The sequence below is a fragment of the Cyrtonyx montezumae genome, unplaced genomic scaffold (assembly GCF_038088225.1).
Source record: "Cyrtonyx montezumae isolate F1298 unplaced genomic scaffold, pur_monq_1.0 scaffold_0, whole genome shotgun sequence".
Taxonomy (NCBI): domain Eukaryota; kingdom Metazoa; phylum Chordata; class Aves; order Galliformes; family Odontophoridae; genus Cyrtonyx; species Cyrtonyx montezumae.
Genome location: NW_027071824.1, coordinates 42,608,169 through 42,745,583, shown reverse-complemented (window position 1 = coordinate 42,745,583; position 137,415 = coordinate 42,608,169). Strand labels below are relative to the sequence as shown.

Below are 137,415 nucleotides of genomic sequence, written 5' to 3'. Positions count from 1 at the left end.
ATCTTTTTTTCACACCAGTACTGGTGTGGAAGCACAGTTCCTTTGCGCTATAGCCCTCATGATGTGACACGTTTGTGTGAGCCTTTCACAGGGCAAAGAAAATCTGATTAGAAGGGAATACATTTGTAGCAGATGAAGAAGAAAGTAGTATTGAGGTTGGTGTTAGCACATAAAAATGTTTTCACGTTTCCTGATTAGCAAGGTTTTTTGCTGTTTTAATTTTCTCAAAAAACAAGCCACTGTAAGCTCAGCATGTTATATGTATTTTGTGACATTTCATCACAATCAAGCGATATTTTTTTTTCTTCCAAGTTACTGCCTTTTTCTCAGTGAAGTCCTGGTGTTCCTCCCATGGTTTATCCGCATAGTTTTGTACAATTGTGTGTGTTTTTGTAAGCACTCACTTCCAGCATCTCTGAACTTGCTTCCCAAGCTTGTGACCCAAGCGTTAAGGCTGAACTAGTCAAGTGATTTAACACACACACGGGTTCAGGTAGGGTGTGACCAGAGGAGGGAGTGCAGCCCACCCAAGTCAGCCTGTGAGTGCCAAGTTAAGTAATTTTACTAGCAGGCTTTTTCCCTTTAACTCCCCCCAAAAACATACAATCAAAAGGCGAAGAGTTCAATTATGGAACAAACAGAACTCCTTTAAAAATGTGCAGCTGGCTGTAGCCAAAGACAGACCATGATGTCATTGGGTGGGAACTTCCCCTCGCTGTACGCAAGCAGCATGGGAGGGATGCAATGTTAGATGTGAATAAATGTCAGGGACAGTTTGAATATATTACAGCTTTTAGTTGGTACAACTTGTGTGCAATGTCAGTGACTTATTTCTCCAACTCTGGTTCATCTGCCATTAACTGGGACCCACAGAATTTTCCATTCCTAGCTGTGCTACTCTTACACACAGACTAAAAGCTAATCTGATTTGCAAAGCTGTCAATCACAGCATCGATTAGGTAGTAAATAATGGTGCTAATGTAATCATGAAATGGCAAGCAGCTTTTGCAACATTTCCTTTGAATAGCTTGTAGGGTCTCATCTATATTCAACCATGTCTGATTCAGGGAACTTAGCTGCTGACAAGTTACCCTATAACTGGGTTTTCACATTTGTATTGATTGGCCCAGGGCTGCTGAGACCTCACAGTCCTGTAGACTTTATGTACACAGTTTACCTTCTGTTGGTTTGCAGAGCTAGAAACTAGCTTTGCCTACAAGAGATTCAGCAGTTAGCCCTAGATGCCACTAGAGGAAATTCCCTGAGAAAAGCCCATGTATGCTGTTGTCAGTGACGTTGACAGAAAAAAAAATGTTTAAAAGAAAAATTGTTACTTACATCAATGTCTCTAATTCTTGATATTTCACATAAGACCCTAGTGGTTTTAAGGGAGCCAAAAGTCCAATCTCTACTACATCACGGAAAAACAACCTGCCTTCTCACTCATGGGGCCTGAATTTTGCCCTGCCTGTTTTAAAATCAAAATATGTCCCTGGAAGTTGAATCAATACTTACTGGTGAGAGCTCAGATAAACAGAAATTGAACAAGAAAATTAGCTTGCTATATCTTTCTTACTAGTGTATGGGTGTTTATCTGTATTACAAAAGTTTCATAGTCTTTTCTCACAGAAAGATCAGGCTTGAGTATCAGAAGTTGTATATTGATCTGTGCTGAGTAATATTAGCATGTATGGCTGAGACATCCAGTTATATCATCCAACTTTTTCACATTTTGCACTTCCCAAGAAGAATTGAATGAACTTAAGACAGTTTCACTCTACAATTTTGCATAAATGATTTATTTTTTTAAACAAGAAAAAAGAAGTGCATAACCAAGAACTTTGCAACTGATGTTGATTTTCAAGGAAACTGTTATCAGTATTCATATACCATATTCACAAAGGTCAATATACTCAAAATGCACAGGCTCATTGTTTGAACCTACAGAGTTCAGTGGGGAACATATGCATCACAGAGAGCTAACCTCTTTCAAATCATGTATCTCAAGTGTTTGCCTTAGGCCATTTTTTGGCATAAAAAATTCTACCATGTGTAGTTGTGACCTTGTTAAGACATCTGTTACGTCTTGTATCAAAAATAACGTACACCTTAATTTTCAATGAATTTAAAATTTGCTTGATCTAAAGTAAGAAGTTTCACACACTTCTTGTTTTAATATGATTTATTCATTTTGTTTCCTGAAAAGAAGAAATGTCATATAATATCAATACTGAGCCTAATTATTCAGTTTCAAATTCTTTAATATTGCACTTTTACAGTGTTTAATTAGAAAAGTTACTGTAGTGATATTTTGTCATTACACTAATTTTGATTATCTATATTACATTTAGCACTACTTAAGTTTCATACAAGTAAAAGCAGCCTTCACTGTCAACATAGGATTGAGTGCACCCTATCAGTACAAGCTGAGGGATGTAAGGATAGAGCACAGCCCTGCTGGAAAGGACTTGGAGGTACTGGAGGGTAGCAGCTGGGCATGAGCCAGCAAAGTGCCCTCACAGCCCAGAAAGCCAACTGCATCCTGGGCTGCATCAAAAGAAGTGTGGCCAGCAGGGCAAGGGAGCCCCTCTACTCTGTGCTGGTGAGGGAGGCCTGTCCTGGAGTATTGTGTCCAAATGTGGAGTCCTCAGTACAGGAGAGACGTAGACCTGTTGGAGTGCATTCAGAGGAGGGCCACAAAAATGATCCAAGGGATGGAACATCTCCCCTGTGAGGACATGCTGAGAGCTGGGGCTGTTCAGTATGGAGAAAAGGCAGCTCTGGGAATACCCAAGAGCAGCTTTTCTGTATCTGAAGGGGAGCTATAAGAAAAAGGGCAGACTCTTTAGCAGGATCTGTGGTGACAGAACAAGGGCAAGTGGTTTCAAACTAAATGAGGAGAGATTTAGACTGGATATAAGGAAGAAGTTTTTTACAATAAAAGTGGTGAAGCACTGGAATAGGTTGCCCAGGTGGGTGTCCAGTCCCTGGAGACACTCAAGGTCAGGCTGGATGGGGCTCTGAGCAACCTGATCAAACTGTTGGTATCCTTGTTCATTCCCAGTTGGACTAGATGGCCTTTTAGGGTCCCTTCCAACTCAAACCATTTTATGAAATGATGTTTCTAAAAACTGATGTGACTAATTTGATCAGTAGTGGGAGATATGGTTACCCTTGTGCAGCTTCAGATGCTTCTGGCAGGGACTCTCTCTCCTGTGAAGGGAGCAGGTGAGCCCACAGTGAGGTACAGACCTACAGCAAGTAATTTCCCTTTGAATGTCCTCCTGGTCTCTAATCTACAAAAGCAACTAATCAGCACTGTAGCCACACTGCATTATTGTGAATTTGTGAAGTACTGCTATATCATATAGCATATCTGTGCAATATTTGCAGAGCCTATGGAATTTAACCCATGGTAAGCATTACAGATCATAACCTCATGTGCTGTCAACATTCTTCAGTACTAGTATAAAAAATACAGGTGTGAAAATAGGTATCTACTGCTTTACAGCAGAGTATTACACAGCATACTGCATGCATACCTTTTTGCCGATGTTTTTCACCGGCTTGCAAAGGAAGACTCCGTGTTTTGTGACATATTCATCTGTAGCTTTGCACGCTGGCGATCTCTCTCAAACTAGGTGGGAGGTGCTCAGGGACTCACCTGGTTTCCCCTTTACTCTTTTCTAATTCCTTGGCACCAGAGTCATTGTCTCTCTTTGAGCAAGACCAGAAAGTCCATGTCCTACAGGAGACTTGGCAGTTTTTGCCTCCTCTCCCACAGGCTTCAGTCACCCTGGTTTCATATGGTCTACAAATGGCCTTGTGTCAAGCGTGGCTGTTAACAAGTGGCCCTAACTAATCCTGTCTGGATGACAGGGTCCTGTGGGATGGGAAAGCACCTGTGCCAGGGAAAAAGGGTAATGAAACTGGTAACAACGTGTGGAGACCCACACAAATAGTTCTGTGTATGTCATGAACACTTGTACTACAAATTCTTTTAAGTTCTCCTTCTTTAAGAGAATAAAATACTATGGCGGGTGGGAGATCACATGCATCTGCTCTTCTGGGGCTCAACCAGGGCACCTTACCCTTATGAAACACTTTTCCCATTACAACTTGCACTTCACTTAGGATAACCTTCCCCATCCACAGCTTTCGCCATTTGAAGTCATTGTACTTGTTGAAGCCTTTTTGTTATTGACTTGAAGCAACCTCAGGAAGGCTCCTGTGACTTGCAACTCTAAATAAACAACTGTTGAATTTTGTACTGGTGTTCCTGAGTAAATACACAAATGGAACTGTAAATCGGCTGTGTGTATGACTGTGGCTTACTCTAAGAAATCACAGACTACTTCAGAGGCATAGCAGGAACTCTCTTCACAGGACGCACAGAGAATCTCTTGTGATGTGAACAGACTATGTATCTTTGACATGTTAGCTCAATAATCCAAACTTCCCTCAGGCGAGTTGCCTGTGTGTCCAAGCAGCGTACATCTGCTCTTTTCCACAGCTTGTTTACATGTTCTTCTTTCTCATGTGCATCTGCCATTGTCATTCTTCAGAAAATCCTTAACGGTTTTGATACTTCTAATGCATAACTCACAAATGCATGCTGTAACAGTAGTACGTGCTGGATGCTGTTATTTTACAATTTATGACCCAGTGGTTGTTTTTCAGTGTCCTAGTGTATATTAGGAATAACTTTGTGAAGTCATTCAAGGTTAAAATCAAGCCTACTGGCTGCAGCTGACTGGGCAGCAGCATGAAATACCGCATTGCATGGTAATGTAACTAATGAATCTACAATGATATGTGCTATGATGCAGAGCAAGTGATTTAGGATAGGAGAAAAATTTTCCTCAAGTTAGCAATTTAACAGAGGCATAAAAAAACCCACTTATTTTTACTGAGCATACTAAGAAGAAGAATGCATATTGATTTAAAAAGATTGCTATTTTTAAAATAATAACTATATCTGCAGTTGCAGTATCTATTCTCAAATGTTAACAGTTTGATTTCCAAAAATGCTGAGCAAATACTGGTTCAGTAATAGCAAAAAAGTAGTTCTGAATAGGTAAGGTCTATGAAGGCTGCCATCTTTGTCATATTAGTACAATGCTGTGTAAATATTAGGGTAATGAAGCTGCTCACTTTCCCCTAAGGTTCAAGTATAACATTGCTGCTGTTTAAGAATTGATGGTAGAGCATCACAGTTCTAAGGAAGGGATTACAAATCCTCCTGCTTCATATGATTGTGTATTTTGTCTTTACTATTTGGAGTGTTCTACAATTAATAAGCCAGAAAGGCTGAAGTGGATTGTTTGTTCCTCTACTGAAACGACAATCAGTGCTATCAAAACAAAGCGCTCCCCATAGCACTTGTTTACATGATTTGTCTGCTTGCTTATCATATTTGAGTGCTGAGTAGTGCTGCCTCAGTCTCTCTTTCCAGAGCCTCAATTGACAGCCTGAAGCACATTGTGGCTTCTCATAAAAGCCTGATAAAAATAAAAATCACAGAGAAACATTCTTTTTTTTTTTTTCTACTATTTTTTTAATGTAGAAATTACAAGAATAAAGCTTTTCAAAAAGTCCGTGACATTAGGAATGGGCACATCTGACATTTTGTTTTTGTGAAATGCATCCAATAGATTAACAGTGCATTGTTCAGAGAGGAAAACACTCCCCAGAATATACCAGTATATGGATATTGATATAAGAAATAAGTTTCTGCTGATCCATTTTTTGGACTGATGAAATCTTGAGCTTGACAGAAGATCGGTATGGAATTAAAAATCAAACACTAAGAAACTCCTTGAGATGATTAGTCTGCTTCTTAGGCTCCTTCTCTCTTTGTAGAGTAACTCAGCTGTGCACATCTCCCTCCTTTTTGTGATAGTTACAGAGAAGCAAAAATCCTTACTTAGGTTTCTATATATACTATTGCATAAGCTCATGTTGATCTCCAGTAACTGTAAAAGGAATTATTTCCTCTGGACAAAACCCTCTGTTCATTAGCACTGAACGGTATTTATCAGCCCTTTTCCTGTTTAGATCATTTGTTCAGTGTTTATATGTTTTAAAACACTCAATCGGTTGGAATAGTATCTGCCGCTTCCCATCAAAAGAGTGATGGCTGTAGCTGTGGGTCTAAATCTCAAAGCACCACTCTGTAGACTTCCTAAGTGATTAGTACAGCGTATTATCGCTCTCCGCCATCTGGCTATCTAATATGGAAACGATATTAAAGGAATCAGAAGACTTACAGATGCTTCAACACTTTCTGCATAAAGTGTTTCACAGCAAAAAGGCATTTAAAACAAGAGATACGCTTAAACATAAAATACTCATTTCTATTTGCAGAGAAACTACACAACTGCCCTCCCTCAGCTTAATTACTTCCAAGTATATGCAGCCATACATACACAAACTAAGATAATACAGCTTAGCGTATACACACAGGCAGCACATTTAACATGCTGGGGGTGAAATCTATTTAAATTAACAGTCTAATTCTGTTTTTGATGCCACTGAAATTAGTTGATGTGTTGGACGGGTTTTGAGGCTTCGATTCATCTATGCTTTAAAGGTTTTTGAAGTTAAATGCTTTGGATAAAGCTATATTAAAGAATGGCAACAAATTTCTTCGTTAAAGCCTCACAATCCAATACATAAAAAACTCTTGTAATTCAGTGTACTGTATATCTTTGTGTATAAAAATATCCCTTTATAAGGAAGAACAAAAGATACGCTTCTCCACTCCAGGAACATTACATGGAATAAAGAGCCTCTGAAAACCTCCGAAGCACAGAATGCAAGCTTGTGCTGCCAGACAAAAGTGAAAGCCTATCCTGTTTTCTCTCTCCCCGATGTAGTTGCTGTGTCAGATGAGGGCATCAGGGCAGATTCAAAAGTCAGAATGAAAAAGGGAACCCGCGCAGAGAGAGGATGAAGAGTGGGGAATTCAGCCCTAAGGACACCTAGGTTTTCCTTGTGCAAGCTTGGCTTTAGGCTTCCGAATTTCTTTGTTTTGCAGAGCTGCAAATAAAGGAGGCAATTAAAACTAGGCTATCATGTTCCACCCATTCATAGGTGTTGCGCTCCAGGGTACTGGGAGCCTGATATCCGCTGAAGAGGGAAGCAGAAAAAGGGGAGCTCTTTTTTCCTGTTTCCTTCAAGCTATTTAGGAAGCTATTTCTCAATGTCTTTTTCAATTGCTTTATTTTGACCTCCTAATGAAGACCAAATAGATTCTTGGCATTGCCAGGGAATTCTGAGTTAGTGAGCTCTCAGCTGTATGTCACAAAAGCTCAGTAGCAGCTAATGGGGAAACAACAAACACTTTGCTGAGCAGTGCAAGCGATAAGGGTCCGGTCCAGTAAAGACCTGTGTCTTTTGTTCCCTAAAGCCGCTTCCCTGCTGCGGTGATCTCGGGTCCCCCCTGGGATGGGGCACAGGCTGTGGCTCACTGGGGAAGGAAGGCAGCTGACCTTCCCCCCTGCTGGAGAATTGTTCCCCTTTCTCCTCTAGCCAACTGTTGTTTTTGTGGGGTTTTTTTGTTTTTGTTTTTGTTTTTGTTTTTGTTTTTTGCAAAGCTTGTAAGACGTTAATTGTCTTTAAGATCACTATCCTCTTGCACATATGGCTGAAATTGGCCTCTGACTTCAAAAGCTAAACAGAGATGGCTGGCAGCACAGTGACAGAAGCCTAAGGAGACGGGGCAAACAAACCCCTTCCAAAGACTTTTTCTATATCTTATATTCTCAGCACTTTTGATCTCAGAACATCCGCAAATCTCTGATGTTGCACAGAACCGACAAGGAGTGTAACAAGTGAAAAGCTCACAAGCACCATCTCCTCACCCAAAATGTCCACCTCTCTTTCTTCTCGATATACCATGAGAAGATTACAGCATGTTTTTCCCATTGTGTCTAAGTGACATTACACGTGAAGGCTGTGGACTCATGTACTGCTGCCTCTGGGCAGCAAAGACAGCTCCAATCAAGCTGATTAGATCTGCTCCATTCAACATGCCTGCTCCTGATCTGATCAGCTCCACCCTGTGTTTTGCATCCACATCAGTTTTGTGGTGCAAGATGGCTGGCTGAAATCACCAGAATTGAAAAAAATAAAAATAAAAAAATCAAATCCTTTCATGTATCATTAATCCAAATTGTCCCAGTGCTCTTGTACTCATCCCTTCTTCTTCAGTGGTTCAGGGACAAACATGCACAGCTGCAATGAAGAAAGGAGGAGGAGGTCAGCCTTAAACTGAGTCTGCCACCAAAGTGCAACTAATTCTGAGATACTCCTGAAGTGTGAAATTCTGTCCTGGCTGAAGATACTAGAAAGTTTGTCTTGTACTGCCAAACAGATAGAATTTCCTCTTGAGCAGCCACAGGGCAAGGGCAAGAATCCAGGCTCTACCGACATCAGGAGTAAAATATCCAATGAATTCAACACCTTGGCACTGATTGAACTCCAAAATCTTTGACTCCGTTTGTGCTAGAGTAGCAGCAAAACCTATAAAACATTATCTGTGGGCAATATCTCTCCTGCCACCAGAAATTCCAGTCATACCTAAGGAAAAAGGATTATTACAGGACGAAATGACAAACTTAACATTGCCCCAGACTTAGTTGTCCTGATCTTGCAGAAGATGTGTAAGGATACAAATGACTTTTAATTTTACTGTGCCCATGCTTAACACAATTATTCTGTGCAAATAATTAAATTTTCATGGTGAGATTCTTTTGAGCCAGTGTAATGAACACAGGTTGTGATATGCTTTACAAAATTTTAATATTAAAAGTACAAACAGGTAAGAAAACTAGAATTTCTTACACTTTGGCAATGTTAAAAATATAATTTTCAGATATCCGAGAAAAAAAGGACGTGCTGGCAGGATACACAGGGAGAGAGAGAAGGATAATTGTCAGCCTCAGTGCTCAGTGTTCAGCCAGTTCCCACTGACCTGTGTGCCAGTTCATCATGTACAGGACCTGTTCATCAAGTCCTTACTTTGACAAAAATTCCTTTTCCCTGAGAAAGCACACCAGAGCAATCAGTTGCTGTGAAAACTTGGTAACAATGTAAATATAATGTAATGTAAAAGACAGGATAATACAGCTTTTGATAAGGAAAAATACATTTTCCTAACAACTCATTTGATTATTTTGTCTTCTGATTTATAACCAGATGTGAAATTGGTTATAATAACCTGAGTTAAGCACATTTGTGCTAGACATGTGTTTATTGTTGGATACATACAGTACATGGCGGAAAGCAGGAATACAGCAGCTACAGTGCTTTGTTGGTTTTTTGGTGGGTTTTTTTTCTGATCCTAAGGGGAGCAGTGTTTTTGGCAGAAACTGACATACTGTTCCAAAAGCTGCCATCTCCGCTCATTGTGCTGGTAGACCTCAGAGGAACACTTCAGCAAGGAGCAGGGGCATTTCACTGCCCTTTTCAAGCAAGAAAAGAATCACAGAAAAATACTTGTGCCCAGAAGAATCACTGCAAGCATACAGCCCTTTGATCTTCAAAGAACTAATTAAGTATTCCTGTGTCCTCACAGCAGAGGGAATATACGTTTTCTTTTTATTGATTTATTTATTTATTTTATGGTAGAAAATAGACAAAGTATATTAAAATGTTGCTCTCAAAAAAAAAAAAAAAAGAAGCAAACTCAAAGAAAATATCACAGCTGTTATCCATATAACACCTTCTGGTATATATATTATATTGTATACATATTTTATTATAGCTTTTCATTCTGGGTTTCCACAAACATGGATGTCATCCCATGTGTTATCTTGTGTAATTGAACTGTTTAATTTTTAACAGTACAAGATGCAATGTATCACTCAGAAATCAATATTAGCAAACATAATAAAGTATATTTCTCAGGTAATAATACTTTTAAAGATTCAGAAATATGTTTTTGCAGAAAGATGTGTATTTTGTGACAAACGATTTACTCAAATCCTTACAGATTCTTTTTGAAGTGGTGTACCAATATCCTAAAATTAGATTTTCAAATGAAGTTTTACAGAGTGATATTATCCTTTCTGTCAAGTCTTGAACAGATGGTATCTATCACATGACAAATTCCTTGTCCAGCTCTTTTGCTCCAAAGAGTTTTGGAGTTTTCATTTTATTTTTAAAGCAAACGAACTCCATCTGAGATAGACCAGGATCTATATGGGCGAGCTGTAAGACAAGTGTTAAACAGCTTAGAAGATTGTCTTAGTATTACCAGCTCAGCAGTTGTAAGGATTATTGTTGCTGTTGTTTAGGATTTTTTTTCTGGTGGCATCAATAGCAACTAAAAGTTTAAAGGAGAACGGCAAAGAAGTTTTGCTGTTTCTAGCAGCAAAGTTTTTCAATATGTAAGAGGGAACATAGAAAGAACATGGATTATATGTATGCACATTGCTATGTAGTGACATGCACAGATATTGAAGCTGCTTCTGAATGAGTTAACATGGCATGGGAAGCAGAACATAATCATTAGTGCAGTATTTGCTTTGTACCCAGCTAGGAAGCACAAGACGTTCATCCAGATGCACAGATGCAATAACCCAGCTGTGCAGCTTCCAGTACACAATGCCAGTTGTTAAGATGTAGGCAGTTGTTTCTCATGAACTATATAGGTGTAACTGGAAGTTCCTGCCCAGAAATTAAACTCCAACTCTTTCAGGAAAAGAAATCAATCTTCTCACTATTAAATAAAAGATACTTCAGGTGGGTGTCAAACATCAGAAGCGGAAGTCACAACACCCAAGTCTTATTTGCTAAAATACAGATGAGTAAGCTGTGGATATGGCTGTAAAGATAAGTGACATTACTGATGTTGAAATTCTAAAAGAAATACCTTTCTGAAGACTTTTTAGAGGACTACACGGGGCAATAAAATTGTATTTATAATGGCAATAGAAAATTTGTTTCACTGTAGGCACATAAGTTGAAGATCCGGACAAGAATTTAAACAGTAAGTACCATAGTGCACAATAACAAGACTTTCTTAGGTAAAATGTTAACTTCTGCTTAACACATCCTGCAACACAGATAGATGTAAAAACTTTGAGAGAGAATCTTGAGACAAGGATATTGCCTATTTGTTAGGAACTGTCTCACAGGCAGGAAACTGTGGCCCCTGGTGACTGAGAAAAAATAAGAATACAGAGAGGGAGGAAGAACTAACTCTCTTTAATGATGTTGCACGTGGGCTGAAAGCCAGACATCCACAGGCAGCTGTCAAAGACAGGCTGAGATCTTAATTTGATCCTTTGTTTCCTTCCTTAGAAGGGAACACACGTGAAGGAGCAAAAGACAGGAGTGGTTTCAAAAAAGATGGTAACTTGTGTTTTAGATGAAAGAAGGCAAGGATGAAGGGTAGACAGAAACTACAGGTACAGATGACTAAGATAAATCCCCCAAAGGTAATGCTGAAAAAGTGGGGAATTGTGAGTCAGTGTTGTTGTGGAAAGCAAGAGAGACAAGACTTCAGCGGGAGAATTCTGGACATACAATTTGAAAGGAGACAGCAAGCCACTGAGGATAATGATGGAGTCTTGTCTCTGGAACTTGGATCATTTAAAACTCAGGTGAAAACATTTTCAGCCGTATGGTGGAAACTAATCTGTACAACATGGAATTTTAGCAGAATTTAGATGGTGAATGTAAACAACATGTTAGCTGAGACTAGAGCTGAAAGAGTAAAACACAGAGCATCTATGAATGCAAATACATATTGACTTATTATCAGTGGGACAAAGACCCCCAAGGCTGACGGTTCTCATGGGAAGTTAGTAGGCTGTATCCAGTTGCTCTCTCTTGCTCTGAAAACTCCTGATTTATCCTTCTAATGACATAGATACAACAAGTCAACTGTCATTAGTGGTAAATCCCATGAGTCTCTGGAGTCTTCCAAATACAGCACGCAATTGGTAACATATGCTCTACATTCACACGTAGATTTGTCCAATGTGCAACTCAACTTTTCCTTTGTCAGTTCAGCTTGCTTTTTCTCTCCATGTTCTTCTAGTGGTCCTGCTTTTCTTCATATGAAGGAACAGGTCCTGGCTGTATTACACCTCTACAGAAAACGAGATGTCTTTCACAGCATGACCCTCAAGTCAGCATCATTGCCTTCCAAAATGCCCCAAAAGTATAAAGCAAACATTTTCTAGGTAAGATTTTCCTCATTCTGCAAATCTCCATGCAGCTGACCTCTCCCTGCTAGACACACTGTGAGGAATGCTCTTCCTAATACTGTAGGGACAGCTTGTACAGGTTTTGGATGGGACAGTTAATTTTTTTCAGAGTAGCTCATATGGTGCTACATATTGGATTTGTGATGAAAAACAGTGTTGATAACACATCAATGTTTTATTTGTTGCTTACACAGAGCCAAGGTCTTTGCTGCTTCCCGCTGCTCTGCCAGCAAGGAGGCTCAGAGTGCACAAGAGCCAGGAAAGGGACACAGCAAGAACCAAAGGGACATTCCCTGCTGTGTGATATCATGATCTGCAAGAAAAGCTGAGGGAAAGAGGGGAGTGGGAAGAAGGGGAATTTCAGAGCAATGCTGCCTTCCTAGCTTCCTAGTAAATGCTAGGCCTGATGGGCCCTGCTTTTCTTGGTGTGACTGAACCCCTACCTGCTTTTGGGGGAGGAGAATTAATTCCTTATCTTGCTTTGTTTGTGTGTGCAGCTTTGCTTTACCTGGTAAACTATCTTCACCTCACCTCAGAGTTTTCTCACTTTCACCTTTCTGGTTCCCTCAAAATGATCACAAAGCTTTTAGAAACCAGCAGAGGTTGTTGCATTGGAATTTATCATAATATTTGATCAAAACTGAATGGATGCATAGCTCATACAGAAATATGTAGAACTGAGTACGAAATATGTGTGAGGTTGCATTGTTTCTCTGGCTATCCACCGAAGGCAGAGGTCTTGACAGGACACATTTTAATGTATGCTTGAGCTCTTGCCTTTCAGCATTCAAAATAGATAACATAAGCCATGCTTCATTATTTTTAAGTTGCATATTGATTTTCACGCATAGAATTGAATTTGGTAAATTCCACTCTTCAAATGAAACTGGTTAAAATAAGGCTTTCTTTCCCTCCTTCATGAGTACAAGTCCTTGTAATAAGACCAAATAGCTGTTGTGATCAGACTACATGAAATACAGCTCTTAAGGAGCCTGGTGAGACACTTTTCCTCACAATCTCCTCATGTAATACTAAATCTATCAAACAACTGTGAACCCACTTTAACAGATACGTGCAAAAGGGCACAGCCCTGACTTATGGGGTGAGATTGCATACCTGATAAAATGACCCAAATCTAGTCCTGGGCATAGGCATTCTGAAGATCCAGATGGGACTCAAAACCAGATTTACCAGTGTAAATTTGATGGTTTCTTCCCTTTCATATATCGCAATGCATTTTAGTGTGGTCACTATGGATTCAAAGTGGCTCAGCAAAGGCTGTAGGATCAAACAAGAATGTAGAAGACTTAATGGGCAAGGTGGAAAATTAAAATCCATTTCTTTTCCCATTAACTAGAATGCATCTAGGTGTTTTTGTTTAATTGTTCTTGTTTCCTTAAATTATGTTGAGACTTTTTCACAACAGTAGATAAATCTTTCACGTAAGGCAAGTTAAAATAATGATTGTAAATGTGGGAGCTTTGAATTGGTTCACCTTTGTGACTTTGTGCATTAAACCTTAAGCCTCCAGCAGAGGATCAGTAACCCTCACCATTAGTAAAAAGCTGGCAGTCACCCTGGGAGCAGTACATCCAGTAACTGGCAGGGAGTTCAGTGACATAAACTGGATGCCAGGTCCAGGTGTGAGTGGCAGCTAAAACAGTGTTACAAATGAGCCCCCTCACATCTTCTTATGTCAGGGACCCTTTTCTCTTCCAGACAGTAAGTTACTGTTTCCCTGAATAGCTCACAGGAAAGGTATTTTCAACAACAGTTGTTTTTATTTTCTTTCTTTCTCTCTTTCTTTTCTTTTCTTTTCTTTTCTTTTCTTTTCTTTTCTTTTCTTTTCTTTTCTTTTCTTTTCTTTTCTTTTCTTTTCTTTTCTTTTCTTTTCTTTTCTTTTCTTTTCTTTTCTTTTCTTTTCTTTTCTTTTCTTTTCTTTTTTTCTTTTCCTTTTCTTTTCTTTTCTTTTCTTTTCTTTTCTTTTCTTTTCTTTTCTTTTCTTTTCTTTTCTTTTCTTTTCTTTTCTTTTCTTTTCTTTTCTTTTCTTTTCTTTTCTTTTCTTTTCTTTTCTTTTCTTTGCTTTTCTTTGCTTTTCTTTTCTTTTCTTTGCTTTTTTTCTTTTCTTTTTTTCTTCTTTTCTTTTTCTTTTCTTTTCTTTTCTTTTCCTTTTCTTTTCTTTTTTTTCTTTCTTTCTTTCTTTCTTTCTTTCTTTCTTTCTTTCTTTCTTTCTTTCTTTCTTTCTTTCTTTCTTTCTTTCTTTCTTTCTTTCTTTCTTTCTTTCTTTCTTTTTCTATCTATCTATCTATCTATCTATCTATCTATCTATCTATCTATCTATCTATCTATCTATCTATCTTTCCTCCTTTCTTTCCTCCTTTCCTCCTTTCTTTCTTTCTTTCTTTCCTTTCCTTTTTTGTTTTTTGTTTTTGCTTTTAATTCTTCTAGTTAAATATAAACAAACATCTTAAGAGACTGCTGATGTGAAAGCAGTGGGTGGGATTTTTTTGAGCAGCTAGCTCCAGCCACACCAGGGGTAAATCAATTTCAAAATTCACATGAAACACAAAACAACACTGCTCAATTATTTCTTCCAACGTAGGCTCTGACTTGGAGGAGTTCCAAAGCCTACACTGCCTGATGTTTTCTGAGCTTCGCAACGTTGGCAGTAGTCTTCATTGGGTTCTTCCAACTGGACCTGGCTTAGTGTCACATTCGAGAAACGTTGCCTTGACACGAGTGTTTCCACTTAGAGAGTAGATGCTGAATTTAATTGTCAGGGCTCCAAGAGGCTTTGCCAGAGACTGAAATACTAAGCCAAAGCACAAAGCTTTTTCCCTAATTCTAAACCAGCCTATCACAAAATGTAGATCTGGATTTATTACCCCAAACTTGTGCCTTTTAACTGATATGCTCAGCAGGATGCCTGCCTAGTTGTTCTGGCCATCTGTGCCATCTGTGGAGAAAGAAGGGCGTCTCTAGAACAACCCCAAGGCATGCACCAGAAATGCCTCTGGACTAAGAGTGATGATCTTCACATCACAAGGGGCTGCACTACACACTGGCAATAAGAAGCTCAGGTTTTTTAATTGGATTCTGTGCTCAGTAAACATGCATGGAAGATACTGCTTCCATTCCACAGACACCATAACCTTACAAAAGTCTACAGATAAAAAGGGGAGAAAAGATAATGCCACTCACAAAGCCTGCACAGTGGTGACAAACACACAGGGTGTTTGTGTAATACCTGGAGCTTGGGAAGATAAGGAAGAGAAGTTTGTGGCTGAAGAGAGGGACAGATAGATGAGCATGGAGGGAGATGAGAGCAAGAAACACAACAGATAGACAGCTGAGATTCAAGATTTTTCAGTTCAGTCAGTAAAAATACATATTTCCCCCACCCACATTTGGAATATTATGCATTTTGGATCCAGAACTGCATTCTTTACTTGCCTAAGACTCCCAGTAAAGTGTCTTCTGCTCAAGGAATGCAGGATCTAGTGTCAGAGCTGCATGACTTCCGCATGGCTTTTGGCAGTATTTACTGCATTTAAAATCAAGCTTCTAAAATGGTGGGCAGTGTCTTCTTTTTTAGATTAAACACTTTCCCTCCACACACTTCTCTTAAGTTTCTATTTCAGTCAGAAAATAAGAGCAACTCCAGAGAGACAGAAACTTCAGATCAAACTTAACCTGACCTCCGCAGCTAAAAAGTCCACCAGATTTATTTAAGGCTCTAAAAAGAGAAATGTGGTTTTATTTCAGTGTACACATCTGTGGAGGTTTCCTAACAAACTGAATGGTGCCTTCACTTTGCAGACTGCCAGTAATGGTCTCCATTACACAAAACCTTCTGCACGAATCTGAATGGTACATGTGAAGAATAAGAGAAAAAAGATTGTAGCCATCAAAATTGTTCATTTTCTGTTTTATAGCTACATTTGTGTGTGTGTAAGCATTTAAGAAGATGATTGTAAATCATGAATTAGTAGAACTATTCCATCATATTATTTGTATTATGGTTACCCTGAATTTTTGAGACTAAATGTGTGTATATCTAATTGCTTGATGGAATTTGTACTTCTGAGACAGGCAAATAAGTGAATTGCTTCTATTGACCTGACACAGGAGCAACACAGAGAAAACTGGCAATTCTGTTGCAGAATGAGTTTACTCAGATGACTTCTGATGGATTTTTTTTTTTTTTTTTTTTTTTGTGCTGAGGAGTGAAAGAAACATTAGATTAGGAAAGCATATCCTGAACCCTCTGCTTCAAGTACATAAACGGAAACATGAAAACTAGTCAATGAGATATAATGCACAGGACAAATGGTTCAGCAACTGACAACTGTATTTTTTTCAGGGAACAAGGGCTGAAGAAAGAACAAGGATGACTGGAACTGCTACCTTAGCAACTGGTAGCTCCTTCACAGGTGCTATGAGCCTTACTCTGCATCCCCACTCAATTCCTCATCCCTGAAGGAATGAAATTTATAAATGAACTGAAATTAATGTAGTAGAACTCTGAAAGAGATCTGTAAGATATGTATGTGCTTGTGAGGTTAGGCATGTCCTAAGCCAGCCTCTCCACCCTCAGTACGACTCATACTAATACTGCTAAGTCTCAGTTCTCTCAGAGGTATCTTCTTCCATTTCCATTAAGGGGTATATGCCTTCCTGCAAATATGGCCCTGTGTCATTTCAGTCTGGTTCAGAGAAGCAAAATTAGATGAATAGGGTGGGAAGATGTGAAGGCAAATACAACACCGTAATCTTTGTCTGATTGAAGTTGTAAAGAAATTTTGTATAAAATTAAATCCAAATTAAATCAGCAGTGGCTGCAGCAAAGCCTTGTTTCATATCAGTTGCATCCTCCCACCATATCACAATAGCCAAAGCTTCCCCTATAGTCATGTTGTCCTCCCATTACGATATCCTCAACTCCCTCCCACATCTTTCAATACTTAGGCCTCCCTGAAATGCATTTTGTTCTTCTCCCTTTATTTCCAAATCTCCCACAAGTAAACCATGTCCTGAATACTCACAGCTCCCACATCTCTCTTGTTTGTCTAAGATAAGAGAGAATACATGTTGATAAAAAGTGCTGTGACCTATAATCTAACACGATGACCAGTACTCATGGCCAGCTGCCACTGTTTTAGGGAAAAATCTACACACAGCACTTGTTTTCTTTCAGGAGCTAAATCAATCTCTTTTCTCTCAGATCACTCATTTTTTAGGAAAGGTGTGGGAATACCGTGCTTCTGAATTCTCTTACTCTCTACTAAAATTGATTTAAATGATGGATTAGGATGCAGCCAGGTGAGAGACAAACAGGCACTAGCAGTGTGGCTGTATACACAGATCCATTTGTAGAGCTCTTTGCTTCCTCTTTCTGCTAGCATCACTCAGCTGACACATGAGTTCTGATTTTCTCTCCTCAAAGGGACAACTGTGCCACTGTGATGTTAATCAGAAACTCTCCCTAATAAAGACAAGGCCACAGAAAACTGATAAAGCTTTGGCATTAGCCCAAACCTAAACATTTGCAACAACGCACATACTGGCTTGCATCAGATGGGCACCAGGTCAGTGACAACTACGTAACTTTTGTGGTATTTAGGCAGGCGTGACTATTGAATAGAAATACTTTTAGGTTCACCAAAATGCATTGTTGCAAATTGTTATGAGGACTGCTAAATACTCACTTATCTAGTATCGCTTTAGATTCCTCTGTCAACCGTACAAACTGTAATTTGTTTCTAGAGGTTTCTTGATGAAGAATTCAGCAAATCACCTTGTGAATTGTCTGGGAGCTGCTTCCAATCAAACACTGTGTTTTACATTCACATTTCTACGAATACATTTAATTAAAAAAAAAAAATCTTCTTATTTGATCCGTAACCCCACGGAATTGAATTTTTATTTTAAGTATTTCACTCATCAGTGCTAAACAGGCCAGAAAGAGGTGACCATGTTTTGCATGAGTCTTCTTACAACAGCTGATAAGTCAGATGAAACACACAGTAGGAAACACTGCCAGCAGCCTTATGCTCAGGCTTCCCTGATTTCCCAACACTCAGATTTGTGTCACATTCAGCCTGTGGTTTCTAAAAAACTATGCAGATGTAATGAAAATATTGTGTGAAAGACACTAAGGGCAAACACAGCATGAAATGGGTTGAAACAGTTGTGAAGCATTTGCAAACAGATTCTATACCCCCTGAAGGAAAGCTACAGATGAGCATCGTACAGAAACTCATGCCATTTTCACGGGTCTCTCAGCTTCCAACCTGTAGCTGTGCTGCTTCTTTCCACTAATGGTCATCAGTTTATTTATATATATATATATATATTTCCCCCCCTCCTCCTCACACGCTCCCTTTAAAAGTGAAAGTAAGAATCCACGCCGCCATATACACAATCAGCCCCTTCAGATCCTGTCTGTATGCACAGACAGATCTGCAAAAACACAAGGCAGGATTTCATTTGGCTTCACCCACAGAACACAGCGCCAGAGCTTTATTTCCAAGGGGCACAAAGTCTTTATTTAAGCAGGAAAATAGAGTCCTGTATTCCTCCCTCAGAGGAGCAGCCACCCCCACGCACCCCAGACGCCGATGACTCGGAGCAGCCCCGGCTCCGCCCGCCTCCCGCCATGCCCCGCGCCGGGGCCTGAAGTCCCGCGCCTGCGGCCTCGCGTCCCTCTATTGTCGGGCCGGACGGCGCTGCTTCCGTTCCCGGCTCCGTGCCGTTCGGCGGGCAGTCTCGCTCGTCCCGCCCGGACATGCAGTGTGTGCTGCGCCGGCTGCTCCCCGCGCTCTGCTCGGTGCGGCCGGCGGCCCTCCTCGCCCAGCGGCCCCTGCTCGCCCCGCGGTCCGGTCCCATGGCGCTGCGGCCGGCGGCGACGGCGGCAGGAACGGAGGGCGGCGAGGAGCGCTCCTTCGCGGGCAGCCCGACTCCGGAGCACGGTGCGGGGACCGGGACCTGCGGGGCCGGGCTGCGGGAGGGCGGGCGCGAGGACCTGGGGATGTTGGGCTCTGAGCATGAGCTGACAGTGTGCCCAGGTGGCCAAGAAGGTCAATGGAGTCCTGGCTTGTAGCTGAAATAGCTTTGCCTGCAGGAACCGGGAGGAGACTGTCCCCCTGTACTCAGCTCTGGTGAGGCTGCATCTCAAGAACTGCATTCAGTTTTGGACCCCTCGCTGCAAGGAAGACGAAGCCCTGCAGCATGTCCAGAGGGGATCAGCAAAGCTGGTTAGGGGACTGCAGCGCAAGTCTTATGAAGGGAACTGGGATTGTTCAGTCCACAGAAGACAGAGCTCGAGGGAGACCTTGAAAGGGACCTCATGGATCAAGTTCCAACACTCCTAAGTTGTCCACTTCTAGATCAAGTACAGGATCAGGTTGTCCAGGGTAACATCCAGTCTGGCCTTAAACACTTCCAGGGTTGAGGCACCCAGAACCTCTCTGGGCAACCTGCTCTAGCATGTCACCACTCTCTCCATGAAGAACTTCCCCCAGTGTCTAATCTAAATCTCCCCTGCTTTGGTTTAAGACCAAAAGACCTTTGTCCGATCACTATTTACTTCTTATTGTAAGAAGTTGATTTCCTTCATGTTTATAAATTCCCTTTAAATATTGGAAGGCCACAATGAAGTTGCACTGCAGCCTGCTGCAGCTCAGCACATGCTATGTGCGTGCCTACAGGGCAGAAGGCAAGCATAATCTGCAATACACACACCCCAGATTTACGTGTCAGACCACAACCACATAGCGACCTACGCCTCCCTACTTTAGGCTGGAGTTACAATGTAATCAGGATGTTCTTTTGTTTATCATCCCAATAGCCCTGACTGGCTCTGTACTGCTGATTTTACACATGTAGCATAGCTTTGCATGCCACAATACCATAACATGTGCTTTTGCTGCCAGTTTTTCCCCTTGGGCCAGATTTGGACTACCTGCAATGGTCACAAGAGAAGCTTTTGAAGTGTGTTGTCTGTCATAATAAGTTGTCCTGGGATAAATTACAATTTTGACACAAGGCTTCTTCCACTACAGTAATAACATTGTGAAGCTGTCCCAAGAGAGTACTCCTGGATGTCTGTTTATGTGTACATTCTCTGTTGCTAGAGGAGGTACTGATTTTTGATTTCTTAAGGTGTAGTTTAATACACATATTGCACTGCGTGGGGGATGGAGGACTGAAATAATCATCTAATTCCTGCATGATGTAGTCAGCTGAGAACTCAGCTGAGAACTCTTTTTCATGTGAATTTGTAGAATTCCTTTTCTGCTCTTTCATGCCTCATTTCCAGCGTGTTTACATTGGAAATAATTTACTAGTGTTTATCTGCACTGAATTTCACATGTCATTACTGTTATCCAGTGTGAGCTTTACATGACATATGAAGACTTGTATTGTTTTATTCTTGGTCATAAGCTGTTAAATGTAGAAGACTGAACTATCTTTTTATGCTATTTCACAGGAAGTGTTGAAGTATTTTTGCTGATATGTTGTCACGGAAGAAGAGTAGCATTCTTAAAGCAGATCTATGTCATTATTTATTTGCTGAGAAGCAGAGAGATGTATGCTTTGAATATTACTTATGTATAATGTCATGTAGTTGTTTATATCGAAAACTCAGACCCAGTGTGTTATTTTAAATTTATTACAGATGTGCTGGAGAACATGCAGCTCAAGAAGAAAATCGCTAAAGGGAATAAAAAAAGGAAGCAAGAGGAAAAAAAGCAGTGTCCTCCTGCTGATGCTGTAGATTCTCTGATGGCAGAAATGCCATTTGCCCACACAGATATTGAAGATGAATTTGCTAGTAAGTGTATTTAAATGGAAATAGCGTAAAAGCATAGACACATTCTGCACAGAGTTCCTGATCCTGTCTGTTGGAGTGCACAGGTAGGCTGGGCATGTGAAGTAGAGTCTCCATGCAAAAAGAACCAGGTTCAGGGGTTTATTAGTCCTCAGTCCTGCAGATACTTGAGCATGTTAAAAATTTGTTTCTTGATTAATTGCTGCAGTGAGCTGCACGATGATGATGTCTCGTATACATCTGTTCACATTACTGTATACGAGCTGCTGAAGTGATGGCTTTTATCAGCTGCCTTCCAGATGTGTATTCCTAGCATGTAGCTAGAAGTGCACTTGTTATTGGACAGTGGAGAGGGGCTGAAAACAAAATAAGCTGTGAGAAAAGTAATTCGTAGCACACAGAAAAACTGAGGATATGCACTTTTATTTATTTAGTAAGGTTGGAAGAGGTCTTTGAGAAAGGAAGAGGGACTAGACTTAAATTTTCTTTTGGCTGGGTTTGGTCTGTGAACTATATAGGTTGGCCACTCCTTGTCTACCACAACTTTCTCCTTCAATAAGCCTGCATGTCATGTTTTGTACTGTAAAATGCATTACATGGGGAATTTGCTCTGAAGTCATGTCCGTGTTCAGTTGTGGACAGTTGCCAGCCTAGTCCACTGCAGCAGCTTGGCTAAATGAAGAACAGCAGTAGTTTGGAAGCCATCTGTGTATATTAACAGCTTATAAACACTGCCTAGATGTACAGACTTTTAGTTCAAGTATGGTACTGCACTTGTGTGGCTATGTTATGGAGGCTGGAGTAGAGTCCCAGTCAGACAGTTTAGTGCTTGGGCAGATTAGATGCCTGGGAAGATGTGCTCCAGCCAGCTGACTGAAGCAATAGTAAGGATTATTAGACATGATATTAAGTGTATCTTTGTTCTGATTTGTTTATATGCTGAAAGTATTTTCTTTTTTCTTTGCAGCGCATACAGCCTCTGGCATAAATACGGAAAAGAAAAGGAAAAGGAGTACTGGAAAGGAAATTCCAGAAGGCAGTGAGAGAAAGAAGAAGAAGAAAAAACAATATCAGCCAAATTATTTCATTTCTCTTCCAATTACTAATCCAGAGGTGATATTCTTTAGTACAGCAATTCAATATAACTAGAATTACTTCAACAGTTGCATGTGTTCATAAGTAGAGCGGTGTTTGAGCTTGAGCAAGCTTATTTTTTCAGGTATTTTTAGAACCTTAGCAGCCTATTCAATCAGTTAACTTCTTTAACAAACATCTTTGTGAATAAAATTACTCATCTGGGAAAGACTAGAGAAAAGTTATCTTTTTATTCTGTCTTATGGAATTCACATTATTTTGATCAAAACTGCCTTAATTTCTCCCTCTCCACTGTTTCATTGTCATTCACATGGAGTAAGGAAGAGAGACATTTCCTTTGATAGGAAAAACACTGCAGTAATTCTAGCTCTCCTCATACAATCCATTTTAAATTTGGATCTGTTGCTGTTTTAACTTTACATTTTGTATTTCTAAAAGTTTCCTGTAAAATTTATCATCTTATTTAAAAGCTGTTGTTTTAGTGAGATGCTGTTGAAATGAATTCAAGAAGCGCAGTGAAGTCTTGGAAACTTATTTTCCTGTAATTAGCACACGTTTAACCTAACAATAACCTAGTTCTTAGGTGAATTTTAACTCATTCTGCATCTGTACTACCTGTTTTCAGTGAAAGTCAAAGACAGAGAGAATCTGGAATGAAAATAATGTAAGCTAGGTTTGAAAATTACAGTGCGGTCTTTGATTCTTCAGAAAATGTTATGTGAAGAAGAGATGGCAGAAACTCTCCCTTTTCAGGACGATTTTAGGATAGCCTAACACTACTGTCGCTGATCTTTTTTTGCCATCTTGCACTGAAATATCTTCTTGTCTCTTCCATGACTTAACAACAACAATTAATGTAGGAGTTACATAATCTGATAATTGAGAATTACTGCTCACAGTTGTTACATTGAGTTGATGACTGAGTGGAAAAATCTTAACTAAACTCACTTCTTTGTTAATATGCTGTGTATTTGTTCTTTCATTTACAGAGGTAATGGGACAAATACATTACGTCTCAGAGCATTTAGGAATTCCAAGACTGCTAGAAAGTTTTGTTAACATTTGCATCAGATGTGGAGTTATTATGGAAGTAGAAAATACATGTTGGAATTTGCATAGGCAACAGTAGCCAAAATTCAGACTTAAGACATCTGGTTTCTTAATAGCCAGCAGGGATCTGGTAATTACTAGTAGTATTTCAGTTAGCAATTAGAGGTCTTCCTTTTGTAAGATCTGATTTTATTCTAGTGAAGTGTTTTAGGCATAATTGCTCTTTCTTCATATTTTATATAGTTTTTTGAGCTTTACACAAGGAACCATGTTGTATTAAGGGATGTTTCTTAATTTCACTTAATGAACTGTTCCTCTCAGAAGTTAAACATTTTCCTTGCTTTCACTTTAATTACATTTCAAGACTTCAGAAGTAATATGTGACATCTCTTTAACTCAGGGAATCTTGAGTTAATGAAATTGTCAGCGTGATATGATAGCTAAAGGGGGGAGGTGGTGGTAGTCCAGGGGGTCAGGATGTAAGCAGGAAAGGACTGGGAAGCACTACTCAGAAAACAGTATAGGTGAGGCAGGGTGAGGTGTTGGCTACTAATATGAATGCTGAATAATGCTGATCTTCAGAGCTAGGGTAGGGTTTGATGGCTATGATTACATGGCTCCAGACCTTTTGTATGTATTCTGAGTAGTTTGGATGCTTACATGTATCCCTTCCCTTTCACTGACAGCTGCAAAGCTGTAAGTTACATTTAGAAGCAGTAGTTGAAAATAATGAAAAAATGAATGAAATAGTAATTGTTATGATAACATCATTTCACTTTTGAGGCTTTTTTCTTTACTGGAATAACTATTTTTGCTTTAGTTTAAAAGCATAATTATGCAGTCAATACTTTGTAACTATCAGGGATTGTGCTTAGCAGTTTCTTCTTTAAATATGGCTTAAATTTCTCCTGTATCTGAGACTACAATAAATGTGTCAAATAGCCAGGATAAGTTCTGACAGATGAAGGGAAGTGGTCTTCTTACAACATGATTTATAATCAAAGTTTTGGTGTGATTTTCTTCATGTGTGCTACGGTACTAAAAACACTTCTGGTTTTGTAGATTCTGTATCACTTTTTTCTGGCTTTTAACTTCCTTTGTCCTTTGCTGCTCTCCCTAGAGTTGATACCATTCAGTTATAATTCTTTACTGTGTGGTGCTTTAGATACTAATTCTTTACTGTGTGGTGCTCTAAATACTTAAATATAGATACTACTAGATGTATTAGGTTAAATTCCTGCATGGCAAAACCCATCTTAACAACATGGGTCAGAAAAGTGCTGCTTGCTCCCATTACATTTCAGGAATGTATATGTTCATTATAATTAAAAGTGTAAATATATACAGCTATTTTTAGCTTAATAGCTACTTCTGCTCATATAAAAGTCAATATATATAGTATGTTTGTTAAGTATTCACCAGTGAGTTTCAAGTAAAGATCACATTGATGTTTTCTATGTGCTTCTTTTAGACCATGTACACCAAAGCTGATTTGTCTTTGCTTCCTGCGGTTTAAAGAAGTAACTCATTTTGTCAGTCAGTCAGATGTAAACTGTACTTTCTTTTGGACAGGAAGATCAGAATTGTGAATTGGGTATCTCCACCCAAAAAAATAAAAAAAGGGAAAATTCTCTGCTTTAAATGTGCCTGATCTCAATCCTCCAAAGACCGCTAACACTTTTCAGGTGCTTGTCTGTAAGTAGCAGATAACATGCTCAACAAACAGTGGAGGAATTCACTAAAGAAGCCCCTGGTCTGGGCTGCTGTCAGCATACAACCACACAATCGTAAGCTGTTCTAGGAATTTCTCATCTTGGGGAACCTAGCTCCTGTTCAGGCGTGTTGGGAAGTGTCCAGTTCTCTGTCAATCTCTGCATTTGTATTTGCTTTGAGTTTACTCAGATCAGCTAGTACTGCTTTGTTACAGAACAAAAAAACTCCTTCTGCAAGAATGGTTTCTACGTAAACATTTGACTTCAGTTTGTGTACTTTCTTATTCATGTGCATTATGAGATGCAGTAATCATAATGGCTAACTGTTTTTTCTGTGTCTCTGTCTCCCCAGATTACTGGCAGCATTCGGGCTGTCCAAGATGCAATAATACAGAAGGATGACAGGCTTTCCAAAGCAATGGTACACTGTGGCTCGTTGCACGTCACTATGTTAGTGATGCATTTATCCAGCAAAGAAGAAATTAGCATGTAGGTATTTTGGAAAAGTAGTTTTGCAAAAAGACCAGAAGGAATAACTGATGCTTTTCGTAAGCCCTGAATTATTGGGGTTACTGAATATTTACTTGATGTTGCTCTTTAATTGCTAATCTTAGTATTAGCTATTTCATACCATACTTAATGGTATGTCATGAGTTGTGCCCAAAGTACACTCTTCTTGCATGTTTCACAACATATGCTGAACTTGCATGCAAAAATCTCATGTTTGGTAAAGCAGTCATTTCAAAACTGTGTTTTGGTTGTAGGGGACATTAAACAGATTAACGGAGGGACTTTCAGATTTTCAGAGGTCAGTAAATATTGTAGGCCAAGTTAGTAATTGTCAATGAAAGATGTAATGAAATAAGTCTTAGCTGCAAGATACTGTCTCATGCAGTTAATTTTTTATGCCTCTAAGTGCCTCCAAAGTGCACTCATGCTTAAAGAGGTGTTTATATTGCCTCATATTGCTTCAGGGAAATAGCTGAGCATTTGATCATACAGAAGTCACTGCATAATACACATGCTTTTCTACAACTTTTATGCCATGTATATAAATGTTATATGTGACTTTCCTGTATAAAAATGAAATTTTTTGGTTTGGTGGCATTTGCTCTTTATCACATGCTGTATAACTTTCAGACAAGCCTACATCAAGGTACAAGTTCAGTGTTAGTGTGAAGTTCTTCATGTGAATAAAACTCAGATCTGTACAGCTGTAATTTACAAATGTTTAGGATAGTAGGTTGTGTGTCTAGCTATAATTGTGATTTGAATTCAAAACCCTGTGTTTCACAGTCCTGCTCTGCACAGACTTTCTTGTCAGTTTCTATATAGATGTGGTATCTAGTAGCTTACATATGCTATCTCTATATATTCACACTGTAATTGTAAAATAAGATTGCTGACAACTGATGTTAATTAAAATGTTGATAAATAGCCTGCTGGCATTATACAAACATCTGGGAATCCTTCAGTGTTTACACATCAATTTTGTGAGTTGCTCATGAATCAAAATTCATTATGTTCTTGTATAAATTCTTTCTGTTAAAGAAAAGCCCCACGATTTCCATCTCCCCGAGAGGAGTTCTTTCAAGGGGCTTCTATCATCTGTGTATCTTTAGTGGTCTTAACAGACATGCAGTCCATACACTGAATTATCTAGATCAACAATTAACAAGAGCAGTGAGACATATGGCAATTCAATTACTAAGTAGTGTGTCTAATAAGTGTGTGGCAAATCACTTTTATCCCCAAAAGGTTTTGCTTTTAAAGTACAGATGGCTCAAAAGGAAGTAAAAATTCAGTGCAGAGAATGTTAGCAAGAAGTGGAAAGTACTTTGGCTGAAAACAACACTTAAAAATAATGAGATACCAGTGTGTCTAAAGCAGTTGCCCTGCTTGTGGGTAACACTTGCCTCTATGTTCTTACCTTTCCTCCTGTGAGCTATGAATTTGTCAGCTTCCTCCTTCAACGCTCTGAAAAGAAAGAAGTGGATAGTCAGGAGCTGAAAGGAAGGTATTCTACATCTGCTGGGCTCCTCTTTCCATGTTCCTTTTGTCTCCAGGAGCAAACACGCTTCCTCTGGTTGATGAGGGAACTATGGTGGCACGTGAGAATTGGTGAAAAGAGGCAGAACAAGGTTATTATTCAAGGGATTTGAGTATGAACTTTTTAAAAAGGGAGTGTGAGAGGTTATTTCGAAGGCAAATATGCCTTATCATTAATAATTAATTTTTTTACAATCCTAACCTGTGTATCAAAACAAATATTGCCAAATTCAGTATCCTTAGCCACACCTTGAGCTCCTCTCAGCTCTTGTTGTCTGATGGCCACCTGGGCACGTGCTTATGGAGTTCTTTTCTGCCTCTCCCAGCAGAACTCCACAGTCCAGGAGCACAGGAGCTGTCTTCTAGTCAGCAGCAGCATCCCCAGGGATTCTCCCCTTTCCTGGCCAGGTGCTTCCTGCAGCTATCTAGCTCAGCTGTCCTCAGGTATTCTAGGTTGTGTTTTCTATTATATGGGATTCTAATTTTTTCTTATAACTGATGTTTACTTTTTAATAATCTGTGAGAACCTGAAGACTGAAAAGTTGCATTTTCCTTTCATCGCCAGTTTTTGATGCCACGTTAATGGAAAGAAATCAAGATCCAGACTGGCAAAAGAACCTGCCTGTAATGTTGAGTGACAGTAATTCCTCAAAAAAAAAACCCTGCAACTAGTGATCTAGGCATCTGAGAGTTCACAAATTCATAAGTTTGGATCTAAAAGTTATTCAGATATCTACACTATTATCATATAGTGCCTCTTTCTATACAGAAATGAAATGTTTTGAATGCTATTTGGAGTCCAAACATGTGATAAGACTGTTCTAAACATAATATGCAGCTGAGCTGAAGCTCTTTGTACTGTCTTTTAGTACATTTAGCTTTTGCCATGGAAATAGAAGATCTGTATTTTAAGCCTCTCTTTGTAAGGGATTCCAGACCTGCAGTGTGCATAGGAGCTTTCTAACAGGCTGCAATCTGGCCTTCATAAATGCACTTTACATCACTTCTAAGACTGTATAAAATCAAGAATGTGAGAATTAAAATAACGTAAAGAAAGCATGTAAGAGTTTTGACAGCACTCCCTATATCAATCAAGGATTTCTTTTTGTCATGTAATCAAGTAATTTTCTTAACCCGGCCTTGGTTCCAGTTAACTGTGTGGTTCTCATCAGTACTCCATATTACTAAGCACATTGGAAAAGCATGTAGAGATGTTTGTATATGTATGTACAAGCATAAAAAATACAAGCACGTCAGAAATCACACTGATGCCTTTCATCCAGTTGCTATAAAAAGAGTAAAATAAACTCTTGAGTTTTTATCCTATTACTGCCATCTAGAGCTTAAAAAGCCAGCATTGCTTTAGTGAAAGCTTCCAATTCTAGAACTAAAGAGCATGTGAGAGATCTTTAGAAGACATTAAGAACATAGGGTTCTTCTCAGTCCTGTATAATTTCAAAACAAGTGCAGTTCAAAACAAATATTTCATGTTCCCATGTGTGTACCTAATAGGGCTAATTGAAGTGATGAGAAGATTCTGAGGGTTGGTGCTGTTACCCTAAACTGCATGTGGATTATTTGTGCATGCTACTTCTGTCTTTGAAAGCACTGATTTTGGTGGTACTTATTTTCCTGTCAGTTCTAATGAGCTTAATAGGAATTTCCATATAGTTTTATCACTATTTTCCTAGAAAATGTCACTATAATGTTTATAGTTGAATAAAATTTTATAAAATTAATATATTTTTAATAAAATTAATAAAAGAGTTTACAATTTTAAGTAACATTCTGTAGCAACTTTGAAGGAAGCAGAATCTTAGCGTCCCACTCAGATATCAGAGCACGAACAAAAGTAAATCACTTTAAGAATAGAAAACCAGATGCTTCTGAATAAGCATCTTAAATGTGATGCAGGGTGTGATAGAGACACTGTCATCTTAGTATCTGGTCATTCTGATGAATTCTTTTCAGGAATTACATCTGCTGCTAAGTCTGCCTTACTGTTTCTACAGTTGTACAGCAGCGTGTGTGAACCAGTTTGGCATTATTAAATAGTGAGAATACTGACTGCACTGATAACAAGTAGCACAAAGTACCTGAGTAAATAGTAAATCAATATTAAAAATGCTTTTGAGATTTTTGTATAGAGAGATTAATAATATATAAGCAATACTAAAATATTTGCCTTTGACATACACATTTTCTTTCCTCTTCACAGAGCAGTTGGTGCTCTTTCTGACAGCAAGGATTTTGTAGAAGATCTCCTAAAAGGAAAAACAGTGGATTTGTCTTTTCAAGGAATTGATCATTTCAAAAATGAAGTTGGATTTGTGCAGTTGGCAGAAAATGATCATACAGCTGTGCTTACGGAAATAGCAGGTACAACTTGTGAATATAATCTTAAGTGCTTTGAAAACTTCTGACATCCTTATGAAGTGAGTCTTACCTAGATCATAGTGGAGCACAAATATGAGTAGGTTGGTGCTAATTTAGTCAACGTTAATTTACCTTTGACAGCTGCTACACTTACATGATTGATTTCCCAACATATTTGAAAAGGATTTTAATGACAGTGCTGTTCTCTGAGATCATTTTACTTAGCATATATAAAAAGCACAGCACAAGTTTATAGATGGATATAAAGATTCTACCTTATTTAGCTTCAAACACTTGTGTGTTTTTGCTCAGCTGATATCCGCTTTATCTGACTTGCAAGGTCGCTTAGCTCTCTTTAGTGTTCATGCTGAACAGAGTGCTGAGAGATGGTGGCATTTTTTCCTCTTCCATGGTCTGGGACTCTTCAGCTGTTGTGTTTCCTCTGTGTAATATGTATCACTCTTATTTCTCACTATGCTCTTGCATACAACTGCATGTACACACACACACACATAACTGTATACATATTTTTATATGTTTATATAGGTATAAATGTAAAGTCAAATCTAGACCTTCTCTCCACCTCTGGAGGATAAAGGGAAGTAAGAAGAATGTGATTAATCTGCCAGGGAAATCAAATGAGAGTCCATGCTGCTTAGCCTGAGAGTTTTTTTGGAGCACTTGTGTAACCAGTCTGTGGCTTGTTCGGTCTTAATTATCTTTGTTTAGCAATTATGAAATTACTGAGAAATGTTGCAGGTGCCTGCTGTTACACATGTGTACCTGCATGTGCAGTTCAAGAGTGTGTCTTGGTTAACAGTGGAGCTAAGGCCACTGTCCTTGTCAGTCACGTGAAATGCATCCCAAGTAGAGTTCTCAAGTCAGCAGGAACATACAAATTAAAAGTCACAGAACTGTCAAGTAAGAAAGAACAGACAGTATCTAGATCAAAACAACATAGAGTGAAAGGTTTTTACTGCTTACAAGGCTATACTTAGACTATGTTGTTTACAGATACTAGATAAAAATTCTCAGCAAACATTAGTCTCTGTAATTAATCAGTGTCCTTTAAAATTATCCCTGGAATTCCAGCTATTCCCTGAAAAGACTCTTTAAAAGAGTTCTTCAGTACTGATGAATTATCTTTTGTGCTCTGAGGAATGTCATTTCGCACCATTTTTTTTAATGATGCAACAACCCAAATGGGACATTTTGCAGAACAGCAAAGTCTGCTGCTGTCACACCATCCCTTGTGTAGTCCAGTACAGGGAAAAAATGGAGAAAGTCTTCATTAATGCAGTGCTTTCTGTAGCAACTTGTTAACTTCATTTCTTATGCACCTTAACAAAATGCTTAAGTTTTGTTTGTTTGTTTGTTTTTTGTTTTTTTTCCATCACATCCACAAATACAGAAAAAAGTTAAAATATCTCTCATCAGCATTAAGGCTCTCTCACAGTCAGTGATTCACTGACACAAACTTTTATTTGAATGATAAAATGATAAATGATAAAATAGCTCTCTTGTTATCATAGAACTGAGTTCTGTTGTGTCCTGGCACATTTTTGAGTTTTGAATATTTAGAACACAATCTCTTGAATTAAATCAGAGTGTATTTCACATATTTTCTAAATTTGTTTAATTACAGTTTTGTGATCTTGGTTTTATTTCATTTTTATTTAGCTGTACTTCCAAGGTCTGAAATATAAAAAGAAATCCTGTCTCTGCTTATCGACAGAATTTATAACAGGAATGCTTTTTTTGTGGATGTTTTCCTACATTTTCTTGACTGATATCTTTTGTTAGAGTGTGCCCTCTCTTCAGAACATGTTCTTTCTCTCTCTAGTATGGTCATTGTATTCCAGTCATAATTACTGACCTTCAGCTGGTATCGTGTCCATTGAAAAGAATGAACGAGCATTTTACTTGTACTATTTTAACTTCTAGAACTAATTATAGTACCTTTCATCACTTTGGTCGTGTTGGATGCTTCATTTAACAAATTGCTCAGGCCCAAAGGTTAAGTTTTCAAAGTGCCTTTTGATGCTCACGTTGTCAGCAAAATGAGTTGAATTAAAATGTTCACATTATTTATCTATGGTTATTTTCTCAGTATGGTGAAGATATATTTTGGTGCACTGCTCCACTCAGGTACCATGTAATACTTTCTGGACTCTACTTGAAACCATAAATGCAAGCTCTAATGCAAAGAGGTAAAGTAGCAGATGTATATTAGGAGAAATTGACCATTGAGTTTTTCTTTAATAAATTTCATATATTAATTCAAAAATAGGCTGTATGTCAAAAATATGCCTAGTATTCCTGCTCTGTGGATAGTTTCCTGAATATACGATTTAGGAAGACAGTAAGAGAAAATACTGGGAACTCTCTTCTGCTGCACTTCTGTGAATCAGGACCTGCACAAAGCATGCTTCTGGCTCCTTATTTATTCTGTTGTGAGGCCACATATGTTTGATGTAAGTCAATTTTTGGAAATGTATTTTTGCATTTTTGAGAGTTGTACTCTTTTCAAATGCAGCTTGTCTGTAATATAACTTCTGTCCCTGGAAATCAGGGTCAAGAGAGGTCATCCTCCCCCTCTACTCTGCCCTGGTGAGGCCTCACCTGTAGTACTGTGTCCAGTTCTGGCTCCCCAGTACAAAAAAGACAGGGATCTTTCTCGAAAGAATCCAGCGGAGGGCTACAAAGATGATAAAGGACATAGAGCATCTCCCTTATGAGGAAAGGCTGAGAGACCTGGGTCTGTTCAGCTTTGAAAAAAGAAGACTGAGGAGGTCTGATCCATGTCTGTAAATATCTTAAGGAGCGGGAGGCAAAGGGACAAGGCTGAAGTCTTCTCTGCAGTGTGTGGTGACAGGACGAGGGGAAATGGCCACAAACTGATGCACAGGAAGTTCTGCACAAATGTACATGGGAACTTCTTCACAGTGCAGTGACGGAGCAGTGGCACAGCTGCACAGAGAGGTGGTGGAGTCTCCTTCTCCGGGGACGTTCAAGACCCGCCTGGACGCCTACCTGTGCAACCTGGGCTAGGGAGCTGCTTTGGCATGGCATCTAGTTTCAACCCCCTGCCATAGTTGGCCCTTTCATCATCTGTGGAAGTTATCCTCAGCAGACTCCATGCTCTCGATGCCATTGTCTGTGTCACTGTCTGTCTCTGTCATTGTCTGTGGTTCGTCCTGGTTGTAGATAGTTTCTGCTGTACTCTCACAGTGAATTCCGACTTCAACTGTTATTCTGTGGTTTTGAGGATGTTGAAAGAGGAATATCAGTAACATAATAGAAAATGTATTAAATTCACATTAGCTTTCTGTAAGACACTACTTAGTTCTACAAATAATGTGGAAATTGGATACTGATAACATCTGTATATATTGAAGTACTGTAATGGTAAATTCCACGTCAAGTAACACTAATGTGAGACAAAAGTTAAAAGCAGAGCTAATGTCAATCTTTTGTCTGTTGTGATTTCCTACCTATTCCCTAGCAGTCCTTTGACAGACATTAGTATCACATAATTACCTGTGAGAAATAACACTATTTGTTTTTAAGTATTAACGGAGAACTGTGAGAAGTATTTTAATCCTTCTTTAGAAATCCTTAGCTAAAAACTAAGTAAGCACAGTGATTTTAAAAAAGTTTTCATTTCTTGTACTTTGTTATGTCATGGAATATTTGAAGTACTAGGTGAATTTGGAAAATATAACATTATTTAACATAGATTTTGATCATTATATTAAGAATACTGTTCAAAACCGATACAAGTGAATGAGTGAATCCTGTTTTTTATGCCCTTAGGGTTTGTAGTTTTGGTTTTATGGGTGAATGATTCCAGTTGCATTCTTGTCACCAGAGGGAGCCTGGATTCCATGAACAAGCATTACTCATGTTTCTGCAGCTGACTGTTTCACTTGCTTTTGATCCTCTGTTTTTTAGAGAAAAGTTGAATTATTGGATTTAATATTTTAATGTAAATGGAATGTTTTAAAATATTTTAATGTAATTACACTAGGAAAATGTGTAGTATGCCTAACTCCTCTAACTGTAGTTTGCTAAAAATGACATTTAGTCTAATTTCTCTAAGCTGGTTTTCATATCTGTCACCACTAGAGAGAGAAATGGAGAGCAAGTCACAGCCTTTCTGTTTCTCTAAGTGCATTACAGCTTTACTCAAGCATAAGATGGCATTACAACCATGCCAAAGCAGACTTGACTCCCTGTTGTGCTGTGGGATTCTGCAATCACACAGTGAATTCAGCTGTGATTAAATTAACCTTTTTTTCCTTTGGCAGGTAATTTTAACCTTTACAATTTGCCAGTGTAGCTTACTGAAATACCACATGACTGTCAGCAGGGAGGGCAGGAGTGGTGGCTGACTTGGGGCTAGAGAGAAGCCTCTTTAAGAATTATGTAACCACATATTTGTCATCCCTCTTAGGGTGAATTATGTTGCCCTGACTTCAGAGAGCCTAAAGAAATATTTCCATTCAGTTAATTTAGTTCACTTTACTTCCAGATGGCTGAAGCTAAGACAAATACGTTTTGCCTCTTGTCAATTATTTTTAAGTCACATTGTATGATGAGAAAATCATGAACTCAAAACTGTTGTAGTTTTTCATTAAAGTAACTGAGTTGTAAAAAGCAAACAGAAAGCTGCTGCCCCAAATCCCTGAGAACTCTATTGAAGATATACTGGTGTGGTAGGTTAGATTTTCTTCTAGTCCATGCATCTATGTTAGTTATTGTTCCTATGAATGTGTGTACTTCAGATCATAAATATTTTCACAAACTCATAGGAGGTAAACAAGCAAAAAACAACAAAACAGAATACATCTGGAACGTTGTCAGTCTGTGTAGAAACTTGGCTCATGCACACCACAAAGAAAAGCATGCTCTAATGTTCAAAGTAACTGGCAGTTTGTTTTTTTCTTAAAAATGTAATCTGTATCAGCCAATACATACATACTTCATCATGTGAATGAATACAGCCATCAGGAAAAAAACACAGTGGTTTGGCTGATTTCATTACAAAAGCCAAGACACCTACCTGGTAGTACACTTGAGCATTGTTCATGCCTTTTGATACGATGTAGTTTTCTACATGCAACCTTTTCTGATGCTTTTGCTGCATGCTGGTTTTCATTCCAGGCCCTTTGAGTAGACAAATGCTGACAAAAGAGGCATACTTTTGAGTGAAAATAAACAATTACCATTAAGACCTAGTTTAGCACTAGATAATTTTAGGAGTTTGTACTGCAGTAGGTAATAGTTATTAAATACTAATAAGTTCTTGAGTATGCTATTTTGTTAGTTATTCATTAGGGAATGTTTAATGCTGTGACCAGCAGAAGAGGCTGAAAGGATTATAAGGAGCATTGGTCTGGGATGGGGCCTGGCTTTGGGATGCTGTACTGTAGTGTCTCTCATCCTTCAGCTCACTGCATTTACACTTCAGATGGGGCCTTAAAAATCAGTACCAGCTGCATGGAAGGAGGCAGAATTTTCTTAGCATCTCGTCTGTTGAGAAAAATGCAAAAAGATGTTTGGCTCTATAATGAGGGCATTTTCAGGGAAGTACGAAAGAACTGTAAGATTGAAAGAAATATCTCACTGTTACATGATAGAAGTATGCTATGGTGACAGCTCACCATGGAAAAGCCTAAGTAACATGGAACCAAGTAACCAAGTTGGGAAATAGCCTTGGCTTTGGCTTGCCTGCTGGTACAGTGCAAAGCTGACTATTTACAGAGAAATGCTGTGAATGACAGTGAGTAAAAGCAGCCATTTTTGATACAGAGAGAAGAAAAATAAGACCTTTCCTTTTCTTATGTTCTAGAGACAAAGGACCGATCCTGGTTTAGCCACCAGACTTTTCCAGAGGAGATTCTAGTATTGCTGAGCTGCTCATGAGTTAATAGCTTTTGTCCAGAAGTAGCTAGGGCCGCTCCTCAGTCTGACACAATCTTTTCTGCCCTGTAAAGGGTAGTAACTGTAAGGTGCCAGAGATGTTTAGTGCTTGATGCAGCAGCATGGAGTTATTCATTCCAAGAATAACATGATTTGTAGATTTACTATGTTTGTTCTGGGGTTTTTTGGCATGCTGCTCACCTCTCTTGAGTTTGTGAAAAATGTTATCATCTGAACTGCTTGGTTTAGAGTTCACTGGCCTGCAAATTGGGCCTTGTGAGGCTTTATGAGTATGTTATGCTCAATACTGTTGTGAACGTAATGATGACAAGAAGACCGTATTTGTAAAACCCAAACCTTTGTGAACTGGAAGCCAACAAAACACTCTCTTAAAATAACAACTAAAAACTTAAAAAATATGACATGATTTGGCATGTTAAAGTTATAGCTGTAAGAATATGTTAGCAATGCTTAGCTTTGTCTTCAGTTTCAAGTCTATAGTCAGTAATATTTCTACTAAATCTTTTAATTCAGGGAACGTGATTTAGAGGCAAGCAGAAATTAATACACTGGAAGAAAATCTATACACATAATTATTTTCCATATCAATGAAATCTTGGAAAAGAAGAGGGCTATTATGGAATATTGTCCAATGTACAATTTTTCTATGAATCATTCTGTATTGATCTAGCCATTGAATCTTTGAACCTTTACAGTTTATAGCTGTTCTGGACAAGTTTCATGTATCGCATTTCAGGTCTAATTATGGGAAAGTAGTTGTCTAATGGATTCAGCTACATCCAGTATAAAAGGCACAGATGACATTCAGTAATTTTGACGTTATAAAATAATGTACAAAATGATATTGCAACGTACTTCAAATTGCATGAAAGTTGGTCTGAAAGCTGTCCAAAAATTTGTTCCAGGAAGTCACTGAGCTTGTAAAAATAGCCTTAACTTTTTGAGGGTGTACTCTGAAGCTGCAGAGACCGGTCACCCTGAAACTAATAAGAGAAAACACAGATTCTACTTGTTTTTCAGTCCAGCTAGTTATGTTATGTCTGAGGGAAAGATGGCACATGCTTACACCCATGCGGATTGTCTGTCTGTCATTTTTGTCATTGGCCTCTGCTTGCTTTCAGCTCAGGCAATCCTCATCATGAAGTTTAATAGAATCGTAGAATCACAAGGTTGGAAAGGACCTACTAGATCATCTAGTCCAACCATCATGTACTTGTTCAGTCCTCAATTCTCCTTTCATAATGTCCCGTGAGCCTGGAACTTTTTCCTGCCCACAATACCCATGCTTCCTGCCCTTGTTCTTTTAAAACCCTCCTTATGATCACTTCTTCAGAGGGCTGCATAGATATTAATACCATTACATTATCTTCTACCCTTCCTGTGCTCTCAGAATAACATTTTGCTTTGTTTCTTTCTTTCCATCTTCTCAGACTTATTTCTATTTTCATTATCTCTGAGGTATTTATATTTGTAAGTCACCTTAACCTGTAAAATGTCATAGTGTACTATACAGCTATACAACTGGGGTTATTTGTAGTGCCAATAAGCATGGCCAATCTCTCGAGCCTGTGATATTTATGTAAAGATCTATGCCATGACAAAGCTGAGTGTGAGAAGGTTATGTCTGATCACCATGGGAACATTCATGGGCGCACGCATACACGTGTGAATAGATCAAATTTAAAACAGCAGTCACTCTCCAAAGTTGTTTTCTACTTCACAGCAGTTTTTCATTATATTTTTTCTTTATTAGGATTGCTAAGTAGGAAAAAAAAAGATGAATTTGAAAAGATGATTAGAAACAAAATTAGAAATAAAGTTAGTTTATTTAGCACAAAATGAAGACACCCACACTATGCGACTTCTGTACGAAGTGCAGGTGCCTTACTGTCCTACTGTAACACACATTTATAGTTCCATCTTGATCAGTCTACCTTGTTGAAAATGGTGTGTTTTAAATCCCATAATCGGCCAAAACACTGCTGTGACACTGAGTTGTTAGAGGAGTTAGGGATGTACTTCCAGAGGTGCAGATCTTCATCACCACAGATCTTAATTGCAGAGAAGAGAGATAAGACATGCCTGGCATAAGACATGCTGGCAGAAGAGTTGAGTTTCTTAGGAGAGAAAAAAAAAAAAGACTACAATCCATGAGACTATCACAGGGTAGCATGAACTTATTTTTAATAAGACCAATCCTTTGCCAGAGTATCAAATAAAGGAATCCCCAAATTCTGTTCAGAGAGCCAAATGAAGGAAGGAGAAAATGGGTTTGTTACCAACCATTTCAATTTTAAGGAAGTCTGAAGCTTACCAACATCAGAAAATAAGCTGGCCATTGGAAGCACAGAAATACATGCGCAGCTTTACTGAATTACTTAATTTGAACTTCCGCAACTCTATTTGAATAAGCAGCCATCATTTATTTAGTCATCTGTTTTGATATGTTAATCTGTTACTCATGAATGCTTGTGTGCACAGCTGCATAATAGCTTAGCAGGGATTTGGTGCAAATGTAGAAATGTTTCCCACAGACACAAAGTAATACAGGTAGGTAAACTGGTCTATACAGCTGCATGTCTATACCTATAGACTGCAGATTGAGATGCATGGATGCATAGATCTGTAGCATATCTGTAGATCTCTACAGAAATTAAGCCTGTGTATGTATACACGTTTGGATGGGAGTGGAGGGGGGGAAGAAGGGAGAAGGTGAATGGAAGGAAATAGGAACAAACTGAAACACAGGAGGTTTGGTCTGAATGTGAGGAAACACTTCGCTATAGAGCACTGACCAGGATGCCTGGAGAGGCTGTGGAGTCTCCTCCTTGGTGATCTTCAGTAGTTGCCTGGGCATGGGCCTGGACAGCCTGCCCAGGGTGGCACTGCTTGAGCGGTCCTGCCAGTTGGGTCTAGAGGGCCTTGCAAACCTCAGCCATTCTATGATTCTGTAGTATTTGTGTATACATGCACTTTTATATAATCTTTTGTACACAGAGGAATTAAATGAGAAAATCATAATGGTCATCCAACATAAAACAACTAGTTTGTTTCATTTGTGGGAAGGAAGTCCAGATGAGTTTTGTACCTCATCTCTTGGGCTGCATTATACCTCCACCACCTTCTCTATTTACATGCAGCGTATGAATACATTATGCAGAAAGAGAAATGTAGTAGCTGATTTTGAAACCCTGGCATTCACTTAAAAATTAAATTATGGTGCCTTTCTCATCTCTGTTTTCTCGATGTTTATTATATAAGTTCTAATTAAAAACAGTAGTTTTACTCCATAGACTGGGTAGTATAGTGGTAATTGCAGTCAATTTAGATGGTAAATGAGTGGAGAATCAAAAACCATAGAGTGAAACCAAATCTATTTTTACTGACTACCATAGTGCAAGTGACTGTTCATACCTGTTGTTACCTGTGTTTTGAACAGTGTATTGGCTATGGAAAAAAGTGGCTTCAGTACTGACAATTTACTTTGTCACACAGCCAGATCTTCTCTCCAGCTGTCTAGTTTTCCACCAGAGACCCAATTCTAATTTCAACAACAAATGAAAGAGCTTCATGGGGACTCTAGAACTTTTTATCTCTGAGTGAAACATGTCAGCCTTCTTATACAGAAGGGAAAGGGAAAATTGTTTCGATGGATTACATATATTCTGCCTCAGAAGGTAGAATTTTAACTTCTAGTAGGTTATTTTCAGCACCTGATAGTAATTAGCTGCTATTTCCATTGTCTAAATTCTTCAGAATTTTTAATCTCATTGGCCTTTCAGCATAAAATGCACTGGATCTTTCTGGTACAGATTAAGCATTTAACCAAGGAGTTACACACATTACCCTGCATGATTATAGTATGAGTAGATGAAATTCATCTGATTGTTTTTTTCCTATTTTGATTCTAGCTCAAGGACAGTGTGTGTCATCTAGACTTAGAGCTAGTGAAAAATTTTAAGTTGTATTTGCAAAGAAAAAAATGTTAGCAGTTTTTCTGTTTTCAGTAGTAGGAATATTTTATTTGCCACTATTATTTTTCGCCACGGGTTATATCGTTTCATCTAAACTTTAAAAATTACAACAGAAATTTTTCATTTACAGTATTTCAGTTTAAAAATGAAGCCTAATTCCAAAGTTATGCTGAAATTTATTTCCAAGAAACAAAACACCATATTGGGCAGGTTAGCTGTGATATGGTAAGCTAGGTATGTGTAGTAGAGTTGTTTTGACCTTTGCTGTAGACAAATGTGTATTTCAAAAAGAGAAAAAAGAAGTTCAGAGGCAACAGTGAAGCATAAAAAAGTAGAACAAAAGAGAATCTAAGTATGCTTAACATGTCTTCCAGCTCTGCCATGTAGATTCAGTGACATATTTTATAGCTTCCAGCTTCAGGTTTCCTTTGGTCTAAGAGGGATATTACCCAAATAGAGGTAATAGGGTTTACCACAGAACAGTGTTTTTAAAGACAAAATTTTGTCATGTAATCTGAGTTTTCCTGAAATTTGTGAAACTCTTTTCAGCGAGAATATCTCCTGGACTATTTTAACTTAATGACAAAAGAAAACAGCATGGGCTGCTATTTAATTGCCATTATCTTACTTATGCTAAATTTGTGACCCATATTAATCACAAATTCAAGAACATTTTCACATGAAATAGCACATATCTTTGAAGTTGCATAAAAATCTCTCTGCCTTTTGGTACTTCTTGTTTTTGTTTTTTGTTTTTAATTGTGGCACGGTTGTGACTCACATTACAGTCAAAAACACATTTTTAAGCATTCTGTGGTATAATATCTGAGTTCCTCTACATTTTACTTCTGTCCTTCAGAGACTATGAGGAAGATATTTCAAGAAAAGGGCATCTTGGCAGGAGAAGAAAGAGCTTTTAAGCCCCATCTGACCTTTATGAAGTTGTCAAAATCAACACAGTTACGTAAGCAGGTGAGCTCACATTTCACATAGGTCAGCAGCAGTCTAGAAAGTTTAATTTGTACATGAACTAAGGAGTTGATTATGCTGTAGCATCATAGTTTTACCTCTCTGTAGCCAGCTGAAGAGGTAAGGCTTTAAAATACTGGTATGTTAGAAAGAATAATTAGTACATCTGCCATTTAAAAAGTATTCCTGTACTGTATTCTAGGTTAACACTCTTGATTTTCTCATTATAGTAAATTTGTAGCCTGTTTTCTTTTTTGAAACTGTGAAAAGCCAAAAGATGGAGTTACTTGTTCAAGAATTACAGAATTACTACTAAGGTGTAGATACATAATTAGAAATGCTGTCACAATATTCATATGCTGCTTGTGTGGATATTGTTTGGTTACCATATGGGAGAAAATAAGCATATGGGAATTTATATATTGATTATGCATAATAGGCAGGATTGCTTTTCTCTTGATTGAATATGTTTTGGTAAATTACATAGTAGTGATCAAGTGCTGCATTATATTCTCTTGCAGGTGTCTATTTCTTGCCCATTTATTAGCTTTTTTGACAAAAAATAGACTAACACAGAAGTAAGTTACAATAACTACAGTGAGAAATATAGAGAAGCAATAATTGGTATATCTAGCTGTTTATTTCACACTAACTTAACAGTAATTTATTATTTGATGTAAGATGTACCATAAAATTCAAGGACATGATGCATAGTTGCTCTGAAGCAGCAGTAAGGACTTGTCTGAAGGTTGTAGGTGAGGTGCTATAACCAATACAATTATAGACTGAAGCTTTTTTTTGTATTAACAGCTGCTTCTTAGAAGACTCATTTTAAAAATCCACAGCTCTTGTAGAGTATCAGCTGTTCATCAGTGTAACTGGTTTGTTAAAACATCTCAGATAATCAAGGTGCTTTTTTGCCATTCTGTTTTGGTTTTTTTTAAACATTCATCTACCTTGCATGAAGTATTGGCCAGGATACATATTTTCTGTGTTCTGATATTCACAGCTACTGACAGAACCAGGTCAGTGTCATTTCAGATCATCTTCCTCAGACCTCCCTGATACTCGATGATACATACAGTATTCTAAAGATGCACTGATTAGAAAGATATTATGTATTAAAAATCTGTAAATTATCAGGAATTTTTGTCAGTCAATCCACTGTCTGGCATTAACATCAGTCTTCTCTATCATTTTTAGTTTAATTGTGTCCATATATTTAGTAGGATAGTATCACTGAATTTCCTGACAATAAATAACAACATGAAACACAGAAATTGTTTATTTTGTAGTACATTTTAACATAATGTTTGATTGCATTTTCAGATCATTTAACAGCATGAAAAACAAGAAATGGGGAATGGATGAAGATGGCATGAGAAAGCATTTACATATAAATACATAACAGAACAGAACAAAGTAGCTGACTTCAGTTCACAGCTACAGCTTCAAAAATACATTAATATTTTTTTAAAATGTGAGATTCCTAATTTGAATCAGTACTTAAAACCATCCTCCTAATAATGACATCTAAATTCCTCCAACATTTTCTTTTGAAAAAATATTTTTAAAAATAGTTTTACATTTTGTGAGATATGTATCTTCTGAGAAGATTTTAACTTTCCAAAGTTGCTGTGGGTATTTACAATTTAAAAGAGTTTGAGAATTCAAAATGAATAAAGATCTCAAGAAAACAGCTTTCCACTTTGAAGTCACAGCATTAAGCTAAAAATAGGCAAAATTATAAATGAAAAAAAACAACAAACCAACCACCAAACCTTGGAAATAGAAATAAGTAAACAATAACATTTCAGATAAAGTGGATAAGGAAAGAGCTGTCTGACTGCCCTCTCAGCTTCTCAGATTGAAGAACCTTCTTAACTGATAGAATTGGGAGCAACTCATTTTTCACATTCAGTTTGACAGTCCTGAAATCAAATGTGCCACGAAAAACTTTCCCAGATTCAGAAAGCACAGTGTGCCTTTGGGTGTCCTTTGGAATGAGACAAAGGGAGATAATTTACTTGCACGTGCCATGTTGTTTCCACAGCTGACTTGGATAATAAGAATATTGGGTTGGTATCATTATCTTTTGTATAAAGAACAACTGAAACAGTGAAAGAAGTAACTGAGTTAACATTTCTATTCCTGCTTTCCTCACTACCCCGCTACGTAGCCGTAAGTCAGTCACAATCCCTCTGCTTTTCATTCATCTGCTATTTATTTCAGGGAGTTTTGTGAGGCACTCCTGATAAATGCAGTATAACATTCGGAGATCCTTTAGTACATGCTGCTGTCTGCACTGCAAATATGCTGAAATGGATTTTGTTTGTAGATGACTGACAGCTACATTGCTCAGATGGCATCTGCTTAATTAAAGAGCTGCATACCGTTAGTCTAGGCATAGGTTGACAAGAAAGTATTCCACAACTACAACTTAAGAATTTAACATATGATATTCCTCTATGCAGCATATATTTAGAATGCAGTATGTATAATTAGTAAAACAGAATATATTTGTGAGAAAAATCTGTAAACAATACTTACAAGTATAGTGCATGGCTACCATTCAACTTCAGCAGTAATATCTCCAAGATGTTAGATATAATTTTGCAGGCAATATTGTTGTGATTACACTGAAAGCAGCAGCTACTGCACAGTTTGGTCATTTACTCATGTATTTTTAATGTAATTTACATTCAAATTTTGTCACTGTCCTAGTTTCACTAGCGAGCAACAAAAGTTAACTTATTTTTTTGTTATCGTGAATGCACACCATAAAGGAGGAAATTCTGCACTGAACCTGCACTGAAATGTCTCTCATTTTCAGGATCTGTTTGGTGGACATTCACATTCATCTTTTTCTTGTCTTCAGTGAAACATACCAAACAGATAAGATGTTCAATACAGTAATTGATAGTAATAACTATTTTTTTGTTTAGTATGATTTTTCTCTCTTGAAATAGTGATAGTGGATTCTTGTCTTCTTGAAATCAAATAGAGCTGAAGAGAGACACAGTGCATTTGCCAATTAGATTAGCAATAGTGTTAGCAGCTGCAGCAAGTTTTGGCAGTCAAACAGTCAGTTATCTTAGGTCTTCTCTGTCTTACATAGATAACGAATCTAAGACACTTATGTCATTGCAGGGATTGCATTGGATTCCCTTTGCTCTGGTATTAATCTTTTTACTCAGTACTTGAAAAACTATAGAATGCTGCTTTCTGTCTTTCATCCCTAGTATAGCTTACCATTTCCTGGACTTGTAATTTTATTTTTATAGTCACAGAGCACAGTTACATACTCATACTGCACAGGACCTTAAAAGACGAGAGTGATTCTCAATAAAACCAAAGTGTCTCCCCTGTAGTCAGACCCCACTGATTCTGACTTCTAGCATTCTTTTTATATCAACTTTTGGAATCTCTCTGCTATTATGGGCAGAAATGCAGCTTTATTAAATGCCACAGAGCTCATTAAAACCCTCTATAATGCCCTTAATCAGTGTCTACTTTAGTGGTTTGTACTGTACCAACTGTTACTTGCTAATCTGGGAGTCCAGGGCACACACTTACTTGTAATTTTTTGATGATGATCCTGAAATGACTGCAGTGATCATTTTGACCCTGCACAAGACAATAAACACTTTGCTTTTATAGTCTCATGAGGCCAGCAAAAATATTTTGGTTTTTCTACAGTATTTTTACAATCTGAGGATCTAACAATACGGGCTCAAAATGCACGACCCAAAAGCTCAAAGAGGTTCTTGAAATGTCTCTTTCAGTCTTCCTGCTTTCATATCATGCACCATACTTCAGCCATGTGTAACTTCCATACTAATTTTAAACAAGAATGAGAAATGGCATACGCTATAGACAGCTTTTAAAAAGTGAAATGTCATGTGTAGCATTAGTCACAGTCATTGTTGAAATTTTCAAACCACGCTACTGAAGGTGGCAGACACTTTGTATTACATGCTTTTCGATACAGCCATGCTACAGAATTGATGCTGCAGAAGGCAGCACCTCTTTATGCATGAACTCTTCTAAGTTGACACTGGGATCATCGAGGTCTAGGCTAAGAAACTTTTCAACAACAGCCTTGCATTTTTCCATCTGGTCTCCTTTTGAAGGATGGTCAATACGTTTGATAGCTTTTCCACTGCGAATCAATTCTGATACTTCCACTCCTCTTTCAATAATTTTGGCAGGCATTCCAGCTAGTGCAGCAATGTTAGCAGCATGACTAACAGTGGATACTCCTTGTTTGATTTGATAGAAAAATACCAACTCATCTCCATCTTGGTGGGTCTCCATGGTCAAATATTCCAGAAGAGGTGTGTCGGGCAAGAGTCCCAGCTGCATTAAGCTGTGAAAATTAGTGGAGACAAAGACCTGTGGACACCGGGTTCCTTGATTGATCCAGTACTTCAGCACAGCAGCTAGAAGGGCCAGGCCGTCTAGTGTGTTGGTTCCTTTACCAAATTCATCGATAAGTACCAAGGACCGCTCTGTAGCACAGTTTACTGCCTTGGCAACCTGGTTAAGATCAATCATGAACGTGGAGAGTCCTACAGAAACTGATTCCCTAGTGTGGATTCTTGTGTAAATCCCATCAACTGCTCCGATCTCTGCCTCTGCTGCAGGCACGTAACTGCCGATTAGAGCCATAAATATTATAAGACCTACTTGCTTTAAGTAGACGCTCTTACCAGATGAGTTGGGCCCTGTGATTATCTTTATTCGTCTGGTAGCATTGCCACTGTTCACAGGATTAGCCACGAATGTCTTTGCACATAGTTCCATCAGTGGATGTCTCCCGTCCTTGATGTAGAAGCCGTGGCGCTGAGTAAAGCGTGGCCGGCAGTAGGAGTTCTCCCGGGCCATCACTGCCAAAGCCAACAGCACATCCAGGTGTGCAGTGTACTCAGTCACGCTGTTAAGCACTTCAGACTTCTCCAAGATCTTTGTCTGCAGCTGGTGCATAATAAGTGTTTCTTGGTCTCTGATCTCACAGTGCAAGTCACCCAGAAGGCCGTCCAGCTCCTTAGTTCTAGCGCTTCTGTAGTGAAGTTTATCCTCTGACAAGAACATGAAGTCCAAGCCTTCAATTTCGAAGTCATTTTTATCTACCATACTTGGTAGCCGTGGAATGGAGAGAAGGAACCCAATCAAAGGAATGTAGATCACACAGCAGGAAGTAATACGGTCGTCCAAGCTTTCCAGTTCTTTTTGTGCCACTTCCGTAAGAAAGTCCGACAGACCCATTAGTCTTCGCTTCTTTTCATCAATGGTGGGATCGACGTTGGGTCTGACAGTGAACCGGTTTTGTGAGATGCTGCCTTCAAAGTCCACCACTTTGCTGATTAGACTAGCAATGTATTGCAGATCGTCAGTGAAGACACGTGAAATTATCTGAAAGAGTTCAATACTGTGGGGCAGAGAGCGACATGTGTCTCTAATGCACAACGCGCTGTACACTGTCTTATAGAGTGCTTGCCAGTCACTAATTTTTGTGTGGGACAGAGTCATTCTTTTTAGAATAGGAGGCACATTTTTTATATTCCTGAGGCAGTTTTGAAGGGTAAGGACTGTTTCATGGTTCTGAGCCAACAGGAAGAAGTGGATAACATCCAGCCGTTTGTTCAGCTCTGTCAAGTTCCGAGTAGGTTGTGTGAGCCACAGCCTCAAAAGTTTTTCTCCTCGTTTGCACCTGCAGCGGTTTAAAATTCCGTATATGCTAAATCCTTCTTTTAAACCGCTAGAAAGCTTATACACAGAAGGATGGATATCACTTTTAAATATCTGTAGGACACAGTAGGTGTCTTGGTCAATATTCACAGTTTCTGACAGCGCAAACTTTCTGAAGGCCAAAACAGGAACTGCAGTACTGCTTTCTTCTAGTTCAACTCCAACCCTTCTCCTGTCCAGGTATTTAAGGAGTCCCCCTAAGGCTCTTATCATGAGTGGGCTCTCAAAAGGGATGACTGAGGACAAATAAAGAATTTTTTCTGTTGCAGTCATATGGGATGGGATAAATGGAAATTGTCTAGATAGGATTCGTTGCTTGCTGACTTCTAGGCCAAAATCTGTGTTAGGAAACAGGACAATTTCTGTTTTCCCTTTATCGCTATCACTGTCTGCTAGGTTTCTCAGGAAATTGGCAATATTCTGGTCCTGTTTTGCACTTGTCACTACACATTTGGGATGCACTTCTCTCGTCACTTTTTGCAGTAGCTCGAGGCCTTCACTATCAGGTGTGTCAGGCATGAAGTAAACCGAGCAATCTTCTGTATCATAGTAAGTCACTGCAAACTGTCCTGCATACCAGAAGACAGACATATGTGTCTCCGAACACTCTTGCTCCTCTTGTTCAGACACAAGCAGTGGTGGCAAGGGACAACTCGTGGCAGATGTGGCACTCATTCTATTGAAGAACAAGATTTTTATTCACAACTCATCCAAACCGTGCTGAAAACTAATTTAAATTGACAACAACAAGTTAATACTCATGATTCCAGCCCTGGAGAAACTAAGATTAGAAATTAAATTAAAGAAATTAAAGCCAGAAATTAAAGCCAGAAATTAAAGCCAGATTTTACCAGTTCAGGAGAAAAGATGCAGCTAGTAACTCTAGACGCATCTTGCTTCTAAGGAGGCTGTAACTAAGCTACTACCAGCAATGTTGGAATCCTTTTGTAGTCTTTCTTCACATATTTTATTGTAGTAAGTATTGTCACACCCTTTTCACAATGCTCTCAGCACCCTTCTGCTACAATTCATAGTGTGACAAACTCTAAACCAACTTTAGGTACTGAGCTTGGAAGCTCAAAAGTGATAGGTAAAAGACTGTCTTGCCTTTAAGTTGCATAGATTGGGATTTGTTCAGAGAGGCTATGCGGTCTCCACCTTGGAGGTCTTCAAACCCTGACTGGATGTGGTCCAGCACAACCCGCTGCAGGCTACTGCTCTGAGCCAGGGGCAGCTGGGGCCAGAGGGCCTTCCCAGCCTCAGCAACTCTGATCCACTCTCAGTTTTTCAGGGAAGTGAGCTGTGCAGGTTCATCATACGTAAGCTCAAATGCCCTTAAATACCGTAGCATACTTGCACATACACAAAGCCATCGCCCACAGAGGTACAGGAGGCCCAGCCACCCTGAGCACAGTGCCTCACAAAGACGCAGCCACACGGGCCGGTCAGCTGCTCCTACCTGGCTATCTATGCACCTCCTTCACACAGTGCCAATTTCTGTGCAAGAAGATAAACGTGTGCTGCAGGGGTCAGCCAGCTCTCCGCCTTCAGCCATCCACTCAGCCTCCTCGCTCCGTCCTTCCCTGCTCCGTGCAGGAGCTTGCCCCCCCCCCCCCCCCACTTCAGTGCGCCAGAACTGCGCCGCCCGTCCCGCCGCGATGCCGGCGCGGCCCTCACCCGGCGGCGGGCGCTGCTGCGGTGCAGGCCCTTCGCATGGCCGCGTCCCGCCGCGGGACTCCGCTCACTGCGGCTCTTCTTCCTCCCCACAGCTCCTCTTCTCCACTGCTCCGAACCGTGACCTTCCCATGCACCTGCATTGTTTCATCCTTTTGCCGTCGGCACCTCATTGCAGCCGTTGCAGGCAGGGCTCTGTCGATTGCTCCAGCTTACTACAAATAACATTCAGTTTTCCAAATATCTTCCAGTAATGCGTCAACAGCAAAACTCAGTTCCTGACCATTTCGCATTTCATTCACTCATGACCAGTCTGTCAAAAACCAGTCTGTTTTTGAGAAACACCAACTCAGCCTCTTGCGACTGCTGTTTCTTATTGGAGCATGAAGTGGTGGTCTTGATCTCTTCCTCATTTTCTTCACCGAGTACTTGAGGCTTCACATTTTGACAAGCATTCTTCTGGCTGAAAAGGTCTTTCTTTAAATTGCTGATGGATGTCTAAATATATTTCAAAGAACTGTCAGCCAGGCAGCACCGACTGCTGATTTAGTTCCATAATAACCTTAGTACCTAAGAACTAATTTAGCCATAGAATGTTGTATTTTAAATAACAAGTGATTTTGGAATGCGCATAAACTTGCAAGATTTGTGTACCCTAAATGGGAAACATCCACCACTAGATGTCATCATTTCAGAGATGAAGAAACTGGAAAGAATTTCTGACCTTGTTAAACAAGACTTTAGATGACAGAACCAAATGTGCAGCTACTTAGAGAAACAAGTTTTTTCTGATGTGAATATTTACTGAAGTAAAAACTCAGTAGAAATGCCTCCAATGAGCTCATATTGCATGCAGGTAACTGTGAAGGGATGGCAAGAAATGAGTAAGTGCACTGCTCAGACAAAGGGATATAGTGTAAACAGTATGTGGAAGGAGAGAGCATCTGTCTGCTTTAGGGCATCTGGTGGAAGACCTTTACAATGCAGAAGGGGATAATAAAAGGAAGAAGTCATAAACAGTGGCATATAGAGACACAAGCCTGACTAGCGTGATTAAGGAGACAGTAACAGGAGCTAAACCCAGTCAGTCACAAATGATTGCTATGAGTGTGTGGAGTGTGGGAATGCTTATTTCCATCAGGTTGTCTAGTAGAAAGTTTTGTCTAATGGGTAGAGGGAATTTTAATCCTTTAAGTTCTGTAGTAGAAAACTGCTTAGCGGAAACAGAATATTTGGCATGGTATTGCTTCAGTATTCTTCTTTCATTTTGAAGTGAATATCCATCCTAACAATATCTCTGGTTGAAACAAAAACTACAGGCATTAAATGTGAAAATGCAGTCTTTTAGCAGAATTGTAATTGAATTTTATGTTGATGTTTAAAGGTGAAAAAAATTGACTCAAGCCTGTATGAAGATTATAAAAGCCATTATTTTGGAGATGAAATCCTGCATCGCTTCGATCTTTGCTCCATGTTGAAAAAAAAGCAACCCAATGGCTACTACTACTGTGAGTCCACTGTTTTTATTGGTAAGTACCTCTTCATTTTCCTCTTTTATCAACGATGCCTATGATTTATGTACATGAAAAGCCATTCTTTCTGCAGTGTATGTTAGGAAATTTTTTTAATAATATCCATGAAGTCTGACAGAAGTCTGTGCTTCAGTCTTGGCTCTCCAGGTACACTGTGCAGTGCTTCTTGATGTCAGCTAAAGCTTATGGTTAACTATCCATCCCCAGTTCCATTTCTTATTATAAAATGACTGAGAGCTGCTCATCTCTCTTTTGACTACAAAGGCAGTGTGCGTGACCAAATTTGATGAGACAGTGATTGTAGATGATTAAAGATAAGTTAAATGTCTCCAGTATGGGAGAGATGCGTCCTCACTTGCTCATATAGAGAGAATTTAAATGCTATAACAGATTTAATGACTTCTCAGAGTATCATCAACACTTGAAATGTTGTTCAGATACCTCGCGCAGATCATTAAAATGACAGAAATTACATTTGTGTACTCCTGCTTTATTTGAACTTTCACATCTCAGCAGTTATTCTAGGCTTGATATCTAATTTTTGCCACAAATCATATATAGCTGGCACTTCAGGTGGTATGCACTAAACGTGTACACACAAGAGTCTATGGGATAAAGGCTCTATCATAAACATTGATTAGTTCCCATTAGCTGATGGCAGAGCTTGGTTGGGACTGCTGTTAGTCATATTAAGATGGAATACTTAGAAAGAATTGAGAATGTTTAACTAAATACAGTCAGCTGTTTCAACCTAAGAATGTACTGTGTGATTTATTGGGAATATCTTGAAAGACACCATTTCCACACTTTGGATATCTTCAATAGGAAGAAAGTCAAGTAGTCGTGTGGCAAAAGTAAAATTTTTAATATGAACAGCAGTTTTTTTCCCTTTCTTAATTAGGCTGGATCTCTATATGTGCTGTGTCAGATGTTAGATAAAACTTAAAAGAGATTTCTAACAGAAATAGAGGTCTATAACATGGTCTTAGAAGGTCAACTTATGTTTTTTCTTTGTACACCTTGGTTTTGTGTTTTGGGTCATGCCAAGTTGAATGTAGTGGTGTTGGAAGATGGCATACTGACATCCATGCCAAAAGCTCATTTGAAGACTTAACTTTGTATTTTTTCTTTAGAAACAGAAATTTAGAAATAGATCAAAACTCTGTTTTGCATGTTGTTAATGAGTAGTGGTTCCCTTTCAACAAGAATATGGACAGTCTTAAAAAATGTTAATAAATCAAAGTCTTCACTTTGATGTACTCAAGGAAAAAAAGAACATCTGATTTTGTGTGGTTCCTCTATCAAGAAAAAAGAAATATAAAAAATCTTTTCCAGGGATCCTCAACAATATAATGCTTACTTAAAGACTGTGACAAACTAGTTCTCATATACATTGCATCATTTTCCAGAGTTCTGGTAGTAAGCAGAAATATTCTTAACAAAAATTGAGCAGAAGTATTTCAACAATCAAGTCAGTATATAACGTTTCCAACTTCAAAGCATCTGAGCTTTATTAATGAAAATATTCATGACCAAGGAATGATGGAATCCTCAGAGAGAAAGAATAAAACATACATTAGGGGAGTCTTCCAAGACCATTGTCATCCCGTCTAGCTCAAGAGAAACATCTTCATTGTAGACAGTTTTACAGGAAACACACGACTTCATCTTTAAGGACTAAGACATGTTAAAAAGATGAAAATTGTATTTGTGATGAAGATATGTCCTTAATGTCTAAGAAATCTTAAAAAGAAGAAAAATTCTACTTGTTCTGAAGATGCATCCTTAAGGACTAAGAAATCTCAGAAAGATGGGACCTTTGCAAAGGCACTGTGCCCATTCATCTGTAAATTCTGCAAAATCCTTAAATCCACAATGAGCAAAAGATAGAAGGAAAACTGCTGATACGGGCATCTTTTCTGTCTGAGCTGATTTCAGTGGAAAGCTACAACATTCTAAGGCATGAAGTGGAGAAAAATGCATGGGATTAATTCATTATATTCCATTTTTTCTCTAACAAATACTATTCTTTCATCATCATGAAAGCTATGCTGGCTTCGTATGTCTCATCTGCTGTTTTGCACCCACTCTTCAACATCTGAATTTGTTCATTCTTAGTGTTATGTCAAAAGTAACACTAGTGGATAAGACAGAGGGTATTTATGAGCAGCTACTGCCATCTCTAAGTTTCTGTTGTTCAGAGTGGCTTTGCATAAACACTGCTACTAAAAGGTAGTGTTGTTTCCATTACTCCATGTAGGGCATTGGTAGCAACTTGCTTTGTGCCTTGTGGTGACTTGTTTCCCTGTCCTACAGCACTGGTAGTGGAAGTGCTCACTGGTCCTGAGGACTGTTTTGAGGAATTATTACTAAAACCTTACACAATACTCTCAGCATGTCAGACACTTTGCAAAATGTTATTTCCTGTTAATGTTTTTGTTTGCACTTAGACCACCTTTATTTTCATTTACTGTTGCAAAACAAATGGAAAATACTGCCTGCAGTACAGAGTAAATCCAGGATGGATGTTTAAATTAGTGACAAAAAAATTCCAAAGTCCTGATCAGTCAAAACCAAAATTAAATTTATTTATACATCTCTCATCCTCTTACTAGATATAATATTTTTTATTTCTGTTATGGATGCATTTATAGCTATATCTAGTTATATATGTATCTCTAATGTCTACACTCACACATCTAATTAGGAATTTATATATATTCAAATACTTAGAAAAAATTGAAAGGAAAAGATTATTTACCGTGGTACAGCATTTTTCATTTGGATTAAAGTAAGGCTCATCTACTCACAAGTATACTTCAGAATGTTTTGGAATATATATCTGATTAAGGAATGTGGTAAATACCTCATTACAGATAAAAGCTGTTTAGTAGTATATTTGGTAGATATTGACAGCATTATTTTGTAACATTTATTTAAATCTCTCTGCTTCTTGAACTTCTTGTGCTACCAGCATTTCAGGAGGATAAAATGAGATAGTTGTTCATCTTTTGAGTGTAAGTCTCATTAAATGCTTTTTAACATCAGTCAATCAAGTGGTATTCAAAACAACAATCAGATGCTTCTTTGGCTTTAACTGAGTTGTGGTGTGATAATGCCTACGGAATCCATGGGAAATTTATGAACAGAATTCTCTGAATTGTTTTTATGTGAGTACTACATCTGGCTTTCTCTAGCCATAATATTTGAGTAGATGTTCTTCATTGAGATGACATTAAGAAAATGTAGCTTTCTGAGCCTCGCTTTCCTCAGACCCACAGAGGGTCGATGCGTTTTTCCAAAATGTATGCATCTTGTTTTTCTAGTTTTGTATCCATTAGTAAGTGTTTATCTAGAAGCAATAGTAGAGGAAAAACAGCTATATTCGAACAGATGTTAATTGTTTACTGTTTCATTTCAGAGATGGAGAAACTATATTTTAATGCATGTTGATAATCTCCATATTTAAAATATTTTTATGTGTTTTAAAATATGATTTGAATGGGGCTTTAGTAAACACAGGTTGCTAGGGCATTCCAATAAACATGGGAGGGAGTCAATGCAGTTCTACCATACATCTGAAGTAGAGAAAGAACTTACTACAGACAAGAGCTGTACCCAGCTCTAGTTCTTTCTGTGTGTGTGTGCACTCAGTCACTTCTGTTTTTCCTCAGAGTGTACAGAAAATGCAAAAGCAGTATTTACTTTTTGGCCAGATTTCAAGTTTATGCGTCTAATAAGACAAAAAGATCTTAAAAAGGGCCAGACATAATGTTAGAAGAGAAACACAAATCGGTATACAATAAAGGCTGCACACTGCCATTGCTATTAATAAGAAATGCCACGGCACATACCAGCTTGGTAGCTGGACATTTTAAAAATGTTTAAAAATAGAGGAAGCATTAAAGCTTGATAAAGACGAGGTGGAACACCTGCTGAGCTGCAGCAATATGCACAGCAGGTAAACAGGCTTTGATGGTATGTTATGGAGAAACATTCAGTGTCTTTAGCATAGCCTACAGACACATGTACTAGATTTCTCTGCATCCTCATGCCAGTCCCGCAGGGTATGTATTCAGGAGTTATAATTTGACATGACAGTAATAATGGAGTTGAAGGTTCAACAAAAAGTGCTTCTTCAAACGACCCACTATGACACCTGTTGTATGTCACCTCAGATCTGAAAGAACAGTGAATGAGTTGAGCTTCTCAATATATACTCCCTTAGCTGAACGATGGGTCAGTTCTTTATGTTACAGTAGATATATTCAGTAGACCATCTGGACATCAGAAGGATCATTATTCAGTTTTCTTATGTTAAACATGACTTTGATATCAAGTGTCCTGCTTAAATGTTTTTCAGGAACTAAATTTTAAGATTTTTGTAGACTTTTGATTTGAAGAAAATGTATTTTTAGTAATAAAATGTAAAATTAAATTATATATACATCAAAGGAACCTTTCACATGCCAGGCTGTATTTATCTTGTAAACTGTGGCAAGATTCTGCTGAGTGGCTGGTTTCCTATGTGATATCTTTGAGACAGAATATCCTCAACAGTAGTGGAAACCACTCAGCAGAACACTCTTACTGCAGCCTCTCTGGAGTGGGAGACACCTGCAGTCATTCATGGCACCCTAAAACACACTTCAGATAGGCAAGAGCTAAGAGATGTCTAAGATAGGCACGAAGTGGATCTAAGATAACACCACTTAAATAGTTGTTAGTATTTGTTAATTAGTTTGCTTGTTAATTATATAGATACCAAAATGCATAGATTCTCAGCTGAAGGATGTGTTATATTTGTAAGGTTTGTGTTTCTGAGGGAGATCAATAACCTGATGAGCAGAACATGTTACAAACAAAATGTGTTCTTGCAGATTGCTGTGGTTAGGCCATCAGAATTGTTTAAGTAACTTTTTTAGTCACCTCAATTTAGGATGCAGTGGTGCACCTCATGCTTCCACATTACATTTTACAGTGCTAGCCAGGCAGCTGGTTTGACCTGACTGTGACTGACTTTATTCATACAGAAATTAAGCATTTTCTTACATTGGAAACAGCAGTGGTAAACAAGTAAATGTTGTTTTGATTGTCCAGATTCTACGTCCTTTAAAACAATGCATCTTTTGTTGATTTCTTTTACTCTCCATAATTGCATGGCATTGAATCACTTCTGTAATTCTGAATCATTCTTTGAATTTGCCTGTTGTCTGTCCTTCTTGTTCTGTAATTTCAGAATATTCCTATTCATAATGTTTCACTTTTTAATTTTTCTTCATGATCTATTTATAGGTCAAGCTTCTAACTTCTCTACTGCATTAGGATGTGATTAACCACTCTTCTGTTTCTTGCATATCTCAGGCACATTTCCTAAATTTTAATTAGTAACGACAGTCTTACTGCTAATGGATAAACATGTCCTGGGCAGCTTCAAAAGGGCTATTTCTTAGCACTTGTAATTAGTAATTCATTCACTGTTTGTGATGAGTTTATCCACAGCTACTACAGTTTTAAGCATGCAATATGCTAAATAGCTCTTAGCCTACATGTAAAGCAACAGATATTGTGGGTTGATCTGTGAAGTCTTTCTTAAAAGCACTATTTCTTAGCACTGTTACGTTGTCAACTACTGACTTACAAGATGGATTCCTTTACATGTGGCAGAGAAACTCTCACAGTTTAGTTTATAACTTAGACACCAGGTTCTTTATGACAGTGAATAAAAAGTGGTGATCCATTAGTTTCACCCACATCAAATATTTTCTATTCACTGCTGAGAATACAGCGATCCCCTAGTAATTCCTTTTCTCTGGTCTTACATTAAAACTTGATGGATGCTCTCTTTAGGTATAGTGACATATGACATACACTGTACAGTTCCTTCTTTACTGATAATTTTATGCTATTGAAACATGAACCATTAGCACAGCATTTTTCATAATGATAGAGCAGTTGTGTGGTGACTTTGTAATACCAGTTATAAATTAAAAGCTTTAGCAATAAATGTATGAACAGAGAGGAGAACAAGTTGATTGAAATGAAAATAATCATTGTAAACATGATTTGAAAGTTGAGACTTTCATTTCAGAATGATATTTAATCGCTTCAAGAACAAATTCTAATGTCCCCAACTTTAAGCTCTTAACATTGGCAAATGTGTAAGAAACTTTTAATTAGAAAGTGACAGAGAGTCTTAAAGGCAGGAGCGTGATGCTTGGTGTTCAATCATGCATTTCCTAATACTCAAAGTAAGTATAACCTCATCATCTTCCATGATTGTTATTTGTGAATCTTTGATTACATATTATTTATTTTGTACAGAGAGGTTTTTACAATTTCTTTTAAAAATATTGTATTAAAATTCTATGGCTGTCTGAAGTCTAAATGCTAGTATTAGTCTTAATATTTTTCAACAAAAAGATGTTTGAAGTAGAGGTGTTTCATGCCAGTGCTATTACCTGTAGTTGAAACAGCAAAAATAAGGTCTCACAACTAGCTTTCAAAATCATGTGCAGACAAGGGAATAAAACTGATGAAGCACATCTGAGGGAAAGTACAAAAGTGTATTTCAGATCAATGAGAATGTGACTCCTAGGGAAAATTTTGTTGAGTAAATAAATATCAGGCAACTGATTTTTTATCACATAACCTCACATGCTGTAAAGTACAGTTTAAAACTATCAACTGTCTTTTTTGTGTGTTAAGTATTTCTGCATTAAATACATTCTTCCTCAGGTGGATGTTGGGTTTCAAAAAACTTATTTATTCTTAACATATTTTAAGTAGATTGCAAATATGTAACGTTAATTTCAAGATATGTTAAATGCCTGAAATAAACAAACTGCCTAAGTTGTGATGAGTAAATACAATATTTAGTGTTCTTTCATTGAATATATCAGTAGAAAAAAATTATTTTTTATTATTATAATTTTCCAAGCTAGGAAGTCTTGTTGATGCACATTTATTCTATATTCTTAGTATCAATAGGAAGCTATATTTAACTTACTTTAATTTAATTAAGCTCTTCTGCAGTTCCTGCACAGAGTGCTTTTTAGTAATTCAAAGGGCATCCATTGAAAGGAAAAGCAGCATTTTGTTGTTAAGGTGTCAGTATTTTTCAATTGTTCTGACTAACTGTCCACAGGCAACCAATTATAGCAAAAAGTACTTGCTGACCAAAAGACTGTTTAAAAAACCTTGCAATTTTGAAATCACTAATTCAGGGAAACACTGAAAATGCATTTTAATACCTAGTTACTGTTTTCATAGCTTGTTGATTTATTAAAACATGTTTAGGTCAGAATGCCTAGATACTGAGCTTTGTTGCTTTAATCAAGAGAACAAACAAAAGGCTTCTTTACACATAAAACCGTTCCTGATTAAATACACATGGAAAATGGGTCAAGCTGAACAGGAACAAAGCACTCTTATTCCAAAATAAGACTGTTCACATATGGAATTATCCAGAAATGGCACTTAGTACTCGAAAATTCACAGCCAGTGTTAATCTTTCTTATCTTTCAAATGCAGGAAAGCCCTATGCTTTTCCTTCTTCCTTTTTATCTATCTTATTGGAAACACAAAAGACTGCATGTTAAAATTTACATCACTTAATTAGGACATAGACAACCCGTGACAGAAAAGGAGACATTAGTGCATATTCATTATTAGAAATTTTATTTTTACTACTGTATTACAGTTATATTGGATCAGTGTGAAGAAATTATTTCAGGATAAAGCCTTCTCTTTTTGTGTCCATATGTTTATTTGTCAAGAGATACATGGCTGTTCTTGGATGAAAAAAAAAAAAAGTATACTAGAAGCATTAATACAAAATTAAAGAGCCAAGCAAAAGGATATAATTATTAAGATATGATCATACAAGCACATGAAAGCAAGTGAAAATAATAATTATTTTACACAGGAAATATAGCTGCTTCTCATAGATGTACTTTTTTAGAAGCATACGTTGAATTCTTTGTGACCTTTATTACTAGTAAGTTCAGTTTTCTCTGTATTGCAGTTACCTTCCCTGGTGCGTTAGCCAAGATGCATAGATGCTAATTTCCAGATCTCTAGATCGCTATCCATAATCTGGATTAGCTGTTACCTGTAATTTCCATCATCCAATTCTTTTGCAGTTATCTAGTTATCTAGTCTCAGCATCTCATGTGTATTTTTTCTATTGAGACATATGCAGAACACCTTGTTAATTTTTCTTCGTTACCCGAATTGGTTTGAATGTACTTATTGGTTATATATTTTTTCACAGAATCACAGAATTGTAGGGGTCGGAAGGGACCTCTAGAGATCACCTAGTCCAACCCCCTGCTTAAGCAGCTCCCTAGCCCAGGTTGCACAGTTAGACGTCCAGGCGGGTCTTGACCATCACAAGACCTATAAGTCTTAAGTCACAAGACCTAAGTCTTGACCATAGCACAAACCTATTTCAAAGTAAACCTAACTATGTAATTTAAACTACACGTGTAAATACCAATGCTTTGTTAATTTTAAAATTTGTAAATATTTTCCTGCTGAAGAACCATCTGAATTTTTATTGCTTCTCTGTATTATTGTGCCTTATTTTCTTAATTACAGTACCAATTTGCACAATGAAGCAGCAGTTATTCAAGTTGCTTATTAGGAAAAAGAATTTGATTTTTTAAAAGCTGAGTTCTTCCTGATTTTTCACATTGTTTCATTTCTAAACTCTTCAGTTACTTTCTGTCCTTTTATTCCCATGTTTCCCATATTTTGGAATTTCATGTGCTACAGGGCCAGTAGTGATAAGGCATACATGGTAAAATTTCAGGAATAAGATATTTTGGGAGAAAACTCTGTAGTAAAGTAGATTTAAAGATAAAAATGACAGAGTAAGTAAGTAAGAAATATTTCTGAAAGCTCCTATCCTACTTAGCATCCCTTTTTTAGATGAGTTGCAAATCCTAAATGCAAGGAATTAATCAGCCGTTGATATGTTCACTTTTTATAGATGTAACTATTATGACTGGTGGGTTTTTGTTTTTTTTTTTTGTTTTTTTTTTTTGTTTTTTTTTTTGTTTTTTTTTGAACTCTTTAGTCTTTGTTGATTACTTGAATGGAAGAATTAAATTAAGAATTAATTTAATGGAAGGTTTGCATTCTATCATACACATGCATTCTTGAATGTAAATTTACATAGAGTCAGAATGGTTGTGGAGACATTCATAGGCTGGACAGGGCTTTGGGCAGCCTCATCTGGATGTAGGTGTCCCTGTTCATTGCAGGGGAGTTGGACTAAATGGCCTTTAAAGGTCTCTTCCAACTCAAATGATTCTATGAAATTCAAATGTAATGCTCCACCAGTGCAACTATATTAAAAACTTTGTGCTGTTAGGGTACGTATGTGAACAATTATCTCTACAGACTCTGTCTTAAGGGCTGCTTTTCAAACAGATTTTCATTCCTGGTCCAATTTTGTGTGCATTGAAATATAATCCATGGACTGAATGAATCCATGGACTGAATGAATGTTATCTACTTGACTGAAATATGCATTCGATAGGTGTACTATGTTGACAAGTCCTGTTACTCTGTATTATAGAAATCTCTTATGTATCTGTGTATAAACAAAAGTTACAAGTCAAAGAGGGTAATATCTTTTGCAGACATTTGGTCCCAAAATAAGATATCTCCATTTATAGACTGTTGAAAATGAACACGAGCATTACTGCATGAAGTGCTTGACTACAGTAGGATATATATACATATATATACAATGTTTTTGGATGCAGATAAATCAGTCTAAATGCTCTGTTTGGTCTTCTCTTTAAGTAGTATTCATTCATTAAAGACAAATTATCAACATATAGGGTTGATATGTGTGTGTGTGTATTTCCATGTTTGTGTAAATGCACATGCATGCATGTCTATATACCATAATTCTGCTATCTACTTATCTAAAAGTTGCCTTTAGGCAGCTCTTTTCTCTCTGGAAACCTTTTAATCAACTCAGCCTCAGAATTGAAGTGTTAACATGGAAGGTGTTGCAAAAGCACAAAAGAAATGCATTTGAATAAGCATGCATTTTTGAACATTCTTTGGCTGTGGGGCTGTTATGGTCCTCAGCATAACCAAACTGCTTCCTACGAGTTGCACAGATTACAGATTACCCACTACATACAGGTTTTGGACTGAGTAAGGCCCAGATGTTCTTTTTCACATGTACTGTTAGTATGTGATTCACTGAAATGTTCTCATACTTGGAAACATTTCAGAGTCTCCTAGACTGACATGTTTGTGAATGTCCATTTAAAAGAGCAGCTTCTTTTTATGTTTTCTATGTGTGCTTCTTTTCAAGCTATGCTTTATTTTGCATTCTTGCTTAATAGCTTCTTTAGCAAATCAATGAAAAGTTCATGTTTAGCATTATAAGTAAAGTAAATAATTAAATCCTATGTTAACAATTAGTGCAGAACAGCATTTTAAAACCACTGATACCTAAGGTGTAACCAGTGATCTCCTCTACAAAATTTTTGTTTCTAGGAGTAAATGCAGTTTTAGTTTCTACAATACACAAAAATTTTATGCGAATAAATACTATCCAGAGTAACAGGCAAACAAAAGAAACCATTGTACTTTTTATAAAGTCTGTCTACAATTTGTAAATACATATTTTCAATACACTGAGGAAAGGAGAGTTTGTTATTTTGCTTAAGAGATACTGTATGTTTTCCTTGTTTTGACAGTAACTACAGAATGCCTTTCCTTTTTTTCTTATCTTTATAAAGACCACTGTGATCTTGGAGTGAAGAACTATGTAGGAATGCCTGCTCAGTTACTTACGATGTCTATACGGGTATCTCAGTCAGAGCTCCCAGTTCTTGAATTCTTCCTTAAGAACTAAAATTAAATAATCAATAAATAAAGAATTAATTAATTGTTTTCCTCAAAATTATATCATTTCTGTACAAATAAAATTGATGTTTACATATGAAACTATATGACCAAATGACATCTAGAGCTCCCTTCCAACCTCAGCCATCCTGCAGTTCTGTAATTTGGAAATAACAGGAATTTGCCTATGATTAACCAAAAGGAGTTCTGTTCACAGCCATCCAAGAAAGCAAAAGCTATCTGGCTTTCCAAGCTCTCCTTTACTTCTATTTAGAGTGAATTTTCTGCTTTGGTGTCAAAGACACCATGGAGCAGAATATCTTAAGAAATGAGTCAGTGCTACTGCCTCTCTGGATCTTTTACCAGAGAGTATCTGGCACATTTCTTTGTGAATATGAATCCAATAGATCAACACACAGGCAGTGTGGCAACTGCAATACTCTCAGAGTTTGGTATGAGGACATTTTGCCTGCAGGCAGTGGTTGAAGCCCTGGCAGCGGTGGAGGGTGCTGGGAAGGTGAAGCTTTCTCCCTCATTGGTGTGGAAGAAGCTAGAACTCTGCTGAGCATATTCAGAATTTGAGACTTATTTTCTGGAAAGCTATGAGATGGAGTGTGTTACATGTTTCAAAGGAAGAAGAGTCAAGTCCTAATCCTTTATTTTCCAAATATTTTTTTTCTTTATATTCTGAACAAGCAGATTGGTTAAGGTGTGTCATTTACCAAAGCGCACAGCTGTTATATTTCAGTGAACCATTATTGTCTAGCTCCACAGATGTGTGACACACTGAGTCTCCTGAGGTGGTCTGTGACTTTCTCCACCCTTAAAGTGGGAGGGATTTGCTTCCCTGACTCCCCACTAGAGTTTCATGGACATGACAGTTGTTGGAAGTCTGACTGCCAATGAAGACTGAAGCAAAAAACTTACTGTGTTCCTCAGTCTTCCCCACGTCTGTTTAAGTCAGTTCTCCCTTCTCATTTGTCAGAGGGTTTACACTCTTGTCAGCCCCTCTCTTCTGACCAGTATACCTGCAGAACATGTTCTTGTTATTTTGTACATCCTTAGCCCAGTTCAGTTCCATGTACACCTTGGTTTTCCTGATCCCATCTCTGCGTATCCAGACAGCATCCATGTATTCTTCCCAGGACACATGTCCCTGCCTCCACTGACTGTACATTTCCTTCTTTTCCTTCAGCTTGACCACCAAATCAAACTCAGCTATGCTGGTTTCCTGCCTCCTCTGCCTGATTTCTGATGGAGAATGGAGAGCTCTTGTTCTCCCAGAAAGGTGTATTTTAAACAACAACCAGCTCTGTTCCATTCCTGTTCCTTAAGGACAGTTTCCCAGGGGATCTTATTTAATAATTCTTTTAAACAGCTTGAACGTGCTCTCCAGTCCTGACTGTTCTTTGCCGGGCCCATGTTTGTCAAGATCACAAACTTGACCAGTGTGCAGTCACTACAGTCCAATCCACCTCCAATCTTAACTTCTTTAATTATCTCTTCTGCTGTGCTGAGCACAGGTTCAGTAATGCTTCACTTATAGTTGGTCTGTCCATTACTTGGGACCAGGAAGTTATCCTCAACACAATCCAGGATTTCTGCTGGATTGTTTGCAGTGTGCCATGTTGCTTTCCCAGCAGATATCTGGGTGATTGAAGTCCCTCATCAGGATGAACCTGTGTGAGCATGATGCCTCTTGAAGCTGAAGCAAAAAGACCTTGTCAGTGTGACAGAGAACATCAAACTATGCCATGTTGATACTGCATTTTATTTTGAATGTAGAAAGTTGGCATGTTAGAATGGAGTCAAGATAAAAAAAAATACAAGAACAACTAACAACTTGGTAGCCAAGTTTTCCTGTTCATTAAAATAAGCATTTTAAAATCCTAAATATAATCAGGAAAACAAAGCAAATATTCAAAACAATGCTTAGACAAAGAAATTAGAACTCCTCTAAAAGAAATACAGTGTCACGTTAATTTGTTGGAAATGAAGGTGTACTAACTTAGGTATCTGAATATGTCATTGAGAATCTTGCCACTGTTCTTTGTTTCCTCTTGTTTCATTTCTATACACAGAAGAAAAAAATCTTACTATATAAGATATGTTAAAAGGAAGGGAGCATTTTTATTTTCCCCTTAATTTTTTTTTAGTATCCTCACAGTCAGGTTAACTCTTAGTAAACCATCAGTAAACAGTGATAGCTGTCTCTAACTACTTACTGCTAGGAACATAGCTCTTTTTAAGCCTCATTCTTTGGCTGTTCAAATCACCTTTGAAATTTTAGAAGCATTTTTGCCCTGAATTAAATTTCAGTGTCATTTCACGTTGCATTTGGCAATTTTTATTAAGGTAAAAGGTTCTGTTTCTTTTTTGTGGTTTTGGAGATTTTTTTCCTCAGTAACTAATATATCCTTCACTGAAATTTAGTCAGTAGGAGTTTTGGATTTAAAGGAATGCTTGAAAGTACTCGGAGACTTGGGCTAGTAAAGTGAGCCTTGGAAAGACCCTGAAGTATGAGGTGTGCCTTGCCCCAGCTTTTCACACTGTCATATTCACAGGGCTCATCTACGTGTTTCCTTTGTCAGGGGGAAGGTTCATGTATGCTGGTGTTCTCTAGGAAGCCCATCTCATACACTTACCCTCAGCTTTGGCAAAATCACTGCAAGAGCCGGTGTGATGCATTAGGGCATGCACCACGGATGGACATGTCCACTGCAAGAAAGGGTGCTATCTGTATCTTGAATTTGGGGTTTTCACCCAGAGGAGCTGTGTGACTCATTCCAAACATGGCTCTGAATGCATTCCTGAGGGTAAGCAATCTGGGCAGTTGGCAGATTTGGTCTTGAGCCTCGCCTTCAGGTTACATTTAAAATAGAAGGCAGGCATATCAGTGGCTGAGTTTCCAGCCTTTGCTGAAAAGGTACGGTATGTTCAGCAAGTGGAAGTCTGAGAAGCAGTAATTTCCAGTGAATACGAGCAGGATTCTCTCTCTAGAAGGCAGTGTTGTAAAACACATATTAGTGGTGAGACTTCCCTGGAAGTATGTATTTTAATGTAGTTTAAAAAAGCAAAGCTAAAATAGGCACTTCTATTTTAGAATGCAAATGCCAACTCAGTATCTTCTTTTCCCTGCAGCAGATGTTTCTAGGGATATACTTAAACCATAAGAATAAGAAAATCAAACACTTCAAAATGAATTTAGTTTAGTCATTTAAGATTTTTCTCCGTAGAAAAATCAAATGGAATTGTTTTCAGAAGGGCACAATGGAAATTTTGATAGAATTACACAGTGTATTATAAACAAAGCAACAAATATATGAGAGTGTAGTCTGCAGCGTTAAGCACAGGAGGAAAATGTTTGCATTTCAGGAAGTCCAGCAGAAGGCACATAGTTGTAAAGGTTTCTTTCATTTGTTTCTGCTTTTTTCTTCTTGACTGAGATTGTAGTCCTGAATTGATAGATGCTCAGAAAACAACAACTAACAGTGATAAACCATCTGATACATACAGAGAGAGAGAGATACCCTGGTTTGGGAACAGCTTAGGTTCTGAGTGCAGAAATAACTTCAAGTTCAAATGCTCATCAGCTTTTCTTCCTCAACCACTTTTTCCATAATTTGCACCACCAGCATAATCCAAAAAGAAAACTTTGCTAGGTTTCTCCTGAATCAATGAGGACAATATTCAGAAGCACTGAGAAGGCTGAAATTATTTTTGTCTGGAGTGAATGCTTTTAAGTTTTTCTTAGTCTGCTCTGAAAGAGACATTTTCAGAGATTAAAAATTGCAATTTCCAATTGGTAAAGGCCAGTAGTTCTGCTTGCTGCTTCTGAACTCACTCAGCTTGGCTAGTCCAGGCAGGCATCCTTGTAAGGGCAGTACCTTTGCCATTCCTTGCTTGGAGGAAATCCACACATCAGCTACAGCCCCAGAGACCCTCCAGCTTCCCTGCCACTTAACAAAACAGATACGAGTGTATCACGGAGCTTGTTTGCTTTTTATAATGCTGTAGCTGCTCAGGCCTCCTGTGGCTTGAGTTATTATAATTAGATAGCCAGTCACCTTTTTGTGCCTGTGACAGCTTTAAGTATCTCACCAAAACTTCAAGAATGAAATAAAGCTGGCAAAGCACTGATAGATGCTCAGTCCCACTTTTATCAGTGAATATGTGCTCAGATACCTAAATGGACCATACCCAGCTTTGGAGGTGACTTCATGGTCCCTGCCCTCGCCTGCACATTGGAGCCCCAGAGGTTGATCTGTCCAGAGCCCTCCTTGAATCCCCTTTCATCAGATGATCTTGAGTGAGGTCACACAACACGTGTGGGACAAGCAGGGGATCAGGCCCAGCCAGCATGGGTTCACAGGGATAGGTCCTGCTTGACCAACCTGATCTCCATCTGTGATAGAATGACCCGTCTGGTGGATGAGGGAAAAGCTGTTGATATACTCTACCTAGACTTCAGCAAAGCCTTTGACACTGTCTCCCACAGTATTCTCCTGGAGAAGCTGGCAGTCTGATTTGGGCAGGCATACTCTTTGCTGGGAAAAGAACTGGCTGGAGGGCCAGGTCCAGAAAGTGGTGGTGAATGGAATTAAATCCAGCTGGCACCGGATCCCCAGGGATCAGTGCTGGGGCCTGTCACATTCAGTATCTTTATGGATAACCTGAGTGAGGGGATTGAGTGCACCCTCACTAAGTTTGCAGATGACACCAAACTGGAAGGAAATGTCAATCTGCCTGGGGGTAGGAAGGCTCAGCAGATAGATCTACACAGACTGGATCATTGGGCTGAGGCCAATGGGCTGAGGTGCAGGAACCCAGGTCCTGCACTTGGGCCACAACAACCCCAGGCAACACTGCATGCTTGGGGCAGAGTGGCTGGATGACTGTGTAGAATTGATCCTGGGGGTGCTGGTTGACTCTGAGCTGGATATAAACCAGCAGTGCTCAGATGGCCAAGAAGGCCAATGGCATCCTGGCTTGTATCAGAATAGTGTTGCCAGCAGGAGCAGGGAAGTGTAACTGTGCTCCAGCTCTGGTGAGGCCACACCTTGAGTGCTGCATTTAGTTTTGGGCCCTTCAAGATATTGAGCCCGTCCAGAGAAGAGCAGCAAAGCTAGTGTGAGTTCTGGAGCACAAGTCTTATGAGGAGCAGCAGAGGGAGCTGGGATTGTTCAGTCTGGAGAAGACAGGGCTCGGGGAGACATCATCACTCTCTGCAACTACTGGAAAGGAGGCTGTGGCGAGATGGGAGTCAGCTTCTTCTACCAGGTAACTAGTGATAGGATGACCAGGAGTGGCCCCCAGTTGTACCAGGGAAGGTTCCAGTTGGATATTAGGAAAAGTTTCTGCTCCAAAAGTGTGGTCAGGTGCTAGAAAAGGCTGCCCAGGGAGGCGGTTGAGTTACCATCCCTGGAGCTGTTAAAGAAACATTTAGATGTGGTACTAAGGGACGTGATTTACTGGGGAAATATTGGTGGTAGGTGGACAGTTGGACTAGATGAACTCAGAGGTCTTTTCCATCCTTGGCGGTTCTATGATTTTGTTGTTCTATTTCTTCTCTGTATCTGCATTTGTGATTATGTGCTTTGTTAGGTTTGGCTAAAAGATGGCATGTATACATGAAAGAGATCTGTCACTGGTTGTGACTGTTCCAAAATTGATATTGTCAGCCTAACATCTCTGAATTGCCAGGACTGCTTAGAAAGATATGACTGAAGAGAATTGGTTGCTACACGTTTTAAGTAATTTATACTTCATGTGCTGCTTGGTATGACGTTATCCAGAAGATGACAGCGCCCTGTGCTCTCTATTCACTGCATAGATGAGATGTATAGGAGATTGTGCTCACACAAAGTGTGTGCTATTGTTTGCTGTATTACTCAAATGCTTCCGATTTAACTTTTCTTAATGGAAAGGATTTATTTTCCCGCATAAAATATTGCCTGTGTTCCTGTTTTGATCCGGAACAGTGTGGAAGGACCTGCTGGCTCTTAGACATAGGCTCTGCGCTTTGATGGCTGGCTTCACCAATGCCCTATAGCATTCATGTTTAATTCACTTATATAGCAGAATATGGGTCACGTTTATTCTTTCTGCTCGTGATTGGGCTGACAGCATCACCTCAGATGAACGAACTGCACAGCTCAAGAGAATGTCTATGAACGTAGAACTCGCAGCTTGAGCCGAACTGCTACAAGACGCGGGCACCGCGATCGCTTCTCACCTCCGCCGGGGCTGGGGCCGGAGGCGGGGCCAGGTTTGGGGCGGGATAGTGGGCGGAGGCCCTCTGGCCGCTCCCGTCCCTCCGCCCACCCCGCGCCGCGGCCGCCGGTAGCGGGAGCCGGGTGTGCGGGCGGCGGTGTGGCTGTGTCCGGTCCGCGGCCAGCCGAGCTCTCGGCGGGCGGAGGGGCGCGGGGAGCGCCGCGTGGCCGCTGCCATGGGGCAGCTGTGCTGCTTCCCCTTCTCGAGAGGCGAGGAGAAGATCAGTAAGTGCCGCTGGGCGTGCTGCCGCGTCGGGGAGTTTAAAACCGAGGAGAGCCGGCTGGCATTCTGCGGGTGGGATTTGTGCCTTTCTGAATAGGTGGGGACAGATTGGACAATATTTCTGCTAAGGAGATTATGATTTCTTTGTAATGCAGCTAAGTAATTAGGTCTGTTTGTATTAGCGCTTTGGCAGTCCATCTCCATAGGCAAAAGCAGTCTAAGTCAACGTTTCGGTATTCCTTGCTAGCAGCGCTTAAGAAGCGAGGTGCAGGGCAGGACACGGCGGTCCCACCGCTATGAGCATGGCACAGGGCTGGCAGTGCTCCCTGCACCAGGCGGGCTGCCACTGCAGGGCACGGGACTGGCAGCTGGCACAGCCTAGTACACCCCTTTGTGTGGATGCTGTAGGAGTCCACACAACGTTCAGCCGATGTGCAAGGGGATGGCAATACAGTACGTGTGCACCCAGCGTGTCCAAGTGACCAACATGTGTGGCACTGCTCTTTGGTTTTTGGCTGAGCAAAACCTGTGCTGGATAAGAGGAAGCAATTCTGATTGCTTCACCCGTTGGTGCACCAAGTCAAGCAGGCTAATTTGGCTGGAGTGTTGTTTCCACTCAATTATGTGCTGAAAATGGTGTTTGTCCTAAGTGTGGTTACACAATAACATTCTCACTCTTGACTTGCTGCTGGGTGAAATATTTGCAACCTTTCTTCTAGTGGATGCAGCCAAATTTCTGTCACACTCTTTCTGATTTCAGTTTTAACTGAATTGACATAATGCATTGGCCATAGGCTAGGGAATCCTATTTTATGGATCTGGTTTGTATTCATTTTTGCTCCTCAGGAAGCTGACCAGGCATAAATAAAATCAACAGTGCTATCATCAGTCTAAATCATGTGTACGCCACCGATGCCGTACATCTAGAAGGCAGCCTAAAGGAGTTGGCTATTTAGAGATGTTTTTCATTCACAGGTTGTGGGATGAGGATAACCGTTACAAATCTTGCATGGGGAGTATGGCTATGAACATTTTATGCTTCAGAACTTTTTTTCATCATCCAGCCAGTATAGATTACCTTTGTGTGAGAAGCAAGTTGCTAGTGCTCCTCCTTTCTAATGCACAGAGACACCAACAGCAATAGCAAGTGTGCTTTGAGACTGTTACACTGACAGAGAGCCAGATATACATGAGGGCTGAGTCCTCACGCATCACACTCCTCTCAGTCCTCTCACACTGCCACCTTTGTGCTTTCTCTCAGGCATTCTTTGTCATGCACCAGTTTTCGTTCTGTGGGCTGTGAGCAGCACACAAGTGTGTATAGCATTTAGCACAGCATGACCTAAAGCAGCCTGTGGTCTGACAGTGCTGTTTGGGTATTGCCCTGTGGCAAGGTGAGAAGGGCATTGGAAGGGCAAGCGTGGGGCCTGCAGCAACTGACATAGGTGACACATGCCCTGGGGAGGGGGAAAAGACACTATTATGGGACACAGTTGTGGGGAACAAGCAGGGAGGTCTGGTGGTGGCTGAGGAGAAAGGGTGTTGTCTGATGTGAGGATAAAAATACAGAGGCGGCGCTGCTCTTTGTGTGGGAAGGAGGCATGCTGAGTCTTCTTGGAAAGGGAAAGGTAGCAGAAGTGCTTGACGGGAGTAGTAGTGTTGGGCTTTGCCCTCATCATAGCACAGCCTGGTGAGGAGGGAGAAGAGCTGGAGCTGTCCCTGTGTGTACCAGTGCGGTTCCCATGTCCTATGGCTTTGAGCCCAGCATGCCATGTGTGGCCCTGCCACGCGTGGCCACTGTGTCAGCGGTTGCTGCCCTGATCACAGCTCTGTGACAGCCCTGCCTGGCACTATGGGCACATGAGGGGAGGAAGGGAATGGCATTCATGTATGTTTGTTGTCTTCTGTCATGCTATCATAACGGCCTTTAAACTGATTGCACTGGGAAATTAACCTGGGCTTTTTATTGCCCCTGAATTGTCCTGGCCAGCAACAATCACAACCGTCTGGTTGTGGTGCACTAGAAACAAAGCACACTCTGACTCAGGGCGATCTTTGGCAGGAAACAGCTGCTCACCATGCTCCTTGTGTCAGTCACAGTAAAGATGAAATTTCCCAAAATTCATTATTATATAGGTTTGTTTCAAGTGCAGATACCATCTTGGAAAACATTTAGCCAAGCTTTGTGGTTAACTGTGAGATATTAAGAGTGGTTGTTCTGGCCCAGCTGAATGGTCCTTGTCCCCGGCATCACAAGTACAGGGAGCCCAATAAGACTACTGGAAAAGGGCAGATGTAGGGAGGTGTCTCCTCGGAGTCCAGCTCTAGTGCTCCAGTTAGTCATGCTAACAAACAGTTTATTTTACCTAGTGCTAAATGGGCAGTTTTCCTGCTACACTTGAGAGAAATCAATACATCAAAGCTTTCTGGGGTGTTCTCCAGAGGAGCGGAAAAAATGTCTGTCCTCACCACTGGCTAAGGGACAGCAGGACAAGTGAAGCCATGGGGCTGCTGTAGGTGATGCACGTCGGGCCTGCGCAGCCTGTTCCAGTCGCTGTCTCAAGGATCAATCTTGTAACTGCTGCGAGGCTCAGAGGCTCTGCTGGGATGGCAGCATGCCATGCAGCATCTACAGAAGCTGCCTTCATGTCTGCTCATCTATGGATCCCATGCTGAGTCCTTTGCCAAACAACTCTTTTTAAATAACTCATGTCCTAACTTGTTTTTCTTATGTTTAGATACTGAAAGTGAGCAGTATTGATACTACTATCCTGATGTGCAGGAGATCCCTCAGGTTACTCTAAATTTGAGGAAAGCTTGGCTTGAGAATGGAAATAGTCATTTTAGGAATAACTTAATTTTGTATGAAATGTACAAAGAATTTTTTCTCAGTGAGAGTTATTAGGGTGGAAATCACTTCATTTTAAAGTCAATAAAATGAAAGCAGGTTATTTCTGTCCTCATTCAACAGTGTTACTCCAAAGAAGTTGGAGGGGCCTTCAAAATCTGGCTTCCTATTCTAAAGGAGAGACTTAACAAAAGAGTGTAATTTCCAAAAATATATTATTAAATATATATGTGCGTGTGGTCTATGAATTCTTGTTATTTGTGTGGTTGTGAATGAATTCCCTGCATGATAACCCTGGAGTTAGACTTGGTATTGGTTTGCCTATGTAAGTGCTAAATGTGTTGTTTTTTGTTGTTGTTGTTGTTTGTTTGTTTTTAGTTTTTCTGATGTGCCATTAGAAATTAATTACAGTAAATGTGTGAAGCTAAAGGTACCAACCTGTTGTTTTCAATACATTTATTCTTTTCTTCCTTTGACTGAATTTTTCCTCAAGTATGTCTTTTGTACATACTGAAAAATTGCTTAATTGTTTATTTGATAATACACAAATTCATAAACACACTCTGCATGTAAAACATGTAGCACTGTGGTGGCTGTATGTATGGCCAGGATTATGTATGTACGTATGTCTGTTTTCATGTGACACTTTTTTTACTGTGTTATAGAAGAAATAATTTTATGAAATAAGTTGTTAACATGAAGTTGTTAGGTCATTTGCTACCTGGTTCAAGATGGGAAACCAAGGAGTCTTTCTTTTGAGTCTTTCTTGTGTTGGCGTGATTACAAAAAAATAAAATAAAACGAGAGACTTGTAAATACTGAACATATACAAAATTACTTGTAAATATTGAACATGCATAGAATTACAGTATCAGACAATTAGTGATGTGATCGTCACAGAATATGAAACTTGTTTGCACCGTAAAAGTTGAAATTCACATATTGGCAGGGCAGAGTATAGCAATTTGAGTACTTGTGTTTTGATTTCATGAGATTAAGCATTTAGTGTATAGTAGCTGTCAAACAGGAAATTATTAGTAATCATGTAGATTGAACGTGATACCTGCAAATAGTTATGGAAGTAAGTAAATGAATGTAGGGACTGGGGCTGCATACTGTCTGGCAAGATTGAGGGAAGCTCAGGCACACAGGTTGGCCAGCAAAACTTAATCTTACTCTTTTGGGTTTGACCCAAAATTGCCAAAATACATCAAATTAGGGATTGGTTCTCCAGAGTAAATGAAAAGTCAATGGACAAAATGTGATCATTTTATTTAAGTCTTGAATTAATTCTGAAAATTCTGAAAGGTAGGACTGTAAATCATTGAGTTGACCAAACCTTCAAAGTGTTGGATAGAGGTTGACGCAAATTATTTTGTACTTGTACTTTTTATTTGTATTTATACGTCCACATAAGAATTGCATTGTCCAGCCTTCTGTCATGAGAAACAGGAGAGGTTTGCCTACCACAAACAGTAAATCAGTCTCTCTTGTTAAACAGTCCTTGTATACTCACCAAGCTGACTTAACTGCTTTCTGATAGCTGCTTGTCCAGTAGGCAGATGTGCAAGTGCTTGAGATTTTCACTTACTTTTTCTGAGATTGCATTTGGATAACAGAAAGACCCTATTCTTTTCCTGTCTTCTTCTCTACATATGAGAACACACGCTCACTAGCTGAGCTTGGTATATACTCCATTCTCCATTGCTTCTGTTCTTTCTGGTTTTGCCGTTCTTTCTACGCTGTATTGTTTTCACTCCTACACATCTGTTCACTCACACGCTGAAGATAATGTGCCAACAAAGTTGTGCATGATGTGGATTAAGAAACACACAATTTGAAGGAAAGGTGCACACATTCCTCAGAATGACAGCTTGAATCATAATCAGGTGTTGTTAATCTTTTTTCTGCTCGTAGAGCTTCCAAGAGACCATGATGAGGTTTCTAACATTACTTCCATTTTTGAGCTGGAAGAAAATGGGCACAAGAGACAATGGGCCCGCAGACTTTTCTCAAATAGTTAAGAAATATGGTGCAATGCTGAAAAGTGGGTCATGATCACATCGCTAGTTGCTTTAGGATTTGGTTGCCCCAGCCAAAATTGTTTGATACTTTTCAAGTCAAAGTTGAAAAGTACAGAGTCTCTCTCCTGCTGCCAATGACCAAGGTGGTAAGCCTAACCAAGACTTGGTGATAGCCAAGGCTGTAATTTGTGTTTGTGAAGCATGATTGTGAATACTTGTTTGTCCAGTCTTGGGATTGACATTGGCTTAGAAAATAATTCCTGCAATCATGGAAGAGTTGTACATCTCAATGAAAACAAAGAGGAAGCAGAAATGTAGAGAAAATCTGGGACGTAAAGTAGGGAAGTTAGTTGTACTGGTAAGTTCAGCTTCGTTGCAAGGTGTCCAAGAGAGGATGATAGAGGAACAAGATTTCCAATAGAAGGAAGTAGACTTAAAAAAATAAAACCAAATAAAGCACTAACATCAGATAGTAGATGCCTATTTATGGCCTCAAAAATAGAAAAATGTAGTTAATTTGAAGATAATAAAAGTAAAAGTGACCGTGAAATTGGGGATTGTAGAATGACATTAGATGTATCCTTATGCCTTTATGCAAGTCTCTTCCAAATTGAAATGTCTCTGCATTGTATTTTTTAAATTAAAATTACTGCTTTTAGAAAGTAGTTCTACAAGGTATGAATACATGTTATGGGATTTTTTCTACTGTACATAGTTGTTCTGGCAATATGTGACTTCTGAATTAAAAGAGAAAATCTTTTTTTTTTTTTTCCTCCCTTTATGTTTAATACAAAGATAAGTAAAAATTTTAGTCCTATAAGCATAAGAGTCCCATGGAAAGAAGTCAACCTTTTGAATTCAATTTTTGTGTCAATTTTTACTTCGTTATAAGGAATTCAGGAGCACAGAACTGTATTATTTTTAGAACTAGCTCCATTTTCCCATTTCATGAATATACAGCAGGCTGTCTTGCTTTATAGTGTGTTAGATTGCAGATGTTGGGATCCCTTCCACATTTCTGTCAGGATGTTTTATGTTAAATGAATTACAACTAGAAATTCTGGAGGTGAATCAAGTCAAGTGTGATTGCCTTGCCATTAAATTATGTTACTGGGGGTGGAGAGAGGTGGAGCAGCAGTGTTTATTACAGAATTTATTTAGAAATATGGTAGAACTGCTGCTTTTCTGAGTGGAGACATGAGCAAAGGCAGGAAATTTTCAGGTACATAATCTAAAAATGTTCAGGGTAATTTGTAACTAACTGCTTTAAAATACTTAAAATTGTGGATTTGGTTAGAAGTCAGATCTTTTATGTAAAATGTACTTACACATGAAATGAAAATCTATGTGAAGCCAAGGCCTTGTGTGGAGGTGTTTAGGACCACAGTGATCTATTTCTGCTGAACGCTGAGAAACTTTAGCAAAGCCTTTAACCAAACTTGGCTGAGAAGTTAGGAAGAGATTTCAGTTGTACTAAAGAGAAGACCACAATGATCTAATTGGTACAAGTGACTAGGTTCCATGATGGGACACCCATTTCTCCTTGGTCACAATGAGAAGAAATGAGAAGGGATGAAGAGTAATAAGAAAGTTCAGAAGAGCCTGATGGGAAACTTTGGGATAGATGCTAAAATGACATGTTGATATATTTGGAACTTTTATGAACTCAAGGGTCTCATTCTCAAAAAATATGTGATCAAAAAATACCAACCTCCAAGTGACTTGTGACTCCATAGCAAGATGAGAGAAGTGCTGAGGTCACTGAGTACCACAGACTTACTGCAATACCTTGGTTGTTTTCTTTCCTCCACCAACTTCACGGGGAGCCTGCTTCAGAAAATGTCTGTTCTGGTGGTGAAGACCCTTTCAAAACTTGCCTTGTGGATTTACTTGTGGCCAGTTTGTTGCTGTCTGTTGTACCAGCGTTGACCATTAGCTTAAGCATCTAAGGGTAAATAGCTTATTGCCATTTTATGAGCTCAGTTCCCAAATTGTCACTTTGAATAGGTGGACAAAATAAGGACGTTTTTGACTTCTGAATAGCATGCAAGATTTTAGATAAATGTTTGCATAGATTCCTTGTATACTGTTGAAACTGTGTGTTTGATTTCCATATTGAGGCCAAGAGCCACTACTTCTAATGTGAAAACCTCCACAACTGAGGCTTCCAAAATTCTGTATAAATTACTGGCAGAGTGGAATGTAATGTAACAATGTCTTTAATGCTCCCCTTCATTATGATTATATTGGCCCAGATGTAGGAATTGTGTGATACTTGGCATGCCCACCTCTGGGACAAGACTATGAAGTTAAGAACTGGACACATGTTTGGTAATCCTGCCAGTACTTTGTGGTGGATTGCTGAAGCTGCCTTCTCTTACGCTGAGTTCTAGTGGGGAGTACATGGTTATGTGCAGTACTTGCTAACAACACATTTTAACACTGTTGTTACAATTCAGTGTTGACAGAAACAAAGCTGTTAGGCTGGCAGTAAGCAAACAGTAATGGCAGTAAGTCCATAAAACCCCATTCTCTTCTAAATTCAGAAGTGCTGACAGAAGTGTTTACTGATCCCACGTGGTCATTGTTGCCAGCATTATTGGTCATATAGTTTGCTGCGTATACTGTTCCATAGCAGAGCAGATTATGTGAGCAGTCCTTTAGAGCAAAATCACCTCAGTGAGGTAAAACACTTGTCTATTGATCAAAATTAATGCAGCTGGTTTTAATTGGAGCGATTTAAGGAATTCTCCAAACCATGGGGCAGATGGTAGTAAGAAGCAGCTAGGTATCTTCCAGTGTAGGACTGGATCAAGTTAAAAATACATTTGTGCTACTTCAGAAATACATGGGCTCAGTCTTGCAGAGTGCTGAGTAGCCTCGATCTCTTGTGAACATGTGCACACAACAGTGTTGTACTGCTGCCAGCAGGGATGTGGGGAGGGACAAGTAGCTGAAACTTTCCTTGCAGGGGGAAGGATTGGATGTGCAGGCATTTATGGTCTTTCTTGAAGGACTCAGTAACATTTACATTGGTGATTGTGTTTAAGTATAGTTGTACTCCCTTAGCGTGATGAAAAAGATTTTACTGTGTCTGAAATACTAAGCTTTGCTTCAGTGCAGGCTGATCTGCTAATACTCATGGGTAAAATATTAAACCGGTAGCTGAGATGTCTCCTCCTTGGTGATCTTCAAGACATGTTCCTGGGCACCCTGCTCTGAGTGGTCCAGTTAAGCAGGAGTTGGACCAGATGGACCTAGAGGTCCCTGCCAACCTCATAAGTTCTGTGATAGGCATGAGATGGGACTCAAATGGAGAGAATAACTGGTTGTAGTCCTAATGCTTTTTGGGAAGTACAGCAAGAATATTCAGAGAGGCAAATCTCTGTGAGGGGTGTGTGGACTGTGTGTCTCCCTCTTGCCATTCCCCATAGTTTTATTGCTTCATGGCTGCTGTCCCAAAGATAAAGTGCTATAGTTCTCTTGGCTTAAAGGTTGTGTGAAGTTTATTATGTCTACGCTTTACAAGAAGTTGATCTTCACATTTGTATACTTCCCCATCCTCTTCATTCTCTTCCTATCTTCCAAACCATAATTCTCTGAGAATTCCAGAACCAAATTTATTGAGAAATAAATTGTAGTTATGTCAGTCTGGGAATATTTAGTCATGGGAGAAAATGCAATGACTGATGCAAGTTCTTATCACATTTCCATTGTGAAGAGCATTATAGAATCACAGAATTGTAGGGGTTGGAAGGGACCTCTAGATATCATCTAGTCCAACCCCCTGCCAAAGCAGCTCCCTAGCCCAGGTTGCACAGGTAGGTGTCCAGGTGGGTCTTGAAGGTCTCCAGAGAAAGAGATTCCACCACCTCTCTGTGCAGCCTGTGCCAGTGCCCTGTATAACCCTCACTGTGAAGAAGTTCCCACGCACATTCTATGACCCATTCGTGGATTTTCAGGTAAAATAATTAATTTAATTATACAAGAACAAATTCTTCATTGTTTAGTCAATAGTGCTGAAGCGGATAACTCAGTTTTAGGATTTTTTCTTTAAGTGAAGATGAGAGATGACATTAGTATTGCTTTGCTTACAGACTCTGGGAACTGAGCCTATGAACTCAGTCAGCCAATACAGAGGTTACCCCTGCTGGAACTACTTGTCAGCCTAACAGTGGATTGGGAAAAATGAGCTATTTATTACACTATGACTATATAGGTCTTCCTGGTTAAAAATCAATCACAGTAAGAGGCCATGCAGTATTGCTGCCATTATAGGTATAGCACTATAGGTAAAGAACAGAGAAGAGAATCCTCCATCGAGAAGGACCTTCCCTAATGCTTATTTTACTGCAGGTTGATGCAGTGAATTAATTCTGTCACTTGTTTTCTTACATTTGCTCTCTACTTCAAAATGTATGTTCAAGTAACTTTTTAGCACATTTTGCTACAGGGTGAGGCAGTCCAATTGGAGAGGTAAAGCACTGGAAACTTGCTTGTGTGGAGGCATTTCTCACAGTGACATTAAACACATTTTGTTCATTGTTTCTGGTGGGTGTTTCATTCAAAGAACTGTACAAATGGAGGAGCAGATTGCAAAATGGAAGTAGTATATTCTCTGTTTACTGAGCACACTTAGAACTCCTTCAATTAAATTGATTGGCTAATGTTTGGTGCAGCAGGAAACTTTTGTAGATACAGAACTGAGCTTTAAATTTCTTTGGTTGAAGATGTCAGTTTAAATTCCATCCAGTGTAGGTCACTTCCTTGCCTGGATGGGCAGCAAGCAGAGAATGTCTAAGAATATAGCCAAAATATTTTGTGTGGCAGTCTAGGGAAAAGGAAGCTTTACAGTAGCTTGCAATATGAGCAAGTTCTGCTGAGGTAGAGCTCAAGCAGCCCTGGGCATTTCTGTGGGCTAGCATCTGCCATGGCAGATTACAGCTGACAATTGCATTTAATATTCCTAATTATGCTGCTGCTTGGTTCAAAACACCAGAACAGTAGCACAGACCAAAGAATGGTGAATATCATCTTTCCTGGGGCAAAATCTTTCGACTGCAAATAGTTTGTGTATTGTAGATCTCACACATAAAGTTAGAATAAAAACTTGAATAGGCAAAAAATATTTCTTTAACTTTACTGTATTGGGTAATAGCCTTTCACCAAATAATTAATTGTTAACTAATATCTGACAATTGGCAGCATAGCATAAATAACAATTCACAGTGCTTTTGCCTGCAGACTTACTTGTGTATAATAAAAGCGATAGCTTTTTACTAGTGATAAAATCTCATAAAGAATTGCTGATCTACATTAAAATTTCCAGTTAGTTAATAATGATTATATTCATTTAAAATAATGATTTCAGTAATATATCATTCAGATATTTCAGTGCTTGGGAGCTGTCTAAAAGGACACTTCAACTGAAGTATTTCATTAGAAGCAAGTTAAGTGTTTAAGGGTATTTGCTAAACATGCAAGACCATGAAAGTGAGACAGATTATCTGTGTCATGAATAAAGTGGTAGTGAAAATGTCAAGTGAAATCTTTAGCAGCTGTAATTAAGAATAGTGCTGGTTTATACCAATCCTAGACCTGGCCTGCCAAGCGTCGTGGCTGTGACAGTCTGCTGGCAGTCCCTGCAGTCAAGGACTGCAGCAAGATGGATAGGAATATCATCAAGACCATGTAAAAGTGTCCTTCTATAAATAATATCAGGAGGGCTAGTTCAGATGGCAAGCCAACAAAGTGCCAGTTTCATCTGGAATCCACTTCATAGCAAGAAGAGGAGGACAGGTTAAAAATACAGTTCTTCCAGCCTCAGACAGACAAAATCAGACTCCCTTTGAAATACACTAGTGTTCTGCTCACAGCTGCTGAGGACTTCCGGCACAATTTCTTCAAGTGAGAAGAGAGAAAATCCGTAAGGAGAATAAGGCCACTTTAAATGTTCCTCATTTACACCGTTGTCCTTAAGCAGATTGTTTACTGCTCTCCAGTGTCCTCTTGGGCTTGAAATGGAGTATAAAGGACAACAAAGTAAACAAATTCAAGTATGTTTTCGGTGAATTTCTCTAATTGTCTGCTGTGTGTGCCTTTAAAGCAAAGAAAGCATAGTATTGAGTTTCTCATGCTTAAAGTATGCTGCTCAATAATACTGCTTTTTAGTGATAAAATGTGTTCTATATCTACCACATACATATTTAGATATAAGATATCCTGTCTTTTAAGCCATTAAGATGATTTAAAGATAATCTCAGTAAGACCATTGCTGCAGCAAGAGGAAAACAAGGCAATACAGGGTTCTCAGGTTCCTGTTCTGTTTCACAGTAATGTACTATTGAATAAAGCAAAGGCTCTGACATTATGTTTTCATTGATTTTCCAAAGTGTAAATGAGAGGCTGTTGCTATCACAGATAGTAGTAAAAGCTGCCTTATGTTCCCTGTGAACATAAGAGAACAGCATCCAAATAGCCTATTCTAAGGGAACTCCCCTTGCTTGGTATTGTTTTTCATATTAATTTTCACGTACTCCTTTCTCAGCTTACTGAGCTGTGTGTGTGCTGTGGTATGGTGCCTTTCCCCTTGCTGTACAAATTGAAAAGAAAGAACTTGTGCTACTTGCTGCTCACCAAACAAAAGAAGGAGCAGTATGTTTTCTCAAGTCCTGTCAGACCTGCCCTGTAAAGTAGAAAGTGTCCGAGAGCCTCAAGGGATATGAATGTTACCTCTACACTTCCTTATTCTGAAGATTAAATCAGAAGTGCTGCAGAAGGATCTCATCATCATAGAAGAGGAAATTGCCTGTGTTGTACCCACAGTTTTATTGGAGTCTCAGGCCAAATCCTGTCTCAGTCAGTTGCATTACTCAAGCTGCTGCTGCATTGCATTATGGAAGTGTTCTTAGTAATATTCGTGGTTGTCTGCACTGGTAGATCTGTAGAGCGTAGTACAGATCTGTCTCTTCTTTTCCAAAAGAAAAAGCACTTTTGGAAACACCTGGCAGTGCCCAGGAACTTACCTCCCTGAGTCAGTATGGTGATATGGGCCCTAGCTGGCCTCTGCTAGCAGTGCCAGAGAGCAGACGCTGGCACTGTGCGGCTCACCTGTACAAACACAGACACGTGTGTCTGAATCAAACACTGGTCTGCAGGAATTATTGTTGTGTTACTCTGATGGTTTGTCTAATAACAAAGGAGAGCCTAAAAGCTGTATTTTCCATCTTCGCTCAAAAATGATGTATGAGCAAACTCAAATTATGACCAGACAAGAAGTGTGACACACCAAACATTGAATACTGTTCTCCCTTACCAGACACAAACAGCTATTGCAATTTGCAAAACTCATTTGCTCCTATTATTGCATTGCTGTATGACAGGTCATGCTGTAGCCTGGTCCCCATGAGCTCAGAGTAAAGTCAATCACATCATAGAAATCCTAACATATGGTGAAAAACATGTACTACAGAACACAGCCACACTTGAGAGGGAAAAATTGTTTTAAGGACAGTATGTAGTGATTGTCTACTTCTTCCTAACCTGATGTTTTAAATGAGCTTATTTTTTTCTTATCAGTTGTAATGCTTAATGGTAGCTAATTTTGTGCTTTGTTTTCTAATGGAGAGTGGTAGTCTCAGAAGCAGCCAGGCATGTTTTAGCCTTTGTTCCAGAAACCTTTGAAATATTATAAATATTATACATAAAAAGGCTGGTCTGCACAGTCTCTCTTAGAGATACTATATAAAAGAGATAAACAGTTACTTCATGTTGACTTATTATGAAGTGAAATCTAGACAAATAATCAGTCAGACTTGACATTTCCATACTGGCTTGGAATGACAGGGCAGCTGTACCCTGCCTCCGTTTGAAAAAGGGGATAGAAAGGCTTAATCCATAGGAAATGTTCACCTTTTGGAAGGAAAAATATCCACAAATCTTCTCTCTTTTTCCCCTTCAACAAGATAATACATCACTAGGCCTGCAGCATTTTAGCATAAAGGACATGCATGTGGTGCTAATTAAGTCTGCCTTGGGAAGATGAGAGTTATTTCTGTCCGGGAAGCTCCACAGGCAATAGCAGGGCTGAGCAGGGTACAGACAGAGGGCATGTCTGTGGGAGGGGTGCTCACTTGGAAGAAGCCAGAAAGGTTGCTTTTTCAACAGAAGATAAAGCTCCTAAAGCAACGTAGCAGCCCAGGAGCTTCAATTCCAGAAAATGGCTGGGGAACTGTGGAGCTTCAAACCCAGAAGGCAGGAGGTGGTTAATTTGATTAAGCAACTGTTAAGATAGCACAGGATTACTTCTATTACATCATGCAGAATAAGAACAAGAGGGAGCATTTTGTGTATATTTTGGGGAAAGCTTCCTTGCAGTGGCAGATGCTGGGCTGCAGAGCAGACTCTACATTTTGCAGTATTGTGACTGAGATTTTCAGATGAATGCAGACAAACAAAGCAGACAAGGCAAACGAAGGTCCTTGGTCCAGTGAAGTGGTCCTTTAGATAACACCCATCTGTTACAACTTGTTAAACACTAGGCAAAAGGGAAAGTAAGGAATCTTGAAAAGTATTCTAATAAGATGTACCAATGTGTTGTTCAGCAGCCAGTTATTATTGGTTTAGTGCTGTTCCTAATAGTTTTTGCCGTTCCTCAAATCTGGGTAAAACTGTCTCCTTATTTTATATCTTGTCTGGATTCAACACCCTAAAGTCTCAAAATCCACCATTAACTCTGTCATTCCTGCTGTCAGCTTAATCCCTTTGAATATCTGCCGGTCTCAGGTGGAATCCACCTGGCCACTTGCTTCATTTCCTGTGAGTTAAAATACTGAAACATGGATAATTCATTTGCTCTCACTGGAGAACTTGCATCCTCTCGCTAAGAGAAATGTATTATGTCATGGTCTATTATGGTGTTACTCTTTCCGTTTCACATCATAGCAGTAATTTTTTAAATGGCATTTTATTCAATTTTCCACTTCAGTACAAAGCATAAGGATTGAACAAAGCCATATTAAGTATCAGGTATAGGTTTTGCACCACTTCTGTGGCTGAGAGGAATCAGCAAATGAGAAACGTTTTCCTGTCTTTAAAATCCATTACCACTCAGCGTAGACTAATGCAGTCATTAAAGTTTCTCTCTCTTCCTCTCTTTTCTCTGCTCTCCCTTTACTTCTCACAAACACATCAGTAATAGAATGCAAGAGGCTTTCTTCATTACAAAAAAAAAAAGTTTATTCTTGTAGTATCATCTGAGACTGAGGCGAGTGCCAGTGGTGGAACACCCTCTGGAAGTCTGGGGTTATCTTCTTTGATAATGTGAAATTTGATACAGCGTATGCATATTTCGAAAGGATTGTTCCTCTGATTTACTGAAATAAATATTACTTTCTGTTGTCCTCAGCCTGTGTGCTCTGGTCACCCACTGTGGATATTCTCTTTTACAAATGGACTGAAACACAGAGTGAGGGTTGGGAATGAGGAGGACGGAGGGCTTGATACATCACAGCCCAGGCCACTGTCGTGCCTGCTTCATTGTGATGAGTAACAGTAATACTAACTCTGTTTGCAAATGAAGCATATCATTTTGCTATGAAAGATAAATTTAATTCTCTGGGTCCTTTTTTTTAACCATAATCTCTATACAAGGCATAAAATAAGGAGAGATTATGGGATTAGACTTCGGATAAAAACTCATAATGTGGTAAGATGTGTCCAAGTATAAGCTCCCACATCAGTGATGTACCCAAGTGTAAGCTTTTGCATCAGTGGCAGAATAGCTGGATGGCCATGGTGCTGCACCCAGGCTATGAGGACAAGCTAATCTTCAGGTGCTCTGAGTTTCTACTTCTGGTGCCAGAAATCCCAAAACTATGAAAGATAAAATCTGCTCTTAAGAGGAACCTTTGCCCATCTCCTTCCTAATCATCCTATGAAAATCCACTTGGCCCTTCTAGCCAAAAATAGACATGGGAGAACTATTTCTGTGTGGAAAATATAAAGGCAAAGTGAACTACTGAAGCAAATGCAAATGCAGTGCTTTAATGGGAGTAAAGAAAAAAAATACTGCTTTATTTTTTCAGCACTGGTTCTGAATGTAGCGAAGAAAAATGCAAAAACACTTTTAGCTTGAATATTCCTTTACCTTGAGTTGACAAAAGACTACAAAAAACATTGCTTTAAAATAAGAGGGGATGAAGAGGTAAAAATGAAACTCCAAATTAGAACTCTTTAACCTGACAGAAATAAAGGACAAGGACTAGCATAAATAAGCAGTTCTCCACTGATTGTAGTGGGACAGGATTACAGTTATTAGGATATTAAAGAGTTGGGAATACTGTGTAGTTAGGGAAAATACAATTTGGGAATGGACAACAGAGTGGAAAGAGGACAGAAATATCAATTTTATAGGCATGTTAATGAGCAGTCCTTGTGTTACAGAGTGTAAGCTGGTAAAAGTTGTGATGGTTAGTTCAGTTCATGCCATTGCCTACATGATTTTGGAATTTGTTTCATAGAAGTGCCACTGGGACAGACTTTGGCTCACTGAGTATGAGGAACTGGAAATATGGGGGAAAGAGGGAGTTATTCTATTTCATTTTTAGATTTGAAGGATATGAACGGTAAGATCCACTGTCTTAAACAAATAAGCAAAACTCAATGATTCTTGATTTCTAACAGTAAAACAGACTCTAGAATAAAATTATATTTAATTATTACATGCTCATCGGTGAACTTAAGATGTGTGTACTATGAAACATAGGAGAAAAAAAGAAAAAACTGTTATCTTCTAGTGTCCTTAAAAAATAATAACCTGATAACTGTTAGCAAACTGTGGTAATACCTTCAGAACTATTAGCTACTCTTTAACTACAGCAACTCTGATTTCATATGGCCGAGATGACCAAAACCCTATGACATGACAGACCAATTACTTATGACCAAATGATTGTCAGAATTCATTGCTTAACATGCTAGACTTTTTTTTTCTTTTGGAAGGCTCATAACTGATGTTACACCGTCCAGGTTGTAGCAGAAAGGATAGTTTTAGCAGAACATTTTCTGTATTTCTCTAAGTAGAGGTAGTCAGAAATTTTAGATCACTGAGCTCTGAAGGATTTTGTCTGAAACAAAACAAACTTTTGCCAAGTTAACTAAGCCTCCAAATTGAAGGCAGCCTGCAGATATTCTTGCTTTCATCATCAAAATTGGCAAATGCATCATATTCCCTGAACAGCTGCAAGAGCCTGAATTTCCTCTGCACTTGAAATTCATAATTTATATGGTTTTATTTTATTGCAGGCCAAATCACATAAATTGGGAAAAAAATTCCAGCAAACTATAAACCCGTGCATTCAGCTTGAAGGGTTAGTGTTGCCTTGTTAAGCAGTTCCATGTGTGCAAAAGACATTCTTAAAACCAAGCAAGTTTTCTAGATGTCCAAGGTTAGCTAAACTAGCTGTATTGCACACACTGCTTAGCAACGCTTATGGGGTCATGCAGCAACGCAGTGTCCTTTCTGTAATGTCATAACAACATTATAATTGCACCCTTCCTCTCATTGCTTTATTTGTGCCAATTTCTTAAGTGACCACTGGAGTCATCTCATGGAAGCCCTTTCTAATTAACAAGGAATTGTTTAGGGTTGTGATTTTCCTGCTGATGATTATTGTGTTGATTAGATATGGGCACAAGCTCTTGTTTGTGTTCGTTACTTCAAAACTATGATCTCCACTGTGCTGGATGATTGGCAGTCAGCTACAAGGGTGTGAAGCATACGGTCCGGTCAGTGGTCATAACTTGTAATTCAGCTCATTATGGACTGTGGATTCTGACTTAGCAGGATGAAGGTGGTGGTATTTTTTAATGCTGTATGAGGCCTACCAAATTTATCTGAAAGTCCTCAGCAAAAGAGGATGTTCAGTGCATTGGTCTGATGTCAAGAACACTGCAGTTTTTTGTGCAAGTGTGGGAATCTTATTCCCACTAAAGTCAATGAGATTTACTTTAATTTTGCATTAGATTCTGCAGACACAAAGGTATATCATAGCAGGAACAAGTTACTTCCATGGGTTGTATCAGGGCGTGGCAGCCTTGCAGGAGTCAACATCTGTCTGGGTGTTTTGAGTGTAGATCTTCTGATAACATGGGAATAGTGAACCATAGCAAAGACTTAACCATTGAAGTCACAAACTGCATGGGTTCACATGGCTGAAATCTGTCTGAGTTCGCTTTTATTGACCTTTTTCTGTTAGCGTCAACCCCATTGAAGAAATAATTGATAGTCATCTCCTGAAAGTTTCTTAGTCCATCAGTAATTTGGGTGGTTGTCTCTTTCCTTCCCATCTCACCACGCTGCATGGTAGCAAATCCTTTGCCTCTGTACAGAGGCAGCACAGTCGATTAAGACTTAGAGTGGACGCCTCAATCATTGCAGGATCACATGCAGGAAAGAATTCTTCTGGTGAAGTACTAAGTTTTGTCCACATACAGCAGCAACTTGGTTTATCATTTGGGTGTCAGCAAGAGGCGCAGTGTAAGTAGAAAAATGATGGTTTCTAGCACTCAGAAGGAATTTCTTAAAAGTTTAGTTTTCAGAAGACTGCCAGAATCCTTTGTGGGTTTTCTTGTTTCCAGATTTTGTATTAGAAACTGATGAACTAATGGGAGAGAGAGGCATTTTTGTTACCACAAAAGTCCTCAGGGCATTAATTGCCTGTAACCTCTGTTCTCAGAAAACAAACTTCCCAGCTCGTCTCATCCACCTATGTGAATTACCAGCAGTCCTTTATAATTTGCCCCATGTCGGTATCATTATTTTTTGTGACGAAAGGTTGTTTTGAGAGCAAAACCAAAATGCATTGTGTTAAAGCCATAAAGAAAGGATTGCAGAAGTTTGTCTTAGAATGTAACTGATTAAAGGCTGTAAAACTCTTGTGAAATGGATGTATTGCTGGCTCCTTTAGTGAAATGTCCTGCAAAAATGGGCAAGTAAGATAAACAGGAGTGGATCCAAGTGACTGTTTTGCTTCTCTTCAAACCTGAAATACTCACTTAGGTATCTAACACAGGCTGGACCAGAACAGCAACATCTGATTTGTTTCACTACTATCTTTCAAAACTCGTGAGCTCATGGTCTTGTAAAGATGTAAGGGACTGTGGAAGTGGAGAGTAAACCTAATCCCATAGAGAAACTCAGTGTGAGCACTGAACTTAGATTCAATTTCTGAACTCATGTTCACATCCATAACTACAGTAGCATGTTGTGGGATCATAAATCCTCATTTGAATAATTATATGCACTTGATAGTTCCCTTTTGAAAAAAAGCGTGTTCATTTCTGGACAACAGGCTTGCTTCAGTTTCAGTAAATAATAAAAGGATGAATGCATTGACATCTTCTGAAAATTATCAAACTCTGGGGTAAAATGGAGGGTTTATTTCATTTCTATTCAGAGCCACATACAAGATTGGAAGCATGTTTTTATTCACAGGCACAGAAATAAAGTAGTAGTGTAGTCCGTACTAATAATCATTCTACAGATGTAAGCACGGAGCAGTGGTTTATCCGTTCCCTTTTTCAGAATGGAGTTTACAGTCAAAGTAATCTGAATGTTTAGAGCTCCCTTTTAAATCTAAAGCATGCATAAGAGCAATGACTTTTTGCTGATATTCAGATAATTCGTGACAGCCTACACAAAGGAGCATTTGTCTGCAAGCAGCAGATGCAACATGGAGAGAAATGCGTGGAGTAGACTTGAATACGTTGAAAATTTAAGTAAATATAAATGATCAATACCTGTTGTTATTGCCTGACCTATTTCATTTTGCTAATGGTCATGAATAGGAATGCTACTAGATTGCACAGCTGCCTTGCCAATGAACTTGAGTATTGTGCACACACACATACACAAAGTGCTATTTAGGGAATCTGAAAATATAGAGAGAGATGAGTGAATCATACATCTCCATGTGCCAGGCCACTTCAGTGGCTGGAAGACAAATCTGGGTTTCTCTTGATACTGGGATGTGCATACACCATACGTCAGCCAGATTCTATGGAAATCTTTCCAGTGCAAATGCATGGCTTACATGGTACTAGAGACTGTTGGTGAGCTATGAGCACCTCAAAACAGTAAAACTATATAAAATTTTAAAAGCAGTTCTGTGGCTTTCTGAAGTGTACTTCCTCATTTTAAAGGTTTTAGGTCTTTTTTTTGTGCTTGAGAAATTACATAGCAAACCATCTAGTTGCATCTAAATGCATAATATATATATGTGAACTAGATACATACGTAGAAATGACAACTGTATATATATATATATATAAAATTTACTGTAAGTAAAATGACCCTGAATAAATATAATCACAACTGTTTTGTGGTATATGGAGGCCTCTGTGGCTGGCTACTTGTATTCTGCATATTAAATACTAGAGGGTCAAGTGCCAGAGCTGCTGAGCACCTGAGCACTATTTCCCTTTGATTTTGTTTATAGAGTTCCTTGGACAGATCATTCGAGCTGTGTGAGTAACAATTTCTGTGATTCAGTGGTAGTTCTGAGAACTAAAACTCTTAACTGGAAAGCAGTGGGTTTTTTTTCTAGTGAATAAATAGACTGTGACAACCAAAACATTTTGTTTCAGTTCTGAACATCTTTTAAAAAAGCAGAGGAAGTTAGGAATCAAAGGGTGGCATTCAGAGGAGCCTGAGGGATCATCTCACAGAAGCTGAGAGGAGGTGCTGCTTATGTGTATTGTAGGTCTCCAAAGAGATAAGAGCCTGAATTAAGTCCCTCCTCTAAGTAAGTTAAACGATAGACTTAAACCCAGGGAATGCAGTTGGTGGATGAACATGGTAACTGATGCACCAGAGAGTACGTAGGCATCTGTGTGGCTTTGGGAAGGGTATCTATGACTCATACGTTAACTTGAAGTGTTTCTTCCTGGAAGTGCTGAATCTGTTTTTAATGTTTTCTTTTATGTTTGTTATTTCTCATTCAACTTTCTCCCCCTCCCCCCCCAGATGCCTTTTTGAATATTTTTAGGATATTTCCCAACTTTTTACAAAACCTAATGAAACGTTTTGCCCAGATCTAGTCTGATCACTCTTCAGCTGGAGACCCCACTTCTTCCACCAGTCCCACTGGAACAGCACCATATGAACTGTATCAGCAGAACTGGAGAACATTGGTCTGTCTTGTTGCAGAGCAGGATGCTCATACTAACAGCTAACAAAGTCTTTGCCTCTGGAAATGGAGGCTTCTGTGTACCTCTCTGTCTCAAATTCCCTTATAAACTGTATTTTATCAGTGAAATTGCTCAGAGGTTGTAAGAAGGCTAATGAAAGTCTTTTATAACTATAACCTATATGTGCTGGCAAACTTGAATAAATTTACATATATGAAAGAGAACAAATTTAGGTAATTGAAGTGTGCAAAGCTTTGTACTGAGAACACACAATAGTATCTCTTTCACCAGATGTGTGTGACTAAGCAGCCTCTTATTACTGCTTACAGAACACGAATTCCAGAAAAGGACATTAAAAATATGGCTTTTAAACGTACATGCAGGGAAACAGTTGTTCGCCTAGGGCAAGAAATTGCAAAGCAGCAAGTGCAAATTATACAGCCAGTGGAAAGTGGACAATAAATTGCATTTTTCCTGGGTTCCATTCCTCATCAAAGGAGAATGCTGTGTAAGCTGTTAGGAAGATGATTCATGGAAAAATATAATTTCAAAATATATGTAATATGTAAATCCTCAGTATGTATGCAGTTACTTGGTTGTACGTTTACTCTTGTGAACTCAATGCAGGGAAATGCCAGCTTCTTGCTTTTATCAGTACATCCCTATGAATAGAGCTGGCACTTAGAGCAGTGTCAGAGCTACAGATCAGAAGACTGAAGGGTAAACAGGAGGGAGTAAATGGTTTTACTGTGTTTTGTGCTTGATTTTAAAAGAAAAATAGTAATAATAATAGTATTTTTTAACCTGTTCTGAGACAGGATACTTCAATAATTTTTTCCCATGAGAAACTTGAATTTTAAGCAGTGAATGAAAAGGTGGTCATTTTCAAATTTATTAAGAAGACTCACAAGACAGGAGCAGCTAGATTTAAGAATTTTACTAAAGTGTGAATCACTTGTGTGCCCGGGAGGCGTGTGCTATTACTGACTAGAAGAAATGAAATTTGCACACTTCTAAGCTGAGTGGGTGCTGTTAATGTTAGCCAGTGGCTTACAGGACTGTAACAATAGAGATGGGAAGTGAAATACTTCTAGTCTAATGTACTGCGTACATCTTCATGAAACACTTGATTCAGAGCTCCTGGAGGGGGAGATTATTTTTACAGTGAGGAAGAGGCAGACTTAAAATCATCTAATAACTTAAAATCTAGATGTGTGGCTCAGCCAGAGGCTCCTCCTGATGCAATTCCAGCTGCTCTTTCCATGGAAATGAATTCCTTCTCTTGTCTGTTGTGACACATAGGTGAAAAGCACGCAGCAGAGCCGGATGACGCAGAGCTCGTGAGCCTCAGCAAAAGGCTGGTGGAGAATGCAGTGCTCAAGGCTGTGCAGCAGTATCTAGAAGAAACACAAAGCAAAGCCAGGCAGACTGATGGGAGCCCTGTGAAAGCTGAGGAAGCAGCTAGTGGCACTAAGAATGAGAGTGACAATGACACCAGCAAGTGAGCACTGTGCAAAAGCCTGCAAGCGAGTATCCCACCAAGGATAACGGCAAAAACATGTCCCAGCTCCCTGCTGGAACTTGCTAAGTGGTGCTGGGTGACAGGCACTGTGCTCTGAGGCTCCTATCAGAAGTTTGTTCTCAATCGAGGGACGCTGCCTGCCGGTCTAATAAGCGCTTTCATTGCTGAAAATCTATTGAATGCTGGGAGGGATGGACTGTGGGAAAAGGTGAGAATGGTGAAACAGCTCCGGTCTCCGTGGGCTCTTAATACCAACAGTCCCTTCCTTGCTTTTGAAGAGAAACTGAGCTCTCTGTGTTTGCCTTTCGGATCGTAAGGAATGGGCACGAAGAGGCCTTGCCACGAGTGGAAACAATGCCCTGTGCACAGCCTGGCACTGCCACGGGACTGCTCGCTGGGCGCGACGGCACGTGCTGCTGCCGACTCAGCAGCAGGCAGCCCGGGCTAAAAATTACCACTACCCATACTGGTCACAGATACTATTACACAGTATGTAACATAGCAGGAGTTTCTCTGAAATGCGATGCCTTTCTGTTCTGTATTTTTGGTAACAGTTGTTAATGCGAATTGTATGTTTTCTTTTGACAGAGTACCTTTTTATACAAAAATATAGGGGAAAAGCACTTAACACCATCCAAAACAGATGGGATTGATCTCTCTTTGTACATTAATGATTCTGAGTGATGTTAGTTATTATAAAATGTTATATTGTTCTTTTCCTCTAGGAAAGAGCCATGAAGCAGACTTAGTAAAGGAAGCTTTGCACAGAGAAACACAGGCCCTGTTATCCAGGCTGAGTCAAATAAAGGAGCTGTTATCCACTCCTGAGGTCCGCATGAAAATTAGAAAAGAACTGTTTGAAGAGAGGCACAACCCTAACAGTAAATGGAAAAGTTCTATCAACACTGGATATCCAAATGAATGATTGTAAATTGCTGTGATGTAAGACCTCATCGGGTTGTTTGAAGATGAAAAAATGTTTCCTCAAGAAGTTTTCCTCTCTCTTTTCATCTTTTTTTTTGTTACTGAAAATACAAATGAGTGTAAATGGCTCGTGAAGAATAATGCTGAAGTACTTGCACAGCAGGAGTGTAGTTCATCATTAAATACAACCACTCCTCAGCACTGCTTTGAAACACACTTGAATGTGCAGGTATACACCGTGGTTCCAAAGTGGAAAACTACTGCTTTCAGATACATCTGAACCAACACTGTGCCCTTCTTTTATCACTGCAGATAATTCAGACTTTTCTCATAGATTTTTTCTCTAGCAATGATATATGGATATTTAAAAAAAGAATGGATGCTTTTAAATACTTTAAAATGTGCATTTGAAAAAAGGTCTTTTAATTCTCTGCCTTTTATATATGTACCGGCATTTTGGGTTAGTACTGTCTATTTTTATTTTTTTTTAAACAGCACTTGAATACAGGTATGGATGCTGATATGCCATTTCTGCAGATGTTTACACTACCACAAGAATGTTTCAAATTTCAGAATGAAATTCAGGCTCCACTAACGTCAATGGCAAACCGTTGCTGGCTTTAATGGAGTCAGGATGCTGCAGTTAAGATCTCCTGAAAATAATAATATTCCTTGGGATGATATTTGCCTTTTTTTTTTTTTTTTAGAACAGTGTTTTATGTGTTCAGGTTGTTTCCTCCTTCTCTGCCTTCTGCTGCCTGGAGTTGGGTGTCAGTTTGCTCTCATTGTTCCTTCCGTGTACCCACAAGATCCAGAAAAGCTTTGGATGTACAATGCAGGAGTAGGTCCAATATTTGCATTTTTTATAAACATTGTTTAAAATTGCCTCTGAAGATAAAAGCTATTTAATACATGTTGTGATTGGTATCAGTTTTGTGCTGTTAAAACAGCTGTGTGCATATTCTTCATCAATCTGAAGCACTGATCGTTTATCTCATGTTTCATGGCTTACATTTTTCCCCTCATTGAGTATATAACAGTATATTCTGAAATGTCATACATTTCTCAAACTGTGCTCACAATAAAGTATTTTGTCCTTTGCACTGCGTATCTTTTCACCCACTTCCAAATCAACTTCAGTAAAATGAAGTATTTTGCAAGTAACAAAAAGGACAGAACTATTGTTCATATGAATCACCTCCACCAAGCTGGTTACGGGTGTAGAGCCAAAACACTGATCTGGAGTCTGAGTGCTGAAATCATGTGAAGAAATTCATGCAGATAAGCTAATCTCGAGTCATTGCTGTTTCAAGAAGCCACCAGTTACCACACTCCCTTCCTTTAAATGCTAATTTCACTGAAAACTTTCCAAGGCAAGATTTTAAATGATAAAACTTAAAAATCTTCTAGAAATTCATAGAATCATAGATTGGCCTGGGTTGAAAAGGGCCTCAAAGATCATCTAGTTTCAACCCCCCTGCTGTGGGCAGAGTCTCCTACCGCTAGAGCAGGCTGCCCAGAGGTTCAGGTGATGTGGGTTTAGATTTAAGGAGATACTGCTACAGCTTCCTTGAGGTCCGCATCCAAATCAGAAAATTAAGTTTGAATTTAACAAATGGTCTCAAATATAATTTAAATTTAAAAAATAATAATAATAACCCACCAGATTTTGCCATCCTGCTGGATATAAAAATCCAAACTTTCGTATGCAAGTCCTATTCTTTTCTGCACTGTTTCTCTGAGCCCAGCATGTCCTCTTATTCTACAAGATGCCTAGAACTGGGGAGAGAAGCTATAGTTGCTGTATCTCCATATGAAATATTCTTGGTTATATCAAACTGATTTGGCAACTGATAATGCACTATTTACCATTTCATTCAGAGGCAGCTATTTATCATGGCATCAAGTAATGTAAATACAACTTACTTATGGCAACACAAAGTCAGAAAACAGAAAACTGAGTTACTCAGGTTGTCACCTCCCTTTCATCCACACAAGTCATTGCCACGAATAGGTGCCTTTTTGTGTCATTATGCACAGCAGGCAGAATCTGCAAATTTCAAGCAAAGCTGTAGAAATGTTTCAGTGAAGCTACGTCCAGGCACTTTGGTTGGTGACCTGATGGAGACTTCACACATTTACAGTACTTGGCCATCATCAATAATAGAAGCTTGAAAAAGTAAATCTTAGGGGACTTAATGGCCATCTTGTGTTGTTTGAGATGCCAGCATGGTGCTGGGAGATAGGACAAATGAACTCTACAGATAAGTGTTCTGGATCAGGAACGGCTGGAGGCCACCCCAGAGTCTCTGAGAAACACTAGATGTCTGTTTCAAAGCAACCTCAGTCTTGATCTTCAGATGTTTTGACCCATGAAAGTGAACATGGCTTTTGTTTCAAAAGCATTGTTTCTTTTAAAATTCCCCTCTCCTCTCCTCTCCTCTCCTCTCCTCTCCTCTCCTCTCCTCTCCTCTCCTCTCCTCTCCTCTCCTCTCCTCTCCTCTCCTCTCCTCTCCTCTCCTCTCCTCTCCTCTCCTCTCCTCTCCTCTCCTCTCCTCTCCTCTCCTCTCCTCTCCTCTCCTCTCCTCTCCTCTCCTCTCCTCTCCTCTCCTCTCCTCTCCTCTCCTCTCCTCTCCTCTCCTCTCCTCTCCTCTCCTCCTCTCCTCACTTTACAAGACACCACTACTTCTCAAAATTGAGCTAAAAATAGGGTTAAAAAAAAAGTCCTCTTTTGGTTAGATTTTTTTTTTCTGTGGCAGTGGAGTGAACACTGAAGAGTGCACCTGCGCAGAGACCAAACCTCATATAGAAAGGTGTGAAACTCTGAGCAGCCTAGCAGCATATGCCAGAAGAAATATGTTACCTTCCTCCTATATTCTCAGACAACAATTCCGATTTTTAATTAAGCACTTCTTTGGGAGAATGTCTTGAGGTAGTGATGCACAGGTTATTCTGGGAAAGCGTTGGCATTAGAAACAGATGGTGCAATGCATCCATGTTCTGTTTTCAGTTCTAGTTCACACTCCATACTATTTCTGTACTTCTGGCTATGGAGATGTCTGTGATGGTTCCAAAGCAGCTTCCAACTCTGGCTGGAACTCTTTGGGCTGCTGTGACCCTCTGAGGAACTGTGTCTGATACCAACATTTGCTCTGAGTAGAAGCTATACTTTTGAGACCTCAGCAACTCATGCCATAGATTGTCTGCACTGTTGAAATGTAGTGTTAGGAGTTGACATCAGAGGTGTTAAGGGTTGAAGGAGTAACGAGAGAGATCGGTACATCATAGCGTAACCCAAATTGGCAAGGGACCCACAAGACTTGTGTCTCACTCCTGAAATTGTGCCTAAGTCTTGACAATAAAGACTTGAAGTCTCTGATGTGGGGAGAGACTGTTTTCGAAGGAATGATTCTAAGCATAGGTGAACGTGGCATGAAGAGAAAGTCTGCAAGGAGATTAACACGGCAGATGTATGTGCAGGAAGCTGCTGGGAGACCATGTAGTGGTGCTTCTGTGCTGGCTGAGGGTGATACAGATCTAAACAGGGACTGGAACTTCAGCAGAGATTCAGGCACTGCATATCCGCATACACAGATATTGGAATCTACTTTGGATAATACGCTATATATAGTAGTTTTTATTGAACTTTGATGCTTTCAGTGGTAAAAACACTTCTTAATGTTATGCAACTTGAAAGTTAGGATTGAAGAGACATCATGTTCTGAATTTATGGACATTTCTGATTTTGACTGCACACTTCTATGTGTACTATTTCAGCCTAAAGGCCATGTTGGGTCAGTGAGCAGTTGAGGCGTATTAGCCACACTTTTTTCTAGTGACAAGAACGATACCATTCCAGTTTTGTGTCAATCTAGAGATGTGACTTGTGTCTGCTCATTGGAATTCTGATTTTGTGAAGGTCCTGAGGAGATGCTAAGCATTTCTACAACCAGCCAACAGCAAAACCAAAAACACTGAAGTCACCTCACTCAACAGAGATTGTAAATTGAACTTCAGTAGAAATACACATTCACGTTTTAAATTCAGTTGTGCCTGGGAATATGCTGATGAAATTAAGTGTAAATTGATGTTTTTTCTCTGCTGATGAGACACCAGCTGCAGAAGCGGAGCTGGCCCAATGGAAGTCAGGGGTAGATCCCATGGCCTCGGAGGGAGCCGTGTTGCTGGACACCTGGGGCTGCACTGCTCCTTGCCTGAGGTTTTGTTTTGCACTGTCTTTGTCAAAGCAGCAGTTTGCCTGTGCACGCCCCCTGCCTCTGTCCAGTTTCTGACGTGTTGTCTGAGGCTGAACTGGCAGTGTGGCTTTCAGCAGGTCCTCTCCCCACAGAGGAGTGGAAAAGCAGCCACTGAAATTCCAAAGAAGTTCGAGTCTTTGCAGGGCTACTTCCAATCTGGTTCACAGTGGGAGGAGCAGAGGAGGCTGTTTGTGAAGTCTCGCTCTATAGGTGACTGCTGTTGGATCCTGAGGCAGGAGGGACAGCTTAAACCCACTGAATGAAAGCAGCTTCTGAGGGATGCACATCCCAGAAGCCAGCTGTAGGTGACTCAGCAATGAATCAGGTGAAGCGATGGGTGTTTCAGCCTTGTGGAAATTGTTCCCAGCCAGGCTCACCTGGTGGATTCATACGTGAGCACCTTTTGGAATTTCATTTCCTCTGTGTGGTTTCATATAATGATAAAGCATAATGTGTGAGCATGGTGGAAACTTTCATCACGAAGAACCCCTTAGTGCCATACTGATGGTTCTGCAGAAAAGAATTTGTACGCTCAGTTAAGCAAAATCATCCAATTGGCCTGCCTTCTGTGGCCAAGAGTCACACCATTCCTATGGGAAAGGAAGCTAACTGAACCCAGTAAATGGGAGCACATGAATGCTGGCATTTGTTTAGCTCCGCCACTCCTTTGATCAGTACAATTTTTGGATGAGCAAGTTCTCAGCGTGCACTCATCCTCTCATTTATATTCTCCTCGTGTTAAGTCTTCATAATGAGAACATTTGTGCAGAATGAAAATCAGTCCTGAGAGACAGCCGGGCTCAGAAGTAAAACACACTCATAGTGGAGCAGTAATTAGAACAGTATATAGGAAAACCAAAAGGGATACGGCTGCCATTCCTGGCATAGCAAAGGGGGCACACTGGCATTGATAAGCAAGTGTTGGCACAGCATGTCTGACTGCTGGGATCTGCTTTCTGCTCCCACTGTGTTTGGGTTTTGTTTAGCAATTCTCAGATTCAAAATGCAGAGACAGGAATGGGGAAATATCTCTTCCAAGGGCCTGTCTTCATTACTGGAAATTGAAGTCCCCTTCTGGGTTAATCAAAAGTGAAGAATTAAGGTAGTTAAAGGAGTTGATTAAGAAACAAACAATACACAAGGATTTCAGCAGAAGCTTATTTGAAATAGAAGGAGTTTTTCTTTCAGATTATTGAGGCAGGTATGTTTTGAGGTCAGGGCTTACTCTAGAGTTTCTGGGTTTTGAGGAAGGTTACAATTATGAATTAAAAGTCACGGAATGAACTGAACTTCTGGAATCCTTTTTTTATTCTTTCTTCAGCTATACAGAGAACATTAGACACTGAAACATTCAGAAGAGAAGAAGAAATAACAGATACTGACATGATTTGACTTCAGTCGTAACTCAGACAACCAGAATGTAACAGAAAAACAAAAGTCAAGGAAATAATCCATCAGCTACCAGCAAAACAGCTGCCAGATAAGAGAGCTTTGGTAAGTGAAAATGCTCAGAAGAATAAGTAATGAAATGAAGAGAATTGACAGCGCTCTCTGCGTCTGGTCAGCTGAGAGGGGCACACCTGCGTTTGTCACTCAGATGCACCATAGAGGCAAATAGAACTGAAGCTGCTTTTAGTGTTAAATGGAGCACACATATAGAACTACTGTTCATCAAACTAACGTTTACTGTGAATTAGCTAAGATTCTCTTTACATATGTATCGTATAATTTTCTAGAACTACAAGAATGGGGGATAAAATACAGAGGACACCCACTTATCTTGTACCCTAAAGGAAGATTTAAAAAAGGAAATGAATTTACGCTCTGTTTTGAGAGACTGGAATTTATCTCGTTTAATATTATACTAGACACTTCTCGCATGTGCAGTATATAAAGATTTATTACTTTCAAAATAGCACAGATTAAACATATTAGAGGACACCACTGGATGTCCTCTAATATCACTTTAGTGAGTCCCACTAAAGAAGATACATGTGGAGAATCCCCAGATCATTTTGTGTCATTTTGTCTCATTTTTACTGTTGTATAATTGCAGATGAATAGAAGACCACTTATATCCACAGTAACTATGGGGACTCTCCTTCATCTTACTGGCTGAGCTTTTGGCTCTTTTACTCATGTAGCATTTCTGGATCACTGATGTGAATTAATAATTGATGTAAGATAATAATTTACACTAGAGGGTCTGATGGAGTAACAGAGCCTGGAGGCTGCAGGATCAAAGTGAACATCTTCACAGCAGTCATTTAACTCATCAGGGTCAAGAAGAGAGAATAAAGGGCCCTGTATATGAACCTCCTGTCTTCGTGGAGGGGAGCAAATGTCTCTTCTCAAGCTGTGTTTATAAACCCACTCCACCAGCACACTGCTGGGAAGGAGAATGCAAGTAGGTTGTAACTCAACAGTTTTCTTTTGGATCAGTTTGGGCATCTTCAGCTGGGCACAAAGAAATTTTGCAAGTGGAACCTTCACAACTCAGAAGCACAGAGCTGTCGTGTATCACCTAACACACGCACAAAACAGCACATGGCAAACCACTAAGCCAACCATTAGCATTTGCTCCCAGGCCATGCAGATATGGGGCAGGAGGTGAGGTGTCTCCACGGCTGCCATCAGGATCCTGTATCTCCTCACACTGCATCTTGTAACGCGGCTCAGGCTGGTTGTAAGTGGCCTCAGGCAGGCGAGCAAAAAACACACTTCATAGAAAAGCCAGCCCCACCTGGACCTGCACACAGTTTTATGACACTGAGAGTGGGAGCTTGTGTCTGAAGCTGGAGCACTTGATTACAAGTCTGATTACACAAAGTGAAAATGGAAAGACATAAGGAAAGGATAATAAATGACAGTTGGTGGCATAAGGGAATTAATGAGCTAGAGAGATAGGCAATTCTGTTCAACAATGATAAATTTAGTATTATTTGGTATTGTCCTAACTCTCACCTAAGTAGAGATTTGCTGCAGAATGCTGATGGGCCTGGTTTGGGAACATATGCTATAAACGCGTACCCACAACATGCACAGGAATTGCAAAGCACATATTATATCACAGTCCTTAGCACCATGTAGCAAGCTATGCCCTAGGCATTTAAATACTTAGATTGACAGCTGTCTTTTTTATTACCATGCTGGATCAGATATGTTTGGCTTTTTTGTATGGAGGGTGACATAGCAGCCAGCTGGTGGGTTAGCTCTGGTTTTCTAACAGGAGAGTGTAAATCCTTGCCATCCAGCCAACCCAGAGGCCATGGCCACTGTCTGAGGAGCAGTCACATCATTCTGCCTGGAGTGGATGAGGTACTATTAACAAAATCTCCCTGTCGCAGGTGAGCACTTCGGGTAATTTATATCCTCTCAGATTTAATGCATTTCAGCTAGTCCAGAGGGTCAAATGCAGTATGTTAGGCAGAACATAGAGTAGTTTTTTGGCTGCAGATGTACTTTGAAAGACGGTGTTCTTACATCGCTGTTAGGTCAGGAGAAATGTCACATGAAAGCTAATTGTAATTGAAATTCAGGCCTGATGCATTTCTGTTTTTCCACTTGGTTTGGGGGTGGAATAGCATTACCACAGCTAGCAGAAGAGCCTAATTCTTCTTTCTATACCAGATCTGCTAAATAGAGAGAAGGTATTATTCATATTCCTTTCCTCTTATGTGCCTTTCCTATTCAAGTTCTTTTAAATTATTGTTATCTGTTTCAAACACTTGGCAACCAACTAGGGACAAATTATTCTTTGATGCTTCAACAGCTGAGGCCCTTTCAGTAAACTGTGTTACAGTGAGTGGCAACAGTAGAAGCTGGCAGGAAAGAGCCTCAAAAAAAAAAATGTAGGAAGGAGTTTATCATGCAACAGATAATTGACCTACTGAACCCGCTGCAGAAGGCTCTTGTTAATGGAAAATCTTTATGTGACTCAAAGGGACTACTGGAGGAGTTACTTGGAAAGGAAATCTGCTGTGGATTGATATGGAAACCATCTCCAGTTCAGCAAAGTTGCAACAGGAAAATTAGTTGGGAGGTGGGAGGCTCTCAATGGAAGAAAAATAATTAATATTCTTACTTGTTTTCTACTTCTTTTTGCATATTTGCCAGCCTTGGACACAGAGTATTAACTCTCTAGACCTCTGGTCTGATTGTTCTAAAGTTCTTACTCCTATTGAATATCAAGGGTTTCGATAATGAATAATAGAGTACAGAGGTCCCATTTCTTCTAAAGTGTGAAATTACTGAATATGTTTTCAAAAACAAAAACAAAAAGAAACATTTTAATTCAACCACTATGTAAAAGGTTTTGAGCTTTGCTACCCATCCTTCTTGGGGTTTGGAAAGTTATTGTACTATAAATTTGAAAATCTATGGGAAAAGTCGTTACTGCCAAACTGCAAATAGATTACCTTTAGAAATATAATTGTAAACTTGGTAAATCCTAGGTAGCCTATTGGAGGTGATAATATGTATGTGCAGTTTTCTCTTTTATAGCCTGAGGGGATTTTCACACTTCAGTAGGATCTTTCCCACTGCTAGCGCAGAGAATTATCCTCCTTCATCCTCTTCCGCTTCAATGAATTTAGGCTCTTTACTAACACAAGCAACCTACTTACTATTTCTCTGGTCCCACGCCCAGAGGAGGCTTCTCCTTCCTCTGTTCCCTACTCTGCACTTTCAGTTTGTGAGACAAATGAGCCACCATCATCTTGGTGGCTATCTTCAGAAGATCTGTTATTCCTTGTACTGCAAAGCTCTGCACTGGACCCTGCTCTACAGGTGCAGCCTCACCAGTGCTAAGGAGAGGAAGTAGCAATACCAAGATGTTTTTCCCAGGTAATAGGTAATTTAGAGGATGCTACTGTGGCTGTGTAATTAGAGTTGGTGTTCCTTCATACAGTAATTTATAGTTATTAGGATTGAATTTCATTAACCACTGCATTATCTTCTGATGCTCTTCCAAAATCCTTTTACAGTTCTTTATAGACTTAACTTTGACTACTGTAAATAGTTCAGTATCATCGGCAAGTTTTTTCTCTTAATACTTCGTGGTTTTTTTGTGTTCAGTTACATTTTATAGAGTTATACAGTTATTTGATTTTCTACTGCCTGGTTTTATTCACATAATCTCTTTAAGGCTCATTGAGGAGATACATTGTTAAAGGTGATTTGGTGGTTAGCTTCGTGCTTAATGGTGTGTTTGTTGATATCTTCAAATAACTCCAACAGATTTTACTCTAAAAGTTATTCACTTTATAATGTACATATTTATCTATACAAGCACTAATTCTAATTTGTAATATGCTTACTATTAATCTGTTCCATATAGAAGGTAGATTTAATTTCCTGTAATTCTCAACATTCCGCTGGAAATATGTTATTAAATATTGATATCACATTTACTATTTTCCAGACACTGGGACCTGAGGTAACTTTAAGCAATAGAATCACAGAATCACAGGGGTTGGAAGGGACCTCAAGAGATCTTCGAGTCCAACCCCCCTGCCAAAGCAGGTTCCCTACACCAGGTAGAGCAGAGGGGCATTAGACAGCTTGGTCATTCCAAACCATTCTAGGACTGAGTAAAGCAGAAACAAATCACAGTCAGGGAGGTGGGCTTCACAGTGCTTGTTCTGCTGCATAACTGTGGGAAATTCCAGAGGGAAAAAGGGTACTGAACTGCAAATTTCATCACCTGTAGGTGAGCACCACCTCATCTAGCTGCAGATGAGCTCAAGTTTCATTTGTAGTTTACTTTCAACTCCAGGATTGTTTTAAATTTAGACTGTTGTTAAAGACTCAACAAAAAGCAGTAAGAACAGGCACCTGTTGCCTGAGGCTTTGAATGATTATACAACATACTTACAATAGAAAGGCTCTAGTACCTTGGTGTCAAAATAGATTGTGAAAACTGGGTTGGATCCTTAATCAATACAACTTTTACAAAACTGGTATGGATTAGTTAGCTTTGCTGTATGAGAAGCTCAAATAATTGAGCTCATACGCAGCTACCAACTTTTCAGTTCACAACAAAGAGAAAACTTTGGGCTGTATTTCTATTAAGGTTTTTTTTTGGGGGGGGGTGGGAGGTGGGGAGGGGTTTGAAATGAAATGAACATCTAAAGTGGAAGTCATTATTTTGGGAAAACCTGCTCACACACTTTCTTTCCTTTATTTTCCCCTCTGAGAAAATAGTATTCTCTTTCAGATGAATAGTTTGATCAGAGCTGCCAAGCAAGGTGAGCTCATCCTCAACCTGCAAATAAAAAGAGAGCTACCAGTGAAAGCCAAATTGGATGTGCTTCCCCTTTCATCCTTTGCTAAGGCTCATGCAGGTGAAATTAGGCAACAAACTCAGACAGTGCTCCATTGTGTGAGGGAGAATATGAGGAATATTCCAGTCACAATAGCCCTGGTCTACACTCATTTCCCCATGACTGTATTTAGACCGAGTATTTGAGAAGCAGAAAATAAGGATGAGAAAAATAGAATTTAAGAAAAGGAAAAGCCCACATACTGAAGGTGCATATTGGATACTGTTTCATACATGATAATTTATTTTGGCCTTAAAAAAGAAAGCTATTTTCAATTTTCTGTCCTGCTGAAACTATACTGCACTATTAAATTCCACTTTTCAGGCAGGAAGCATTTTTGCCGCTGTGAAAGCGTTGCATCTTAGTTGCAGTGATCTCTAGAATTCGGTTACAGAAACAATATAGCTAGGATAGAATAAATACTGAGCTTCCAATATCAGATAAACTCTCCAGGGATTCTATTTGTTTTGAGGAGAAAGTTGCTATGTCCTCACAAGAAGCCTATTGTAGTGATCCCCTTCTGGTACCCCCAGATGCAGAACTGAAACCTGCCCATTTGTTTTGTATATTCTTTTATCATTCCTATTAATGATAATACTTTTAAAGTTTTATTTTCAAATGCAAATCTCAGTGCTGGAGTAGATCTTTGGCATGTGTCAGTGGAGTTTTATTGACTAAAGTTTATTCTATATCAGTAGAAGCCTACCTGAAAATGTACTTTTAGGTTTATTCTTTCCACACTCACAGAGAAACAAATCTACCCAGCCAAAAATTTTCTTTGTATATTCAGAAATACTTCACAGTGTACAGTTCCTCATCTGCAAGAGGGAAAATGTTGAACTTGGCTTTGTGGACTGTGACTGACTTTGTGTTCAAAATAAATTTTAAACAAGTGCAATAGTCTTATGCTTCCAGATATCACAACTGCCATTAATCCATGCCATTAATGATCCTGGAAAATCTTAACATTAACAGCAGGTGATTAGATAAGCAACTAACCAAAGTCCTAACGCTCGAGGCTGGATTAGTTGAAAGCTTTCCTTATTGTCACTGGGGTTTTCCATTTCTGTTTGGGCTGAGGATACTCTGCAAATAGTTCAACTTTAAGTGTTAGCAGTGCCTGTGAGAGGGAGCAAAATATTAAAAACAAAAGTGAAAAAAAGTAAAATTTCTGTAACTTTTTTTTTTATTTTTAATGAATATTCGAAGTGGAAACTCTTCAGAAAACCTTTCACATTTATTTTCTTGGAATGCTATGTCTTCGCTCAGAGAAATGATAAAAATATTGATAAACAAACATAAGATCTTCATGGATTTTTCAAGGTCTTTGTTCAGTTGTGATATTTGTAATATCTGTTTGTCACTTGGTATGTTGTATGAGTCCTCTTCTGACCCTGTAAATTGAGTTTTAGATGCATGCTTATCTGCAGTCCTCATTTGTAATGCCAGAGGCAATTTAATTGTTCAATACTTTCATTAGTCTGCTATTGATCGGTTCTTTTTCTTCCCTACTGTGCAGAGAAAGGTGCATTTCCTCTTGCTATTTACAATTTAACAAACTCTCTTACTGTTTCTTTGGCATTTTGATGATCCTTGACACTTTTCTTGCCTAGGGGCACTTAAAACAACATTTTATTTAAACCAACCTTCTAAGCAATTTTACCTGGCTTGGTAAGTTCTTTTACACTGAGCTCTTAGTAAATCTCTTTTCCTCCTGCCTCTCTCCCAGCATCTATTAAACTGAATACTGGGCTGAGAAGGGGGAGGCTTTCCTCAGGTGCCTAAAGGCATTTATTGGCTAATATTGTGAGTTAATGAGTGATGGTATGCCCTCTGAAGCTGATCTCTGGCCTATATCAGGAAGAGGAGCATCTTAATAGGGTGTGGGTGTCATTAGCTATGATATTGGGATCTCTGAACTCACAGAGCATTCAGGTTTTTTAACACCTCAGCCCCCATGCCAAGCTGCGTGACTGTTGGGGGTTCCTCTACTTTCTGTTATCCTCCCTCACTCTACAAAATGAGGGCTCAAAAGCCACCATGATGAATGCAAGCCAAGGCAGCATGGCTTGTCACTGCCTGACTCCAGAGGCTGTACGCAGCAAGCATTCAGTGCCACGGCATTCATAGAATAAGAGAATGACTTGGGAAGGGAACTGCAAAGACCATCGAGCCCCAACCCCATGCCGTGGGCAGGGCTGCCCCCCACCAGCTCAGCTGCCCAGGGCTCCATCCAACCTGGCCTTGAGCACCTCCAGGATGGAACACCACAGCTTCTCTGGGCAGCCTGTGCTGCTGCCTCACCACCCTCTGAGTAAAGATCATCTAATCTAAATCAGCACTTATGGGGCAGTAGATGAAGGCCTCCAAGCTCAGGTCCCACTGGGCCCTGAACAGCCACAGGTGGTGCAGATTAGGTTTTCCCACAAGGATCAACCACTCCCGTGCAGGTCATACAGCAGCCTGTTGGAAGTGGGATGGCAAGAGCAGAGATAAAATAAGTGAAGAAACCAAATCATTTCTTCTTTGAGAAACAGCACTCTGAGGTAGTCTGGAAGCTGTTTCCCAGCAGGCAGGAGCAGTTGAACTGTGAAAGCACTAGCTTTTGGGGAGCAATGCGCTGAAAGGGACCAGGTCAAGCGCAGGCAGTGGGTGGCTGAAATGGAAATTCAAGGTATTTAATGAGGCCATTCCCTTTATCTGCACCCTGAAGCATGTTGCAGAAGGGCTGCAGATGCTGGCTGTGCCCTGCCCCACACAGCCTCCTGTCTTTGCACCGCTGTTGCCTGCTCCAAAAGCAGGTACATTTAGCTTGCCGTGGAAGATATCATGAAGTGTGGATCCTTCACTCTTGCAAGCAGCTTGTCCACATAAGTGCTTTTACTGGTAAGGATGTGGTCCTAATTGCTAATTGAGTTCTCTGGGTTTACCTCCCAGGAAGGATTTTTATTTTATATTCTCTGATAGTCTGAAACTCTGTGGATCTTATATTTTGCACCCTGGAAGATACATACTGTAATCACTGTATGACAGCTGAAATTGACTGAACACATTTCATCAACAATGATTTTTCATTATTGCTTCCCATTATCATTTTTCCTAGGGTTCATGTTGAGGCATATTATTAGTTATTCATGCTGACAGTCTTTCAGTCTTTTGAAAACTATCTGCACTATGTTATCACCTTTCTCCATCATCTGGAACTTCTTTGCTGTTAATGGGGAGAAGATTTCTTTGCAAATCCCCTCAAGGTAGGAATAAATTAGTTACATCTACTGAACTCTTTATTATTTTATTTTTCTTGAATATTTTTAAATTTCTCATGAGTTTCTGGTGGCATCCTGATAGGCAACAGGTAACTTACCCTATTTCCAAATACAGAATAAAATCTGTTTTGAACGTGAAAGTTTAAATTATCCATAGAAATGAAATGGTTAATTAATTATTAATGGTACTCATAGGCCTGTGCAGCCACTTCAGTTACTAACTCCCTCTGGTTTTTGGTACTGAGTGGAGATTTTGGAGGCAGCCAGGAGAATAAAATTAAATCACCTGTCCTGCTTTTAGCACTGTAAGTAGTGTCTGTGTCACTTTGAGCAGTGAGGCTGACACAGGCCCTTTTCTTAGAAGTCTGAGCAGAAGCAGAGGGAAACTCACAGCACAATCATAGAATCACTGGGGTTGGAAAAGACCTCTAAGATCACCTAGTCCAACTATCAACCCATCACCACCATGTTCACTATACCATGTCCCTCAGTGCCACAGCCACCCTTTTTCTGATCACCTCCAGAGAGTGACTCCATCATTTCCCTGGGCAACCTGTTCTGATGCCTCATCACTCTTTCTGAGGCAAAATTTTTCCTCATATCCAAGCTGGTCCTCCCCTAGCACACTTAATGCCCGTTACCTCTCATCCTATCTACTGTATCAATTTCTAACACATTTTCTTTTAAAACTTCATAAAATTGTAAGATTACTTTATGTTGTAGCTAATGGATCCCCTCCACAAGTGCATGCAGAGATGTGTGCTTGGAGACAAAGACCCTGTCTCTGAGCCTCACCAAGCTTGGCTGAACAAGAGACAGGTCCTGGATACCCTGGAAACAAATTGGCTTTGTGGTTTACTTGCTCAGCCACAGATCTGCAGCTGTTAGCCTGGAGGTGGCATGTGTCCTACCAGCCCCACCAGCCTGTAGCACAGACCTTCAGTGTGCTGTCTCAGTCCTGCTTCTGTCACTTACCTGGATTAAAGTACTTTTTTGTCTCCAATGACAAAGTTTTAACCCAAGGTGCATTATGGCATAGTTCATTAATTCAGCCTTTTCTTTGGTAATAGTATGAGCTTGGACCCAGTGTGAGTACTGATAAAATGAAGAGAGCCGACTGGTAGCAGAAGACCTTTGGGCTTTTAAGAGTTTCATTCATATCTGAAGATCATATTTAGCAACATCAAAGGAGAGACAGATCTTTGAATATGCACATCTTTGATGAATCAAACCATTGCTGTAGGCATCAGAAGGAAAATACTGCAAGCACAGTAAGTTTCAGGAACACTGTGCAGACAGTTCCCTTTGGATTATTTTTTTTCCTGATCTGTTGTATACATTAGAGAATTAGAGAAGGCTTGCCCAATGTTTACGCAACTGTATTAGCTGAACAGTGCATGCAGTAATATAAACTTATTCCGTTGCTAAAGGTATCATGTAATCAAAATACATAGAAGCCCAAATTTCTGTAGTCTTTTATTAATGTGGCTTCTCTCCTAAACAGGAAAAGAAAATGAATTTTACCAGGAGCTCTGCCAGCCCCTTCTGTGAGCACATGACACCAAAGGCAGAGAAAATGTGCAGAATTCCTCTGGAGAAGCCCTAAGAACAGAAACTTTTTTCTCTTGCTCCCTGTGATAGCTAACTCTGTGCCCCTGAAAGATGTGTAAGGTTCAAAATCTGTCCAGGAGGTGCACAGGGCCTGTACACTCAGTGGACAGAGATGTCTGTTCTGCAGGTGGAGAGAAGATGACAGGAAGGAAAGCAAGGTGCTCTATCCAGCATGTTTGTTAAACAGGAGGAGTGTGGGCAAAAGAGATGCAGTAGCTGTTTTTCCAATTGACTTCTAAGGTTTCTTTAGTCTATTCCTCCCACAGAATGATTAGATCAGCTGGGTCACTTTCATAACATGCTTCACATGATCAAATCAGCCAAAAAATGGTCAGATTACTTCTGTGTTGCTACCATTTTTACAGTGCCACAAACACTTCAGTTAAAAGGGTTTGCTCTGACAGTGTTCCTGCTGTTACTGAGTCAGTGGCTCCTCTCATGGTGGCATCCCTGAGCAGCATGGTAGGAGGCTTTCTCTCCTTTCATGCCCTCTCCCAGACCCAGATCTGCTGAGCAGTGCCTGTCCCTAGGAGCTGCAATGCTGCATTGCACATCAGCAGGCATGCAATAATCCTGGTGTTAAATGGGCTTTCAGGGGCTCACAGCAAAGAGTATCTGATCTTCAGGCCTTACATTCTGCAGAATGAAAAAAAGAAAAAGGTACCTTTAGACTGAAAAATCTCAGCTGCATTTCCTGTAAGCAGTAAAAAGATCAATGTTTGTGTTCTGCAGTCAAACAGAAACGATAGCACAAAAGCGTTATGTACTATATTTCATAAATATGAAATATTTAACTAAATAACTGTGGATGAGTAAGCAACTTGCTGCTCACCTATTTAGCTTTTCAAGGACTGGAGAACTGTTTCAAATACTGTGTTCTGAAGATTTGCGGCTGAACTGCAGATCTGAGCTCTGACCTTGGGATTATGACATACTGATGCTTTCCCATCAGTCACGACACCTTGGGAATACTTTGTGTGGGCTTGCTATGGTTACAGTGACTTTCAAAACTAAGTGCTGGGTGGAACTCTTAAGTTCTGAATATGCCATTTCTTTTTTTGCATCAAATACATCTCTCTCATGAAGTGCTAGGAGTTCTCACATGGAGCCCACAGAGCAGGTGAATCTTAATTTCTAAACCCTGAAAACTGTGAAATGCACAAAGAAATACTTAGATGAAGCCATTGGCTGTATTGCATTGCTGACCCTGTAACAAAAATAATGAGACCCCTATAAAAGGGGAGCTCTGAGCTTGGTGCTGATGGCTCCAGCTGGTGCCTGCCCCCTTAGGTGATGCAACACAAGAGAGCTCTGCTGCACAGCTCTGTCTGTCCTGCCTGAAACTGTCAGAGACCTCATTAATCCTGGCTACATGGGTTATGTTTATGACTTAAAGAGGACTGCCTGTCATCCTTCCTTTTCCTGCAGAGCTCGTCTCCACGCTGAAGCACGAACCCAAGTGACATTTCCCGGAACAGACATGCCTGGCTGTGTTACCCCTGTTCCTCTGCACTCCGCATGCTTTCAGCCTGGCTGCACAAGCCTCTCAGGCCACTGCATCACCATAGCCTCCTGCATGGTCTGTAGCAGCACAGGGCAGTCCATGCTGCAGCATTTGCTTTTTTGCTAGCATTAGGTGTGATGGACCATCAGCTCTTTCTTACCATTTGCTTCATTATTAATGCCGGATGCTATAGCCTTTGTTGCTCACTATCTGCAGAAGCATCTGAAGGAACAGTGTGCATCCCGAGGATGAGTTGGGAGCATAATATAATTGTAGGAAAAGATCCAGGTCTGAGAACAGCAAAATAATAAATACCAAATTGGAAAATGTGAAGAAAAAAAGAACATTGTAGGGCATTCCTGTGAGATCATTTGTCTTTCCTCATCTTGTCCCTGAACCTGTCAGGAACAATCCTGCTGAAAGTCCCCACAAAAATATTCCCTTTGCAAGCTGCAAGTTCCTAGGGCACTTTGAGTCTAGGAAAGTGATCATAAATAAATAAACGAAAATTCATATACATGAAGATCCTCTATTCACCCTCAGAACAGGGACAGAAACTTGTATAGGCAAGCACTGTGAATATCTCCAGCCTCTTCAGTAGGCTGGTGTCCACTGTGATCCTATGCTGGATCCTGAGTCAGGATTGAAGTCAATTCACATCACATTGCCTCTGCGTTTGTCATGGCCCAAAGGGGATAAAACATGGCTTGGGCCACTTTGAAAGTCAGATCCAAAATCCTTTTAAAACCTGTCACTTTAAATTGGACCGATCAGTAAAGAGAACTAACATTTGCCAAGACACATCTACAGCTTTCAGCATCTGTTTTGCTCCAGGAAAGTCTATTGCAGTGTTGCATTTCCTCACATGTGGAGCGTGCCCCCTCAGCACCGAGGTGGCTGCAGACAGCTGTGAAAGAGAAGGGCGACGGGGGGTAGAGAAGGACCTGGGGAAGCTGCAGGAGCTGAACAAGTTGAGTGCTTCACTCAGATGCCACCCAGATGCCAGGAAGCACAGGATGTTTTCTCAAGTAGTGACTTCAGTTATACAAGTGCCCTTCATCATTTTTCGTGTTGCTGATGGGGAACGCAGCACACAGCCAAGCATCACAGGGCTGTCTCTTATCTCACTTACTGCACTGTAAATACCAAAGAGCACCAACTTACTCCCTGCCAGACACCCACCCCTCACAGCTGCCTTTTTATCTCTTGCCCCCTCTCCTTTGGAACTGTAACATTTCATCCTCTTTAGAAGATGCATCTTGGTGCTTTCATCAATGACACCAGCCCTCTCACTCCTCACCAATATGGCCACATTTCACAGCAAGCAACCAAGAAAATAATGGCTTTCAGATCATTTGTAGCTCTGCAGCACTGGAAGAGCAATGCCATTATAGGGCAAACAGGAGAAGGCAGGCCCTGCTGGGTTGCTCAAGCTCAACCTGAGGCTCACTGATGGTAGCTCTCCTCGTGCTCCCTGCTGCAGCATCTACACAGCCTACCCCACCTCTATGTGAGGGGATTGCCCCTTGCCTACACCGACTCTGTAGCCAAGGTTTCTCCCTCAGGGGAATTGTAGATCATAGAATCATTTGAGCTGGAAGGGATCCTTAAAAGGCCATCTGATCCAAGTCCCCTGCAATGAACAGGGACACCTACAGCCAGATGTGGTTGCCCAGAGAAGGTGGTTCCCCTTCATTTGTTCAGATCAGGCTGCTTGGCTTGACAACCTAATTTTCTGCTAAACATCATATTTTAAATACATGATTCCCAAATTTACAGCTGAATGGTAATCTTAGTTCTCACTAGGCCTTCTCACATAGAAGCAATCTGATTTCAGTCAGAGTAGAAGACGTGGTGTATATGCAACAAAGCTACTGGAGGCAGGCTGAGAAAACATAAATGAGCTTCATTTCTGTTGCTTTCAAGTTGCTTCTGTACAATCTCTTCAGTTCCTATTTACTGTAATCAGCCTCCATCCGATGGCAATTTGTAGGTTATTGTGCACTATGGTTTGTTCAGTATTCACAGCATAACTGCATCCTTCTGCAACCTGAAGTAAACCCCTGCAAATGCTTGAGCTCCAGGAAGATGAAAAGGTCTCAGCCCAGGACACTCATTGTGCTGCTCCAGAGAAAATACAGAGGCAGAACACATGGGCACCAGGAGCGCAAAGCAGCTTTTTACATTGAGATTATTGAGAAGACAAAGAAGTTCAAACAGAATGAGACCTTGTGTTCTCCCTGCCCCGAGGACTGCCCCAGGGTGGGTCTCAGGGTTTCAGCATTGCTTCATACATCCAGGGGAAGTAGGGGAGGCCTCATGGAAAGCTTTTATTCCTGATGGCAGTCGGTGAATGTGGCATTAGTTTGAGCTCTGCCGGGCTGAGGTCAGTAAAGTCAGGTCCTCACTCTTCTGGCTTCTTTCCGATCATGACTGAATAGCTCATTAACCTTGGTTTGTCTGTTCTCATGGCACAGCCCTTTTTGAACTGATGGGATCCTTCTATGAAACAGGAATGATGTATTTGCGTTTGTGAAGAGCTGTGTAAATTTATGGCGCTATGTAAGTGCTGAACAATGACAAACATAGCAAAGGTCAGCACAGCTGCCAGCCTCAGCGTGGCTGTGAGAGATAAGCCTGGCATGGAAAAGCTGTTCTTGTTATACAGAGACAGCAGCAGCCTCCCAGGCAGACTCAGGAGATGCTGTTCTGAGAAGAAATGGAGCAGTGGTATGAACACAGTCCTTGTTGGGGCTGGACAGCACGGGCATGTCTAGGCAGTGGGTGCAATTCAGAAAGGGCCTTGTCCGCTGTCACTGCTGGAAGCTCTAATGGACTCAACTGCTTTTAGATTTTAGGCTGTGCTGTGACCCAATTGTTCTCTGCCTCCGCGTAAAAGGTACTTACTTTCTGTGTAGTCCTTATCCTGGAGCACAGGCCTCCCTTGGCATTTGGGAGATGATTAGGGAGAGCACTCTGTGATAAGCCTGGAGCAAGACTGATTACATTTTGAATTAAGCTTTCTTATCAGACAGATCAGCTATTGCTTCTGTCCATGCCTGGTGAATGGGTTCCTTTGCTTTGCAGCCAACAGTGTTTTAAAGCTCCTTTAACACCCAAAATGCCTAGATCCTTGCACAAACAAACCAACAAAGCTGGTTTGTGTGAAGTCAAATTCTCCACAGAGGTCTGCACACTCTGCTGCTGATAGGCGTGTGTGAAAGCTGCTTTGGAATAACTAAACCCATTTAAATCCATTAAAAGGCTTCACAATTAAATTTGCATGCAGCCAGGACCTGCTTCTTCTCTCCCCAGTAGAAGCGGGCCCAGCTGTCTGGAGAACATCAGTGCCACATTTCAGTGCCTCAGTCACCTTGGCCTCCACCAGCCAGCGTGGTGAGGCAAACCTGACTGCTCCCACGTGCTGCTTTCCCACACAGCAGCCTTCAGATGGCAAAGGCAATGCAGATGCGGGTGGATTCCCAGCCTGCCTTGAAGGAGGCTTGTCAGCCACACAAGTGCAACCCATGGGGGTTTTGACTGTACAGGGTGAGCCCTCCAGAAGCTGTGGGCCTGTGCTTGGGCAGGGCCCAGGGAGGTGGCAGGACCTGGGAGCCTTTGGGAAGGGGATCTTTTCCAGACAGGCTGTGGGAAGAGGGCACTGTGGCTGAAGCAGCTCTGTGGTGGGAAGGTGACAGGGAAAATTCAAAGCAAGCAGAGCATGAAGAAAAGGCCAGATGTTGACTCTCATAGCACCTTCAGCGATCACTGCTCCTCATTAGAGGGCTAATGATGCCAGAAATGTCACGTCGCAGCTCTCTGTGTTAAGAGCCAGAGCATGAACGAGCACTGCCACGCAGATTTAGGGTCCCAACCATCTTTGGGTGCAGAGGATCCTTATCAAAACGGACAGCTGCTACGGATGAGTGAATTGCCACGGATATGTCTGTCAAGGTTAGAAAAATAACATCTTCCCTCAGCCACACAGTAATCCCCCTGGTTAGGCAGCCATCTCTGCCTGCTTTCAAACATGGGCCAGTGCCATGTGTAACAGCAGCTGTGTGCTCCCAAAATATTTCCTCACTATTCAGTTGCAGGAAGACAAAATCAGGCAGCCCGGCTTGCTTCTCCCTCCCTCTGCTCCAGCCTCAGGGAGCCGCTATGTGCTGACACCAGCCTCAGCAGCCATGAGGAGCCCAAGGCTTTAATTGGTTTCTGGTTGAACCTTGCTGCCTGACTCCTGGCACAGGGCAGAGACACCCTCTTTCCTGAGAGTCATTCAGGGGAATGCTGAGTGGGTGTTCTTTTCTGACTGTTCATAGTAGGCTATTCAGGGTTTCATTCGGGGGGGGGGGAAATAAACAAAATTTGAATTTGAAAAATGCTAGTGTTTAAAGAAAGTTCAGTGACACACCCTGGATTTAAAAAAAAAAAGAAAAAAAAAAGTGGATTTTAAAATCATCGTGTCTTATTTAAAATAAAATGCCTATTTTTTTCTTCAGAAATGAGACCAACCCACTTTGATGTACCCAGTATTTTTCAGAAAGCATTTTATGCATTTATCCTAGGACATCAGAGTGCTGCTGCTCTCTGTAACATAAACACTATTTCCTTCAATCTCTACAGTGCCCTTTGCCCACATGTGTTGCAAGTCCTACTGTTCCAAGAGGATGTGAATATATGCATAGGTCTGGCTGCTAAATTCATGCCATGCTGACGGCTTGGAGAATTTGTACTGCAAAATAATCATAGAATCATAGAACCACAGAATCATTTGAGTTGGGAGAGACCCCTAAAGACCACGTAGTCCAACTGCCCTGCTATGAACAGGAACACCTACAGCTTGGCCGGGTTGCCCAGAGCCCCCTCCAGCCTGATTCTGAATGTCTCCAGGGGCATCCACCACCCCTGTTCAAACTGTTCTTGTGCCTCACCACCCTTAGTGTAAAAAATGCCTCTTGGTTTGCTTCCAGGGGAACAACCAGCTGGAAGGCAATGGATGAGGAGGATCATGGACTGGGAGTAGCTAGCAGTGACAGAGGTAACCCACAGCTGCGAGTCCTGGGTGAGCTGTGGGCAGCTGAAAGGAGAGGGGAGCAAAACTTCTGGCCTCAAAAACTCAGTTCATTGCTGGAGGCTGGCTCTTGTACCACTGGACAAATTCAGGGCCTTAGGTATGACCAGTGTAGATATTTGATGTTTGTTTTCCCACTGTGAGACAGTAATGCACATGCTTACCTTTTCAGTCACTTCTATATTTCCAAATAGTTCTAAGAGATCTCTCTGAAGCATTCTCTTGTAACAAGATCAGAAATCTGCAAGAGATCCTTTTTTAATCTCCATTCATTCCTCCCTTCTTTTTCAGTTCAGCATATAAAGTGGTTTGTTTTTGCTTTTGGTTTTGTTTCATTTGTTTTTGATTCTAATGGCTTCAATACAATTATTATAGTGCTCAAGTGCTGGAGCTTTTCATTCACATAGCTTAAAGCATACACTGCTGAGAAGGAAGGATGTGACGGTGGAGGTGTTAAATTTCTTTCAATAAACCAGAGAAAGGATTATTAATCCTCCAGCTGCCTGGGAATGTTGCCAGAACTTGCAGTTTTAGCAGAAGAGAGCAAAGAAAGTGCGTGCTTGCAAGTGTATTTGCAGCTTTGCTCCTCAAACTCTTCAGGCATGGAAATATTACATATCTAATGAAGCGGCAATTACAAAAGTAACAGTACTTATTACTCCCTTTGGCAGTGAGGATAATTCTAGATGGTTTTCATCCCCCTCTTCACAAATTCCAGTGAAGTGCAAGACCAGTTTCTCAACTCTTTCCAATAGCCTCAGGGGAACGAGCCTCATTTCCACCTGGGCCATGTCCTGGATGGATCCCATGTGCAGTGTCTGAGTGGCTCCTGTTTCATTGCCTCTTGAGAGATAATAATGCTGCCACTGCAGACAGAATTTGCAGGATGTACTACCAAAAAGATGCAAAAAACCACTCCTAGGCTTTGCAAATTGGTTCGCTAGGGATTTCTGGTGGGATGGGGAGGGGTCAATTTACACTTCAAACAGTGAAGTGTGCCCTTGGATACATTTGCAGAGTTCCTTCAGAAGTTAATACAGACCATGAAATTTAAGGAGATACAATTTAGCTTAACTGGAAGTCTAATGAGTAAAATTATATCCTTCTAATTACGCTATTTATATGGCTAATCCTTTTTAATGTGCTAACCCAGTTTTTAAATGAGTTTCTGAACGCTTGAGCTGAGGCTTCCCAAGGAGAAGAGCAAGGCAGGATGCATCTCCCAAATTGTCTTTAAACAAGAATGTAGATGCCAGCAAAATAAGCCCCGAATCTCCAGAATATTCCAAGATTGGGAATAGAGTTTATGTATCCAAAAGCTTTATTTATTTATTCCCATCTAGGCTACTTTATTCAAGAAAAGATTAACTCTACCTAGAAACTGTGTAAGTGTAAGCTGCTACTTCTTCTTTTTCTTCTTTTTCTTTTCAGTGACACACCTCTAAAATGCTTGAGTGTAAGTCATAGGTTATGAGTGGAGTGAAATAGAAAGGCTTTCTTTCTTTTTTCTTTTCTTTTTTTTTTTTTTTTTTTTGGAAGCAAATGTTTTGACCTCTCAATTATTAGCAGATTTTTAATATCAGTAGAAATCTAAAATAAGTTCAAAACAATAAAAAGAGCAATGTAAAATGATGACTGGAGTATTTCTTTTTGTTGTTGTTGTTTTTTGTTTTTTGTTTTGACACTTTAGACTTAGTGAAGTGATGCAGGTTAGCCATCAAATATCCTGAGCTCCTGGATCCACATGGCAGATTGTGCCCAGCTCTGAAACAGGGACAGAGAGTTTCCTTCCAATGACGGATTTTTTAAAGCAGCAGCAGGTCTAACTTTATTAAAAACAATTAAGAGTCTTCCTTTATTTGATCCAATGCAAGACAATTATGCTGGCTTATATTCACATGCTAAATACCGAGATCAGTTTAGCTTTGTCTACAGGAAATATATAGAAAAATCTACATTAAAAGAAACTCATTTGTTGCTCTGATAAAGACTGAGAGTGCAGGAAGATGACGAAGCAGAATCACAGTGTCCGTTTGCTTTGTCCTGCCTTATTCTTGAAACAGGCTCATGTGACACTGGCCACAGCACTACAAAAACTTCTGCAGTACATGGAGACATTACAAAGCAAGGGCAGAAACAGGGGCATGAACTCTTTTTATTTTTGAAAAAGAGCAGATCAGAGAAAACATTTTAAAAGCAACGTTTGTTGTTGTTTTCTTTTATGCTATTTTTTTTTTTTTTTTACTATGATGATTATGCACCACTCATTCCTCCTCTTCTCTGCCTTTCTCTGCCTTGGTTCCTGGGGGGCTGAAAAGCTGCTGCTGACAAAACCTTCAACAAAGAGGATGCAGAACAGCTCTCACAGCCTTCCAGGTGGCATGGGAAAGTGGGAAGAAACAAAGGAAAGCGTCATTTCAAAAGTCTACTCCAAAATAAAAGGACTTTGATGCCTGAGCAACCTTCCTGGCTCCCAGTCTCCAAAGCTGTCTGCACCTTCCCACTCAAGTTTGCCAGAAGCTGTGTTGCTCTTATTATGGTTTGGCATCTCCTTCCCCTTAAGTGCAAGGAGCACCACTGAGACTGCATGTGTACTCTCACAGAACAGAACAGAACTACGTGATGCCACCAGTGGCCATGGTGGACTTGGTCTTGCACTGAGATAGATGGATGTGATGGCAAAGATGAGGTTAGAATTTCTGCATTAGAAATGAAATAACCCATTTTTGCATCTCTACTTCTAAATAAACTCTCGCCATTGATGTATGGCCAAGGCAGTCAGAAAATGTGCGATAAAGAAAAAAGAATGAGATTTCTGAATATTAAACCTGTCCAAAAGCAAGTGCATCTGTTAGAGGAACGTAACAGGAGAAGAAATTTTGTCACATTTTTGACACGTCAGACATTCACTCTTCCTGTTGAGGATGAGTACAGATGAGTAGGTGTGCCATGTAGATGGGAAAAGCAGTTCTCATTTATACAGAGATAACTGACCATTGACTTCTGGAGTTTCAGAAACAGCAATAAGCTCCATGCTCAGTTTTATTTTCATGGGGCTTGTTCCCTCTTGTGTTCCCATGAAAGCACTGTGTCCTCCTAGTGCAGCTTGCTAGCTCATCCATGGTCATGCAATCGGCTCACAGTGGTTTCCTCTGTGCAAAGTCAATAGAATTTTGTCAGCTCTATAAGGCTCCAGAGGCTAAAGGTACATCTGTTATTCTACAAAGAGGAACAGTAGGGGCAGATTAAATATATAGGGCATGTAATATAACATTAGACAAAAAAGCACATAATGAGTCCATTGTGAACCTGGCATGCCCTGATACTACTGGCATACCTTAGGAGCATGGAAGGGTATTTGTGATAGTTTTTGTCAAAGCCAGTGAGAGAAATCTGCTACTTCACATCCATCACTCAAACAGATGCAGTAAGGTTGATTTTTTCCTAACAAACCAACTTTCTAGCAGATTCAAATACTATGCTCACTGATTAACTATTGTCAGGACAAAATTCTAGTTCACATTTATTTAGTCTAGCATATCAGTATCTAGTATTGCATTTCAGAGAAGAGCCACAACACATAAACATATAAAAATGCAAATTAGCTTATTCTCTCAGAGGGAAACACAGGATGAAATATGACTTTTAAGAAACAGATCATGTGAAGTTTTCCCTTCAGTGGTGTTGCTGACTGAAGGAGGGACCCTGCCACCTTTCAGGGTTCTCATCAGTATCTGTAACCATAGAGACAGTTACAATATCTACTTAAAAATATTGCCTATTACCTATTTTTACTCATTATCTATTTATTATCCTGAGCTATAAGATTATAGAACAATTGCAGGAAGAAGGAGCAGCATGGCTTAGATCAGATTGTTCAGGGCCATGTGTCAGCTGGTTGCAAATATCTGCAAGAACACAAGATTCCTTTCTCCATACAAGATTAATTGATCATTCGAATGTGAACAGGACTAGGTAAAATTCTGTGCTGTTTGATACCTTATGCCCTCAGCACCCTCAGCTGCACCCTGCCTGGTTCCATGGCCTCATCCAGACAATACACATCATTACATCAATTTGTTCTACCTTTCCTCAGTGGTTCTATATCAGGGCAAGTCGCTGTGTACTTGGCACCACAGAACATCTTTATTGCTCTCTGCACTCCTCCGCAGTTTAATAATAGATATGTGTTACCAGATGCAGTGGTGCCACAGCACCTGCCATCACCTTGCAGCATCTGATCAGACCCGGCCTTGCCCCTTGCATTCCTCATGCTTCTGTAACAAACTGGGTGCTTCCAGCCTGCAGATTGGGTGCGAAAGGAGGGTGCTGCTGCCTGGATGAGGAAATGTTTTCCCAAGCCATGAGACAACATGATTTCGTTTTTAATTTCTTAATATCATGATTTATTCTTCCACTTTGCTGGACTCCGCACTGTGAGACTATGAAATCCATTGTAGTTTTGACCTTGATGTGATCCAACATGCTCCAGCCAGGAGGAAGAACACTGAAGAAGAACACTGGTTTCTGTGGCTGGCAACATTTGACTGCTGTAGGAAATAAACCCATTGTTGCTGCAGAATATTTGCTTACTAAATAAAGCAAATCAAGGCAATAGATAGAAGAAATCCCACTGTGCTTTAATAATCTCATGGCTCAGAAAAGCCACCTGGATCTTGTGATTAAAATATTGATGAGCCTAGTGAATTAATGCTGTGATAGTGCAGCACTGCCTTGACTGCTGGGTCTGGTATATTTACAGAGGGCTAATCCCCAGACTTACAAATGAAACTGAATACCCTGGGTCAGTGTGTGTGTGTGATGATGAATGGACTGAAAACAACTGATGGCATCTATAGACTGGGGAGACACAGGGCTCTTATTTACTTCTCCAGGTATGAGCAGCTTGCAGCCAGAATGGCCAGCAGGGCTCTTGCTGCCCAGCATACCTCACTGGGATGACAGAGATGGAAGAAGCTTCAGAACAAAGAAAACTTGAACTGACATCAACCTGAAGCCTGTGTTGGTGTCTCCAGAACAAGCAAAGCCAGCTTCCCAGGGGAGAGCTGGACCCTGTCCAAGCCTGGCTTCAGTAATATGTGAAATGGAAGGCAGGATAAGAAAGAAAACAGTGCTGAGAGCAGACTGTAGAAGACAGATCAGCAGATAGTGTAAATTCTGCTGGTACCATGGATGATAAAGGCTCATCTGGACATTTTCCTCCTCCAGATCCAGGCAGAACTGAATATTGGTTCTTTTACAGTAAGTTTTTGCTTACTGTTCAGTCACAGAGATGAATAATAATGTGGAAGTGGAATTAGAAGTTTTCTAGGGGAAAAAAAAGCAGCTTTTTGATGGGCCTCGTTTCTACATAAGTCCATAAGCTATTGCATTTTTAAGTCCTAGCCTGAGACAAAGAAGCAAAATGTGATGCAAGATATCTTTGCTCATCATCAATCCAATTACTCCTGAATGAATTATTGAAAATAATCTTAGATCTCAGAGGATGCAAAAAGTTCAAGGAAAAAAAACCTTTCAGATTATGACTACCTGGTCCTCCCTGTCCCTTCTTTCCCTCCCTCCTTTCCCCACCTTCTCCCCCAAAAAAATGAGAAAATCAAATTTCTGCTGCTTGTTTCTCCCATGTACTGTCACAAATATCCCGTTACTTCAAAAGACCCAGAGCTGTAACTCCAGGAGCAGACCCACAAATCTTGCATCATGCCACACACATGCATCAGATGGTTCAAAATGCATCAGTGTGCCTAGCAGCATGAGGCAGTTGTCAAAGCCAAAGACCTGCTTGTCTTTTCCATTTGTCTTTCTGCCATCTGAATGGTTGACCAAAAAGTGAACTTTGGTGCAGGTGACTCATTGCAATGGCTTCATGTAAGGAAATGAAGCTCAGTGTACCCATCTTCATGTGCAGCTAGGAAAATCTTGGAGCTTTGCAGCTCTATTGCAAGTACTGATGTATGTGAAGTCTTCATATATTTCTGGGTGTAAAGTGCCATTGGTAAGGCATTTCTTCAAAGTATTCCCAGTCAGTGCACATCTTTTCTGATGACATGCTTCTGCATAATGGAAATGATTCCAAAACATTTTTGAAAGAAGAGCATCCCCCACTGTGAACTACTCAGCTTGCTGATTCAGGCAAATTCCACGCACCTGAGGGTAGAGATGCCATTCAGTTTGCTGTTTCTGTTTTTTCTCTCACAAATTTTCAGTTGACTTGGGGCACTTCAAGGTCACCCACTGTTACATAAACAAGAAGCTCTGTTTTGCATCAGGAACCTCGGAAACTCAACATTCAAAAGAAGCATGGATAAGCTAATAAAAATATGAAAAGAAAAGCCTTCGGAAAGGTCAATAAACAGCTTTCAGGCAGTCAGTAGTAGAAATTTAACCATGATTGTTTTTTTCTCCATGAATTATTAACACGTGCCATAAAAATGCTATCAGCAGAGGACAAATAGGACACTGAGAGAATTTTGGAATTTGATATTTTCAGCTAGCAACCAGAGAGAAATGCTTTTTTCAATGAAACAGATATTAAAATACAGCCAGCCATAAAAGCAGTGAAAGTTTTACACTTCTACTGTTACCTCAAAATCCAACAGATGGAGACTGAGACATGTCTGTCCCCCACGCACTAGTGGCAGAGGTTATCACCTTACCATCATGACCAAGAAACTAAGACTTGGGGAACTAATCATACTGCTTCAGTATGAAAATGTCTTCTGAAAATGATTATCTAAAAATACTGGAGGAATACAGCTCTGTCAGAGAATAAGGTTTTTAGTTTTACAAATTTCTCATCATAAATATTTCTGAGGACAACAAAAAAATATATATTTTCTGGAAAATTATTTCAATACGTGTTGTCTGAACTTCAAAAGCAACAGCAGTGGTCCTGCCTGGCCTCGTCATTTTCTAACGGGCTGAACGACACAGCCATTAGCTTCATCTTGGTACAGAAATTGATTTAAAGAGTTCATGTGCAGAGAACTTAATGTGTTCTGTAATATATCCAGGTTTGTCTGACTTTAGGGCAACATATAAATGGTTCTAAGGTTAAACTGAAGTAATCAAGGAGGGAGGGAGTCCTTGCTCCAGCACATGAAGGATTCTGTCCCCTATGATCCTGCCAGTCACTGCCTGGGTGCAACCTGGCTTCCCAAGGATGCTGCTTTCCTAGTTCCAAGTTGAAAGAAATCCTAACCTAGCCTGAATGACACACTGAGTACCAGAAAAAAAAGGGTCTTGCCAGCTCTTTTCTTCCTGTAATTTCTCCAGATTCCAGCACTGTCTTCAGTTCTTGAGGCTATTGATTTCCCAGCACCAGTCATTACCTTGTCCATCCAGGCAGAGATTACACTTGAGAAAAGAGGAGTGAAAAGTGGGCTGTAATTGAAGGCAGCTGCCTCCATAGTCCCTCAGGTGCTCCAGACTTCAGTTAGCATCCCAGGTTAGATATTAGATTTTAGTGGGCCTGGACAGCTATGAAAAGTGCAGATATGGATACTGGGTGAGGCCATTAGTTCTCCTTTCCTGCAGAGCTTGGCTCTAAATTTATGGTCAGTTACAGAATCACTCCTGTGGTACACTCCAGGATTCAGTCTGCAGAAGGTAAGAAAAAGCTTTGTCCAGCACTGTCCCAGACCTCTTCCTAGTTTGTACTCCTGCATAATAATGTCCCCAGCTGAGAGCCTGGAAGCTTCAGATTGCTCAAGTCAAACACCAGACAAAGCCCCAGCCCTGAGCTGCATGACAGCCTACAGAACCATCCAAGGCTCATGTAACAAATCCCCTCTCTTAACACTATCCATCACACTCCCTGTAGTATTCCAAGTCCTACTAAATTCTAGAAAAAATTATAGGCTTTGTACTATTCTTAATAATCCTCAGAGAAGCTGTAACTTGGCACAAGCATTGCTGATAGAGAAAAGCAAAGCTGTTGACACTTAAGATAAGCTTGGGGCTGAATTCTACCTTCTGGGCATGGGTGATTTCATGCCCAAACTGTGGTGGGGGCTGCCTGCTCAGGGTGCTGGTGGGCCTGGTACCCTAGCAGAGGTCTGAGGAAAACACTTCCATAAACTTGCCCAGGGAATAATGGCATGAAAGCTACGTACAAACACACCAACAAAGCATAAGAGCAAAGAGAAAGGTGCAAGTTTGGATGTGACCAGGCATCTGGTCTGCCCAGATCTTTGAGGTTTGGGTTGGTGTAATGGCTGGGGTCAGGGAATAAGTGGATGGCAGAGGGATGTGAGGTGATCTAAGATGAAAGCCAGTGGTGCTGAGAGCCAGGAGTCTGCCCTCCCTTCAGGCTGAAAGATTTTAACATGCAACGTTAAGTTTGAATGTGTAAACACAATTTTTGTGTCTTCCCAGTATTCCTCAACTGGCTGGTCCTCAGACCAATCCAGTTGAGGAATACTGGGAAGACACAAAAATTATTCCCTCTGAATGATGCAGAGATGAAAGGGTATCCGGTTGTGTTAGTGTAGGCCTTCCAGTTGCTTGACTTGGGGGCAGGTCTCTGCAGGCTGTGGCTGAGCTGATGGATATATAAAATACCAAAAAAAAGCAACCAACAGCAACCACACATCTCTGTATCGTACAGGCCGAACATACTGTGAATGTAATTAAAAGCTTAGCTCCTGCTGCTTAAGTGGTTGTGATACAAGCAGCATTAGAATGGTTAGCAGTGGTGCCCAGGGGAGGGGATTTCTAAAGGCATCTGCTGTATTCCTGTCAGGGATAACAACAGGAGTGGGACAACATGCTAAGTCAAGGCAGCAGAGTGCTGAGCTGTGCTGGTGGGGAGGAGAAGGCAACCACATGAGAAGTAGACATCCATGGTTTCTGGTGGGGAGTGGGGGGAAAGAGTTTTCACCTTCATCTCATCCTCTTTTAAATTTATTTTTGATATATTTTGTAATGTTATAGTATTATATTAGTGCAGTGGCACACAGCTATAATTTAAAAGTAAACATATACAAACATTTGGGGAGTGCATGCTCAAAAAATTTCACTGATAAAGGTGTGCAGTCAAAAATATTTGGGTATTAGTGGTCTAAAATGTCCACCAAAAAGTCCTAGGGAAGGGAGGTCTTATACTCTTGCCTCTCAGTCACAATTAGGTCTCTAACAAAATAACCACAAGTTAGTAGCTGATATGGGACTGAAATCCACTTCCTCATTAAGGTACCAGCTTGCTGCTGTGTCTGCAACTACCATGATGTCTCCAGCCAATATATCAGCTTTGTTCTGTTGCATGTGGAAGAGGTCAGAGCTCCAAGCTGGCTACTCTGCCATCATGCTTGGAAACAGCCCAGCAGCAAGCATAAAATATGAGATCCTTGTGATGGTGTGAGCAGCATCTGTATTTCATAACAAATGTTATAGAAACAGGCATGTGTGTTGCTGCTGACAAGTCTATGATGTCTGTAACTGGTGCTGCAATGGGCCTTTAATTGCATAATTTACACACTCTGAAATCTACGTCAGATGCTGCAGGGACTTCCTGCCTTTGTGTGAGGAACGCAGGAAAAACAAAAACAAGAACAAAAGCCACACATCTAAACTTGAAAGACACTTGAGAAAACTTCCAGCTAACACTTGAGATTAAAAATTGATAAACGTATCGCCAGGGGGAGCAGAGGCTGCTCTCGGCTGGGAGAATGATGTACATGCAGCTGAGTAGTGGGGGGGCTCAACTATTGGTGAGACACAGTCAGAGCCTTCCCAAGCCCACAACAGCAGTGGGAAAGCAACCAGTTAGGGTTTAAGTTTGTATAGATAACTGTGGCAGTGAGCCCCTTTATGAAGTGCTGCTTGCAGCACCACAGCATTGGGTCTTGCTTGCCTCTCCACCACTATTTAATAATGCCTCCATCTCTCCCTATGGCAGTACTGAGGGGATTTATGAAGGTGTCTGTGATGTGTCAGTCTGTGTCAGTAATTCCCTCCCAACTGAGAAAAAATAACTGCAGACTCTTTCGCATCCATCAGCCCAATATTTATGTCTCTGTGAAATAGATTTTCACACTTCTGATGAAAGCTCTTTGCTTTTCTGCTTTTCAGGTGGAAAAAACTGAGTGTAATTCCAGTAACTTGGGTAAAATTAAGCCAATTATCACTAGTTCATGAGCTCAACTCGTGTATTATTCAGTCCACATTGCACTCCACATCTCATAACTGCTGCTGCTGTGCATTCATCTTATTTATGATTTTGTTATCAGATGGATTTCCACATGGAGATTCATTTCACTCCTCTCTCATACCACAGCAGACGAAACGCAGATGAACTTCAGTGGCTGATTTATTCATCTTAATCTTTCCATGGAACCAGAAAAACATAGTCACATTTGTGAGTCTCTCAAGATGGTGCAGGAGAACCAAAAGTGTGCTGCCTAATTTCACAGGACTTAAATCTTTAGTCACCATGTTTAATTTGAGAAAGAAAAGGCCTTTACCTAGTTTTTTTTTTTTTAATTCATACTGAAAGTCACAGGAACGTCTCACAGTCCCATCTAGAAAAATCAAATAAAAGCTTTTCTGAGGAAGTACAAAAATAGACTGTTTCTAGTCAGCAGGATTAAAGGAAAGAAAAGCTCAGCAAGAATGAAGTTACATTGCAGAGTTATCTCTATCTAGGCAGCAGGTTAATTTCCATAAACGAAAGAAAAAAAACTCTTTTCTCATCCTTGACTTGTAGGTCAAAGACTCATTTTGAAATTCCTTTATCTTCCCTTTCATTTCCTTAATACCCTCTCTTCCTGCTCTCCTACTCTTTATTTGTGAACTGAAGAACAGCAAAGCATAGAAAAAATGGCTGAGATTTTATAGTATTTTTGGCTGTCTATATGACAGTGCACTTTGCAGGAACAAAGTTAACAGAGGAAATGTCATTTGACAGCACTGCCAATTGCAAGCCATGCTCTGCAAGTGAATCCCTTGAGCCACCACTACCTTTGCTCAGCCAGCTGCTGAAAATAACCTGTCAATGGTAGTTTCAAGAATGAAGATTAGCACTGAGCCAGGTACGTTGGTTGCTCTGAAATTAACGCCTCTTATTTATTTCCATAGAAACTACAGCAGATACAAAGAACACAATAACGTTGTTTGATAGAGCATATTCTCAGCTGTAAAACATTATTTTTCATCATAGCCACCACCATTAGCCATGCATTTTCTCCAGTGATGAGCAATAGCCTTCATGTCATGCTCACAAAAATCAGCATGATCATCTGGAGCACAGCTTATCTTTTACGTCACTGTTGCCTCTGCTGAAATGCACCACTCACCACCTCACTGTGCTCACATCCACTATTTGGCCCCCATAAATGTTCAGCAAGTGTCAACGAATGTCAGTGGGAGTGATTTTTTTCTGCATGAAGGAATTCAATTACACATCTTTCATGGAATATGGGTGGGAAATTTCAGCCCCTACTACCATACCACCATCACCCACCTGTGATACTGTGAACCAACATAATAAAATAGGAATCATTACTTGCTGAGCATCCCTGGTATATTAGGACAAGTATTTTCTTGGTCTGGCTCAGACACCTATTACAGTAAGCTGTATGGTAAATGACCCATACAATCCACTATTTTAATGAGGAAGCTCCATGTCTACTCTCACATTGCCTGGCCACATTTTTTGCACTGAAATTTCTTAAGGGTGGGGTACTGTCCAAATATGTGTCTTTATCCTCCCTCAGCTACCTGTCCATCTGCCACTGGCCTAATGTTGTTGCCATGTCCCTCAAGCTGCTACTAGTGCTGCCATGGCCTGACAATGAGCCAGGACACACAATTTATGATAATGTATACATGTGCACATGTGGATGACAGTCTAGGAGAAATGTCTATGAACAGAACATAATGACTCACATATCTTTTAAACTCTAGCTTGGTAATAAATCTATTTATCCACATGGCTTGCTATCCAAATAACTTATTTAATTAATATATTACTGTCTTGTGAAGCTGGCATGTTTTTCAACTAAATTAATAGCAGAGTTTCCTGGGCTCTGCTTCATTAATCTGTTTAGGGATGGTTCTTAGCACCAAGGAAAGTAAAAAAAAAATAAAAAGAGAAAATCGTCCAAGTAACCTGGATGGCTGATGATTTCTCAGTGTGTTTGTTTACAGCTCAGCACAGCCACCATGCAGCCTTCAAATCTGTGAAATGCAGCTCCACGCAGCTAAGCAGGGGGCAAGGACACAGGCAGTACCAGCTCTCTCACTTTCACAGCTTTCCATCTTCCCACAACCCTGGTGAAGCCATGAGCTGGGTTCGTACCACCACACTTTTTGCCACTGAATGTTTTTACACTTCTGCCTCCACCATGTGAGGGGGCAGAGCAGCACAGGGGAAACTGCAGCACTACAGATCTGTGGGAGCCAGTGACCAGCACCCAAAGGGCCGTGCAGCTCTCAGGGACTGACACGTGGCACATCTCAAGGACCACGCTCGCTACGAGCCCTCCAGACAGAGAGGGAAGACTCGTTCTGATTTCACTGATGTTGTGTTTAACACTGAAATAGTTAAAGGGATTTATATATAGCACTCAAACTTCTGCACATGTGCACAATTTTCACTCAGCGCTCGAAACAGAATTCCAGCAAGGTTATTGAGGGCTTTCTATGCATATTCAGCTGTGATTGACTCACAGCTCCTGGGAGTCTATGAAGAAAAACACATGCGTGGCAGTTTTCTTGCTCTTCACTTTAAACACACTTACAGACTCCTCTGCATGTTTGCATCAGTGTGACTGAAGATGAATGCAAAAAAGGCTTTATTCTTATGCTAGATCTCACCACTATAAAAACACCACTCACTTGTTCTGTGATGAAAGGGAGGACAACCTGGCAGATTTGTAGTTTCAGCTCCCAGTAACAAGTGTGTTTGATACAGGTTTAAGTGTAACAGTTGTAAATTCTGTTTTATCCATGTTAATTTTATCTATGCTGTCAACTAAATAATAAATCCGGATTTTGTATCTGAATCCTTAAACTCTGACAGGATTTGCTACTAAGTTTGCTCATGCTGCCATAGTGAAAAGTAACCTCTCTATACTGCTTAGCTTAACTCACACTGGAACCTCCTCCCAAGAGCTCTTCAGAGGCCCAATGCAGACATCATAGTGTCTCAGTTAGGGAGGCCTAAGGCCACAGAGATAATCAGATGCAAACTCAGGCAAAGAGCTGGGCACCCTGGTCTGACCCCTCACTAAGACACCTCCCAAGGTGGAAATAGATGTGTCCTTTCCACAAGGCAGAATAACTGCTTCCAAAGCAAGCCTTTTCTGGCCTTTTCAGAGAGAGGCAGAGTGAAGCTTGGGCACTGCATTCTGCTCAACTGAAGTCACAGAGAAACTGGCAACATCCCAGCTGTGAGTGACACACAGACCACTAGCCTTTCTTTCACAAATGTAAGCTTTGCCTTGGCTGACAGCTTTGATAGGAGAACTCTGGAGCTTCAAGGTGGTGAGTCTCCAGGGTTGGGTTTAGTGCCTCTTAGCTATCACCAAATAAGACTTCCACTTAAGTTTTTTTCCAACCTATCACTTGCACTTCCAAAGAGCAGCTGATATCTTCTTCTGGAGAGCATGTGGGGTTACAACAGGGAAGGCAGAACAGACTTGGGTAGGAAAAAGAAAGCACAGAACACAGAAGGCAGGTGGCAGAGATGGAAGAGTGAAGGCCAGGGCCAGAGGGAAAAAGATATGAAGGAAATCAGTGTGGTATTTAACTCTGTAATACTGTTGACTGGCTGTGTTGATTCAGGCAGACATAATACTACTAAAACCTTATTCAGTGTTGTATGGTAAATAACTCCTAATGATGATACTTCACCAGGGAATAGTATATAGAATGGTATATTTTAAGTAGTTCTATATAAACAGTATACAGAAAATACAAAAGAGAAGATGGCTCACCTTTATGATGACAAGGCTCGCAGGGGACTCCACATGGGAGGGATCTCCAAGAAGAGATCCTTCCCTGGTGGTGGTCAGCCCTTAAATGGGGTTTGAGAGAGGAGGAACTAGGCTCCACCCCTTCCACCCACACAGGTATATCACCTTCACCTGTGCCCCCATGGCTGACTTGGTGCTCACCTCAGGTGACCAATCAGTGGTTCAGGTCGTGATTCAGCAGTTCCCATACAAGTGTTTAGAGGCCTCTCCCTCCCCTCACCACCCCCAGAGCTTTTTCCCTTCTTCCCAGAAAAAGCTCTGTAAATATCCTCCTCTCCTCACACAGAAACTGGTCTCTGCGTTCACTCCGTGCTTTCTGGGCTTGCGTGAGGTTAAACTCAGCATTCTGAGCTGTAGTTTCTTCAGGAACAGTCAGCAACCCCTTCCCTTTGGTATTTGTAGAGAGATAGAGCAAGAGAAGCCAATAGTGTCAGGACAGGTGCCAACAGGTCTTCTGTGAGGCATCTTCTGGGGCCCATGTGTAGGCCAGTGAGCTTTCAAAACAAGCCTTGCCTCTGCTGGGCTCAAAGTGTGTGGGCACTGGTGCGCTATTCAGAGAGCAAGCCTAGCCTGTAAAAATGGCTGCAGGAGAGACAATGCCAGAGGTACCTTCCTAGTGCTTCCCTGGTAGCCCTGCTCCCTCAGCTCTGAGCAGTGAGGGCAGGGCACAGCTACACTCAGCTGGCCCCTTTCTAGCTGGATCAGAGCATTCACATTGCTTGTTTTTCTCTGACATGGCTTGAACAATCCTAGAGATTATGGTTTCTTTTTCATTTTCTTTTTTTCACAAGCTTCATTTCTTTGCGTTAAATGGATGCTGAGACTGCGAGACTGAAATGCTGCTGCCACTGTTTTCTCTGCTGATCTTCTGTGACATATAAGCTACAGGACTACTCCAACTCAGCCTTTGTTATACACTTGCTCAGTGTTTCAGAAAAATCTCATCCTCTTGGAAACTATGTGAAAAAAATAGCCTACATCTGGCCAACTTTATTTTCCAGCTTTTGGGTTTGTTTGTTATCTTGCATAGTGGAACTGCTAAGTCATGGCCTGAAACAGTGATCAGGCGCCTGGTGGGAAGGCAGGGCCAACCCAGGGAAGCTCAGGTGTATGCAGTGCACTTAGTGATCAAAAGGGGTGGAGCCAGGATCTCTTTACCAGACCCCATTTAAAGGCTGGCAGTGGAGGTGAGGGTATCTTTTGCTGGAGATCCCTGTGTACCTGAGGTCTTCTGAGGGTAGGCAGCTCCTTTCTTTGTGTCTGTGGCTTTTGTATTCAAGCTCATTCTCATTTGCTGTAGCTGATGACTTTGCCACTCCACTATTGCTGTGATACTTTCCATCCCATTATAGCATTATATCTTGAAAACTGATTATCTAACTGCAGTTCCCCATATTTTAAAAAAGGGAAAAAGTCCCTGCTAAGCATACTTTGAATGACCCAAAAAAGCTAAATCCCTTGATCACTTTCTCAACTGATGTGTGTTCTAGTATGTCAGAGATCTGTCTTTTTCCTGAATCTTCTCTGACTTCAGCATCTTCCTTGAATTTGTAGGTATCCAATCAGGCAAATACTTTAGCTGCAACTTCCCTGTAGGAAGGCCCTGTAGCTTGTTAAGCTTCCATTCAACAGATGATGCACCAAGACTCTCTTGCAGTCCTTCCTTGAGCTATGAGTACAGTCCTTGTAAAGATATACCTTATCCACGCTCAAATGCTTTTTGCTTGCTTCTCATCTATTCTCATCTACTTTCAGATACATATTGTTCTGTATTAGAGATCCATTTTCTTCATAATGTAGTAATCTCTTTCTATTTTATTTTTATTTTATTAGGAGTTGGACTCAATGATTCGTATGGATACCTTTCAACTTGGGGTACTCTATGATTTTATGATTATTTTATTTTAATTTACAGACTATTGGATTTCTCTAGAGTGTTAGAGAACAGTTCCAAACAGCATAATACTTAAAACTGATCTCTGTGGGACTCAGTAGAAATGCAACCATTAAAACAGAAATCTGCATTATGTCTTGAGATCTAACAGACAGTTTTTAATCCCCTGGGCTTCTTAATCAAAATGCCATGTTGTACCACGTTAAACACCCTGCAGAGTCTATTACAACAACCCCGTTAAGGTTTTGTGCTCTATCATAATATTATCAACAGATATGAAGTTAGTTTTTCATACTTGCACTCTGCTCGGAATTAAATATACCACTTCCTCTAAATTATGTTATTAGTTCACTCTCTTATCAGCTGCAAAGTATTTTACCTGGGATTAGTTTGAGTCTATCAAGCTTATAATGGCATAGACTGCTCTATTTGTTTTGTTTGAGAAAATTGGTAGATATGGCTGATTTTTTTTCCTATGGTGCAGCAGTAGACATCCCAATTATGGCATGATCTCTGTCAGACTATTTTGGGAATATCTGAACCACGTATCAGTCTGTGGGACATCAGCCTTTCAAATGCTTTCTGGTTCCCATGCTGAAAATTTTAGAAATAAAATGCACCCCCCCTCTGGCTTCAGATGAGGCTTATTCAGAACAAGATAATCATCTGATGCCAGGAGAGCAAAGACAGAGTGGGGAGGCTGCTAGGACATGGGGAGGATGTGGGTGGGGGTTCCTGTGGGGTAGCAGTGCTTCTGGGGGCTCTGTATCCTGAGCTGAACTTATCTATGAACATCAGAGAGGAACCCCATGATCCTTATTGGTCTCTTCCATCTTAGGTCATTCTGTGGTTCTCTATCTTTTCTGTGTCTCTTCTGCTGTTTAGCACCACTCTCTTCAGGGAAGAATCCAGGCATACTTCACTTCAAATGTGAAGATGCTGACTAGGAGGCTAAAATATTATTCCTAATGTGATGACTCTTAATTCCCCACATATTTCTTTGTCTGCATATATGCATATTGTCTTTGTCCCCACATATTTCTTCCTGTAACTGGACAGAGGTTATGTTCTGGGGCATCTCTGTAACCTGCCTGAGGTCTGTCTGCAGTGCTACTGCTGCTTTTCATAAGTTCATAAGTTCATAAGTTCATAAGTTCATAAGTTCATAAGGTTGGAAAGGACCTATAAGATCATCTAGTCCAACCATCCTCCTATCACTATCTCTACCCAACTACTAAATTAAGTCCTTAAGCACCTCATCTAAACGCTTCTTGAACAGCGCTAGGGATGGTGCCTCAACCACCTCCCTAGGCAGGCCATTCCAGTGCCTGACCACTCTTTCAGAAAAGAAATGCTTCCTGAGGTCTAATCTAAATCTTCCCTGGCGCAACTTGTGGCCATTCCCTCTCGTCCTGTCATTACTTATCAGGGAGAAGAGGCCCACCCCCTCCTCACCACAACCCCCCTTCAGGAAGTGGTAGAGTGCTATAAGGTCTCCTCTGAGCCTCCTCTTCTCCAGACTAAACAATCCCAGCTCCCTCAGCCGCTCCTCATAAGACTTGTGCTCCAGGCCCCTCACCAGTTTTGTTGCCCTTCTCTGAACACGCTCCAGGGCCTCAATGTCCTTCTTGTAGTGAGGGGCCCAAAACTGAACACAGTACTCGAGGTGCGGCCGCACCAGAGCTGAGTACAGGGGGATGATCACCTCCCTGCTCCTGCTGGCTACACTATTTCTAATACAGGCCAGGATGCTGTTGGCCTTCTTAGCCACCTGTGCACACTGCCGGCTCATGTTGAGCCGAGCATCAACCAACACCCCCAGGTCCTTTTCCTCTCTACATTCTTCAAGCCATTCTGCCCCAAGCCTATAGCATTGCATGGGGTTATTGTGGCCAAAGTGCAGGACCCGGCACTTGGTCTTATTGAACCTCATCCCATTTTGCTCAGCCCAGCTGTTCAGCCTATCCAAATCCCTCTGAAGGGCCTCCCTACCCTCAGGCAGTTTGACACATCCTCCCAGCTTTGTGTCATCTGCAAACTTACTGAGGGTACACTCAATTCCCTCATCTAGGTCATCAATAAAGATATTAAACAAGATGGGCCCCAAAACTGACCCTTGGGGGACACCACTCGTTACAGGACGCCAGCTGGACTTAACTCCATTAACCACTACCCTCTGGGCACGGCCCTCCAGCCAGTTCTCCACCCAGAGAAGAGTGAACCTGTCCACACCACGGGCTGCCAGTTTCCTTAGGAGAATACTGTGGGAGACCGTGTCAAAGGCCTTGCTGAAGTCCAGGTAGACTACATCAACAGCCTTTCCCTCATCTACCTGTCTGGTCACCCAGTCATAGAAGGAGATGAGGTTGGACAAGCACGACCTGCCCCTGGTGAACCCGTGCTGGCTGGGTCTGATCCCTTTATTGCCATGCACGTGTCGTGTGATCTCCCTCAATATCATCTGTTCCATAACTTTCCCTGATACCGAGGTCAGGCTGACAGGCCTGTAGTTCCCCGGGTCTTCCTTACGGCCTTTCTTGAAGATGGGAGTCACATCGGCAAGCCTCCAATCTTGTGGGACCTCTCCAGATAACCAGGAATGCTGATAGATGGCAGAAAGTGGCTCGGCAATCACCTCTGCTAGCTCCCTCAGCACCCTTGGGTGGATCCCATCTGGCCCCATGGACTTGTGGCAGTTCAGATGGAGGAGAAGATCTCTGACCATCTCTGCTTGAATCACAGGGGGTGCATTATGCACCCCGTCCCGGACTTCCAGGTCAGGGCAAGTACCATGTGGACAACTGTCCTGTCTATTAAAGACAGATGTGAAGAAGGCATTGAGAACCTCAGCCTTTTCCTTATCATCTGTGGTTATATTGCCTGCCTCGTTGAGTAAAGGAGGGAAATTTTCCTTAGTTTTTCTCCTGCTGTTAATATATTTGTAAAAGGGTTTCCTGTTCTCCTTTACAGCAGTAGCCAGCCTAATTTCAAGCTGGGCTTTAGCATTTCTAATTTTCTGCCTGCAGATCTTGGCCAGTTCTCTGTAGTCACCCCAAGTAGCCTGACCCATCTTCCAGAGGACATAGACTCTCCTTTTCTCTCGGAGTCTCAACAAAAGATCCCGGTTCATCCACACTGGTCTTTTGCTCCTCCGGCTTGACTTACAGGACTCCGGGACTGCCTGCTCCTGTGCCTTTAAGATTTCCATCTTGAAGAGCATCCAGGCTTCCTGGACCCCTTTACCCTTCAGGAGCAAGTCCCAAGGGACCCTTGCAACAAGTGTCCTGAACAGGTCAAAGTCTGCCCTCCGGAAGTCCAAGGTAATAGTTTTGCTAGTCACCCTCTTGACGGCACCCAGAATAGCAAACTCCACCATTTCATGGTCACTCTGGCCAAGACAATCTCCAACCTTCACATCCCCTACTAGTCCTTCCCTGTTAGTGAAAAGTAGGTCAAGCAAGGCATCTCCCCTGGTAGGCTCTTGCACCAGCTGAGTCAGGAAGCAATCATCCACACATTCTAGAAATCTCAAGGACTGCTTCCTCTGCGCAGTATTGTATTTCCAGCATATATCAGGGAAGTTGAAGTCCCCCATGAGAACGAGTGCTGGCCATCGTGCAACATCTACGAGTTGTTTATAGAACATCTCATCTATTTCTTCATCCTGACTAGGTGGTCTGTAACAGACCCCCACCACGATGTCACTCCTAAGGACTATCCCCCTGATCCTTATCCATAGACACTCTACTTTGTCATTTCCAACCACTAGTTCTTCAACATCAAAACACTCTTTGATATAGAGAGCTATGCCACCACCCTTTCTTCCCTGTCTATCCCTTCTGAAGAGCTTGTAGCCATCAATCCCAGTATTCCAGTCATGGGAGAGGTCCCACCATGTTTCTGTAATAGCTACAAGGTCATAGTTAGCCTGCCTCACAATGGCTTCAAGCTCTTCTTGTTTATTGCCCATGCTGCGTGCATTGGTATAGATGCACTTCAGCTGAGATATCTGCCTCACCCCTTTTTTCAGCACAGCCTCCTTAGGCTCTTTACTGGAGAGCCCTGTTTTATCCCCTTCCCCCGTCACAGCTAGTTTAAAGCTCTCTCAATGAGTCCGGCTAGCTCCTGTGCTAGGATTCGTTTCCCCCTTTGGGATAGGTGTGTCCCATCAACAGATAACAGGCCAGGAGCCGAGTAAACTGTCCCATGGTCAAAAAACCCAAAGTGTCTATCTCTACACCAACCTCTCAGCCAGTTATTCATCACTTTCTATTTTTTCTCTTCAGTTTCCTCAAGAAGATTTTGAGATGCATTATAGTTGCAATAAGAGGGGGCTGGTTTAGAGCCTGAAGTCAAGAGCAATAGCTTTGGTGACGTTGTGGGCCTCTGTTCATTTTCAATTATAAACTGTGGAGCAGAGATGTAGCTGGTACAAATCAGCATGGCTGATATGTCTTCAATGGACTGGTCCCTGGTGACTTATGTTGTGAGTCTGACTCAAATGATGTTCTGCACAAGCAAAAATGTGAGAAATTGCTCTGGTTAATTCAAAATATGCGTGTGTAGAGAATGGGACAGGTTTTTTCTACAGAAAGAATTAAATAAAATAGCTGAAATAATAAATGCATCCTTCTGACTTTCACAGGAAAACAGGGAAAAAAAAATCAACTATTTCATTAAAACAATTTGGCACAAGATCTGGAATCTTACGTCCTTTCAGTCGTGCTCAAGACCTTGACCCAGTTTCCCCCTTTCCTCCTCCACCTGCTCTTTCATTAACTGCTGAATAGTTGTAAAATAAGGACAGCACTGAGATCAGATGCACTTTTTTTAAAATAAAGCAGCAATTTTAAATTCCCTACATGAATAAATATTCCATATGTTTCCTGAATCTTTTATGACATGAATTCTGAAAAACAACTTAAACAGCTTTCTCAGTGGTTTTGGAACTGGGTCAGGAAACTCGCGCAGGGAATTTGTAATGAGTGAGGCAGCTTCTCAGCTCTGGGTTACTGGTTCAAATGTGAAACAGGTTAGTAGAGACCAGAATTTGCTGCTGCAACTGAAGAAGTTAAACCCGAGTCTCAGCCCAGATACCTACACTGCCAAAAGTGGTAAAAGCATGATCAGTACAGAAGCCCATGACAGGGTAGAAATACAACCTGGGTAACGTCAGTCACTGAATTTCGAATCTCCTTTCTCTGAATGCTGCCTTTTAGCCCATGCCCTGTCTTGGACATTGCTCTCTGGTGTTCTTCATTCCATTCAGAACCTGCTCTGCTACCTCTGGTTTTAAGGGAACTATGAACTCTGTCAGCTCAACGATAATTAAATAACTGCCTCTCTTGAGGGCTATCTTTCTGCAGCTAAAAGAGTATCAGTTAGCAGAAGATTTCCTTCATTTCCTTTTTCTTTTTCTTTTTTTCCTCTGGATTCTGGAATGTTGGCAAGGGCAGTTCCACTACAGTCTGATGCAGTACTGAGCCTATGGACTGGAAAGCATGTCAGAGTTGCACTACTGTAATAGTGTCTTCCCATTTCTCCTATTCTCAACGTGGGTGTGTCTACTCCTAATAACAGGTGGGCACACGTACAGCATATGGCTCCCTCATCAAATCAAATGGCTTATATGTATCCTCCTGAAATGCTTCCTCCAGGTCCAGCAGTTCTGCACTGAAGTTGCCGAAGGGTCAAGTGCGGATGGGGAAATAAACACGTTTTTTGCAGTTGTGCCTTCATTAAATACGTGAAAGATAATCCTTCACACGTTAGACACATCTACAAATATACAGAGAACAGATTAAGGGCTGCACGTCATTCTGTCTGACTGATTTATATGTGTAACAAAGCCCTATAAAAATCAGTAGTAAAACTTTCAGGCTGCTTTAGACAGCCTTGTGATCCAGTTACAAATCTTGTTTTCTGGTTGTTCAGCTGCTTGAAAAAGAAGTCTGACAAATAAAACAATACCTGTCAGGTTTAAACACTTCCATTATCTGTGTGGGATTTTTTTTTTTTTTTTTTTGTGGAAATAGCACAATGGATCTAATTAGTATAGTGGGACAACCAGTAATGAATATTTTTTTCCAGCATGAAAAAGAAGATGAGGAAGATGAGGTATCTTTCAGACATCACAGCCAGAGTGAGTTGCTGCCTACAGGACCTACCCTAGTCATTAAGAAACCAGTGGCATGACATTCTTCATGTGTATATTGAGTCTTTGATAACTTTCTAAATATCCAAAATTGACATTTTTTGCTGAAGGAAGGCTGTGAATTACACACAAGGAGTTTTACTGAGTTATTGAGAAATAGAACTAGCAAGGAGAGAAAGAATAAAAAGTAGAAAAAAGAAGAGAAAATAATTATTAGTTATTATTTCTTTTGTCTGCTGAAGAGTAAAAACAGTTAGATGTACTTAAACATAAGGCTTTTTGAGAGCATTACAGTTAATACTAAAATATACACTCCGAATGCAGTAGCTTGTTTGCATTAAGGTAGCTGAGTGCTATTAGGGGTGAAGTAGAAAACCTAAGTGCATCTCTCCCAGCTAAACTAGAGGCAAGCACTTAGGATATTTTGATTTATGTAAAAAGACAAAAGCCGTGGTTAGGGCTGGCTGCCTGACCCAGAAAGAGCTGTTTCTGCAGGAAGGAAGCCCTCAGGAGACACAGCTTGGAGACCATCAGTATCAATGAGTGTGTTTGGGATGGGGAAGTCAGGGTTAGAAAGACAACACTAAAAGGAAGGCTGTGAAGCCTTGGAGCTACTCACTTCAGAGAACTTCTTATGCTAAATAAGCTGTACTCCAAGAAAAGCAAAACATTGAGTATGAAGAGATTATTTCTGGAGCTCAACAGGGAGTGCAGTTGACAGTTTTCTGTTTGTGAGGGCTTTTTGGCACAAAGCTCAATATTATTGAAGCTTAGGAGGAAAAAACAAACAAAAATAACAGCAGTATATAATAGCATACTCAGATAGAAAACGGTTGGTAACTATCAAACTGTTGTTTGTAGAGATCCAGGAAATTACATGAGATGAAAGGAGACTGCCAAGGTCATTGAACTTCAGATCCCAATAACTCCATCAGGTGATCCTCTCCTCGTGTTTTCTTTTAAGCCTAGTTAGTTTCAGAACTAATACACACATTGGCCATTCCCTGATTATTGTCTCTCTGACTTCCAGGCAGAATTTCAATAAGATGCACATCCAACTGTTCTGTGTGTCATGATTTGACACGTGTTGTATCTGAAGTGCTGGGAGTGGGAAGAAACGTCCTGGAGAGTAATTAACCAGAAACAGCTTTTTGTCAACTTATCTGACATGAAAAACTGTTAGAGAGGGCATAAGTTCGGCTTGGGTTCCTGGGTTAAAATCACTGTATTTAAATTCATACATACCTTCCTAACAAGGAGACATCTGTTTCTAGGCAGTAAGGATTTTACCTACTTCAAGGTTATTTAATGACAAGTGTTACTTTCCTACAGTTTAGCACTCTTGATGCGTCACTCAGCTCTGTAATAGTTACATGAATGAATTTGTGTCAGCAACTAGTCAGACACTATGATTCCAAACGTGGAGCTACCTCACTTTATTTTGGCTTGCCCAAGTGTTGCTATTTTCGTTAAAGGTTTTTTTTTTTTTCTTTTCAGTTCTGAAGAGCTCCAAATTTGTGTTCCCAGAAAAGGCCTTGCAATCTGATAAGTACAAGTGATTTGTTTCACTACTGTCCAGGCTAAACATGCCATTTTGTCCTTTGTGCTCTGACAATGAAGGTATTGTGCTAGCATGTGGCTCCTTGCCATGGAGGAAAGAAAGAACAGAGAGCCCAGCTTCAGTGCCTGTGTGTAGCTGAATGCAGTTCTGATCTCAGAGTGCTTCCCAGCCCTTTGAGACGCTTTTCCATGCCAGAGATCAACACATATCACAATGTACATTCTGTGGTTTTTTTTCCAAGCAAGAACTGCTCCTGTCTCATAGAGAGGGAGAGAAGGGGTAGCAAGTGTTGAGAAGTCAGGCTAGGGTGAAAAGAAATGGAGAAAATGGAAAGAAGAGGAGGAATAAAGAAAGAAAGAAAGAAAAAAAAAGCCAAACAATTTTTGTCTGTGTCCTATGTCCTCCCCTTCTCCAAGGGGTGTAGGATCCAAGGACTTTCTGGGCTGTAGACTCTAAGCTGTGCTGTTACTGTGTGAGGCCTCTTGAAAAGTATTCAAATGCTGTTTTTAAGTGCAGTTAGAGTTCTCTCCCTCAGTGTTCCTGTGGGAAAGCATGCCAGCACTTCACAGCTTTGCTGCTTACAAATCTCCTAGTTTTCATGTTTTGGTTATAAATAGCTGGCTCCTATCTGATATTCTTGTGACAGTGCTGTCCTTTAGCATCAGTAAGTTCTTTCAAGGCTGTATCGTATTGGTATTTCATAGTCCAGAGATGAGTAATGAATATATCCAGGTCTTGGTTTCTGTTGAAGATAATGTAGCTGAAACATGTGTTATCAGCTTTAAAATTGTGTAGCTGAATAATAGGAGCGACATTTATGAATTAAGGGATGAGACTTCTATTAGTGCTTATGGTCTGAGACATCTCAAAATAGCCTCAATTATCTTAAAAGAAAAAGTGGCTCTTACAGTTTTATGCCCTGTTTTATTGTATTTATTGTAACCCTCCACCTGAAAATGAGTTTTTTCTTAATTTATTTGTTCCTCTCCCAGTATGAGACACTGTACATGTCCATTTCCATTTTCTCTGTCCTTCCACCTTCAAGAAGTGCTATATTGATGTACACTTCCAAAATTTACTCACCTGTAAAAACAGTAGCAACAAAGCTAAAGATTAAGGATCAGTAAATACAGAAAAGAAGAAAGAATGATTAAAGCAGAAAGGAAGCCCAGAAGGTCTCTGCAAGCATCACCAGGACGCAGAAGTATGTGTATTATACTCTAGCAAAATAAAGTAGTTAAATACATGTAAAAATAGTGGTTCTGTACCTAAGAAAATCAAGGCTTTTCAGATTGTCAGTGCAAAAGATGTGAATCTTACTGGGGTTCCCATCTTTCAATCAAAACATTACATCAGCTAACAGCTGTACAAATCAAGAAATGCAGAAGAATGTGTCTCCCCAAACCCATGCTGTTAATGGTCAACAATTTGTGGTGAACAAATTCTCTTCTCAGATGCAGAACTGCATGCAAAAGACCAAACCAAACATTGCTTGAGAATTTGGACCATAAGGAACCTGAGGGTACCAGGGATGTTGCAGTCCAGCCACAAAGGAGGAGTAGAGAACCTCTTTGGCCTCTAAGTCCATCACTGGTGCCTGCATTGCATCTCTGTCCCCGTTATACTGTTTTAAGAATTTGTCATGAGAGGTGTAAGTTAAATACACCCTTGCATTAAAACTTTGCATTAAAAGGATTTTGTCAGTGGCAGTTATGGAACTGATTACTTGAAAGTTTCTGAAGTTCTCTTTTTCTTTTTTACCATTCATCTTGTTTCTTGGATTTTTAAAATATGGTCTGACTAAAACCTTACTGACTAAAAAGGTCATTTTGGTACCAATGGGATTATTTTCCCTTGAATCAGGGCTGCAGGGTTGGCCTGATTTTAGAATCTATAGAAATTCCAGATAAGTGTCAGATGTGGAGGAAAGTGCACTATTTACAATATTTTCCCTTTGTGGAGGACCATCAGTTTATCTTGCTAGGACAAAGTACTGAATTCTGCAAGATATGCATAAGCTTATGTGTATTTAAAAACACAGAAACAAAAAAAAAAGTAGTATCTACATCATCCAAACCAGTCACAAGAACAAATCTTCCCTTGTGTAGTCTTAAATTGTTCTCTTTTTGCTTTCTGTGGTAAAGTTACACATCCTTCCTGACCAAAGCGAGCTGGCTATCATTATTGGGTTTCAAACTGTGAATATATGTGGTACAAAGTTTTCTCTCTCTGAGTTGAAAGGAGATATACTGTTGAATAGATTTCAACTTCTGCTCTTGCAGCATCTTAAACTTTTTTATCGTTAAACATTGCATAATAAAATCATCACTATCACCTGTCTTTATAACACCCTCTACAAACATCATGCTGCTGAAGTCTTTCCCAGAGGGAACCAAATCATTGAATCATAGAAAGGTCTGGGTTGAAACGGACCTCAAAGATCACCTAGTTTCACCCCCCTGCTGTGGGTAGGTTGCAAATAAGCACTAAGGGATTTGATTTAGTAGTTGGGTAGGGATAGTGATAGGAGGATGGTTGGACTAGATGATCTTATAGGTCCTTTCCAACCTTATGAACCTATGAACCTATGAAATAGCCTATTTGGTCAGAAATCTGGTATATGACTCAATCAATGACTTATCTGTGTTGTTCTCTTGACAATTCATTAGCTTTAATTAGAAATAAAAGCCTAGAGAAGCACACCGGCTCTGCT

The 137,415-nt window shown here is 40.2% G+C and overlaps 2 protein-coding genes across 2 annotated transcripts; one reads left to right on the top strand and one right to left on the bottom strand.

The window, feature by feature from the left end:
- The first annotated feature begins 18,841 nt into the window (after positions 1-18,841).
- Positions 18,842-88,933, top strand: AKAP7 (A-kinase anchoring protein 7). The gene is given in 9 exon segments (XM_065734028.1): positions 18,842-18,920; positions 18,923-19,192; positions 20,902-21,057; positions 22,022-22,167; positions 25,264-25,400; positions 29,179-29,339; positions 40,116-40,228; positions 49,035-49,179; positions 87,919-88,933. Coding segments are annotated over 9 exon segments (1,410 nt in total). The 3' UTR covers positions 88,122-88,933.
- Positions 44,222-46,651, bottom strand: MSH5 (mutS homolog 5). Its single transcript, XM_065736740.1, has one exon. The coding sequence runs from the start codon at positions 46,649-46,651 to the stop codon at positions 44,222-44,224; it is 2,430 nt and encodes an 809-aa protein (XP_065592812.1).
- Positions 88,934-137,415: the final 48,482 nt, after the last annotated feature.

What these genes read in the sequence shown, in the direction of transcription:
- MSH5 (XM_065736740.1), bottom strand. Translation starts at nt 46,651, where the DNA reads ATGAGTGCCACATCTGCCACGAGTTGTCCCTTGCCACCACTGCTTGTG.